The sequence below is a fragment of the Strix uralensis genome, chromosome 2, assembly GCF_047716275.1.
Source record: "Strix uralensis isolate ZFMK-TIS-50842 chromosome 2, bStrUra1, whole genome shotgun sequence".
In the NCBI taxonomy this organism is placed as follows: Eukaryota; Metazoa; Chordata; class Aves; order Strigiformes; family Strigidae; genus Strix; species Strix uralensis.
In genome coordinates this window covers 69,738,977-69,860,972 of record NC_133973.1, presented here as the reverse complement: position 1 = coordinate 69,860,972, position 121,996 = coordinate 69,738,977, and the positions used below count along the sequence as shown (strand labels likewise).

The following is a 121,996-nucleotide window of genomic DNA, read 5'->3' as shown; positions in this document are numbered from 1 at the left end:
ACCTCTTTGTGTATGTGTTTCTGCATGAGGCAAATTGCGAACATGAATGGCATTCTCTTCCCCAGTATCTCTTTTCCACTACCTGATACAAGTCCTGGAATATTAATTCTCAAAAAACCCATGAAGAATTCACCTCATCCCGTGGTACTTACGCACACATACGCATGTATGTGCACACACCTTGCTCTGAAGAGCTATGTCACAATGTAAGAGTTAGCTATCTTGAGAGTCTTGCAATACACTTGTATGACAGAGCCTGGAGGAACTGAATGACTGGCCATCGCATGAGCTGTTACCCCATGAGCTTGGTTGCAGCATGGGGCTGTTTATCACAGGCTCCTGCTGGGCTGCCTCCATATGATGGGGGATGCTACCACAAATACCTGTTCTTGTCTAGTTTCCAGGAGGATTGTGAGGTATTTGAAATTAATGTTATGTATTGCTATCAGTAAATAGAAGAGGTCAGACTAGTGCTTGGGTGATAGAAGCAAGGTGGCTGTGAAGCTGGTACCAGGAAAACAAAAACCAACAACTTCTTTTAACAGTCCATCCGTCGTCTTATATTCACTTTCTCCGAAACATTCATTTGGCTGGCAAACAAGAAGGTATCACTGACTGAATATTTGTAATTTCCAAGGATTAAAGGAACATATGAATTCATGTGTACCGAATCCTATGAATTCAAGGAAAATTCAATGGAGATTTAATCTGCTTCTGGAAGGAAAAATTCTTCACTCTGCCTGCTTCAAAGAGAAACAAACACATCCTGTATTATTCTTAGTAAGAGGACTATACTGCTGCCACTCAATATAGTGAAATGACAACTCCTTGAAAATGTTGCTGCTCTTACTTCTTGGATAAATACTAACCTAATGGGAGTGATAAAGGATTAGGCAATAAGATTAGAAAGAGAGATTGTTCCTGAATCAGTCCATTAGGATTAACCAGGCTTTGTTCCATGGCAACTTAGCTAAGAATAATCATGACTGCAAATAGTGCTGTTCCAGTTTCTTGGGTGGAGCATGGAGTAAAATTGCTGGTCTCCAAATGCAATTGTTAATGTGTTTGGCAGTTCTTAAATGTCACTGTGGCCGTACTTCAACGATTCAGTTAGAGTTGATTTTGCTGTCATATGTGATGCATAAGGAGTTCAAAACCCTGCAGGCAAGCTGAGTTCATAAGGTCCTTGCATTTTCAGATTATTTTTGGTGGGACATGATTTCTGACATTAACAGTTGAGGTTAACAGTATTGTCTCTGCCACCTGCCCCAAGTCACCGGTGGCATACCAGGCGTGAATGAAGTGTGTAAGAGATGTGGGCTGGAGCAGTCAGGCTGTCACACTGGCGGGTCCTGATGAGAAACTGGTTCTCAGGAATGTGGATCTCTGGTGGAGGAGAACTTTGAAACACATTCTCTGTTCATTCATGCTGCAGTACACGCATACCCAGGTCCCTTTCTGGGTGCAGCTGAGCTGGGCCCAAGGAAAGGCCGTATTTCCAGTGAGCAGTTTGCTTACACTGATTCTGTCAAAGAATAATCTTCAGAATCTTTTAAGAATCATAAATCTTGCATTTCTTTATATTACTCATTTTTATTATTCTGCTGTACACTCCCCCTACCTCACATTGCAATATGTTTTTATTTTAAACGCATTTGCCTGTTTATTCTGTGCTTGGAAACTATGGTACTTTCTTAATTCACCAATCTAAGCTAGCATGAATCATTTCACGTATTTGATTATGGTGGCATAGTCATTTAAACAATGATGATGAGCATGAATTTAACCACTTCACTGCTGGCAACACCAAGCTTGCACAGGGTTCAGGTAGCATCTATTTGTGTATGCAAATCCACTGCAAAATACTCTGTTAGGAAAAAAACCCATATTTACTGGCTTATGGTTTAATGTGTATTTCCAAACAGTCACTTATTTCTCCTAAAACCAGCTGAGACCCTAGAAGAAAGTGTGTGCAGGGACACCACCGCTCTTCACAGGTGCCCCTTTTAAAGGGTCTTACTGGGTTAGATTTGTGCCTTTGAGGCACTTTCCTGCCTCTCCTCCCCACACCCTTTACCAGGGCTATTAATCCAACTGGCCCAGCTCTTCTGGCACCCAGCAGCCTCTCTCTTTGGGGAGTCTGGCTGATGCTGAGAGCAGGTGACACCTCATTTAGCTTCAGCTGTCTGGCCTGAGCCTGTTGTCCAGGTTCCTTCATCAGTTGGTGGGGGGTGGCGGGTACCACCAGGGGATGGCTCAGGTGTGCTTGGGGCAGACCTTGGGATGGGGGACTGCCTCCTTCCCAAAACTCTGCCCTCCCTTCTCCAGCTGCAAAGGGGACACAGGCATCCAGCCAAGACCCAAAAAACGTGTAAGGAAGGAGGGGAGATGATTGCCAGCCAAAGTGACCCGAACACAGATTCACTGAAACGCTGTTTATTCATCTGAAGGGATTTGGAGTGCAGAAGAAGGGATGAGTGGTGTGAAGCCCATGCATACATTTCCCCATTAACTTTAGTCTCTCCTATTAAGCTTTGGCATGATACTTTTGGTTCAGTTGCTCTCATGCTTGAATTCAAAGAGTCACCCTTTATTATGGGTGTTTCTCCCAGGGAGCCAACACCAGGTGGTGTTGACAATTCCCCTTACACACAGACACCCCCACCCCTCCCCCCCTCCCTCCATCTGGCTTCTTTGGCAGGCCAGCACCTTTCAGGTTTTGGTCTCCTCTTTTGACCTGGCTCCAGATCTGGGTTCTCACCAGCTGGGCATTTACCAGGGCATTCGCCAGTTCACAGCATCCCTCCTGTTTTGCAATGGGCTGTGGTGTTAGCTGAACTCCACCTTGCCTTGCCATCATTGCCTTGCCCATTTTTTTTCCCTTAACTCCTTACAAGACAGAGTAGATAATGGCAAACTCATAAAAATTACAGTGTCTTCATGACATAATATTTGTACCAGCCACATTTACCACATGGTGCTCAAACTCTTCAAACATACAGTTTCATTGAAGGTAATTCTGGAGTCTGCTTATTTTTAAAATAGCTGAAGAAAATGAACATAAGATTTGTGCTTGTGTACAGCCCTGTGTGCCTTTGGGAATGCAGGGACTCTACCTTTGAAGGCTGTGTCTGTGTAGAAAACATCTGCAAATCTTGTGGAGACATGACAGATAGTAGATAGCCTTTCTGGGGTGTGTCACTGGGAAACTTGTGTGCAAGTCTGCAGAAAGCCTGTCTCACTGATTGCAGTCTTCAGGCTACAGAGGATTATCCATGCAAAGCAGACCTGCCCCACGAACATGCAGTGTGTTGGGCACAGGCATAGGGCCCATCCCATCTCAGACTTTCCACGGGCAGTGTAGTTAGCTCAAAGAGTGGTACATGTGTGGTCATGAGACTGAAGTTACCATCAGCCATCCAGTTTTCTTGTCCTGGTAGAAGCGTTGATATGTACCATACTTTTGCCATGAGGGGGAGTACACATTGGTCACCAGCTGTGTTTTGATTCTACTCCCTGCCCTTACACTGTGTCCTCATGTACTTGACTTCTCAGGATATCTGCTGAATCAGCCAGTTGAGGCTGAAATACTTTTCAAGATGCTGGTTTAGGAAATGTTTATGCAGGAACAACAAAGGAGAAAAGGCAGGCTCTCTGATGTCCTTTAGCTGGAAGATAAAATGAAGTTTGTTGGCGGGAAAGAAGAGCAGATGCTCTGCAGGCCAGCGCTGGTGCACAGGGCTGTGCTCTCGGGCCAGCCACAAGCCTCAAGGGACCAGGCCGAGTGCTTCAAACACGCAGCCCTGAGTATCTCACACTCACAGCACCGGGGTAAAACCACAGCGTGCATGACAAAGTACCCTCCATGCCCACCAGTGGCTAAATACCCACTCTGATCAGGAGCTAGGATGGTCCTTGTGCCACTTACCAAGAGCATTTGTTGTTCTTCATGTTCTTTTTTTTAAAAAAAATTTTTAGACAAAAATAACACACACACATCCCTTCCCTAAATTACAAAAATTTATTCAATGCTTCGTGCCTTTTTGCCAAGCTCATAAAGAACGACTTCTTTTTAATGCTTTGCAGGAGAGTGCTGATATTCTTTCCAGAACTGATTTAATCTGTATACATTGAATTTTGATATCCTGCAGATGTTTGGCTAAATTCTAATAAAACAGCTAGAGTGACCCACCATGGGAATTTTATCATAATCCTCCTGAGGAAGAAAATGTTCATCCCAAGGGATGTGTCATAGGTCAAACAAAAACTGTCATACCTCCTCCTTGTTTTAAAAACACCCATCATCTTTACTTTTATTTACACAAATATATAAAAGCTTTTTGTCAGCAATTTGTCTTTTTATTTATGTACTGGTACAGTAACTAATTATTACAAGTTCCACACACTGCTAATCTTGCCATAATGGTACTTCTAGCATGACAACTTTCATCTGCTGACTAAACAAGCACTGTCTTGCCTTTTCTCAGCATGGCCGTGAGTCAAAAACAAGTTGCTGGGATTTGAGGATCTTAGGGCTCGCCTGTACACAATTTTTGCATCAGTGCAATTAGAGAAGTTTAAGTCAAAGTAGCGCAGCCCCCAAGCATGGGTGAAACTGCGCTCTGTTAAAGTGCTTATATCAGCACAGCTCATCTGAATAGATTTGGTATAACAAGAAGTCCATGCTAGAATAGCTGCACTGGAGTACACAGACTGGCTGTCCGGTCTGGCTGAGACAGTTCCACAATGTTCACCACTGTGCCAGTGTTCCCAGGACATTTTTTCTGATAATATATGTGTGATATTTTAGAAAGAGCTCATGGGACAAGAAATTCGACATCATGCTGTTTGTCAAGAATGTGAGATTTTTCCCTCTGCCTCCTTTCAGATCTGGGAATTAGGGGCCTGGACTCTGAGCCCACAATTGGTTATAGGGAACAACAAAACACAGGGAGCATCCCCCTTTCATGTCAGCTCACACCAAATGACTAGGTGCAGGAAACACGCTCTTTGCTACATACTCCTGTGCAGCAACTGTGCTTCTGACACAGCAGCTCATGCAAGGGGCTCATCAAGCAGAAACCTCATCCCAGGACCAGACGCAGCGTAGTTGTCCTCTACCACACACTCTACTGTGTATGACGCATCTCCTGTATTGTGGGAGTTTTGTTTGTTCCTTTTTTCTATTTTTTTGTTAAAGCCTGGTCACCATGTGCTGATGGCGTAGGTACATAATGTGTTTGCTTTGGCAATGAAAGCAGCTGAAGAATTTCCCACTTCATCCCCCAGCCCAGCTGCTCACCCTGTCCCTCTAGGTTGTGCTGATGCAACTGTTGCATAGGGGTAGTATAAGCCAGGTCAGAGAAATAACGTATGTTAAAAAGTAGCTTTCAACAAAAAAAACCACCCACAATTTCAGAGAGACACTGACTTGTGATTGGGAAAGGAATGCACTGCAGAGGGCAAGCAATTTTTTAATATATCATTACAAAAGTAGCTCATACAGGACATACTGGAAAAGAAGTGTGAAGCAGCTTGTGTTAGGGGAAAGAGGGTTAAAGCCTCAAAAAATGTGAAAAACAAGTGTTGAAATAAATAGAGCAAACCACTAAGATGGCATTTTGAATTACAGAAATGTGTTGTCATCCATTGTGAGTATCAAGTGTACTTCTTCAATCTGTCTAATCTAATATAAACACAGAGCAGCATGTATACCTAAAAAAACCCTCTACCAAAACATTGCAGATACCCATCTTGCCCTTGGGAGATGATAAGGGAAGAGAGCAAACCAGGTATGACAGCTCCTAGAGGTATCAGTTAATGCATAGTTAGAAGGCATTCGCATTCCTCTCTAATGAGAATGGTAAAAACATACAGAGGAGAGAAGAGAGGAGAGGAGGGGAGAGAAAGGGAGAGGAGAGGTCTCAGTTAAAAATTGAAGCACATGAACATTGAAAGTTAGTTTCTCAAAGTGTTTTCTCTTTTTTTTACATTCAAAATAGAGACCATGGGAGTTCAGCATGAAAAAAAAATAGAGGTAGCACTAAAGCTTCATTTTGGATGCTAAATTTACTGGGACAAATGTGAATGCCTTTGTTGCCACTTACAAATTTAAAAGCAAGTCTTCCTTCAATGTGTTTTTTTGTCTTATGGCAAGCTGTTATGGTTAAAAAATCCCACCCCTTTCCAAGCATACACAGCGTTAAGCCAAAAGACTCCCTGGATGAATTCTGGTTTGAAGGAGTAACTTTGACTCAAATTGAAACTCTTTCAGGACACTCCTAGAGCTTGTGTTTTATAGGAGTTTGGACTAAGTGATTACAGAATATTTTCCTTGACTGGTAATAGATGAACCCACATGGGTTTGTCCTACACCCTAAAGTGCTATTGGCAGGAGAAATGAGGCATCGAGGTTTGATGTGATTCACAGTGAGGATAAGAACCAAGCTGCCATCTGATTTTAATGGTGACTCTCCAGGTCCTGGTTTGCCCACAGATGATCTTGCTCAAGAAAGAGGAGAGAGAACTTCAGGTTCTGCAGATGAGAAGTTTCCTCCTAGAAGACTAGAAACAGTACTGGCTGCTCTGTGGCCCTTGAGTGTCTTTTCACTTTGATGTTAAATTAAGTTAACAGATACATAATAAAGCTTCTGCTATATTTTTAATGCTGTTTGATGTAGTCTGTACAATAACAGCTTCTAAAATGGCTTTGCTCTAAACAGGAGAGGATTTAACATGCATTTTTATCTCATACTAAGAAAAGATTTCTGAGTAGGATTAGCCAAGGAGACAGTGTTTGCATCTGAATTACTTTTCTGCCTTGAATTTAAATCTTGGTTTAATAACACAGACTTTCCAAAAAACTTTTTGGTGTCATTTTTCCTGTTGATGCTGAAAATCCCATGAAATCACTAGTGATTGTATTTCATAGGGGTTTGGGGATGAAACCTTGAAGGAGTTCCTGAGAGATTTTGGCTATGCATAGAAAGAAATTGGAAAGCTGTCCCTTTTTTCTTTGGCTTTGATGCAGAAGGATTCCTACCTTAACAATACAGACCTTGCTTCTGCCCACTGTGCTCTGGCAGGAACGCCTGCACAGAGTCCAGCTGTTTCCTTCCCTTCCTGGTCTTCCCTCTTGCTGCTTCTTCCACCTGCTGAGCTGGGCTTTCAGTACCCAACCTACTGTTCTCTTAAAATGCACTTAAATCTACCTTGGCAACTTTCGTCTGTGGCCTGGAGGGAAATATTTAAAAACCCAACAAACAACAGATTTCAGCTGTTGACCTCAGCAGTTCTTAGGAACTACATCATTTCCCTGATACTTGAAATCCAGTAACCGGAGAGGACACAAGCTGGATGGCTTTTGGCCAGGGAGCTGGTTTCTCTGCCCATCTCTGCAATCATTCCAGTCCATTGCCACAGGCGCCATGGGCAGTTTCAAAAAAACAAAGACATGTTAAAGATGCTTCAGTCTTTGCAATTGTATACAAAAGAAAAGCAAACAGCCTATGGCTGCTTTGGGGAGTTAAGAAGCTGCAGTACTGGGAGGTGAACGAGACCATTTCTTGGTCTTCATTTCTGCACAGGCACTGTTGAAAGAGTGGTAAAGTGGTGATTTTTTCCTGAACTTCAGACCAAGCCCATGTTCCTAAGAGGGCTCCATGCTTCCCCCGCGAAACAGGTTGGCACTTACTTGCATGAGCTGATGGCCACAGAGAATGAAAATTCAGGTAGAATGAAATACCAGCTTACCCAGCGGGGAGACACGTGCTCCCCTGGCCATGTGAATGATGCCTATTTTTGTGGATCCTGTCCTCTTCTTCTTGTGTGTTTACTCACACAACAAACTTGCTGGAATTAAAATTAATTAATAAACCCAAAAGTTTTCTTATTGATTGGATATTGAAGAAATGAGGCACAACTATTTCTTAACAAAAATGTATTATATGCCATCAGCATACAGTGGGGCAACATTTATTGTGGAGGTAAAGGAGGCAATGTATTTACTCTTATTTCAACCACATATATGTTGACAACTTTCTTTTACAATGCAACTGCCTGGTAGATTTTAGATAGATCTTTATGCTGGATTCCAGCCATCACAGCACAGTTATTACTAAATAACTAGTGTTGTTGCTTTAATTTTTTTTTTTTGGGGGGGGGACAAGAACTTGTATCTCTTCACTCATAAATTTAGGCTCCTTCCCCACTGCAGTGGTAGGTGCTCAAACCAGTGGGGATTCACCACTGCTGTTAGATTAGACAGAGGTATGTCAGAGGGTGAGTTTCATCTATGTAAGGTACCTGGTTCTCTTTTAACCAGCACTCCCAAGGGTCACCACTGGGACAGTCCTGCCAGCTGCCTCTGCAGAGAAGGCAGAAACAGGTAAAGGATCACACCAGAGCAGTGCTGTAAATGAGGTTGACACTCCCTAAGGACATAACCTAAAACTACCAAAGCCAGTGGTACTTCAGCTCTTTGAAAATTCTATCACAACTTCCCAGTCCAATATTTTGGATACTGGACCAAAATCCATCTGAGTTCCTTTGGATTTTTTCTCTTTCTAAGTGGCAAACATACCAGTCTAGCTGTGCAGAGTAACATGCCAGGGATCAGACTTCTCTGTCTGTGACCAGGGCAGTTTGGTGAAAGAGGAAAATATAATCAGCTAGATGACAAACATATCTTACACATAACACTTTTTTCTGCAGGACTTCTTTTCCATGCAAGTGGATAGCAGATAGTCCCTGCATGGGTAACACTCACCGTCAGCTACGCAATAGTTTGTTTTTTACCTTATAGGGTGTGTTGGGTTTGTGTGTGGCGGGGGTTTTGGTAGCAGGAGAAGGGGTTACAGTGGTGGCCCCTGTGAGAAGTTTCTCAAAGCTCCCGACTCTGAGTCGGACCCGCCTCTGGCCAAGGCTGAGCCAATTAGTGACGGTGACTGCACCTCTGTGATAACATATTTAAGAAGGGGAATCTGGGAGGAGGAGTTGGAGTTGTGAGGAGGAATTGTGAAGGAGACATCTCTGCAAACACTGAGGTCAGTGGAAGAAAAGAGGAGGGGGGGAAGTGTGCCAGAGCAGAGACCCCTTGCAGCCCATGGTGAGAGGGCAGGGCCACCCCTCTGCCACCCATAGAGGTCACCAGTGAAGCAGATGCCAACCTGCAGCCCGTGGAGGACCCCACGCTGGAGCAGATGGCTGTGCCCGAAGAAGGCTGGGACTCTGAGGGAAGCCTGCAGAGGAGCAGTTCGCCACTGGAAGGATTGTGACACACAGGAAGGGACCCACACTGGAGCAGTTCATGAAGGACTGTCTCCCATGAGAGGGACCCCACACTGGGGCAGGGGAAGAGTGTGAGGAGTCCTCCGCCTGAGGAGGAAGGGGCAGCAGAGACAACGGGTGATGAACTGACTGCAACCCCCATTCCCTGCGCTGCTGAAAGAGGGAAGGAGGTAGAGAAATTGGGAGCAAAGCTGAGCCTGGGAAGAAGGGAGGGGTGGGGGACGATGTTTTCAAGATGTGGTTATACTTCTCACTGTCCTACTCTGTTTGATTGTTAAATTAAGTGGTGGTGGTGGTATTTAAATTAAATTGATGTTCTTTTTCTTCCCCTAATGAGTCTGTCTTTTGACCCTGACCATGATGGGTGAGTCATCCCTCCTTGTCCTTGTCTCCTCCTTTTCTTTTCTCCTCCCCATCCCTGAGGGGTAGGAGTGAGAAAGCAGTTGCATGGTGCTCAGTTGCCCTCTGGGCTCAAACTATGACATAGGGTCTCAATCCCTGTTTGTTGAACATCCCTCAAGTCTTGTTCAGAGGAGAAAATTACTTTCTCAGAAGACTTTCTATGTGGCTTATATCAAGAACCATCTGATGGCTTATACAAGCCATGAGGGTGGCATCATCTCCACAGGAACTAAGACCCGTGTCAGAAGTGTTTGTGTTGTGTGTGTTAATTATTTTGGATGTCCTACTTGAGATGTTACAGACCCAACATTTGGGAGCACTTGGCATTATTTGTCACTTTCTCAAATCAAAGCCAGTAACCCAAGGTAAGCCTGGTGGGAAGGATTCTTCCTCAAATTCTTTCTGGGACTGAAAACACAGAAGAGGAAGGCTTCCTAGTGTCAGTTCCTCTGCCTGTACCGAGGATGGTCAAGAGAGTGAAGGAACTGCATTTATAGAGAAGGGCCTACTCAGCTCTAAGCTGAACCATGTTTTCAGAAAATAGAGGTAAAACTTGATAGCATGTCTTTGCTGAGCATATGCAGCATATATTTTTTCAGACATTTGTAACCTGGAAATAGGAAAAAGCACATATGCCAAACTGCAATTCCTTCCTCCTAAGGATGGTGACATTGCAACCTTTACATATTTTTTAACATGAAAAACAACATTTTGTCCCTTGGTGTTATTCTGTAGTGCCTGATCTCCCACAGCTGACATGAAAATAAACACCCTTCCCCCTGCCCAAAGCCCCTAATTAAATCAAACTGAAGTCAGAGAATGGAAAATTTTAGACCATCTGTTCGAAGTTATAAACAATTGAAACCAAGGTATTTTTCTGGCCAGAGCTATCAACCATATCTGCCATAATTAGGTTTAATTATATTTCTTTAAACTGTGTTCCTTTTTTTTTCCCATACAAATACATTTGTGATCCAGAGCTCCAAATGCACTGGAAAAGGCAAAACAAACACAAAAATCCCCTTTCTGCAAAGATGAACAGGGAGAAAATACTCTTCCAGAGTCAGAAACAAGGGTACTGTTCACAGCAAAGACAAGCCATAGCTGCATATGCTTGCAAAAATGGCTTACACTCAGATGGCATGTGTGTTTGTTGCTACCCTTGGCAGCAAATTACTTTCATCCTCCATCCATAGCTCTTTGACATGAGTGTTTTGTGGCTTCATTGTGGTCTCAGAGTAGTTAACAGCAGAGCCTCCAAACCCTCATAAAGGGGACAGAAAAAAAAAGGTTGGATTTTTTTATCTTTTGCATTTTTTACATTTTTCACATATTTGTGGCTATTGCTGTGTAACAGGTGACCTGCAGGGGAGTACGTACATTTAAATGCTTCTGTGGCTATCGACTCAGCGGCTTCACCCTCGAAGTCAGCAAACCTCAGAACTCATTTCCATCTCAGAAAGTCTGCCAGGGTGAGGATGATTCCCTAATTAACCACATCCTTAGTGTATCACCATTAGATAACACAAGGAAATGTGTTCACGGCTTTTTGCTTCATCAAGCTGCTATAGTGATTCATTCCACATCGACTAGCACTGGGAGAGCAGAAAACCCCGGGCTGACAGTAGAGATGTGAAGGAGTGCACCATTCCCATATGAGTCTATTTCATGTGGTGTGTTTCCCATCGTTTTTCCACAGACGCCCCAAGAAGCCTGCCCTCTGTTTACCTCCCAGAGTAGATGTTTGTGGTTGGGTCAGCTGCTCAAAGTGTGTGTGTTGAAATGTGTGTTTCTTGAACTTGTGGGGAGATCAGCTGGACACCAGTCTCTCTCTGGAGCAGTAATACCCAGTTCCCACCAAATCCTGCTCCTGGAGATGGGAGACCTCTTGATGAATTTCTTGCAGTCATAGGAGTATTTGCCTAAAAGAAGAGAAGCTGGGGCATGGTGTCCTGCTCTGACCACTCTACATGACACAACGATTAATTGTTCTTTGTGGGATCCCCTGACCAACTATGACCATCTGAACACTAGCTGCATCTTTCGAGCCCAGGGCCTGGTCTCCTTCCGTGGTGAGGGAACAACAGCCGAGTGTAGGCATCTCCAGAAGATGTTTCATCTGTTTTGTTTGAGACACCCACCTCCGTACAGGAAGCCTAAGGAACCATTTTTGGATCAGATCATCAATCTCTTAGAAAGCTGTACTTGAGCAAGACACATCCATCCCTCTATATTCGGAAATAAATCTTGTATTTCTCTGAAGATGTGAAAGGCGATTTATGTTTTGAAGCATGTCTGCATTTTCATTTGATTCCCCCCCCGCCCTGCATCATTCCTTGTCACCCACATGTAACCTGTCCATGCTTATAGCATTATGATTGATGAAAGACTCTGTGTGCATGTGTAGTTTCAGGGTCTGTCATCTGCCTGTTAACAAATGTGATGGGTGCATGAATTACTGGCAGTACAGCGTGGTGCTCTGAGTTATTTCAGGGACTCAGAGTTATTTTTGCAGGATGCACCATATTTTATATTACACGTCTGCAACACTGTTCCTCACCACTGCAATATATCATAAGCTTTTCTTCCAAAGAATAGCCTCTTCTAGGTGGCTTCACTGGGCCTGTCTTTCTCAGCAAGTACATTTCCTAAAGAGGCGAAGCACTACTAAAATGTGTCAGGTACTTGACGACTCCTCTCCCAGGACGTATGCCAGTCTTAAGGATTAGACTCAGTGTGTGGCAAAGTGCTGGGTTTCCTTCAGGAAGAAAAAAGTCTGTTTTGTTCAGCCAGTGAGGGTTAGCATTCATTCCAGCAAGAAATATAGTTTTATGGTTTAGCCCTAGTAGCAGCATGCCAGTTAAGACCATATTAAAACATGGCTCAGCTGTTCTTTGTCAGTAGTTCAGGGCCAGATGGCAAGGCCCTAGGCTGACCTGCATCAAGGGAAATACTGCGTTTTGATCTTCACAGAATCACAGAATCACAGAATCATCTAGGTTGGAAAGGACCTTGAAAATCATCTAGTCCAACCATTAACCTAACACTGACAGCTTCCAACTACACCATATCCCTCAGCGCTATGTCGACCCAACTCTTAAACACCTCCAGGGATGGGGACTCCACCACCTCCCTGGGCAGCCCATTCCAACACCTAATAACCTGTTCTGTAAAGAAATGCTTCCTAATATCCAGTCTAAACCTTCCCTGGCGCAACTTGAGGCCATTACCTCTTGTCCTGTTGCTTATTACTTGGTTAAAGAGACTCATTCCCAGCTCTCTGCAACCTCCTTTCAGGTAGTTGTAGAGGGCGATGAGGTCTCCCCTCAGCCTCCTCTTCTCCAGACTAAACAACCCCAGTTCCCTCAGCCGCTCCTTGTACGACATGTGCTCCAGACCCTTCACCAGCTTCGTTGCCCTTCTCTGGACACGCTCGAGTAATTCAATGTCCTTTTTGTAGTGAGGGGCCCAAAACTGAACACAGTAATCAAGGTGCGGCCTCACCAGTGCCGAGTACAGGGGTAAGATCACTTCCCTGTCCCTGCTGGCCACGCTATTTCTGATACAAGCCAGGATGCCATTGGCCTTCTTGGCCACCTGGGCACACTGCTGGCTCCTGTTCAGCCAGCTGTCAATCAACACCCCCAGGTCCCTCTCTGACTGGCAGCTCTCCAGCCACTCTTCCCCAAGCTTGTAGCGCTGCTGGGGGTTGTTGTGGCCCAAGTGCAGCACCCGGCATTTGGCCTTATTGAAACTCATGCACTTGGCCTTAGCCCACCGCTCCAGCCTGTCCAGGTCTCTCTGCAGAGCCTCCCTACCCTCGAGCAGATCAACACTCCCACCCAACTTGGTGTCATCTGCAAACTTACTGAGGGTGCACTCGATCCCCTCGTCTAGATCATCAATAAAGATGTTAAACAGGAGTGGCCCCAAAACCGAGCCCTAGGGGACACCACTCGTGACCGGCTGCCAACTGGATTTAACTCCATTCACCACAACTCTTTGGGCCCGGCCATGCAGCCAGTTTTTTACCCAGCAAATCGTGCGATCATCCAAGCCTCGAGCAGCCAGTTTTGCCAGGAGAATGCTGTGGGAAACGGTGTCAAAGGCCTTACTGAAGTCAAGGTAAACTACATCCACAGCCTTTCCCTCATCCAATAAGCAGGTCGCCCTGTCATAGAAGGAGATCAGGTTTGTCAAGCAGGACCTGCCTTTCATAAACCCATGCTGACTGGGCCTGATCATCTGGTTGTCCCGCACGTGTTGTATGATGGTACTCAGGATGAGCTGCTCCATCAGCTTCCCGGGCACCGAAGTCAAGCTGACAGGCCTGTAATTTCCTGGATCATCCCTCCGACCCTTCTTATAGATAGGCGTCACATTAGCCAGTTTCCAGTCTGTTGGGACCTCCCCGGTCAGCCAGGACTGCTGGTAAATGATGGAAAGCAGCTTGGCAAGTACCCCAGCCAGCTCCTTCAGCACCCTTGGGCGTATCCCATCAGGTCCCATAGACTTGTGTCTATCTATGTGATGCAGTAGGTCACTGACTGTCTTCAGCACTGGCTAGCCCAGGTTCCTGCCAAGCTCCTCACCCCCCAGCCTCTTTACGTACCACTGATCAGGCTGATCAGCTGTGCATGTGAATTCTCAATCCTGCTTTGTCTGTCTTTATTCACTTTGCTGAAAGGCTCTATGTCCCTCCAAAGGGTGTCTTCTCTCATGCATTGGCATTGCAGCCCAATCTGCTTCAGAAACATGCTTGAAGATGACTGGTATGTAAACACAAGCAAACACAGTGTTTAACATGTTATTCTAAGTCCTTTGATATTAACCATGTATACAATGTAGGGGAAGCAGGGTTTGGTTGCAACTCTTGTCCCACCAAAAAAATCCCGAGTGCTTGTTCTACCAGTAATGACCTGCTACACATCCTATTTAACTGCAGCATTTACTACATTCATTTAGACTGTGCTGAGGACATAGACAAGGATGAGAAACTAAGAGGTGCTGAGCTGACAAGAGACATGAAAGACAGACATTAAGGCACAGAGTTGACTATATAGGGTGAAACAGGCAGACAAAACAGGCACCTGGCCTAACAGCTGGTTGGGAGGATGGTGTTACAATAAAACAAACAGGGTTATTTAAAACCAATTAAAAGCTACAGATTAAAATACCTTTGATAATGGCATCATAGCTGCATGTGCCTACAAGGAAGACAGACCCTTAGGAAGACAACTGTCAGCTGGGCTCTCCAGCAAAAGGCAAGCAATCTATTACTTCTCATCAAAGGTCTTCACTGAAAGTGATGGATTTTTGCCTTTATCAGTGCTAGAATCTCTAAAAAGTACACACATCTTAAAAAGGGAGAGAAATATTTTCTCTTTGTGTCTGGTTAATAATATTAATATATGAGTAGTATTGTAGCTTTGAAATGTTGTAAGAGTTCCTTACCTTACATCAACTTCACAAGCAGGGCATTTGCCTAGTGCTAAAGTAGTCTGGCATGCCAGCCTGACTTTCAAGAAGCCAATGTCCTTAGTATTAGTTGTATCTCTCTTGGGATGTCCTTTTTTTTCTTTTCTTATGGATAAGCTAAGTCTGTTAAATAATGTTTGTTCATTATCAAACTTTCTCAGGAAAGGAGGGGCCTTTTTTCTCTTTAAGGGCGTTTGTTCTACTTCTGAGGGTTACTCATTTCCAGTATACTGGCAGGTAGCATAGGCAGCAGGGTTTAGCAACAGATTTTCTACATCTGAGTCACAGGATATACTATGGAAAGAATATAACGTTCTTTAGAAGGAATTAGTGTTTTCAATTTAGGACATACACAATGTAAAAATTAGCAAAATAAAAAAGTGCTGACATCTCACCATTTTCTTTAGACAGCAAATGTGGTAAAACCCACTTTGATCTTTTAAGAAAACATATGAAGCCACTAACATGTTTCATTACATTTCCTTTTTGCACTGGTAGTGACTTGTTTTGAAATAGTACCTCCTAATTTCTGTACCCTTAATCCTATTCTTTTTAATACAAAGCAGTAAATAACCTGAGATGTAGTTCCCTGCTGCACAATTACACAGAGCAGAAAATTACCGTGAGTGGGAATTGGTTTGAACAATCACTGCATAAACACTTTTCTGTGTGAAAAGCCTGACTCTTCTGCAAAGACTTCTATCTCGGCCTGTTACCATGCCGCTTGCTTGTGGAGGTAGCTAGCCATTGGCTGTAGTTTGATTAAGCAGAGCTAGTCAGAACTCATCATCTTCCTGCTCTTCACCATCTCCTTGCTCTGTCACTGTTGGCAGTAGCGGCTGCTAGCTGCTCAGGCTCGTATCTGAAGTACAGTTGACCCCAATTCCAGGCACAAGAACAGGTAAAATCAGCATTCCCCAGCCTGTGATCTCATGAAACATGAGAAGGTGATCCAGGAAAAGGCTGCAGAATAAGGCTGCAAGATTTTGAACAATCCTCCATGCAGCTACTCATCTATATGAGCAAACAACAACAAAAAGAAGTAGCAGTAAGAGACAAACCTTCAGACTTTGGCCCTTTTTCTGTGGTTGTAAATGCAAATCTTTGTGGCACTGCTGTACGAACGATCTGTGATCCTTTGACTAAAAATGCTGAGGAACACCAGAAACAACACCTCTCAGTTTCTATGATATTTTTCTATGTGAAGGGTAACAACAGTGTTTCACAGGGCATGTGTGTCTCTTCTGCATTGCAAATGTGACCCTCTGCAGCAGCAACAAATGTAATAAACAAGCCAAGGTGGCTGTAGCCCCTGCCTGAGCGGCCCTGCTCATGAAGCACCTTGAAGAGGAGGACTGAGACTTTTCCCCTTTCACTGAGAAAGCCATTCCCCGCGGGCATTATCAAAATGACCTCCTGGTCCTCCTTACAACCCCTCCTTAAAATCCTTCTTTGCCATGACACCTAGCCTTGCAGATACCCACCAGCAGGCACAGTGGGCCGATGATGCTATTGCAAATTGCACTGACTAGGTTTGTCTCAGCACTTGGTCACTATCTATCTCATTTCTTGTACTGCAATCGAACTGTAAAGGTCTGGGGCAGTGACTATTTCCTCCTTTTCTGTGTATCACTTAGCCCAACAGGATCTACCTCATGAGCAGGATATCAAGGAGCCAAAGCAAAAGAAGTAAAAAAAAATGAAATGCAAAGAATTAAAATAATAAAGAGTTAAACAAAGGAAGTAATAAGTACCCATATTTAGCATATTATACATATTTTTAAACAGTTAGTAATGGAAAAGATCATCAGAGGAATAATAATTGTTACTATTTTTGCCTTGTGTATATCTTTTTATCTATGAATCTCTGAGCATGCTAATTAAAGATTTTGCACGTATCCAAGTACAAATAATTCCCATCTGGAAGGAATGGGATGCTGAGAGAGAAGCAATCTAATGCCAACAATATCCTCATCTGACATTATCACTGCAGATCTGGGGTTAAGCTTCCATTTTTAATTAGCTACCAGTCTTATTATGATACAACTGGATTGAGTAGGTCCTCATCTACCATTTGATACATGGGCCAGTAGCCACCATCAGATCATGGATGTTTGCTATGGGCATGTACCAGCAAATCTGTGACTTCTGAAATGACTCAGTCATTGGCCAGAAATACCCGCATGCCGGTCTGCTTAGCGTTAGCAGTAAAGCTAGGATTCAGCTTCAGAGCTGAAGGTGGCAATTTCCTTCTTATTTTACCACTCATCATGTGTGGTAAAATAATTCCTTCCTCCAGTTGCTTATTGACAGGATTAAGATTTCAGCTTTCCCTTTGTGGGGTGTCAACCACCTCTTCTCTGCAGTAAACAGCAGAGCAATCAGCGTCTGTACCAACCGCACACCTTTCCCTTGGAGTCAGGCAGCCGGAGACCCAGAAGACAGTCTTCTTGGTAGAAAGCAGCAAGCTTTTAAACCATACATTGTTTCACCATACATTGTTTTACTAAAACTTCTGCAGGTGGTTAGATGACTTTTCACTTTGCTGTGTGCCCATGGGGAGAGACAAAGGCAAGCATTTTCTCCCTACTGTGTTCAACAGCAAGGTGAGTGGTTCCCATCTCTGTTTTAGAGGCCAGCTACCCATTTGCAAAACTCCCAGGGTCCAACTGCTTTTTCCTTTTCACAGACTAACAAAATCCCAGCATTTCTTGAAGCAGCTCTGAGTCAGCTTTGGGTTTGTGCCACGGACCCGTCACAAGGAGCCAGGCAGCCAAATGGGTGAAAGGCGCCACAGTTGCATTTAGCTGTAACCTTCAGTAGCTGTTTCAGTTGTAATTCCCTTTTTGTTCAGCCTGGAGCAGATGGTAGCTCAGACCACCTTTGGACAGGTGGAAAATCTTTCAGCAGCAAAGTCTGGAGCACTGAAATTGGCTCCTCGCATGTCCTCCCTGCTGCACGGCTGCGCTGGCCAGGGGGCTGTCTGCTTAGACGTTCCAGATGGAGAAGAGGGTCAAGGAGGAAAAGTGACAGATGGCAGCTGAAGTCAGATCAAAGCAAGGAGGCCTCACCTCCATGCAACAAGCGCTGACAGGAGCTGGATTTTTTTGTTGCTGTGTTTTGGTTGGCTGTGTATAAAAAATGCCTCTCTGCAGAGGACTTTAAGGTTTTTGATTTTAAAAGTCCACAACTTTCTGCAGTGTTTTCCCCATCTCATCCTTCCCGTGGATGTAAAGGACCAGACCCAGACCAAAGTTAAAATATTTGTGAACATGAAGCTCAGGTGGCAGGAATCCTTGCTGCTGTTCTGTTGACTAGCTGTAATGCTTCAGCTGTGGGGAATTGTTTCAAGGGGTGATCCACCTTTCTTGCCATGTTTGCTATGTGAACGTGTCTGTGCAAGATGTGTAGTAAAAGCAACACAGCCTCTTCTGTGGCCCTCCTATGTTGATGGAAAGCTGGCAAAGCTGTTCATAGCCCTTCCCAGGTGCCCTTCTTGTGACGATGCCAACATGTTTTGCAAACATTGAATTGGCCAAGGTAACTGCTTTCATGTGCACTTAAATTCGCCTGTATAAAGCGCTGGGAGTGGATGAGTAAAAGAGTGGCAAGCAGGCCTGTAGGAACTGGTATATGCCCAGGCGGTACTGTTCTCTAGGCAGCTCAGGATACAATAAAGCTCTTGCGCAAATCTGTGGGTATTTAGCAGAGGTGCTTGGTACCTGCTGCTAGCTGTTACTCTTTCCTTTCTTTTTGCTTCCCTGCTTTGACGAAAAAAAAAGATCAATTGGTCTAGAAGGTCAAGTCCTTGGACAAAGCAACAAAGTGTCTGACTTATAATTTAATTTTGCAATCTCAGGATGGGGAAAAGCTAAAGATGAGACCAATATGTGACAGTAAATCTTGCTAGCAGGACAAAAAAATGTGGCAGAGGTATCAAGCCTAGCTCTAAGACTTAGGTCTTTACTAGTCAAATTGATTAGGCAGCTCTGTTGAGATCCATAAGCCTGTGTTTGCTACTCTACCAGAAGTGCCAGTAACTGTATAGGCATAGACTGAAGTGTCCCAGCCTTTCTGCGATGAGATCCCTGAAGCAAAGGAGATCTAGCTATGAAATTTGCCAGGTGGGGGGAACTGAAACTCGAGCAAAACTGAGTCAAACATCTCCTTAATTATGTTAATAGTAGACAGGGGACAATCTGTTTCTCCTGGCTTATGTCCTGATGATTAGGACCGTTCCAAGCATTTCCTATCTTTTCAATCTATTTTTATCTGGAGGAGGCTTCACAGAGCATGCAGTATCTTGGGGAGAACAATACTCAAGTAAATCGAACTGTGTGCCTTATTCAAAGTAGGAAGTGGTTTTGATAAGCTTTCCTAGTTCTCTTTTAAAGCTTCAAAAGCAATTTGCCAAGCTAGGACACAGCTTGTTACATGCCCTAAGAGAAAGTGTGCTAGCGAAGGTCCCTGGCCCATCGTCAGGAGGCTGGTCTGGAGCAGGTAGACTCTACTGGTTGTCCTGCAGCACCATCCTGCAGCAGCATCTTCTGAGACTCATATCACAGTAAAAGTGAAAAACTGGATGCAACATTGAGTTCTCTTAGCAAGGTTTTCTGAGTTTGTCTACTATGGCTGACATGAGGAATGGAGGGTGCCTTTCCTCTGGGCTGGGGTCCATCCCATCATCACCTGTAGATGGAAGGAGCTACAGGGAGCCTGTCTGGTTGCAGGGGGTACAACCTGCTTCAGTGGAGGTAACTGTGCACTGAGGCAGCCACCCTCTGAAATAAGCTCAAGGAGTGCCTTGGTCTTTTTTAATGTCTGCACTAATTGCTTTTATCATTTCATGACTGTGAGGTGTAGATTGACCGGGCACAGAAATTGTAGAGCATTGGCATGCCTGTAACTGAAGAGGAAAACACCTGGGTGTCTCTCAAGGCAGTTTTGCAGGAAAGAAGGCAGGGATCTGCCAGTTTGTTAAAATGGGAGCAAAATATTAACTAACCCTCAGAGGAAAGTTTGGGAAGATACTTCCCAAACTACAGTTTTGAGTGAAGACTAGGAAGGAGGGCAACACTACCCTCAAACCAGCTTCCTCACAGAGGGGAAGCGAGCAGGGAAAGGGGGACGCACTTTCATTCAAAGTAAGCCCCACAGATTGGAAGGGGGTCAGCCTGCGGCACCCAGCCCTTGGTGGTGGTGGTGTGCTGGCGAAGGAGCCCGTGGGCCTCATGGCCAGTTGAAACCCACCCCCCACAGCAGCCCAGCAGCCCAGGCCTACGCCTGAGGGTCCAGCCCAGCCTGCCATGGCAACCCTGGAGGCCTTTCCCATCCCCTCACCAGCACTGGCCCCTGCGTTCAGGCCAAGCTGAGGGTGCTCTAAAGAGGGATTAAAACCCTACTGAAGCATTTCTGGAAAACTTGGCAGTGCCCTAAGGGCTTACTGTAGTTTTGAAGGGCAGTTGTGTTATTTTCCTTTTTGCCGGGCTGTCAAAGTGACTGCCAGATTCTCCAGTTCATTTGCAGAAACTGAAGAGCCAGAAATAATCTGACAAAAAGCTGTCTCCCAGCATGTGGCTGTAGATGTACAGTATGGGTTCTTGCATTGCCATGGAAATTAAGAAATCTCTGACAGCTTAAATCATACTGAAAAGGAAATGAAGTAGTAAAGTGTCACAACATGGCAGGACGAAATCTGTCCTTCCTGGATTTCCAGTGAGATAGACAGCTTTGGACCAGGGTCAGACAGAGGGATAGGGACTGTAATGGGCTCCTATCAGAGGTCCCCACTGGCAGAGAGAAGTAATATCTTGAGCAGTTACAGTGCATTGAAGATTTCTATCCTGCGCCTTGGAAAAACATGCTCGTTAAACATTAACCTGGTTGCTTTGGCAGTGGCACAGGTCCCAGGATGGGGACAAGCACAGACAAATGATCACAAACTTGTGTTTCTCTCATCTTTCACAGACCCAGGGTTGCATCCTGGTTTAAGGTTTCTTAGCCCATATTTACCTCATAGTGTTAGAGCCCCTGGTATTTCTGACATAGTGATTTTAGGAAATAGTATTTCTTGTGGAGGCATAGTGAAAATGTGGTTAGACAGCACCAGCTAAATGATGAAGGTGCTGCTGTGTCAGTCCCACCCCTCCTTTCTTTCCCTGTCTCTTGAGTATATCTCAATTGCTACTGCCATGTTGTTTGGCCGGACACTGGTGTTTCTCTGACCCTTCTCTGAGCTTAATTCATTAAGATAGCAGAAAATGTCTGTAGCAGGGAACTGGGTCCATTCACTAAAGTGTCTGATAGCCAGCAAGAAAGGGTTTGCATATTGGGGAAGAGCAGAGATTGGAAAGCAAGGGGCAGGTCTCTCTCCTTTGGAAACAGGAGCTGTTGGAGCAGGTAGGCTGTTTTGTCTAACTGCACCCTTATTGCTCATGGCTTCCATACAGCTGCCAAACCCTGGCAGCACAGCAGGCCTCAGCCCCAGCTCCATCCTTCAGCAAGGCTGGGCAGCTGAGCCAAGACAGGCTGTAGGTGCCACTGCAAGGTAGGTTTCACTGGGCCTCGAGCTTGGGTGAAGTTATGTGGCAATCTAAGACAGCAGAGATATGAAAATAAGGCCAAGAGGAGGGGAAATGGAGAGGAAGGCTTTCCCCACTCCAGTTACAGAAGACCCACATCCTGCTTCAGATAGTGCATTCCCTCCCCAGTGCTGTTGGGATGATCTGGTTTGCTCCAAAATCTTCTGGGGAAGTGAAATGAAAAACCAGAACAGCACATTTGTTACTGAAAGGCACTCAGTCTGAGTGCCACAGTTGAGGTATACATATGCAGGGGAAAAGGTGGTGTCATAATCTGTTCTTGAACATGCCAAGCCAAAGATAATGTGGATCAATAAGTCAAGAGCACATGGTCCCAGCTCCACCGGGTCAGGAAGGGTGACATGAGATTTGTGCTGCCTCTAGGCTAGCTGTAGGAGATGACAGGTGATCCAGCATAAAGCTCGACTGGCACAGATGATACTAGATCTCCTATAAAAAAACCACCAACACTGTCAGTCCAACAAATTAGCTGTGAAAACTTGACTCTGCAGAAAAACTTTAGCCTAAGTCAGCACTTTACATTGTGTAGCTGCAGCAGTTTTGACCTACAAGCCCTAAAGCTGAATTTACTGCACTGTGAAATCACAGGCACAGGAAGGGGAATGTAAACGGCCAAGTGAGGCCAAAACACCTCAGGAAGAGAGGCTGGTAGGACTAATCCTGCAGAAAACTACAAGTTCTGCTGGGTCTGTCTGTTCAGAGCTCCCAGCTCTATTGTAAGCAGTCACCAGAGCAGATTAACAGTTTGCCAAGTCCAGTATCTACAAGAAAAGCTGGGAAGAGGGAATAAGATAAATTATCTTTCCATATTCTGATGGCATCTAATCTAGTGACTGACCATCTGTCTACTTTTTTAGCTTATTTTAAGACTGTGGCATATGTTCTGGCTTTCAAAATCACTTCCAGATGTAAAATTCTTTCAGATAACAATCCCTTTTTTCTTTTTTCCCATTAGATATTTAAGTGCAATGCATATTGGCAAAATTATTTTTTTTTACCGTTGCCTTTGTCATAATTTTTTTTTTTTTTTTTTTTAAAGGGTGCTGTATTCCAGAACAAGACTGCTGCGCTGGTCCTCTCAAGTAAGGCGCCTCAGTGCCTACAGTATACACATTGACTTCCAAAGTTTATGTTCCACATGCTCCTCTGCACAAAATAATGGCCCCTTAAAGTAGCAGAGAGCAGAGCCAGCTCCTGGGGTAGTGTGCTTGAGGTGGGGTCTATAGGAAGAAACTTTATGGAAGAAGGGAATAACGTGAAGAAGATATCCGCGTTGTACCTGATTGAATACCAGATTTTTTTAAATAGCTAGAGGGGTTTGCCCTGGAGTGTCAGACTTGCACAGTGACAAGAACTAAGTTAATGGAAAAATTTAAATAAGCAAAACACTAAATCCGCATGGAATGCCAGGAGTTTGAATGCCTAAAATTTGTCTCCTGATGATTTCTGGACAACAAATTCTAAGTACTCTTTTACTGACAGTGAAAATGCTTTGAAGCTAGTTCTGAAATGCATGCATTTCTAAAGATGCCTCATCTCCTCTCATGTCCTTTTACTTTCTGGCTCAGATTTAGATAACATGCTGGAACTATCATTTCTACGGAACTTATCACAAGCAGTATCTTCTGCCTGCTGGCATTCAGCTCCTTATTGAGATGAAGGATCTCAAATATTTCCATTTCTTTTATAAGAAAGTTAAGAGTCTCTGCATAAAATTACCAGTAATGAAAAAATCTTCTCTGAAAGCAAGTCCTGGTTATTCAAGTTACCTGGAAGTAAGACAGTGAAGATAATGGATATTTTGAATCACAGATAGTTCAGAAAAAATGAAAGGAAAAAATAATTTTGAGTTGCATCAACACAGAAACCTTTCAGAAATTGCTGGTGAAATCAAAAAGTTTTGAGAAAAATAATTTCAGGATAAATTACATATTTGGTTTGACCTAAAATACATTATTCTTTCTGCTTTGAGCATTGTCATTCATATTTTTCTTACTAGAAAGTAAATTTCAAGGAAGTACCAAAATAAAAAGCTGAAAATAAATGCATTTAATTTTGAAAAAAAGCAGAAGTGAAACAAATAATTTTCTTCAAAAATATTTTTTTCTTCTGAACAGACAGTTGAAACCCAGCATCAATACATAAAATGTTGCAGCATTACTGAAACTTCTTGAGAAATAATTCCCACATTTGTACATGTAAGTTGCTCTCCAGGTGGGAAGAAGAGAGAGCAGGAGAGGGATGCAAATAGCTATAAGGAGTTGCAGACCCTGCTGCCCATCTCTTCTGGTGATGGTCCTGAGGGGCCCCAGCCCTGGTTTGCTGGCAGGACTCTCAGAGAAAATGAATCTGCCTGAGGCTCTCAGCATATATTGTGCACAGATGGAGACATCTTGAGCCAGTGGAAGAAAACCAAAACCTCTTGTTCTGAAATGACTTTAACCTGATGAGGCAGAGACCTCCATATGGATGTTGAAGTAAGCAGAAATTCTTACTGACAGTGTAACCCATCTAGATTTCCTCTATCTATGGATTTAAGGAACAGCCATTAGAACACTTTTTTTTGTGACCCCCCTCCCTGTTTGTGAGTGGCACCTGAGATGCAACCCTGATTCAGGGCAAAATCCTTAAGGGGGGAAACCCTCCTCCCTCTGGGTCAGCCCTTGAAGCATCACCCTCTCTCCACTAAGAGCAGAGGGACTGAGGGTCTCGAGTCCATGTTCTGAGAGATTCTGCTAGGAAAATGTGACTGCCGCCTTGGTATTGCAGCAGCCCAGGTGCAGCTCTGATGCTCACCGTTCAATTCACTCCAGATTTTCAGACCACTTTGTGTTTGATTTTCATTCCATGCTTCAGCTTGCTTCTCCTTCTTGATCTTCCTGAAAGTCATATTTGCTGTCTTTGCAAGACCATTATCAAACAACTAATAAAGAGGAGAGAAAAAATGTTTCTGAAACAAATATGTGAGAGATTCCTATTCTTAGGGGCAGGCTATCTGAGCTCTAAAACCTTATCTACACATGAACTGTACTGCCTTGTAATGGGTTAACCATCTTGTTGTGGAAATGCTTATTTCTGGAAAGAAGAATCCATCTGCAAAGGCACCTTTATACTAATGTGATAGAAGGTGTGACCATAAGGTGTGTGTGGTATAAATGAACCAGTAAGGATAAAGCCTTATCTTCATATATAATTCAGTGGAAACTTTCCAATTGGAGTGTTTTGACAGTATGTCATTATTTGAAAGGGCATATTACTGCAATGTGGTGTTTTCTTGCTTTCTGGATATACTATGTACTTCATGGATTTTAAAAACAAAAACCAAAAAAGTATTTTGGCATGGGACAAAGCAAAGAAACAATAACTTTCAAACACAGCACAGAAATCCTTCTGGTGGCAATCACTCCATGCAGTAGGAAGCCAGTATGCAGCTAAACTAGTCTGGTACAGCAGGTTCTGGCTAGTGAGGCTCCATTGTCATTTACGAGCAAGCATGTTTAAGCAGTTAGGATGTCTTCATTCCATTTTGCTCTGTTTTGGCTGGTATCCTTGTACTTATTATTCTCTGAGCACACTTAAGGGACCAACCCCTTCATTTACATGTTCAGTTAAACAGTAATTTTTTCATCAGGTCACTCTTTTGTGAGTCGCTATTTGCTGAGTACCACATTGGAAGCATTTGCTGGTCTCAGGAGAGGCAATGCTTCACTTGTCTTGGGAAGCAGAAGACAGAAGTCCTCACAGGCAGAAAAAGCTGGGCTAGATGGAAAATGCATTAGCATAAGTAAGATACAGATTTAAGGCACAGAAATTGTACTTGCAAAATATGTCTGTGTGAATGCTGGCATTAAGGGAACTCTGGAAACTGCAAAGAAAATAACTGCCATTAGCCTGGGAATGATAGTATAAGAGGTTTATACTGAACTACATTACACAGTGTTTAGGATGCACCAAGAGCACGTGTAAACATCGGGGTATACCTGCACAGTACAGCTGAGGATTACTAGCAGTTTGCCACTGACAGAAGGGGCAGTCCAGCCAGTCTGCATCAGTTCCAACCTAGTCCCTCCAGCCCTGCTTGTAGCCACATAGCTTTGTCTCTTCTCTTGAACCATCTCCGTCTCTCAGACTAGAATTGGTGAGCTGATTCTCACCTGACAGAAACTGCTCACTTTTTTTTTGGTAGGGTTATTTTTGGTCAGCACAGCAATTTCAATTGGAGTTTCAATCCATCAGGTGAGCATCAGAGCCAGTGCTCAGAAGAGGTCGAGGGTTTTCACCTGGTGTGAGGAAGGCTGGCAGAGGACTGGTACCTTCTCGTTCAGTGGCAAGGCGCACATAGGTTGGCAGAGCTCTGTCATATTGCAGCACCTGGGAGCTAAGGTACATTAACTGTGCTGTATAGCTGTCTAACTCAAAGGAGTCTGTTCCCTGATTATAAGAGTCCATAATTTTTCTGCAGGATTCATAATGCTGCATTGTCTTTGTCTCCATGTAGAGCTTCTGAGTATAGAAAGAAAACAGTTTGAGGGCACAGAGTATGTACCCCTTACAATAAGAAGTGTGGGCGTTGAGTAGTCAGCAAGCATACTCTAAACAACGTTAGAGAAAGCTATGCCTTTGGACTGAGAGTTACTCAAAGTTTGCCTTTTTTTTTCCCTTCCCAGTTCCTGTGAATTTACAGCATCACTGTTTCCCGTCATGTCAACAAACCAGCCTCAAATATGCAGGGTTTGTCCCTTCCACGAAAGCTCAAAAAGATAAATAATTCAAAGACAGTTGAAAGTCTCGTTCAGATGCAACCACGTCAGTATGGGTTACTGATGGCATAATGCATTTTTTTCTGCATAAGTGTTTCTCTTTTCAAGTTTGTATCAGTACACAGCCTATTCCTTAAAAACCTATGCCAGTTGCAGTTACTGCCTCTCGTGCTGCTGTCCCAACTTGACAGTCACTGCTGCTAAACTGCAGTATAACTGAAACGCTGAGGTATTTGCATGGAAAGGGACTTTCTGGAGCCTAAGCAAAGCTTGTAAAGAGAACAGCTTAAAACTCCAAATGTATATGGGAGGTCTAGATTCTGTAGATGAGATTAGTTTGGGACTTCTAGAAGAGCAAAGGAGATTTAGCCATGTATCTTTCATTAAATAGTACAAGGAAATAGCCACGTCCAGCTTGGAAAATTTTGATACAAATTATCTAATGGCAGATGACAGAGTCTTCTTGAGCAGTACTAGCTCCAGCTCTGACCCTTTTAAAATACGAAATTCATTAGAAAAGAATGAAAGTAAACAAATACAGAAAAAATGTTACACATACAAGAGTGCTGAAGAACGGAATGCTTTCCATGGTGATTTAAAAAAAAAATCAAGTTTTTAAATTCAAACCAGCACTTGGGGCTACAACAACGTAGAAACCTTGGCAGGATAAGGAGCTCTGACTGAAAGTTATTGTTATTATTCATTTTCTGGTAAAGCAGGAGCCAGTTGTGGTAGAGTTTATCCCAACAATTTAAAAGGGAGCTTTTAAATACCTTTACTTAGTTCTTTTATCATTCTTTTAAACTTTTGACTACTTCTGGTTTCATTTTTTTTTTTTGTCAAACCCACAAAAATTTGTTAAGGAGGACTTAGTTCAACTCAAATTTTCACTGCTTGCTATCTGACCACTGATTCTTTTAAATCTTGTATGAGCAGAAGTTAGCTCGATGGGTTCTGAGCTTCAGTTCTCATTCTTTGACAATCAGAGCTTGGGACAACTGGAGCTCAACATAACACTTGAAGTAAAAACTAGGGAAGTGTTAGGTTTCCACTCGGTCATCTGTTCTGTTTTTCAGTCAATGTTCCTTTTTCTTTTTTCTTCCCCATTAATGACTGCTGAATAGTTTGCAAAGAATGCTGGGGATGACCAGTCTTCTGTGCTGCAAAGTGTTATATTCTTCTGCCCCTGGAAGTTCCTCAGTGTGAACACCAATACGTGTTTGTATAGAGTGCCTAACAGGTTACACCGTAACATGAGGTGAGGAAACAAATCTGTAGAATTCCTAGGAGAAGAGAAAAAAGGAATAGATTTGAAAAGAGATCTGATGAGAATGATTGCAGAGTTAGAAACAGAAAATTACTTTAGTTTAGCTAGTCATACAAGATCCATTGCCCTGTTACCCCCCCTCAAAGAATAGACTCCGTATCCTCACGTGTGATCTTCCCAATACCTTTTGAGAAAACAAGTAAGAACCAAGTCCCTTTGTGGCTTTTGGTTTCTAAATATTTCCCACTGTCCAAGCCAAAAGGTGCTTTCATAAAATCCCTGTTTGGCTGCTCTTGACCCGGAGGTAGAACTAAACTCCCCAAGCACCCAAGTCCTCAGCCAGACCAGAATTCATTTCAAAGGCAGTGGCAGCTTAGCTTTCTGTTGGGTTAGCAGGCTAAAGAGTCTCACCCTGCACAATTGGTTGGTCCAGTGTAAGAGGCTGTGGGTGCATATATTTGGGAGTAGGATGCAGACAGACCAGGGGGAATCAATGTCTTTCCTGTGGACGCCCAGGTGGGCCTGCATAGGTATAACATCAAACCACAGTATAGGTTCAAGAATTAATGCCAAAAGCCACCTCCAGGTGCTGGTTTGCTACTTCAGAGCTTTGCTGATGGGTAGGATCCCAGAACATCAAACTTTCTTCTTCAGTATTTTAGTGTTTCCAAATCAAGGAAGGTACTTTTTTATCCTAGAGTAGCAGTTCTTAAGGTTTGAGGCATGGAGTATTCTGTGGCTGTCCATGGAGAGGCAGCTGGTTATTCACACAATGGTACAGGGATTATACATTAATGTGTCTCTTTTGAAGTTGCATCTGGCTGAATTAGCAATTATCAGAACATAATGAAAGAAATAAAAGTTGGATGAAGTACTTTCTTGAAGTCACTCTGTAATCTGTGGACTAACAACTGGTCTGCAATGCCATAATTTGCTGTGACATGGTTTGTGGTGTGCAAATGACGGAGAACTCTGGCTCTCTATTAAGTAATTATCATGAAAATTTATGTTGCCTTAAAAGTACTTGTCCTCAGAAATTCCTCGTTCCCTCCTTTGACTAAAAAAAGATTAAAAAGAGTAACTGATATAGTCATTTAACTTCTTGATGACCGTATTAGTCCTGTAGATCCTACTTAATCAAGACACTAAGACTGCTGCTGATAAAATACGAGTTGGCAGACCGCATGCCGGCACCAAATGTATTCCTGTGCTTGACATGAAGAAAGTGTGGCTAAGGTTAATCATAAGGAAGTTCTAGTTAATCATAGCTCCGGGGTGAAGTAGAAGCAATGTACATAAATTAGTGTAATACAGAGCAATTTTTAGAAAAAAAAACCCTAAAATTTTATTATTATCTCCCTGTGAGACTGCAATTTGTAATTTGCACTGTAATTCCATCAGCTGTCTTTTCTGCTTCTGTGCACAATCAGATATAGCATCACCATGTCATTAAAGAAACAATTATTCTAACAACAGAACTAATAAATGCCTTCTGTTAGATGCAAGATTTAGCCAGCAAACACAAATAGACCTTTTACATCAATACCAGCTAGGATTAACAGTGACATTTAATGTCACCCACTCATCCATGAATTGCCACATTGTCATTGTAAGCCACAGGGTGGAGAAAAAAAAAAAAAGGAGACATCTAGCAAATGCAAAGTTATCATTCATGGGTGTGAAGAAACTGTGACTATTTACAGATGTTAGTCAAAACCTCTAAAATTAGCAAATATTTTAATCCCACATAAATTCCATATTTAAGATTGTAGGATTGAATATTTAATGAGAATTTAGTTGAACAGATTTTTTTTCAGGTACAGTACATTATATTTCCTACTTATTCACAGCCTTCTTGTGTTAACTTGGACACCTTGTACAGCATTTGTGTGTCTCTTATTTCCTCAGGCCTATAATTTTTGGGGTATATAATACAGCAGTATTTCCCATTCTTATATGTGGACTGGAAGCAATTTAGTAGAGTCTGTAGAGAATCTAGAGATGCTCTATATGGGTAGGGTAACACTACTGTTATGATGAAACATAGGAACCTGAGGATCCTATAATAACAATTGCCTTTTTTTTTCTTCACATGCCCCAAATGAAAAAGCAGATTATAGGGAACAGCAGGGTTAGTGAGATGATTAACTGGTGTATAGTTTAAATTACACTAAAATTAGACTAAATTTCAAATGTCAACTTTTTAACAGAGTTTTTTTTCTGAAATTGTTTTGTAAACATTAGTGTAGGAACACACAAAGATTTTCTGTAGCACTCATCGTTATGGTAGTTAGGTATCAAACCCAGGATCTAAATGCAAATTGTCAGCTAAAGACTTGTAGCCAGTCTTGCAGTCACACACTGATTTTCACATATGTTCATCAACTAGTTGGGCTTAAGTTCCTTCCTAGGAATATTAGATCAGTTTAGCTTGAATTCAGTGGTCTTGTTTAAACTAGGTTTTAAGAATGTAGGTTTGAACTTTTAGGCTAACGATATCCCTTTAATGCTATTTGAAATTTCATGAATGCCAAATGTTCTAGAAGATTTTCAAATGAGTTGCCTGGCTCCTGAGTCATAGTGAGGTGTGAGTGAAATGTAGGAAAACACCTAGCCAAAAGGGGTATGCCTTTTCCTTTTTGTATGTGTAGATATACATTTGATCTATTTTGCATATATGATCCCCGCCTGGTTGCCACCGTTTGAGCAGGTTACAAAGATTCTAGGAACAGTGGGTGAGGAGCTACATCCTTTCTTGTATTTGAACCACACCTGATATTATGGGATACCAACTATGATTCAGAAATACCAACCTACAACCAGTAGTAGTAGCAGCAATGTTGTCAACAGAAGCTTTAACAGCCTAATACATTTCCTCCACTCCCAATCAATCGATTTCCTCTTCCTCAGTATCACTTCCCTGTTGTTTCATTCAACCTCAAGTCAAAAGAGCAGGCGAAACCTTCACGAGGCCATAAAGGATAAAAGCATAAAAACTCATGCTGGCAACAACAGCTCCATAGCTCATGGTAACAATTCCTTTCTAAAGAGACCACTGGGGAAAAAGCAATAATCTCAAAGCAGGTAATTCTTCATTACTGACCCATGAAAGCAACAGGTCAGAGGGACTTAAACCAGGCAGCAGAAAAGGACCCCTGAAGAGCACTAGTGTGGAACGGCGAACACTAAAACCATTCAGTGATTAAAAAAAAGGAGCTGTTGCCCTGTACTGCTTAGTCACTGTGTGTGCTGGCATGTTTGAGATGGGTTACTTTTTTTTTCCCTTCTCTTTACCTCAGGCATTCAGTTTGAAGGGTGTGTAAGGAAGTGAACTTTCAAAATGATTAGTCATCTTTACAGTTACAGTCTTCTACTTTTAACAGGATTTGAGGCAAAGTTTTCCAGAATTTGGATTCAACTACACAGGGATCAAAAGGGACTCATCTGCAAAGGAGGATGAGGTGGGCATTCAGGCTAGCCAGAACTCCCATTTAGGACCCATCATAAAAGATACCAGTTTTGACACACCTAAGGGAATAATCAATGGAAATCCTGTGAACTATACTTAGTGTTTCTTATACAAAGTGGTCTGTTATTCAGTGTTGCCTTTAAGGGACCCAACACTGCAGTCATTGAGGTGAAAATGTAGTCTTCTACATTTGCCCAACAACATTAAGTTCTCTTGTCCATGTCATAATTAGAATGCTGTATGTGGAGACACTTATCATCAAAATAATTTTTGTTCTTCCCACTCTTGAAGTTTAAAGTAGAAGCAGCATCTTACATTTAGTTTTCCCATTTAATTCTTAATAAAGATATATTTTTATTTGAAGCATCCTCATTTTCTGAGCTTTATAGATCTATTAATCAATATTTGTGCAATTCAAGCTACTAAAAAAATCGCAAAATAATGGGAAGTAGCCAGGAAAGAGGAGGTAGGTGCAGAAGGGATAAATGAAGATGCACAGCATCACAACCCTAAGAGCTCTGCACTTTGCCAAGCACGATCAGCGAGATGTTTTTGTCACAGGTCTTTGCTACCCAGTGGAAAACCGGTTGCTTTGTTTTCAGCCAGGCTGTCCAGTCTAGACGAAGTCCCATTTTAATTTAGAATTCAATGAGTTTTCATCTGTTCTAAGAGGTTAAATCTTAAACTTTGCTACAATGTAAAAAACAACGACTGCTATTCCATACATATGGTATAGCAGAGAGAAAAAAGCAGTCTCTCAGTGCATGCAGCAGAAGCCTCCATTTATCTGTGCTCACCTGTTCACGAACACTACTTCAGGTGAATTTACTCCAGATCAGGGTTTGGGTTCTCATCTTGCTTAAGCCCCACAAATGTAAACACTGGGGAAAGGTCACTATCACATTTCTCTTGCAAACACAAGTTTGAGAACTGCCCAGCACTTTACAGGTATGGGCACTGTGGGGTGATGCTGTTACTGAAGGTGCACATTTTCCAGATCAAACACAAGCTACTTGGTTTTTGCTGTTTTACATTTTTATGATGAATTTAAGGAATGGTTTTGGTTTAAAATATGGAGGACTCTGGACCTTTGTGGCCAAGAGCATCTGTGGCTTAGCTGGACTCCTTTTTTTTTCCTCCAATGGTCTCTTCTCAGAATGGGCTAGTTATCCCAGACACAAAAAATTTGCAGGAACCCGAAGCAAACCTTAGAAGGTGAGAAAATTTCAGGTTAAAAACCAAAAGCCTAATACTTCCTATCACCTTGACAGCTATTAGTGACCTTATACAGCCCTTAAAAGATATGCTTCTTGGGATATGGTACTGCAAGCTGTTATCCACCATGCAACTAATTAATTTTGCAAAATGAAAAGATATTCTTAATAAATGATGTATCTTAAGAACAGATATGATAATTTTACAGCAACCCCTCTGCAGTAGTTTCCTATATCAGCTGTTCTGTGTTGAGCCAACTGATTTCTATCAGTAGCTAAAGATTACTAACATACTCTAATTAGGCATATCTGCTATACGAGGTACTTGGCACCACTTAAATATAAAAGTGTCCCAAGCACCCCAGTTTCATCCACAGTTCAGTTCATGCCATTTATTCACATGCAAAAGTGTAATACGTGTGTAAATGTCACAGGCAGAAGAAATGATGTAGCATCCCTGCTTCCATCCCCATCAAGGGAAGTGCTGCCACTAGTTTCAAAAGGCTTCAGATTTACCAGTGCTGCAGCCCACACTGTGCAGCTGCAAACTGCACGGGGTGGCAGCTACGACACCTGCAGTCTATTCACCCAGCCCATCTGCGACAGAAAGGGAAGTTTCAAGAGGCAGAAGACAAGTGTGAGGTTGGTAGCTAACGCTCCTGCAGTTGACCCCACAGGACCTAGCTGCATTCCTTTAATTATACTCTCTCCAATTGCCAGAGAGTTACTTCCATAGGATATACCTATAGTAAGATACATGTGATAGGTAGCAAGTAAAAGAAATAGCAAAATGTCCTTATATATTCAAGTGTTACAAACATGTTTTCTGGTACTCTGAGGCTTTATGTCATGCAAGTTTATGTCCAATGAACAGAGGACATCTTTATAGCCTGCAGTTAATTTCGTCTTTCTGTATTTATAGTAACAGGGACTGCACCTCCTTAGTGTGAACTGTCCAAAGGGATTTCTGTGCCCCAAAAAATACTGCGGACATCCTTTACCCCTTTTTTAAAAGCAAAAAATCCACATGATCACAAAAACCAACCACCCCACCCAACCATCATCCCACCCAGCTTCAGAAAGACATACCCATTATTTATGCCCATTCTACTACCAGTTTCTCAGACACTCTGAGGAACTGCAAAGTGAAATAACTGGTAGAGCTCAACAGCCAGCTAGCAGAAGTGAAGGGCCTCTAGCTTCAAGGGAAAAATACTGAGGAAAAGCCCAGTGTTTCAACTAAAGTTAGGGCTAGTTTTACATACAGCCCAAGCAACTGAACTATTCTGGTGGTTAGAAACATTAAATATTAAATCTCCAGGCTCTCTTCATGGACAAGGATTGATGCAAGGATGCATTCTATAAGCTGTCTGCTTTAGACTGACAGCAGTAAGCTTCAGTGATTCATCTGCATCAATGCAGAGGCATGCATGGACACCGATCTGTTGACTTCCATCATCACCTCATGACAGTCCTACCACAGGTTTGCAAAATGCCTTTTAATAAAATGAGGGCATGTTAAAATAGATTAATATGACTTGCTAGCTTCTTCTCATGCTTCCCAGTAACCTAGGGGAGGAGACAATTTATGGCTGTCTATAGCTGCACCTAAACTACAATGGTTCGTTTGGCATGACTAATCTAGCTGATTGAACATAGAATGCTTCTGCACCTTGACCCAGGTATTACCTGCTTTTAAGGTAATTCTTCCACATGCCACTAGCAGCTTAACTCCTTGTAAAAATCTTAGAATAGGGCTTCTTCAGGTTTTACCACAGAACATGAAATACCTCACCTGTAACACGGTTTTACAACAAACAAAATCTGGTAGCTTGGCTCAGTTTTTCAAATAATGTGTGCGTATTAGGACACATCAGTACTAATTTTGGCTAAACTGAAAAATGATACAAGATAAAAATCTGGAACAGCTGCAAAATAAGACAAAATGTTTTGTTATAACAAAATTAGAAATTCAAAATCACATGTTCCATTTTTTCTGTCAAACTGTTCACAATTTAACACAAACTGAAAAGCCAGTCCCTCTCCCAAACCCTGATATTAATCTCAGACTTCTTCCTTCTCCCCACACTCAGCTGAGGACATGAAAAAATAACAGCCTGTACTTTTTTTTTTTCTTCAGTGCCAACAAGGAAACAAAATACATGACTAAACTGCTTTTTTTCTGGATGAAGTCTCCAAAGTTTAATCTATTGCCTTCAGGTTCACGCGCATTCTATATAACTCAAAGCATATTAAGTCAGGACTGTAGTGCCCTTACCCCTCCTTTCTAGCCAACGGAAAAATAAGTTAGCAATGCAATGCTGAAGGGTTTCTCTCCCAGTGAGACGCCTAAAGTGCAGTCATTCTGATGTACCAGAACTCTCCTGCAACAGCTGTAGCTACATTCAACACAAGAGTTGTTTGTGCTTTTGCAAACAGTACTAGCTACACTAAGAAATGTTGCTAAGAGGACCAACTAAAATACTCAGCATCAGACATTAATTTACATTAGAGCTCTCAGCAAGTCATCTCTCTCAACTGTTATTCTGTAGAAGGGATATATGTTTAGATACAATTTTCTAAACAACTAATCAAGCCATTGCACGATCAGCAAGGCTCATGTAGACTGCTCTCCTACAGAGTCCTCCACCTCCCCCACAACCTCAGCTGCTTCCTGCATGCCCCCACTCTTTCCCCTAAGCATCCCAGAACACTTCCCCCTCCCTTCTCTTCTCACTCCTGTCCCCACACTACTAATTTGGGGTTGCTTGGTTTGGAGCTGCACACATCCTGATCCACCACCATGGTAACAGCTGAGCCTTTTTTCAGTCTAAGCACAAATCTGGATGTTTCCCAGAGGAGTTACTGACAGCATGAGGTTTACTAGTTTTAACATATATTTTTGTAAGGCAACAGCTTCAAAGAATTTTTAGATATACCAAAGTCCCACAGTCTAGCTTGGTAATGAAATGGAACTTCCCTTTAGAGAAGCTGCCAGCTGTAGTTAAGACACATTACAAAAAGCCTTAATCCTAAACCTTTTTTAATTAGGTATTGACCTTTACATAGTAACCAAAACTAGTATTAGTCTTCCCAGAGTCAGATATTTAGCTGCACAGAAATAAGGTCAAGATGCTATTTTAAGTTAAGCAATGCCACTCTCCCAGGCCCTTATTTAGACATACTTCTCTAAAAAAAAAAAAAAAAATTAAAATAATAGTTGCGTCTTCATTTACTTTGACATGAGCTATTAGAGTAACTGCCAAAGAAAAATGTTACTGTCTTGCAAACAACTCAACTGTATTTTTTCCATGTCTTACTCTCCCAGTGTTATATATCAGACATCTTCATGATACAAAAAAACCCCCAAAACAAAAAACAAGACGGCACATAGTTTTAACAGCCAATATAGCAAGTAGCACCTAAGTATGTAGCATACAGAAATCGATTCAAGCATAAACAATTCATGGGCTCTTTTTATTTCAGTAAAACTAAAGCTTACAGATTCTTAACTCAACCATTCAAAAAGACACCCATAAAAAGTTGTATTAATAAAAACTGGCAGGCTTCCAGGCCTCTAAAACATTTCAAACATAGGATGCATTAAAAGATATCAAATGTTTACATTAGTCTTGCTGCCTTACACACCCTCATAAAAAGTGAACAAACAGATTTAGTAACTTCAAGCGTACCATTAAAAAGACAGCAGTAAGTGCTCCAGTTTTCTGTACCATACAACTTTATTTCAAATTCACATCTTTCTAGGCAATGTATCCAAAATATTTGACTCAAGAGTACCTTTAGACTGTAAATATTCTGAAACAGGGCATCAAGCCTTTCCTGTCTCCAAAAAACCCTTAAGTTTTAGCTCATGTTATAAAAAGTAACCACATGGAATGTGACAAGTCATAATGTGAAATCAAAGTGCTTTAGTCCCATAGCGCAGACAGACACTAGTGGTTATCTAGCCATTCGTCAATACATCTCAAACACCAACAGAGATGTTTGCTCTGTTTGCACCCCACCTTGCAAAGACCTTTGGATCATTACGGTGAAATTTCATTAACTGACAGCTAAACAGTATGAGTGGACCAACAGTTTCACTTTGATATTTCAAATAATGAATTATGAGGCATCTTTTACCATTTTTCAAGTTCCCTTAGTAATTACCAAAGTTCTACTGTATTATGCAAGACAAAATTATGTTCCAGTTAGTATTCTAAAATCCCAAGTGTGCTGTATTCCAAATCCCAAAGCATCGAAACCCCCAAATTATTTCCCTGGACCCCAACAGCTATCTAAGACTCATTATTTTTGTGCAATTCTTTGCTATTTGCATGTGAAGAGATAAACACTTCACCCAATGGTTCATATGAAAGAACTATAAATTCTCAAATCAGAAAGTTACTTTAATAAGATTTGGACATAGGCAGTTGAATGGAATATGTGCTCAATTCAGAAGTGGCCATGGTGAAGAGGGGCTTATGTTGCAAGTGTTCAGTCAGAAAACTTCCTTTCTACAGAAGTCTAAAAAGCTATTTATCTTCCAGAGTGAAGGAAGTTTAAGACTCAGGCATTTAATTCTCTTCCCTGTTATTACAAAAGAATTAGCTCTACAGTATAATTCCTATGATTATTTCCCCCCCCCTCTCAGAAGACACCCCATTTTTGTACAAGTTTACAGTTTAAACAGGAAGGGCTGTGGGAAAATTTCTGGTCCTGTCCCACAGATGTAAAGACAAAAGTGCTTTGCAAGACGGATTTTATCCATCACATTTGTGGCAACCAACCCAAAATGAAGGCACATGAAGTCTATAACAATATATCTTATAAATTATAAACTGAAGCTGAACCTCTGTACAATTTCTAATCTTTTTGCACAAAAGTAATGACCAGCACCTATGCAGAGATTTTTTTTTTTTTTTTTATGTAATTATTCCCAGAAATAGTTAAGTGTTGCTTGCATGCCTATGTCAATACTGCCATGTATTAGGTTTTGTCACAAAGTGCAGAAATTGGTAATTTATCTGCACGGGAAGTCTGAAACCTGCGAATCGCCAGCACTCCCTTCCTCTGTCGCTACAAGAAATGTAAGCCACCAGCAACAGCTACAGAGAGCTGTCACCTTGAAAGTGCACAACTCCCAGCAGCAGTTTCCCTGTGAGGTGTTCTAGAGCTTGTGGCAGGCATTTAATCAGTGTCTCAAATTTGGATTTTAGCATGTCAAAGCCTATCTACTTTTGGTTAGTTACTGGCCAGACATGCACATACATTCTGAGGAAGCCAACTTGAAACATGCTTTGACAAATGTTGCACTGAAATTGTACCTTAATTTCCAAGCACAGATGAGCTGCTACCTTGAGCAGCATTCAGGATCCAGGGTCAGCTCAATACCTCATTCTTAAGGAAAGCCGAGTCTGGATACAAGTCTGCCTCCTAGATTTCACTGGAATTGCTAGCTTTAAAGCAGAGAAACAAGATTCAAGGTTTTTGCAAGCTTTAGCAGAGGGATAGGCTCGTCAATCAGATTAAGACTTAGCAGGCTGTTAAACAACAGTTCAAAGCCTTAGTTATCACTTCTCTAGAAATACAGGTTTAAAAGAACTCAAACACCACTGCCGTCACTTAACTAGAATATGTCATTATACTGCTTTCACTCAGGATGATAATCAGGGATAGTTTCAGAGTTCTGGTTATCGACCTTGTGTGTGAATTCACACATCCCCTTTTTTCCCCCTCCCCCCTCTCCAATTTCTGCACAAAGCCAGTTGAAGGGATTGGCACACAAGTTACTAGCAAACACAGACCTGCAGCTATTACAATTACAGGACCATATTAGAGTCTCATGAAGATTTCATGCAATGGTGCCTGTGCTGTTTTCTAAAAGAGAACACTTTCACAGGTAACACATACAACACAATTTTCTGATTTTAAACACAGTGAGTTACACAAACAACACTGACAAGAATTGACCAGACTTAATAACTGGAACTGCGCTAGGTCTGGCACTTGAGAATTCACAGTGATTAAAATAAAATTGCTTTGCCTAAGACAAAACATAAGATACCAAATATATAAAAAGACTCTTTGCTTTCATTATCTTGTATTAGTATTCCAACAGCAATAAGCAAGCTCAGTAGTACATCAGACAGCACAGACTTCGGCACGTGGTTAACTTTATTCATTGTTTGCAGTGCAATGGAGCAGGGGGTTTTTTGTATATATATTCACGATGTCACATCAGGCAATTTTCAGTGAATAAAGTCAACACAGGCTTGAGTCTTTGCTGGATTGAAGCTTGGATTCTGACAGGAAAACGTTATCTACTGTCTCATTTTGGGTACCCAACTCCACACTGTGCCAGGCGGTATTGCTGTTAAAGAGAAACTTAAAGTATATTTGCATATAACTGAGGTGTTCTTCTTACATAGCAAGTTGTTTGTAAGTAGTTTATAGTACCAGTTGATAACGTAAGAGTAGAGCATTTGCACTCTTCCTTCCCCACTCAACTCGCTAATCCTAGCAGATTCACTAACACAGGTTTCCGATCCCAAAGCCTGCTTTTTGAGAGAAAGGAGCGCAGCTTTTAGACACCCCAGCGTTTCTCAGCGTACCCGCTGCCTCTCACTTCAGCACTGAGGGCCCAGCCAAAGCAGCTGCTCTCGGGAGCTGTAAGCCACCAGAGCCCCGCTGACCCCACCAAATTGAGAGTTAAAGCAAGATACTCAGGACTCATCTGCCCAGAGTCCACGAGTGTAAATGAGCACCCACTCGTACCTGCCTCACCTTCCGCGCTACACCCTTGGGCACTCTGGTCCGTGCGCCCACCTCCCAGACCTCCTGCTCCCTGGCCTTATCCAAAGACATTGGACTTCGGCCTGAGCTTGAACGATGCTTTCAGGGATTTCTCCTCGTGCTCTTCCTCCTCAGTGTCACCACGAAACGAGGGCGTGTTGTGGATGATCTGAGTCCTGAAGCGGATCTTATTAAGCCGAGGCTTCATCCGCCCGCTGCCGGAGGCTTTCCTGGTCATCTCCTTGCCCTTGCCCGGCACCGCCGCCCCGTCGGTGCCCTCAGCTTCCTCCCCGGTGCTGTGATGGTGGTGGTGGTGGTGGTGGGAGAGCCGGTAGCTCATGAGATTGGAGGGCAACACCTTGGAGAGCCTCCAGCGCCCGCTCCCGTTACCGGCAGCCCCCTCCTCCTCCTCCTCCTCCTCCAGGGCCCCCACCAGGTTCCGCATGTCCCCCGAGGTGCCCTGGTGCAGGTAGTGCGCGGCCTTGCGCCCGCTGTAGTCGCGGATGTCCACGTCGGCGTCGTAGGCTCCCACCAGCAGCTTCACCACCTCGGCATGGCCGTGCATGGCGGCTATGTGCAGCGCCGTGTGCCCGCCGCTGGTGCGGGCGTTGATGTCCACGGGCAGCTGGTGCTGCTGGGCGAAGTTGACCAGCGTGGCCAGCAGCTCCTGCCGCCCGTGCTTGGCGGCCCAGTGCAGCACCGTGAAGCCGGTGATGAAGTCCCGCTTGCAGAGCAGCGCCGGCTCGCAGCTCAGCAGCCCCTCCAGGCTCTCCCACCGCCCGTCCGAGGCCGACAGCATCCAGGCGTGCTCCAGGGGGTCCAGGGCCACGGCGCCGGTCGTGCTCCCCTCCTCCTCAGCGGACGACGAGGCCACCGAGGCGCTGTCCGAGTCGCCGCCGCCTCGGCCGCGGGTCCCCCCGGGTAGGGCGCCGCGCTTCAGCTGGGGCGAGCCGCCCCGCGCCGCCTCCCGCAGGCTCCTGCGGCCGCCCCCCTGCGCCGCCGCCCCAGGGGCTCCCTCCGCCGCCCCCGCCTCCTCCGCCGGCGGAGGCCCCCCCGGGCCCGCCGCTACCGCAGGCTCCTCGCCATCGCCACCGCCTCCGCCGCGCCCGGGCGGCGGCCCCCGCCGGGAGCCCTTCCGCTGGCCTCCGCCCGCCGCCGGGCTCGGCCGGGGCGGCTCCCCCCGCCGCCCCGCCGGCGGAGGGCGGCCACCGGCATCTTCGCCCGCTGGCGGCGGCGGCGCCTCCTCAGCGCTCGCCCGCGGCGAGGGCGGCGGGCTCGGCCGCTCCGCGCTGCCCCTCGCCGCCGCCTCCGCGGGGGTCAGGGCGGGGGGCTCCGGGGCGCAGTACCGGCGGCGGAGGTGCACGTACTTGACACCGGTGCCGGGCTCCTGGCGCACAGTGGCCACTGCGTTGACCAGCTCCTTGAAGAGGTGGCGGGCGGCAGCGCGGCGGCCGGGCTCCGAGGGGCTGAGCCAGTCCCGGAAATGCTCCAGCAGCTCCGCGTTACGGGCCCGCCCGCCCCGCGCCGCCAGGAACCGCACCACCGACTCCTGCCGCAGCTCCGCCGGTTCCGCCATCACCGCCCCTGCCCCATCGCCTCGCGCCGCTGCTGCTGCTGCCGCTGCGGGCGCGGCGGCGGGGCCGCGGCTGCCCGAGCCCCTCCTCCTGGCGGCGGCATGCCCCGGCAATCACGGCGGCGGTGGCGCCACGCCACCCCCCGGCCGGGAGGGGCCCGCGCGGCCCCACGCCACGAGCGCTCTCCTCAGCGACGGCGGGGCGGCTACTGCGGCCCCTCCGCCCCGCGTGGGGCCGCCGCGGCCCCGCCCGCCCGTGGCGCTGCCTCCGCCCGGCGGCCAGCAGCGCCCCGTCACGGCGGCCGGTGGGTGCGCGCCCTCTCCCCTCAGCGCCCGCCCGCCCGCGCGTTGCCCTCCCCGCCTGGCCCGGCCCGGCGGGGCTATGGCCGCTTCCCACGCCGGTTCGCAGCCGGTAAGTCCCCTCGGTGGGGCTGGCGGGCAGCTCCGCCGCCCGCTAACCCCCGGCACCGCGGGTATCGCGTGGTGGGTGTCACCCCGGCGCGGGTCAGGCAGCACCAGCGGCGGGGGGGGTGGGAGGGAGCTTGGGCTGAGCTGAGGGGGCTGGGGGTGCCCCCGGGGCGGCGCGGGGCTCCGGTTTGCGGGAGGGAGAGAGCCTCGGCGTGCCGTTTCGTTCCCGAAGTTGCCAGGCTTTTAAAAAACTTGCTGTTGAGGCGTCTCGTTTCTGGTGTCGCTCTCCGCTGAGCTCCCGTAGCGTATCGCGTAGTTCGAGTAATAGGTTGTAGCGCTGAATCTTGGCTAGTGAAGAAATACTTTCTTTATGCCTAACGGCAAAGCTGTCGGCTCTATGCTTTTAAGACGTGGAACCCGTCCATACTTTAGTGCTGGAGCATTAGCTCCGTTTTTGAACTTTAAAAACCCCGAATCATTTATGACTTGAGTTTTCAGCTGTGTTTTACATCTCAGCAGTGCAAAGCACAGAAGGGTTGTAGAAACAACGTCAAGTGTGAGGAATTGAGTGACAAATCCTCCACCCTGGCTGTGTAGTTAGCCGCTTTTGCATTTTCTGATAGTGGGAAGGTAGATAAAGTACCTGGCTCTGATGGTTCTTGGCTCATTCCTGCCGCCGTGCTGTTACACCTCAGTTACTCCAGTAGAGCTGTGTGTGAAGCTGCCCCGTGACCTGAAAAAATGGAAAACAACTGTTACCCTTTAGAATTTTTCTCTCCTTGGAGTGATTGTCATCCGGGGCAGTGTCTTGCACTGGGTTTCGATGGCACACCCGAGGGAGCGGCGTGGGAGCGGGAGAAGGAAGAGGGGCTGCTTTGAGTTCGGGTGCTGAAAGAGTTATTTGTTGGACCATTGTTAGAGCCACCACAGGGCCTGACCACGTCCCGGCCAACCTCAACTCAGACTGAAAGGGCTTCATTCATGTTCCCCACTTGCTCACAAGTTGACTGTTGAGCACAGCTTGCTTTCTTGTTGGGGCTCCCGCCCAGAGAGCTCCATTTCACACATACTCTCTTTGAGACCTGTATGAATCCTTTGCAGCTGCAGTATAACGTAGTGTGATGCATTAACTTTATATAAGCTTTCTCTCTTCATCCATGTTATGCATATATAGTGAGGTGGAGAGTCAATACTTCACTGGCTGGGTCTCATGGGAAACTGGAAAAACGTTGAGGAAAAAAAACCACCAAAGAGCCAAAGTATGAGAAACAATACAAAAAGATTTTGCTACTTAACGTTTGCGTGAAGAGTATGGAGAGATGCAGTAGTAAATCAAAATCATCAAAAGTGAGTGAGAGTGGGCTTGAGGGTCCACTAAGCAGATAGATTTGTCAGGGGAAGAGAGGGCAATGTACATGGAAAACTTCACAGAGAATACCGTAAAACCAGACCTGTAACATAGCTCTGTAATGGAGGAGGGTGATTTTGTATGAGGTTTATAAATGTAAATTATGTAGATGATGTAAATCTAATGATGTAAAATATATTTATATTGACATCAAATAATATTGCCTAGTTTAACGCATGTTGTATAATTGCTAAAGTGTTTCCTACTGCATTTTGGGAGAGATTTTGTTTTGAGCTAGTTTGCAAAAGAAATGTAAAATCACTCTCAGAATGCAGTCTGTCCTATGAATCTGTTTACAGTCAGATTGCACAAAGAATGAGACTCAAGTATTTAGTACTTCTGATTTTTGAAAATTTGACTTCCGGGAAATTTTTGGCAGCCATTGCCCCCATCAACATCATACAGTACTCATCACTGATTAATTAGAAAGGAGGAAAAAAAAAAAACCTTGTTACAGTCAAAGAGGCCTTCTGATAGCAACCACCGTTGTTGCATCTAAGAGCAGCATTGCTTTCTCATTTGGACAAGGAACATCAACAACAAGGGGCTGATGTGGTCAAGGGTGAAGGAGACTGACTCACTACTCTTCAGGAAACACAGTGCTAAAGCTGCAACAGGCACAGCTGAGCCAGCCCAGCCAAAGAGGCACAGATCTTCCAAAAGTGACTGCAGTTGTGATACCAGCCTGAGTATTTTTCTGTGTCAAGGTCATCTCAGAGGCTGCACCAGATTTCTGTTTCTTTGTTTTTCCTTCCTTGAAATCACGCAGGTCAAGAGAGGCCTTTCTGTGCGGACCACAAACCCGAACACTTTCTTCTTCTGTGTAGCAGTAGCTGATCAGTCCCATCTGAACCAGCACTGCGTCGTCATCCTTTGCCTGGCACATGGAGTACTCGCTGTGAGGAAGCGGTTTCTTTTCTGTCATCAAGTCTTGATTCCCTACCTGCTGCCTCTTGCCATATCTGTCCATAGGCAACAACAGAGGAACAGGTACTACATGTGCTAGATTTTCCAGTTACTTAAATGCCTGCAGGTGAAGAGCAGCCTTAGTGGCATTTACAGACGAATACGCTGTTGTCTGTGAAGTCACCTCCTCACAACTGGAACACTAGCAAAGTGTCTCTGCTTGTTTGTTTATTCCTAAATACCTGAAAGTACAGTCCAGAAGTTGTCTTCATTAGCAACCTGCACATTGTGCCCCCAGTTCTCTACTGACAAGGCTGCCACTTTTTCCTCTGCCCATCTTGGGTGATTTCAGGGCATTCAGGAAGATTCTCTCCTGCCTCAGATTTCTTCAGATAGAAACACAGGGCAAAAATGTCACCTTTTTTTTTTTTTTTTTTTTTTAAGGTTCTTTCTAATGTCTCTCCATATATACAAGGAAATCTTGTGGCGACCTATGGTTTAAGGCAACTTCAACTGTATGGTGAGTTGAAGTGGGCTAGAAAAGGAAAATAGTTGGTGCACTGTAAGATGTAAGAAGTCATGTGCCATGTAAGAAGTCATTTGAAAGAGGTGAGGGAAGAATCCTGGGCTTCTGATGTTTGGATCAATCCCTAAAAGTTGTCTACTCTCAGACTGAAGAAATTACCTGATAACTGTGAGTGAAATTGTCAAATGAGTTTTCACTGAATCATCTTTTGGCTGATACTTTTTTTTTTTTCCTACACACCTTTCTGGGGGAATGTTTTGTTGCATACTTTGATTCCTGTGTGTTGCTTTTTATTTTATAGACTGATCTATTAATTCCATATAATTTTTAATGTGTTTCCCTTCTTACTGTGCATCTTCATGGACTTTTCTTTCTTTGTACTTTTTCTGCCTCATCCACCTGTATTTTCTGTTCTCTTTTGTGTTATTTTGCCAAGGTTTCCTTTCTGTTCCCTCTACTCATCCCATCTGTTCTCTGGCTCTCTCTCATGGATGTATCATCATCGAGAGATGTCAGTGATACACATGCCTACACCACACATCTACATTTTAGATTTTGAGTACCTGCAAATGGAAAGTATTTTTCTACTTGCTTCCAAAATATGTTACTTTCCTACTTACCTCATGTGTTAGGAGGCAATAGCAACATTGATATTTACTGGATTAAATGTAACTTTGGTTATTAGGAAAGTAATTGACTGTAAGAGAGTAATGCAGTTTGTTATTGGAAGATTAAAATAGATTTTCTGGTTTAATGACTGTCCACACCTGTTTGTGATCATGGAAAACTCAGGTCTCTGAAAGAGTCACATTTGGAGGACCTGTGGGCACATTAACATGTTGTTGTCCAGCCTCATGGCTGATGCCCAGACATCCTTCCCAGGGCCTCTGCACAGCCTGTGCAGCTGCCTGGGCCTGACAGGACCCTCGCCTCCTGCCTAAGCACACAAACATTGATTACTTTTTTTTTCCCAGCTTTGGAGGGCAAATTTTAGTCATCTCTACAAGCTGAGTAGTAAGCTAGTTACTTGCCCGGACTGCAGGTCTGGTTCTGCAGGAGGCTTACGCAGAGATGTGTGTAGTCTGAGACCCAGCTTTTGTCATGGAATGGCCCAGTGTTGTGCAATTTTAGTCTGAAACAGGTAGCAAAGAGAACTATTTTTTTTTAGTTTGTTTCTAAAGAAAGAAACAATTTTTAAATGTTATTTTTGTCTTGGGCAATGATTTTTCTTTGCACACTGTTTTTGATGGGCAAGATGACTATATAAACCAATATTCTTGATTAACTGAATTTGCAGAAATCTAGATGCAGTTCTGTGAAAGCTATGTCACCAACCATTTAAAAAAGGAGGGAGGGAAGGAGTGAGATGTGATTTGGACCATCTCAAGTGATCTATATTGTATGCTATTTTGATGAGAGTATGAATTCTGAGAAAGCAGTGAGAAACAGGAAGTATTTACGTGAGTATTCCAGCTCTTGTAGCATTCAGATTACAAGCTCTGAGTTATTCACTGAATAAAGTTGTATGAGATGCTGTTTTCAAGCATAATTTAACTGCTCCATCTAACGGATAGTAGTTTGAAAAGACTGGCTGATCTGGTGACTTAATTGCTTTCAGCTTGATTTATATTCCTTAATTTTTGAGTTGTCATCATTTTCCTAAACTAGTGATATGGTAGTAACTTGTTTTAAACTGGATGATGTATTATTTCTTTGAGAAGTAGTAAGAATCACGGGGTCAGTTTTGTGGATTTAATTTCTCTGTGTATTTGTTAGACCATAGCAGAGTGAAGCTGTGTGAGGTGCTGGCATTGCAGGCGAGACACGTGATGCCCCTGGAAAATTTCAGAAGAAAAAACATAGCCTATTACTTTTCTTTTAAGAGAATGTTCCAAGTGATGTTAGATGGAGCAGGTTCACAAAGAGATCTTGCGTGAGGAAGGTGGAGAGACGTGAGTCTCCAAATGAGAACAGTAGCTCTCAGTCCTGTAACGTTTGTTGCATGGAGAACAGAAGTATAAACATGCAAGAATGTCAGCTTCTAAATCGGTGTGACTGTCTCCAAGTTGAGCTGCACAATATTTCTTGGAAGTTTTGTAGTCTAAATTAAGAGCTTTTATTGCAGGATTTGTGGTGAAGTTGATTCCTGAAGACTCCGTTGTGTCTTGGGACAACTGTCTGAACAGTTTAATAGCAGTTAAAATCCCTAAAAAAAAGTAGTTATATTTTTAAATAACTCAGAGGCCTCTTTCGGCCTCTAGCTTTTAAAATTTTGCTATTAATGTAGTGTTGGGGTTTTTCTCTGTGTGTGTGTGTGCTATCAGAAATCTCCTCATTACATATACTGTGATCAAGTCAACTCTGGCCATTTTCTTGAAAGAACTTACGTAAGCTATGTTTCTGTACTGTTTCTCTGTAAAAATGTTTTTTGAGACCTTGAATTATCCCTTTGAGACCCATGAATTATCATCCTTCAGTTTGCCAATCTTCTCTTGAAAAGAAGCTTAGGACAAGACATTAAAACATGTTCTTACAAATAATATAAATAATATTATTTCTACTTGAAATTCTTGTTCTTCCCTATGCTGTATCTTCCCTTGCTGACATTGTCATTGTTGGGTCACACTCAGCTGCTGAATGTATGAGGTTTTGGGGGATGGTGGTTAATTTTTTTTGGTTTACTGTGTCATTACCTCTGACAAAAAGAACTAGAAAGAGTGATCTTGTGTTAAGGTGCTAAATTACACACGAGGTGAATGAGATTCGTGTTCTTGCTCTCTTAGTCTTTCCCTTTATTAACTAGTATCTTTGTGTCATCTTCACATGCACAAAGTGAAGATCATATGTCTCTTCCCCCCCAGTACAGTGCTGAAGAAAGCTGTGCACAAACCACAATTTCTCTATTGGGGAAGTTCTTCCAAGTACCAGGTTCTGTAAGCTGTTTTTACAACTTACCAGGATTTTCCTGTCTTGTGTCAAATTTTTGTCTTGTGTCTGAGTGACATAGAGCTTACCATGCACTTTTATGTATTTACATTTCCAGAAAAATGGTTTTAATTTTCACTCATAACTGTGTAGTGTCATTGAATTAACTTTTACGTACTGAAGAAAGATGAAATATGCTATCTTAAAATGGCAGCAAATTTGAGATGTCTCAGAATATCTTGGCAATTGCATAAATACTTATTGCAGACGTTGTTACTCTCTTTCCTGACTGCAATACATATCCATGAGAAGCATCTTTGGGAGAAACAGAAATACAAAGAAATTAACTGTCTTGGACATCGGATAAGAATTTTAAAGTAGTAGCACAGCCAGATGTGATAAGCATAGCCTTAGCTTTCTAAGCAAAGCCCAGAGAAGGCACCTTCTTTTGTGCATCTATTATTTCTTATTGTCCCCTGTTTCACAGATAAATTTGGTCAAATTTTCAATAATAAACAGTTGTCCTGAAAAGTGGGATCTTTATCTGATATGCAAGCCGGTACACACAGGGTTGAGGTATTTCTTTATTACAGATTTGCACAAAGACATGAGCTAGGTGATATTCCACAAAGTTAGCTCAGTTTTGTATTAGAGCTACAGCATATTTATCCCATTACCTGATTAGCAAAAACCCACCCAAGTTTACACCTGTTGGTTAGTGATTAACAGTACATTTGTTATTGGCTAGTGCTATTTAAATTAAAGGGCTTGCTCCTTGAGGGTGTGGTAAGTCTTCTTGGTTTTCAGTTGAGTTGGTGTTTGTGATTTCCAGCCACTGCTTTTACATTTTCCCCAGTTATGGTCCATTTCTGCTGACTCCAGGCATATGTGGCCATCTTTCAGTCTAGTGACCTTGGTGCAAAATGCTTCCTTTGTCTGTTCTTTTTTTAAGTTTCATTTTTGAGATAAATGGCCTAGCAAAGTAAGCAAGTTTATATGAGATAGCGAGGCATATCACAGCCAATATAGCAGCGGAAGAACTAATTACTGTTGATTTTTGTTTCCAGAAAACAGCAAATTCTTGAATTTAATCGCTAAATTGTAGTTAATATCTCCCTTCCTTTTGAAAATGAAGTCACGGAGTTAATGGCCATGAGGACTCCTGTTGTCTGTTCCTGCATTTAGCTTTGTACAGCAAATACAGCTGCAATACCAATTTCCTCAGCTAAATGCTCTTTAATCCTGGCATGGTCTCTTGTGGGTGACGTGGTAGTTACTCTAATGACCTCTGGAAACAGTCAGTAAGGTTTTGGGTATCGGTGGTTTGTCCCCTGAAATCCAAGTGGACTGAAAGGAAACAAAGTTCCTTTTACTAGGGTTTTTTCTTGAAGAGTAACAAATGGCTATGCAGGGATTTTGAGGGTAGCCCAGCACAGTTTGGATTTAGCCTGGTAATGTGCAGAGAAAGGCCTCTGTTCTACAGTTATGCTGAGCCTCTGGCACTGGCTTTTGGTGTGGAGGCTCACCGTTTTTTTTCAGAACTCTTACACTGGTGGTGATAGAGGTGGTTTGAATATCAGACTGTGTAACTACAGTGGTTAGATGTGCTGCTGCTCTGTTGCAGATACATTTGTCTTTAAATGGACAGGACACTGACAGTTTTCAGTGTTTCTCAGCCCTTTTTAATAGTAATTTCCATATGGTAGAATACCTTGAGAAATTTCTGTTTCAGACATGCTTTGAATGAACATTTTTTTTTTATAGCCCTAAGTTGTCATATTTTCTCTTTAAATTGTTCACTTTGCTTACACATTTTTCCTCATTATATTAGTCTAAAATGGAGTTATCTGACTATAATAGTCTAAAATGAGAGTTAGTGCAGTCTGTAGTGCCACACAAGAAGTCCTGTGCAAAAGAAGAAAAGGGTATTTGCTGGAGGACTGTCCATATCCTTTTAGCTACAAGAATTCTGAAACTTGCTATGCATACCTATCATAAAAGGTGTCACTTTTATGGGCTTGTAAGTGTTAAATAAAAAATTTCCTACTGTTGGCTATATACATGTTCCTAGGAACCAGTAATGATTTCCAATTCCATGTGGATTGGAAACATAAGAGAAAGAATAGCATGGACCTGTCACTGTTTACACTTTTGGTATGGAAGGTTTGTTTCAAATTAGTTAATTAGTATGAGCCAAGATATTTCCTTTTAGACTTATGCATTTCTAGTATGCTCATTGCCTTGATGTCATGATGCTAGATTGCTAGCTGATGTTTGAAAAGGAATGTGCACCTCTAGACATTTCTAATAATACATATGATATTATCTCTTAGAGTTCTGGCATGTAGATAATGTATTATTTTACATAAATAACAATTTCAATTCCAGCTACTCAGAATGAGTTCTGATTGATAACATACACCTTCCTGTGATTATGGTCTCTATTTTGAATTCTGTTGCTTAAATTGTTTTTAAATATTTTTTTTCTTCATTTCTAAGAGGAAACCAACGTGATCTATTTTCTGTCTACAGTTTTCAGTTTACATTTTCACTTGGACTTGTCTGCTTCATTTTGTTCATGTTTCATGGGGTTTTTTTGCAAAACATGGACTTCATTTTGAGCCTGCAAATAGTCCTGTAAATTTGAACGTTTTCTCAAATCATAGAATAAAGTTGATTTGACAGATCTTTTTTCAGACCTTTGCTTTTCTTGATTCCATGTAAATCATAAAGAATGAGTTCTAGCTTACTAGTAGAGTTCCTTTGTTGCCATTGCTAATTGCTTTGCAACTCACTTCACTAACATATTTTGAAATTATTTTTCTGTAGCAAAATGATGGCTATCGAACTTTATCCTTGTCCGGGCATGTTGGTTTTGGTAGTTTACCTGATCAGCTGGTTAAAAAATCCATCAAGCAGGGCTTCAGCTTCAACATTCTTTGCATTGGTAAGTAGCATCTGGGTCCTTTAAGGCTTTAGTAGTATACTTGTCCTTAGGAAGTGACTGAAATCTAAATCCAGTTGCAATGTTAAATTCCTTCTTTAATGTTAAACATAAACTATAATTCCACCTCTTTCCCCAGCTTTGCTTATTTATATCCATCCTTTGTTTTTGTATTTTGTATTTTCATAAACAATATGAAGACTAAAAATGGATGCCATACTTTTATTCATTTATGGGAAGCTTCTTGGATTCCTTTGAGTAAACTGGGCTACATTCTATTTTTACTGTAGCAAAGAGCATCATACCAAAAACTAAAATTCCAAGGTGGTGTTACTGAAGTATTTCTATACTTATCAAATGTTTGCTCTAGTATTTTACCCTTATTCATAAAAACCCTCTGTTGAATCCTGTGGCTTCACAGCTAGTTACTTTTTAAAAAAATCTGTAGGAAATTACTTCACACTTTCAAGGAAACCAAAGTGTCAAGAGACTGTTCTGTGCGTTACTCATTAGTGGGTAACTCTCTTATCTGTAGGATGAAAAAATTAACTAAAAGATATTTAGTGCTCACTGTGGAAAAAATGCAGGCAACCTTTTTGCTTGGAGAGATCAGTTGATGAGTTTTTGTGTAAATTTGTTGAGTTGCTGTGATAACACTTTGTATGCTTAGTAGGTATTTATTTGATGTGCAAAATGTCTTCCCCAATCCTTTTGTTTAACTTTAGGGGAAACTGGAAGTGGGAAATCAACCTTGATAAACAGCTTGTTTAACACCAATTTTGATGACCCTGTGTCAACGCATTTTCTGCCAATTGTACGACTTAGAGCCCAGACTTATGAACTCCAGGAAAGTAATGTTCTTTTGAAGCTGACCATTGTAAATACAGTGGGATTTGGTGACCAGATAAACAAAGAAGATAGGTAAGTGTCCTCTTGTTGCTATGGTATGCAGAAGTTTAGGTCTTCAATTGCAGGTTGATTTTTATTTGGGGTTTGTAGTAAATATTTGTCTTACGGTCCAAATATTTGGTTAACTGTTTTCTCTGTGTACCAAAGTAAACATGTTTTTCTTCTCATCTTCTAGTCTAGGAAATGATTTGAGAAATCAGATGAACTCTGCCCCTTTCTTTATGATAAAATCTTTTATAAATGTATGTAAATAAAATGTGCAGTAGTGACTAGAGTTTCTTTTGGGGTAGAGGAAAGCACGGAGAAGGTCAACGGGAGACTTTTTAAACAACCAAACAGGTTATAAGGTACTGTAGATTATATAGATTAGATCTAATACGGTTGTAAACAATATTGAAGAGCTTAAACTGGAAGGAATATCACGTGGCTTACTGAAGGCCTTTGTTTTTTATGTTGGGCAGCTTAATCAGAAGATGTAGAGGTACCATGCTAGCGACTTTCAGAATTTTTTTTTGAGTCTCTGCTTTTATGAATTGAAGATTTTAAAATACTGAACTGTCTCTTAGCAGATCTTGTTTCTTTCACCTTAATTGTAAAGAATTTTAGTAATCCTTTGTGGTATATGAGTGCCTAAATAGCAGTGATTATAAATGAATGTTAGAGAGTCACATTAAGATTATCATGAGAGCTATGGCTTTTGATATGACTGGAAAATAGCTATTGCTAATGACTTCGATGAATGAGATGCAAGTAGATATTGGTATAGACATCAGAGGTTTTGATGTGTGGCGTAGGAGCTGCCTTTTAGTTCTTCTTCTAATTTTGTGTGTAACAACTACTTCTGAATTTTGATTAGCATTTGATCTGGTTTATAAACTTTGTGTAGCAGCAGGAACATAAGGGCATTCTGCTGGTACATGTAGCAACACTTTCTTTTAGAAAGCAGATTATAATCTGGTTTTAAGTAGGATAAAGTATACTTAAGCTGTATTTACTGCAAATCAGATTTACATTCTTCTCTTACATTCCTCCTTTTCAATTTTTGTCTACTGTTTAAGAGCTCTCTCATGTACAGTACTTCATCTTCAGAAGATAAAGGAGGTCCTATTTCTTGGTACTGGTAATTGCGTGTTCTTCCTTTTCTTCTATTGTATCTAAGAGTTTCTTGTATCTTCCTCATATCTTAAGGGTTCTGCAGTTGTACATCTTGATTGCAAAAATTTATAAAACATCACTTGGAAGATCGGTTATAATTGTAGGGTTTTTTTGCTAATAGTAGCTAGGAAATGTTTTATCTGTATTAGGTACACAATTCTTTTTTGAGTAGCCTTTCAGAAATTAAGATTACTCTGTAGATTTAATCTTCTGCTGTACTGGGTAGATACTTGAGCAGCCTTTTGACATGTAAAGAAAAAAATCTGCAAAACAATACAAGAGGAATTCCTTTCTTAGTCTGGCTCTGTTTAGAAGTAGCTAATCTCTGGTTGTTAAATTTTATTTTTTACAGCTATCAGCCAATAGTGGATTATATAGATGCACAATTTGAAGCCTATCTCCAGGAAGAACTGAAAATTAAGCGTTCTTTATTTAGCTACCATGATACTCGCATCCATGTCTGCCTCTATTTCATTTCACCTACAGGCCATTCCCTAAAATCCCTAGATTTGTTAACCATGAAAAACCTGGACAGCAAGGTAAGACTTTGAAACAGAGTTCTGAGAATTTGTCATTTTGTGAAGCATCTTGTTGCTTTTAGATTCTCTACCACCTTTCAGTTCTGTATCTATGTGTTTGGTTTTGGTATGTTTTTTGGTTTTGAGATGTTTTCAGAATAAACTGGTTCCTCAAGTAGCTTGCAGTTCACCTGTTTATTTGCAAATCAAAAGGAGAGAGGCATCGGGCAAGAACTTTGAAAAAAGAAGCACAACAAGGTTTAAAAAAAAAAAAAGTAAAAAAAAATTAGAACCATATCAACTTTACTTTTAACAAACTGTTAACATCTTACTGTGATTAGATAGGGTACCCTCCGTGAGTGCTGTAATATTTTTAATTAAACTTGTTTCTAGTTCACTGTCGAGTTTTGGGAATGCTGGAAAGTTGACATATAAAAAGCTTCGCATCACTGTGAAGGTCTTTGTTATAGATAACTGAAGAGAGAAGTGCCATGAACAGAACACCCTGCCAGCATGGCTTTTTCTGGGATAGGCTGCATTAGTGTTTTAAACTTTACACCTTGATTTGTTTTGAAAGCTTTAAAATAGCAGTTTCTAGTGTGACTACTTGCACTTTCTAAATTTTTAACTTTCTTCCTGTAATGGGGCTGTGTGAACTGGATGAAGCTGAATGTTTAACCCATTTTAAGAAACCTTACATCGTTTGGGTTTAATTTGTTGAAATTTTGAGAAACTTGAAAACTTAACTGCATTTGCTCTTCCTCTAGCTCTTTCCTTTGTGCTTTACTAGAGCCTCTCCTGCTAAATTTTCTTTCTGCATTTTCCTGTTCATGAGATGTTTCTTCAAGAGGATCAAATCAGCTGTCTGTTCCGCATTTGTGATTGATGAGCACATTTGGTGTTTTTGTAATTTTGTTTGTGGATGTATTTTGCATTTTGAACTTCCTCAATAGCGCAGAGCAAGTGGAGGGCAGGTATGGTGGGACAATGGTAAGGGAGAGCAGGGTCACTTCTTTCTGCTATGATGTTGGTTTATGCCATATTAAAATGTTTGTGAAACCACTCTCTAATACGCACTGATAGCTAAAGAGCCTTGATACTAGAAAATGGGACAGTTTCATGGAGCATTTTGTTCTACTCTGAGTTTTGAAGTTGGCGGTTGTGTTAAACCACAAAAGGACTTGGTTTCTAGGTTGTGCCCTCTCTTGACTGAACTCCCTTTAAAACAAGTGTTTCTTCCAAAATAAAATGAAATAGATCCATGAGTCCCAGCATCCTGAGAAAATATTTTTGCATCAGGATAAACCAAAAGTAATTCTGCTTTAGGGGATTTTAGCTTCTAGTCACCTACTCTAAATATTTTTGGTTCTGCTTGGGCTCAGACAGAAGACGAAGGGCATGTAACTTTGTTGTTTTAACCCTTTGCAATGGATTCTACATTCTGATCTTACTACAGATATATATGTGTACACACACAAAAAAAATACTGTAACTGTAGTTTGTTTTCTGTCATTGTGGACCATGTTCGTGATGCTTTTCGTATTTCATTCTCCTAGTGGCAATTCAGAACTCAGCATTTCCCAGGATGTGAAAGTCCCTGGGTGCTGAGTACAGGATTCCATAAAGAGAAGGTGGTACAGCAACATGCATACACCGAGTGTACAAATCTATGTCAAAAGTTGTCTTCAGTTTCTTCCAAAATCCACCACAGTGTACACTGTTACACTTGTTATGATCCGCTTGGTACAAAACAAGACCAGATTATACAGCTCAGCCATAAAGAGGATTCTTGGAGTAGGATATGGTCATCCTATACTCCCTGGGAGAAGAAACCAGATGTGTCTGTGGGCAATTAATTCTTCTCTATTGCTTATAAATTATATGACTAGCTAAGAATTTGGCCTCTAGCTTTTAGACATTGGAAAGTCCTGTAGTTTTGTTTAGGACTGAATCACTACAGACCAGCCAGGTTTCATTCACAGATTAAGGGAATCTTCTGTATGCTTTCTTGCTGGGAACTAGTGATTATTCAACTAGTAGATCTGCATTTTCAAGTCATTCTTGCAGAATTACAGATTACTGGTAAATCAGGAAATTACATGAGTGTACCGTGTGGGGTTTGAATTTTTTTTTTTTTTTCTCCTTCAAAAAGAATCTTTGGAAATTTTTGTATTGATACATAGAGATACACTTAAATCAGCCTGCAAGATATCAACCAATAATAATTTCAAGTATATGTATTTTTTTCCTTCTCTATGGCATAAAGGGGCAACAGATGTTTGACCTCAATGTAAGGTGTTACATGAAAATCTTAATTTAGAGTAATAGCATGTTTTCTAATTGCGGGGCGAAGCAACTCTTCGCAGTTGAGGCAGAAGGATGATCAGAGGGCTGAATTTGGTGCTAGCAAACAGAGAAGTAACGTGCATGGATAAAGTGTATCCTGGTGACTTCATATGGTCGTTTTGCATTGTTATTGAATGAGGCAGTCTCAGCTGCTTCTTCCCATTGTGCACGCTTAAGTGTTTTGGGCAACCAGTTCCCTGGATGAGGGGACTGATTTAAATTGAAAGCTAAAGATTTTTGCTTCGTTAGGGAACTGATCAAGCTAAAAAGTAATGTCTCCTTGGATGTCTGCACAGATTTTAGTTTGACCTGGCAAAGAGCAGCTGAGGGCAAGGGGAAGAGGAAGGGCAGGACTGTTAGTTTTATTTTATTGTGGCGTTAAAGTGATTCTGTATTTAATGGCCTGTAGCTTTGTAGGAAAATTCAGTTTTCTAGTTGTTGAGCGTTGTAGCTGGGGAAGAGGCTGGAAGGGAGTCATTTGGTTTCCAAGTGAGTAGTAGGCACAGGAGGGAGCAGTGGGACTTGGGGCACACCTATATGTGGTCCAAATCAATACAGTTTTAAGTCTCTTGTTAGTACAAATGTGTGCTTTCAATTAATGTTATTCTTGGATGAAAGTACTGAGATACTAGTTTTCAAGTAAACCTTAGATGCTGCAAGCAGAAATTAATTTTGTTTAACAGATTAAGTGAAGATAACTTTTGTCGGTTATCTAAAACCAGAGTAGTATTGCTTTTGAATTTTAATACAGTGGTTGTGATTTAACATCAATGTTGATAGCTGTAATCACATTTTCTGGCGATTTTGCTTTTCTTTTTGTTACTGGTCTCCTCAGTAGTCTTTCTCTGCTATTCATTATCTAAGATATTCTCCCCTAATTAATGAGTACTTGAAAAACTTTAATGTTGAAAAGACAGGGTAAAGGTTAATTTAATTCTGAGGACTCTGAATTCCATCCATTTTTAAAGCTATATGATAGGAAACCTAAATTGATGTCCCTCAGCTAATTTGATTGAAGCTGTGAATTACTCCTAGCTGTAATAGATTGTTTATACAATTCTAAATTAGCTCAGTTATAAAAAAAATGTTCTAGCATTTTATTTGATTTTTAGATATTTTACCCCATGCGTGCTTAGGTTGTGTATGCTACGTAATTAGCACTATCATGGGGTAATCTTAGAAGACATACTTTGGAGTTGGCATGTTTTCTTTTCATCTGGTTAGTACAGAAGACTTATTTCAAAAACATCCATCCGTTCTTGAGATTCCATGCTAGACATTTCCATTCAGACATAATATTCTGAAGAATAAAAAGAATGCGTGCAGGGTTTGGGTGTTTTTTTTTTTTTCCCTCCTTCCTTTTTGCATCTGTGATCAAGGAGCTCTGTAAAACTCTTCTGAAATCTGGAAGAATTATTTGTATTGTTCTTCCAAAATATTTGGACATTGGCATTAATTCTGGTTCTGAAAGTGCGTATTTTGGGAGTGGTGACAGTATTTTAAAGAAAAATTCATCATCTACTACCTTCCTAAGGTACTGCCATAACTATTTTAGGAAATGGGGGAGTTTACCATAATGGAACTGAATTTCAAGTTCTGAATAATTACTTGAAAGACTGGTAAGCAAGATTCTTCAGTCTTTGTCATTCCTCTGCTTGCAGCAGATACTCAAGAAACTCTTTGCTGCAGTGGTGAGGTGAAGATGTTGGTAGCTGAAAGGAACCCAAGGAAGAGGCTCAGGAGTAGGCAGGCTTTTGTAGCCAGCTTCCTTTTCTTTGTGTATTTAAAATACCAACTTTCATTTAACACCTGAACCATGTGCCCCAGTGCTATAAACTAAAATGATCTATATTTTTAGCAGAGATATAAATACTTAATGTAATTTAGTTAATAAGTAGGCATTGCTGTTCTTTTGAGCACTTCACTGTATGAGACCTCCTTGTTCTTTTCTCAGAATCAATTAATTTTAAGGGCGTATATTAAATAATCTGTTGTTATTTTGTTAATTTATGCCAGTGAATGTATTTTTCATGGTTTGTGAAGCTTTGATATCAATTGATGGAAAACTTTGGACTGCAGGGAAAGTTTTAAAGAGTTTATCACCAAACAATTTAATTTATAAAAGATGTCACCTCAAAATTGAAGCCTTACACATTTCATATAATTTGTATCATTAATAGGTGAACATTATACCAATTATAGGCAAAGCAGACAGCATTTCTAAAACCGAACTACAGAAGTTCAAGAAGAAAATAATGAGTGAATTAGTTAGTAATGGCGTCCAGATATACCAGTTTCCAACTGATGATGAAACCGTTTCTAAAATTAATACCATCATGAATGTAAGTAAATGACAAAAACATCGATATTTCAGTACTAAAGCATTAGTCTCTAATGCCAGTTCATGCCTGTTCTTTCATCATTATCTTGAGGCTTACAGGTTTGTATGTAATAAGTTCATTTGCTTATTTTTCTCTCTGCTTAGAAAGCTCGTATGTTTGGTTGGTTTTTTCCTTACTCACAAATCTCCCTGTCCCTCTGCTGTTGATACCATTTGTCTTAGGAGGCTTCTTCTTTTCTGTCTCAGCAACAGAAGAGAGATTCTCACTCATAGATACTTTTTCTAATTTCTGGATAATTACTAACATAGATAGACAGATTTGCTTCGCCCTTTTCCTCAGCAAATACTACCTCGCATCTGTTAGGGAAGATACTCAAGTGCCTTATTTCTCCAGTTTTCTCTGGTCTTTATGATAGCAAGCTTTTCTTCTGCTTTTTTGTTTATTTAGTACTTTCATTTGAAATTAGGACAAATTTCTCTGGGAATTAAAAAGTCAGATATAATTATGGCTTTTTTGCTATTGTCCTTTCAGATTCTCCCAGGAGTATCTGCCACCTTCAGCTAAGCTTGTGAAGCTAAACGTCTTTACTTTGAGCAGTCTGTATTTGCTGCTCATGTGCATATGTCTGTAGATGCACACGAACGTGTGTTTGCACTTACTGAGGTTTGGAAGTAGGGAGGAGGAGCCTGTATGCCACTGTGTATGGCTCTGCAATCCCAACCTCTGTCGGTTGTGCCAGGGACTCAGGATGTGCAGGCTGTCATTCAGTAATAGGTCCTTCTGCTCTGGGGAAAGGTGGTGGTCTGTTACTTACCCCTTTCATGCTCTGCTAAGGATTTATTTTCCAGTCAATGATACCTTTTTTTATTTGGTCGGTTTTTGAGGGTCAGCACGCAGACAGTCAGTACCCAGCCTGTATTTCTGGCCATTTGGCTGAGCCCACAGCAGCAGCCATACCTCGGGTTCAAGCCTGTGATCGTCTCATGGCTGTTACTGGGTATATGAACTCTGGCAGAATGTGAATCAGAGGGATGTGTTCTGGAGTGGTGTTGTACTTACTGCTGATACTCTTCCTAAGGCTGCTCAGGATGTAGTTGGCCGCCTTTACCACTGGAGCAAACCTGCTGAATCAGGTCCAACCTGTTGTCCACCAGGGATCCCATGTCCTTTTCTGCAAAGTGCCTTTCCAGACAGTCAGCCCTCATCGTGTGCTGGAGCATGGGGTTATTCCTCCTGATGTGCAGGACTTGGCATTATTCTCATTTGAACTTCATGAAATTCCTGTTGGCCCATCTCTCCAGCCTGTCAAGGTTCCTCTGAGTTGGCAGCACACCCGTCTGGTCTATCAACCACTCCTCCTGGTTCTGTTGCTGTAGGTTGACTTTTGTATCATTAGTTTGACTAGCTACAGAAACCAGTGGTTTTTTGTTTGAAACTGCTTGTTGGCTTTTCCTGAAATGGTGTTTTTTTCCCCTAACATATTTATGAAGTGTTTCCTTTTCAGTTCTGACATAAGAATGCTGAGATAAGACTATTTGTGTGACTCTTACAGGGGCATTTGCCGTTTGCTGTAGTAGGTAGTATGGAAGAGGTGAAAATTGGAAACAAAATGGTGAGAGCTCGTCAGTACCCTTGGGGCATTGTACAAGGTAAATGAATTCTCAAAGGTATTTTTATGAGATTTTTTGTTTTGTTGTTGAAGTATAAAATTCACCAATACTAAAAGGGGCTGGTATTGTCCATTGATGCCATATTAATTGTATTTTGGATCAACAGTTTAAGGAGTTGAGCAATTAATACTTGAGGTGTGCACTAACTGGTAGTTTTATCAGCACTGATGCATCCCTGGAATCAAGCTATGAGATGGTGTATGTAATATTTGGGTAGGTTAGTATGGTGGCAGTGCCTCTAGCACTACAAGGTTTCAAAGTTTTATGATTACTGATTTTATTGTCAGTAAAGAAGAGTGAAAAAAGAGAGAAATTTATCATTGTTCAACTTGAACAGGAAATCAGGATGTGCTGGAGCATATTCACCAGTACTTACAGTTAGTGCTTCAATGTGTATATTAGAAATTATAAGAAAGTATAAGAGGTATAATAACAAGATATCTTTTCCTGGTAGTATAATTAGTAACCAAAATAAATGAATCTCAGTGCTGTTTGACAATTTTGCTATTTGTGCATAACAATCTTCCTCTTTCAACCGATTAGTGGAAAATGAGAACCACTGTGACTTTGTAAAGCTTCGCGAGATGCTTATTTGCACAAATATGGAAGACTTAAGAGAGCAGACTCATGCACGACATTATGAGTTGTACAGACGCTGCAGACTGGAAGAGATGGGCTTCAGAGACATTGGTCCTGAGAACAAACTAGTCAGGTAAAGGACTTCATGTGCAGCAATTGCTTTCAGCATCCGTTCACTTCACATTTGACCGTATCAACCCAATACAGAGCAGGGTTCATACACAGAATAGGTTTTCTAAGAGGAAAAGAATTGTTTTTTTTTTAATCAGAGTAATTATGTAGCTGTTCATTCAGTTATCTTCATGGAGAAGTATATGGGATTATGTGAGTATTGCTTTTAAAGGCATACAAGCTAGCTGTATTTCTGAAATCTTTCTATTTTAGAATAAATCTGGAAATAGTCATTTTTGTCATGGAGAATTTCAGTTTTCTTCAGGTGCATGCACTTTTATGCCTTTTAAATTATTTTCATTATATATTAGCATGCTGTTTTACTTTCTCTCTTAATAATGTCTGATTCTGAACAATGGTTTGGTTGGACTCAAAGTTCAGAAGGAACTGAAGCAAAAACATTTCCACAATCATTGGTTACACTGTTGGCTTCCCACATTATCTGCCACAATAACAAATGTCTAGCCTTCTCAGATCAAGAAATCTCTTGCTAGATTGTAGGAAGTTAATAGAGGATTCCAAAGGAAAGTTAAGCAGAGGGTTAGAGACACTTGGTTGTTTAATGTAGTAAAGCTGCTTCCTGCAGGAGGTATTTACAATTTCTATATCCAGTTTGTTTAGTATTTTATTTCTAATTCTGTCATCTCCCTCCCCCTCTTCCAACTTCCTTTAGTCATTTTATGCATGGGACTGTTTTTGTGAGTGGTTAGAATCCTGATGGGGAAGGAGTTGTTGAAGGGAAATACCAACTTAAACCAGAGCTTTTCTTCACAAACATAAAAGTTGTCTTTGCAAAACCACTAAACAGTTTGCATTTTACTAATGGTATAAAGTGGCAGGTTTATATCAGAATGTCATAGTATTTTATGCTTCAGAAGTTGGTTTAGAAATGGATTGCTTCATGGAGATACGGAAAAGCTAAATTCCCTTTGGTGTGTAGTTTTTATGTATGGCCCACTAAATGTCAGTTTATTGAGAGCTTTGTGGTGAGACAATACACTTAATTAGTTTTGGTATATGTCATTGTTTTGAAAGGATGAGAATAGGTATTCCATAAGAATCTAGAAAAATTAACTTTTTCCCAGATTTACTTCGTCAGGAAGAAAAAAGTGGGACTGGATCTAGGATGTGTGGTTGTCCCTCAGTTATGTGACATAGTGAATGACACTGATGTCTGAAAGAGAAGGCATTTGGTCTTTTGGGAGAGTTTATGATACTGTAAAAAGGGAAGAGAATTTAGAGGGTCTGTATGTAGTGTAATTAGCAGACTACTGTAGCCTTACCCATAAGGTGTTTTATGAAGCTACTGAGGAAATGATAAAAAGTGTCATCCTCAGCAGTGTGATAGAAAACATCTCTTTCCATAGAGGAAGTTCAGTGCTTCCTGTTTTGCTGACTTGTAAATTTAAGTATCTTTCAGAATAGGGACTATCCCATTCTTCTAGGCAAAAATGTGTTCTTAAATTATCATCCTCTTTGTCCTTGAAGATTTTTACAATATATGCACATGGATTCTAAGAGCTATAGTTCTAAAGTATAGTTAATGTTGCACAGCAGTATATGACTAATGATTAAAATTTCATGCTACTTGTGTAAATAATGATCAAAATGCATGTTGAAAACTCATGTTTTGTACCTGTGGTATAGCTGTCCAAATACTTAATTTGGTAATATGAATTGGGTTATTTTACGTAAATTTTGAAAATTTCTGCTAGACTGGAATAATTGGCTGATTTTACTGCACTGGGGTTTGTAGCATTTGAACATTGTGTTGTGGTTTGAGCCTGGAGGGCAACTGAGCACCATGCAGCTGCTCGCTTACTCCTTCCCATGGCATCTGCTCCACCGTGGACCTCCATGGGCGACAGTGGGGTGGCCCTGCCTCTCACCATGGGCTGCAGGGAGATCTCTGCTCCGGCTCACTTCCTCCCCCCTTTCCTCTTCTTCCTTTCTTCCACTGACCTTGGTGTTTGCAGAGGTGTCCTCCTTGCAACTCCTCCTCACAACTCCAACTCCTCCTCCCAGGTTCCCCTTCTTAAATATGTTATTACAGAGGCACGGCCACCATTGCTAATTGGCTCAGCCTTGGCCAGAGGCGGGTCCAACTTGGAGCCAGGGGAGCTTCAAGAAACTTCTCACAGGAGCCTCCACTGTAGCCCCTTCCCCTGTTACCAAAACCCTGGCACGCACACGCAAACCCAACACACGTTGTGGGCTATTAATTCTGCTGCTTTCAGGACACTTGAGTAGCTAACATGCTGTGCCTTTTGGCATGTTGTGAAAAAGCTGCCTATGAAGTTCCTGTACCACTTTTTTGCATTTAAAAGTACAACAGTAGTTTATTCATCCAAAATTGTACGCCACTGCAAAGCAAAACCAAATTATTGGATTTTCAGCTACTTTGTGAGATAGGTTGTAGGCAGACATCTGTAAAGTCTTTCACTTTTACATGTGAAAAAACATGTCGGCAAGCTTTATTTTTTTTATGGGAGACATGGAAAGAGATGGGTTCAGCATACAACGGAGGAATATATTTGCATCTCTTTTACTAGGTGTGAGGAGGGAAAACAAATAGTAGTAGTCTGAAGTGACTGTCTTGTGTACACTTTTAAAAATACCTATTCCCTAATCCTATACTTCTTGTGAATTTGTGTCATAATAACTTTTTAATTTGTTTATTTGCAGTTGCATTCTAAGAATTAACTTTTTCATTAATGAGATTTCCACGGTAAATTAAGTTTACATGGTCAGTCTGTTAGTCTCTCCCTAATAATTTATGAACCAACTCTTCATTTTCAAACTTCAGTAAAGGGTTGGATGCTTCCAGGGGGTTACATGGTTAGTGTTCTCACTGCAGGAAGAGCAGAAGACCTCTGCTCCTACCAGTTGTTGGCCAGCCAATGTGCATTTGTTGTCAGTAAATCATTACCTCTGAATCAAGTGCTGTCTTTTGAAACTCTTGGAAGCTTGGCAGTACTGCAGTAGGATGAGAGGGTCATGGGTGATTTGGAAGTAGCTAAGGCTACTGCACATAAAAGGTCCACGCAAGTACTCACAATAAGTAAAGAATATTTAGGAAGTATGGAGGGACACTAATTGCATAGTTAAAAAGGTCTAAGGATGTAGGCAGGACTTTGAGTATTACGATCATTTGAGAGAACAGAACATAAAATCATCCATAAGAATTTGGGCTATTAATTCTTCTGCTTTCAGGACACCTGGTTTATTATTAGCATTTTATCAAACCATTATTTATTTAAATTGGATAACAATAATTAACATAACATAAATTAATGGGTAATTAATTGGGAACTTAATCTCATTCATTTACCTTGCAAATACAATATATAAAGCTTTTTTATGAAGAATTCAATCTTATAGTGGGGTATCATTCCAAAAGGTCATGAGAGTTACAGTTATGTATGTACCATATCAGATTAAAATATAAAGTGTGGTAAACCACTTTAAAAATGAAGAATCCACCATATGGGACTTCAGGGTTTGTTGAAAAAAGCCAAAGATTGATATTCAGGCTGTATGCTTGCATATTTTGGTTTCTGATGTTAATCATTCTCTTGTTTAGTTGTTTTTCTGTGCTCCAAATTACAATTTGTTCTTCATCATAATTGCAGTTAAACATAATTGTAACATAAACATCTCAGTTTCTCAATATGTGAGCATTCAAATATTCCATGCTTTATTCCTCCCTGAAACTAGGACATTCAGACCTTGCAGTTCTTGAACAAAAACATGTTTATTTTTCAGTCTATTTTGAGGATGATGACAGAAAACCAGGAAGGATTCAGTAATGTGCATAAGTTTACATGTAGAGGAATGTTGCTATGACTCTCATTATCTTTCCTAAGAAAGGAAACCTAATATCTGAAGGGCTATTAGACCTCTTCCTTAAGAAGTCATTTGGGAATGGAGTTCAATCATAGAATGACAGAATATCAGGTTGGAAGGCACCTCACGGATCATCTGCTTCAACCTTTCTTAAAAGTGTCTAACGTTGAATAATCCCCCACTTCCCTGGGGAGATTATTCCAATGGCTGATTGTTCTCATTGTGAAAAATTTTCCTCTTGTGTCCAATTGGAATCTCCCTGGGAGTAACTTGTACCCATTACTCCTTGTCTTTCCATGTGACTCCTTGTAAAAAGGGAGTCTCTATCTTCTTTGTAGCCACTCTTTAAATACTGGAACATGGTGATACGGTTCTCTTCTCAAGGTTGAAAACCCCCAATTCTCCCAGCCTTTTCTCACATGGCAGGCTTCCCAGTGCCTTGATCATCTTTGTGGCCCTTCTCTGGACCCTCTCCAGCCTGTCCATATCTTTTTTTGTATAGTGGGGACTAAAACTGAACACAGTGTTCCAGGTGTGGCCTGACAAGTGCTGAGTAGCGTTCATCTGACCAACTGCAGACCTTTGCATTTGGGCTAAATATTTTATCCTCCTTATGGTAAGACTGAACTGCATCCAAAATACCTGTTTTTCATGCCTCCACTGGGAAAATGGTAATTATTTAGATCTACCACATCCTTAGTATTGCTTAATATCAACTTAGGTAGCTCACTGATTCAAGGGACCAGGCTAAAAATACCTGCCACTAGTTAACTTTTAAATTTTTTAGTTTTTCTGATATATCTTAATTGATAGTCGAAAGTTATGCAAAAAGCTACAAGTGTAGTTTTAAAATTTGAAAGCTTTTTTAAATTTAAATGAACAAACTGTAAAATACTGTGTCAATACCTGTGTTGTTCAAAGCGCACAAACATTGTGTTTCACTGAGGGCTGAATTCACTTCAATCAGTCTTTACTTATGAACATAACACGTTTGATTTGCATCTTTATATTTAGGCTTCCATGTTCTAAGTCTTATGCAGATAGAAAAACTGTATGTCACAGCTATGCATCTGTAGAAAGGTAGGTGATAGTGCTGTTAAGAGTTATGTAATGGATTAGTAAGGTGTAGATTTTCTTCACAATCCCTTCCCTTCCTCCAAAACCTCAATAGGTATACATGATTTAAATAATTATCTTTAGCATCTTAATTTTGCAAGTGGTTTTGCACAGAGTATAGAGGTTCAGCTCAGAAGAATGAGAGAACCTGTGACTTCGATTTTCATAATGTGCTATATGAGCAGCAGTGAAACTGGTCTTCAGGTAAACTGAAAAGTGTTTTACTGTGAGCAATGGATGCAGTAATGTTGGAAGGGATCAGGTGACCTATTTTCCCCTCCTCCCCAAACCTCCTAAAACCAAAGGCAGTTTGGATCACTTTGTTGCTGATATGCCAAACACAGAAGAGGAAAGTTTGTTTTAATTTTGTCTTCATGATTTCCAGAACAATTCAGTCCAGGGGGAGGGGGGATTTAAAAATACACTTTTATTTCTCCTCGTTCTTATACATGTAATTTGATTACTTAGTAAATCCAGTGTCTTCAAAGTTAATCTTTTACTAATTTGAAGACAAAATTGCTTTTACCTGGTTAAACTAGTTTAGGCTGAGTCTAAAGATGTCCACACAGTGAAATGAAGGTGTGATTGCAGCATGTTAGCTTAGTCTAGCACTTGCTCTAGCAGCTTTATTGCGCCCAAAGGCAGCATGTCAGCTAGCAGAACTGACACAGGGCCTAAAAGTGTGTACAGTGAGATTGCTAGCACTTGAAAAACCTGTGCTGTAGCTTTATTATTACATATGCTGTCTAAACATAAAGATAGTGTGAATGAATATACCTGTGTGAAAACTATGCCCTTGTTTCACGTGTTTGATCCAATTTGAGGATGACCTAAGTTACTTCACAGCTGATTAAAAAAAAATCCCACCAAACCCCAAAAGGTTGTTAATTCTGAATTTATTTTGTTGCAATGTATTGCTCAAATAAGACAGAATAGGAAAAGTGCTCTGACCTTGAGATCTTACAAACATTAAGTCTGCATGTATAACTTCAAGACCATTCTTCTCTCTCTTTAGATTATATTTTGAATACAGATAAGAAACTTTAGGATTGGGAAACTGCCCAGTCATCATAAATTTAAGTATAGAAAAGAGTTGTTTAAGCTTACTGTTGGTCTAAATAATTAAGTTTTTAGATGCCCTTTTTTGTAAGTCTTTCCATTTATAAACTGTTTTAATAGAAACAGTAAAAGATGAGTCTTAAACTGGTACAAAAGTGTGTATATGTATTAAAAATTTAAAGCAAATTTAAATATTTGGTATATATTTATTTTAAATCAGAGTGGAAGGCAGGAGATATCTGGCAAAGCACAGTAACTCAGGATAGCTGAGAACAACTGACTAGTCAGCAGTCAGGAAGTGTTAGAAGAGATGAATGGTGTAAGAACTTTCCCTGCCAGCACTGGGGTGGTAGCAGTGGTAGTATAGACCCTGAAAATGTCAAACCTCTACTAGTATATGAATAATTTACCAGCATCTTTTAATTTGCTGTGATATGCTTTGATATGAAAGAAGTTTCTCAATTTCAAGTACCTGTTGTTTGGAGGAAAAAATTTGTCTTGTGTACTGAAATGTCTAGTAGGTAACTTTTCTTAAAAAAAAAAAAAGGGGGGGGGGAAGGGAGGCATGGATTTAAAAGTAACAAAATGTAATTGCTTGCTGTTTTGTTCTGTTGCCAGATATTTGCTCAATGATCTGAACTAGTTTCCACCTCCTATATAATTTAAAATATACGTGTGGTATGTATGCAGTATATTAGCTTCTGTGAGAGAGGATTCAGGAAAAAACAAGCAGTCTTGAGATTTTGGCTGATGCATGTTGGAAAGTAACCCTATCTTTTGGATGTTGAAATACTTTGGAAGTTGTATTTATTCTATATTAGTGTATCTGCCATATTTAAATTTTGACATTACATAAAGAGAATGCTATATATTTTGAACATCCTGTTATTTTTCCTTTTTATATATTCGTTTTGTTAGTTGCGTTAATGCTCCAGATGCATTAGTTTTGTAATGTCCTATTTTAAGACTAAGGTTTCACAATATGGAAATTTTGGGAGGCTTTTCTGGTAATTTTGGGGTCTCATTAGTAAGTAACTTTAAAGAAAAATGTTATGCATGTTGGAGGCAGAAAGTTACAACTCAGGTCTTCTAGAACATGAGATTCCTAAAGTGCTGTATTTACTTTGAAATGTAAATTATCCAGGAGCTGTTAGAATAAATAATTTTACTCAGGGTTGTTTAATAAAAATTTAGAAAGGTAAGATACTTGCTTCTGTTCAGGTTTGTTTATGAATTTTTGTGTGGGGAGCTGTAGAAATTAATATTTCAGATGAATATTAATTGTTTAAAAATGTTCCAGATTGTTGGTTTTCCACATTGAACAAAGCGGTGTGCTGGAGACTTGCTTACCTTTTTGGACTTCAGTCTACAGGAAGCCTATGAGGCAAAGAGGCATGAGTTCTACCTTGAAATGCGAAGAAAAGAGGATGAGATGAGACAACGGTTTGTGCAGAGAGTGAAGGAGAAAGAAGCAATATTGAAAGAAGCAGAGCAACAGGTAAGATGCCTGTCCGTCCGTCTTGAGTTTGTTTGCTGAGATTTGGAACAGCTAAGTTCTTAGCAAAATCACAACTAGTTGATGTTTATAATTTATTAATATTTTGAGGGCAGCAGTGCTTAAAAGCACATTGATTACACAGATTGATTGGATTAGCAGGTTGATTAGACAAGCAAACAAGAGAAGGAGTGTTAGGAGAAGCAGCTGAAGGAACTGGGGTAGATTAGCCTGGAGAAAAGGATGCTGACGGGAGACCTTATTACTCTGTACAACTACCTGAAAGGAGGTTGTAGCAAGGTGGATGGCAATCTCTTCTCCCAAGTAGCAGGTGATAGAATGAGAGGAAATGTCCTCAAGTTGCACCAAGGGAGCTTTAGATTGGATATTAGGAAAAATTTCTTCATGGAGAGGGTTGTCAGGCATTGGAACAGGCTTCCCAGGGAAGTGGTTGAGTCACCATCTCTGGAGGTGTTTAAAAGACGTGTAGGTATGGTGCTTAGGGACATGGTTTAGTGGTGGACTTGGTAATGTTAGGTTAATGGTGGACTTGATGATCTTAAGGGTCTTTTCCAATCTGAATGATTCTATGATTCTATAAATGGCAGCCTTTTTTTAAAAGGAGGGAGCTTATGGTCTAAAGGCTTTGGTGGGTGGCTGGGACAAGTCAATAGAGTAGGAAGTGATATGGTGAAGTAAGAGAGTGATGAATATAATGATTACATATTTCTTCATCTTCTCTAGCAGTATGCTGAGAAACATCTGTATGCCGTAGCAGCACAGTAGGTGCTTTTCATGCCTAGGTTGCTCTGTAAAACACAAGATTTCAGGAAAAAAAACCCATGGGTTGTTTTTCAGGCCAAGAGAGTGGGGCATGTATGTTTGTGTGACCTCCAGGTTCAGTTATTAAATATAAGCTCAACCCTCAGAGAAGTTTGAAAGCGCGGGGGGTTGTTTTTGTTGGTTTGGTTTTGGTTTGGTTTTAAAAATCTCATCTTTTCTCAGCTGCCTTAAGAATATTTGGAGGTGTGGAATGTTTCTTCTATATGTTGTTGAAGATTTAGTCTTGTCAAGCTGAACTGGCAAAACTGGATCTTCTCACCTACTTTCTGCCAGACTCTATTATGGTCACGTGTATTTGTATTCAAACACTGGTTTAATTGAAATTGGAAACCTGTCTGTATTTAATGTTCTTTTCTGTACCTCAGTCTCCCAGCAGAGATAGAGCAGTTTTTTGTGGGGTGTTCAGATGCATGTTTTAAATAAAAAGAAGGATTAATACTTTTTTTTTCTAAATCTGTGAAGTCCCCCATGCTACTTGTGGAGGAAAAAAAATCATGTTCAGTCTTTCTTAGTTGAGGCTATCCAATTGGGAGAATGCTTGGCCATGTTTAGAATAGGTCCAGCTAGGTCTTACACAGTATCTGTGTAAGATTTCTGATGTTTTCTTTCTATGATTTATACCAGGCAGTTTGTGAGCTCTGCATATTGCAGTTGAGTTATGGCTATTTAGTTTTCCCTGTTCCTGATGTAGGAGAGTGATCCTAAAGAACATTAGTCATATACTCTTGCTGCTTGTTCTCTGAGAAGTGTGTAAGTGTATCTGGAAATGAAGGAAAAACAGGAATTTCTGTTGTACTTAAGATTGCTTTCACATCCTTCATTTAGAGGAAACTTGTAGCTGCAATGTGCAGCATTACTACTCTGGAGACGTTGCTTAGGACCTTACTGTTTCTACCCTGAATATTTTTACTGGTATGCCTGGTTTTGCAATACATCTGGTTAACTGTTGCAATGAAATAAATTAACAGTATACATACACACACACACATACATTTATTAAACCTGACAGCTCTGCTGTGTAAAACAGGCATACTGTACGTTTATAATCTTAGTTATTTCTTAGTTCCTTCTTTGCAAAAGATGGAAATAAATCTCTCTGATTTCTATACCAGTATACCTGCACTCAGACTGAGTTACACCAACACAGATGGATACAGAAGCAGGATTCTAGGACAGTTTGTGTGTGGGGAGGTGGAAGGTGAGGAGGGGTGAAGTACCCTTTGGTTATCATGCACAACTTCACAGTAGATTTAAACTGGTCAAAATGCATCTGGAGAGTAAAATCCATTGATATGTCAAAAGAAAAATCAATAACAGTTACTGCAGAAAAGCAGTTAACTTCTTGGAGCCCACGAGTAACTCCCCCAGCCAGACTTACTGTATGTGTACATATTAAGGTGTAAATGTAATTAATATACATATCAATATATATGAAAATCCATACCTTTGTAACTAAAGTGTGTATGATTCCTTGCCCACTTGGTTTTAGGGAAGTAGATTCTACTTGACAGATCCTGATTCAATCCTTCTGTTGGTAATTGTTTCCCCTCTAAAGGCCTCCTTATTTTTGATATAATAAAGATATAGTCAAATCTAGTAGGAAATCTAATATTCACTTGGTGCCTTCCATGGTTTCCACCCGTACTTTGTGTGTAGTAGCCTGGCTTCTATAAGAACAATCTGATAGGAATTTTTAGTCTTTAGCTGTTTTTTAGTCTTACCAGTTTTGGGAAAGGACTGCAATTTCTTATGGTTTGTAACCCAAGTTGAGGTAGGTTTTACTGTTTGATTGCAGAGGAGTTTTGTATTGTGATACCACCACCTTGTGTTACTAGTTGGAAATGTTTTTGTGCTTTCTTTAAACAGATACAGAATAAATTTGAACATCGTATGCTAATGCATCAAGGAGAGAAACTGAAAATAGAGAAAAAGAAAAAAGTTCTAGAAGATGAAATAGCTATGTTTATTGAGAAGAAAGCTAATGCTGACTTACTCCAATCACAAGCGTCTGTCTCTACCCCTGTTAGTTTGAAGAGAGACAAGGACCGCAAAAAGTAAGTGCTGATGCTAGTCATTAGAGGCAGCAATAAAAAAATTCTTCACATATTACTTTTATAATGCAAATTTCAGTAATCTTTTAGAAAAGATACAAACATGCTCCTATTCTGTTATGTGATAAGAAGACAGAAGTGTGTAAAATACCCTCATGATTGGATTTACTTTTAGAGTAATTGCTGCATGTTCTGTGAGCATTCTTTCTTTTTTTTTTTCTTTTTCCATGAAGGAACAAAGGTTTTCGACTTGAACTCCTGTGCTTTGATGTCAGAAATGAAGAAATTGTGAATGTTCACAAACAGAGCAAGCGGGAGAGTGAGAAGTTAGAGAGGGAGAAAAATTCACCCAGGGAATTCCAGAAGTAGTATTTGATTGCAGCACTCAGGTTTTGAATATAGGATATGTTAGTTTGATGAAGCAGTCTGACTGCTGCTGTTCCATAATGTGTCTTCCTAGAATAGATTTTTGAGATGAGAGATAGGTAAAATTGGCTGTAAAATTACACCGAGTGCAGAATATAACCTGATGAACATTTCACTTTCTTCCCTCCCACCCACTTTCTCCACTCCCAAAAGAAAAGCTCGAATAAATTGTGACATTTCAGAACTGTATTCGAAAGTAATCTCCAGAACAACGTGCCCAACTTCTTCATTTATAAGCATTGAATTAAATGTCCATATATAAACATTAAATTAAATTGAATTATTTTTTTCTCCTCCAAAACCAGAAGTTGATTAACTTATTAATTTCCTTTCCTTTCCTTACAACTTTACTGCAAATAACATTAATATCTTACTACAACTGAAAGCAGATTTTTTTGGTAATAACTGCTAGATTATGAAAAACTTTGGAAGCTAGATGGGTGCACATATTGCCGCAGATATCTTCAAGACAGCTTTGACATTTTTGGGGTGTATACTAGCAGCCTGCTCGTGTTGTTGCCAAAATTTATTGAATTTCAAGTAATGTTACTGAGTTCCTTTTCCTAGACTGCTTTTTCTGGATTTATATGTGAAAGTGGCATTCTTGGTAACAAAAGTCATTATCTGCATTATTATGAGTAACTCTTAACTTCAGAAAATATTTATATTTGTTTTCTCTGTTTTCTTTATTTCTTCAGAGTATGTTACAGTTTATATGCTTGCTTTTGTTTTTCTCTTCCAGCTTTACATGATACTGATGCTAGAAGAAACAATATTGATAATTTGTCTTGAGGAGGCAATGATTCACAACGTGCTTTCGGGGGTATAGGAGTTGCAGTTTCTTACTAAAAGATTTGGAAAATATCTCTTGTAGCTGCATGCTGCAAAAGAAGAATTTTGAAGTATGATCCGTACACATACGGTGTGGCGATTACTGTCATTGCCATCATGGACTTTCTGTTATGAGTCTGCCTTGATACACACTTGCCTTACATACATGTGGCTAACTTGTTTTCATTTTAAGTACATTATACCAAAGAAAATGTCCTTGCTGTAAACAGTACCATTCATAGTATAAATGCTGTAGTACAAAAGTATTCAGTGAATAGATCCACTATAACCTTTCTAAAGAGTTATTTTCATATGGTATGGTATATTAGTCTACTAAATATTATTTAATACAACTGTTGACATAATTCAACCACTTACTGCTTTTGCTGACAGATTTTGTTTATAGGCTTTTATGTACAAGCACTGTCCTAAACTTCAGATATGATCTTCCTAATCAAAATTTATTGAAATACTTTGCAGTGCTGTACTGTTGCGTGATAGTTTATCTGACATTACTAACTTAATATGGAAAGTACCTATAACTTTTTGATGACTGTGGTGTTCAGTTACAGCAGAGGCTGAACTTTACAAAAACTATTAACTACAAGAGCTTCAGGTTAATATAAGTTGTGTTTTATATTTTCAGTAGCCATGATAACTAATGGGAAACTATAAGAGGTGCAGTTCTCTGAAGTTGTTTTGTGCAGCTCTTTAAAAATGAAACACTAACTTGATAGAAATAAAATACATTGGTTTTGATTAAGTGTTTCGGTTGTTCTGCTTCTTATCCCTCCCATGTTACTAAAAACAAGGAGTAATATTTCACATTAATCTGAAAACTATAGTTTTGCATCTGTTTTAAATGTCATTACTGATTGGAAAAAAAGGCGATTTGTGTGTGCTGTGCCAGCCAGAAAGGCAATATGACTTGTGATATACTTGTCACATACCACTGCACTTATCACAGAATTACAGAATATCCTAAGTTGGAAGGGACTGTTATATCCTGCTCAGATGAGGGAGACAAGTGACTCAGATTTGCAAATCCCCAGTGGAGTGGACAACAAGTCTCCAAGTCCAAACACTTATTAACTACCCACAGTGTACTAATTGAAAACACGATAATTGGCTAAGTATATTGCAAGTTGTGGCAAACAATACAATATGTCTTGCATTTCTTAAGGGGAAAGGGAAAAGAGGGAGATAGAGGGAATGGGGAAATACAGATCACCGGTCTGGGTTTCTGCGCTGATCGTGCCAGCGAGGGTTCCAGGAGGCATCTGTCTTTTTCACTTACATCAGTCTTCTTCGCTTCACTGCACTCTCCAGGGCCCCCTCCTTTCTTCCCCCCCCTTGATTTATACACACTTTGCTTGGGTCCGTCCCCTAGGTTGACCCACATACCTACATATCCCATGTACGGGGAGGGGTAAGGTGTTTCATGGGGTGATGTAATTAGCATGGTCATGTTAGCCTTCGTTAGCATATTGAGGGTGTTAACTTTAATATGCATTTTGTGGATAATGAAGCAAAGTTCATTCACTGGACAGATGGCCCTTGATATTTGTCCAGGTGCACCAGAGCAGAGCTGTCCTGTCTCTACAGGGCTCCCTCCTCCAGCTGCATCTTGTGTTATTTGGGCAGCCTTATCAGCTTCGACCTCCACAGAATGCACCCTGTGACTCATAGTTTTGTCTTGCGAGTGTTTGAGGCATTTCTTCAATCAGCCTCAACTTTTGCTTTCTCAGGCTGTTTTTCTTAGTTTCTCGCAGGCCTGGTTTCTCGTCTCTCAGAGGGACCCATAAGGATCATCGACTCTGGCTCGCTGCTCCTCACAGGACTACTATAACTAACCCATATGACTAACAGCATCGTCCAGATGCTTCTTGAACTCTGACAGACTTGGTGCTGTGACCACTGCCCTGGGAAGCCTGCTCCAGTGACCAACCTTACCTTCTATTTTACTCACACAGTGATACATATTATATAAGATTGCTTTCCTTCAATTCTGTAACAATGGGAAGGAATAGATACTAAGATATATAAACCCTTTGTTGACCAGGAAATGGTCAAACTCCTAATTCAGTCATCTCCACAGGCCCAGCAGGCTGTAGCATAGGGGGGAAAGGTTAAGAGGAGACACCCGTTTAGCCCACACGCTCAGCGTATAACTGATGCTTCTTTCAAGAGAAGAAAATGGGCCAGGGCCAGGCCCAGTGATTGCTGTCTAATTGCTCCTTCCTGAGCAAAATGTAACTTGATGAAAGACTGTATTTTTTTGTTTGGCTTTGTACCATTGGCTGGGCCATTTGCATCTGTTTGACTAGAAATAAGGCATACACCCTCCCTAAAGGAGGTAACGGCCAAATGAAAAAAAAAAAAAAAGAAAAAAAAACAGGTTTTTGAACTGAGCAGTAGATTTGGAAGTGTTATCAAGTGATCTTGAGCAGAATGTAATTACAGTTAAGTGATGGGTACTGTCAGCACTCAGTTATCCCTGTGTGGGTTATCCCAGGCACTGTTAGCTCAAGCACAGCTCTTCATGAGTGTTATGAAACTGCATCAAAAGACAGAATTGGCTGTCTGTAGTGTGGCCACTTGGCTGGGGGCAAAGTCTGAGATGGTTAAGTACTGTTTGACCTAAATAGTTTTGTGCCTGGCCAGTACTAGAGGATGTGCTGTGCTTTGACAGCTGGGAACCATGAATAGTATAACATGTACAGATACCACATGTCTTGGTCAGAATTGGTTTATATTCAGTTGCACATGTTGACCCTGCAGGACTTGGCAGCAGAACAAAACTGGTACAGGCTCCTGTGCAGGTCTTTGGCACAGGTGACAATTAAAGGGAGTTTTTTCAGCTGTAGCACAAAATGATGTAGCATGAAATGAGAGAGCTGGTGGGTTTTTCTCTTTTTCCTGATATTCATTTAAGCAGTGGAGAGTCATCTGTAAGTATGGGAAATTCCATAGTTGTTTTGTTTTAAGTTCACCTAAGGATGAGATATCAGATAAGTGCACGAGTGCACATCACGGCCTGGCAGTCGTATGCAGTTCAAAGAATTCTAAAGAAACAACTAACAATATCTTCTGAAAGTGGAAAATTAATAGTGGTAGTAAATAAAAATGCATGTGCCTCACTGTAGTTTATCTTAGCTATGTGCTTTTTAACTGAACACTTCAGAGGGGTTTATCTTGCAGATGAAACAGTTTCAGGACCATTTATTAAGGTCTCTTTATTGTTATGGTACCTTCTGCAAGTAGCTACTGCGAGATTACTTACAGCCTTTACAAGTCTGAAGCCTTTACCGTTTTAGATCCTTTCTTTAGGATACTTTCTGTATATATTTTGTATATTTATTCTTAACTATATCTTTAAAATTACTTTGCCACAAGAAGCCACAGCCAGAATGCCTAAGTGGTTTTATCTTAAATCTCCTAACAGTATAGCGTTGCCTGTATACTTCGTGTGAGAAACATACTTAGATTTGCATTGTGAAACTAAGTGAAGAATATACTGGACTTCAAAAATTAAGAATGTATGGACAATAAGAAGCAAGGACAGGCAACATGGAAGAACTACAGAGATGCTGTTCACCACTGTAGGGAGAAAATTCACGCAGCCAAATCTTGATTAGAGTTCAAGCTGGCCAGCACTGTGAAGGACAACAAAAAGGGCTTTTAAAAATATGTTAGCAGCAAAAGGAGGGTCAGAGATAACATTGGTCTGTTGCTTGATGGGTTTGGTCACCTCACAAATAGGGTCATAGACGAAGCAGAGGTGTTTAAATGCCTTCTTCACCTCTATCTTCAATGCTGATGATGGGTCCTGAGACCCTCAGAACCCTGTGTTGAAAGACTGTGACTGGGGGGATGATAAACTCCCAGCCGACCCTGAACTTAAGTTTGAGACTTGCTGCTCCAACTGGATGCACATAAATGTATGGGGCCCAATAGGTTTCATCCCAGGGTGCTGAAAGAACTGGCCTATGTTATCACGGAACCTCTCTCCATTATTTTTCAACTGTCTTGGGAGACTGGGGATGTCCCTGTTGACTGGAAGCTGGCAAATGTTGTCCCAGTTTTCAAGAAGGGTAAGAAGGAAAACCCTGGTAATTACAGGCCTGTTGGTCTCTCTTCAGTGCCTGGGAAAATTATGGAGAAGTTTATTCTGGAAGTTACTGAAAAGCACTTGAGAGGCCACACAGTCATCGGTCATGGCCTCCATGAGTTCATGAGGGGCAAGTCCTGCTTAACTAACTTAATTTCCTTTTATGACAAGGTCACCCATCTAATTGACCAAGGGAAGCCAGTAAATGTGTTTTGTTTGGATTTTAGCAAAGCTTTTGATACTGTGTCTAACAGTATCCTTCTGGTCAAAATGCCCAGCAACACAGCTAGACAAATCCATAATACATTGGGTGACCAACCGGCTGACAGGTCAGGCTCAAAGAGAGAAAATAGGGTTATGTCAGGCTGGCAGCCAGTCACCAGTGGGGTTCCCCAGGGCTCAATTTTAGGACCAGTGCTCGTTAATGTTTTTATAAATGATCTGGATGCAGGAATCGAATGTACATTAAATAAGTTTGCTGATGATGCTAAATTAGAAGAGCTGCAGACTCCCTTTAGGGAAGACAGATCTGGATAGGCTAGAGAGCTGGGCAATCACCATCCATATGAAATTTAACAAGAGCAAGTGCTCGATTCTCCACCTGGGATGGGGTAATCCTGGTTATATGTACAAATTAGGGGACGAGAGGCTCAAGAGCAGCCCCATGGAAAGAGATCTGGTGGTTTGGGTTGATGGCAAGTTGAATATGAATCAACAGTGTGACCTGGCAGCCAAAAGGGCCAACCATGTCCTGGGGTGCATCAAGCACAGCATCACTGGCCAGTCGAGGGAGGTGATTGTCCCACTCTACACTGCACTGGTGCGGCCCCACCTCGAGCACTGTGTGCAGTTTTGGGTGCCTCAATGTAAGAAGGACATCAGAGTATGAGAGTGTGTCCAGAGGAGGGTGATTGAGATGGTGAAAGACTTTGAGGGCCAGGATTACAAGGAGCTTGCTGAGGTCACTTGGTTTGTTCAGCCTGGAGAAGAGAAGGCTGAGGGGTGACCTCATGGCAGTCTGCAACTTCCTCAAGGGGGGCAGCAGAGGCGGGGTGCTGATCTCCTCTCTCTGGTGACCAGTGATAGGACACGAGGAAACTGAATGAAGCTGCATCAGGGAGAGTCCAGATCGGACATAAGAAAAAGGTTCTTCACTGAGAGAGTGGTTGGTTACTGGAACAGGTTCCCCAGGGCAGTGGTCACAGCACCAAGCCTGTCAGAGTTCAAGGAGCGTCTGGGTGATGCTCTTAGTCATATTTTTTTTAGGTTTTAGGTAGTCCTGCAAGGAGCAGGGAGTTGGACTCAATGATCCTTATGAGTCCCTTTCAACTTGAGATATTCTATGATTCTAGGATTTTAACTTACGGAAACACAAGGCTCTTCCATAACAGCAACAACATCATCTCTATATAGAAAGGAAAATACTCAAAAGAAAAATTACTAATTTTTCAAGACCTTTGTGAAGGCTTGCGTAATTCACATTCAGTGTATCACTGCAAAAAGTAATTTAGTGTAATTCATAGATACATAAATCACCTAACTAGATTTTTGTACAGTACTGAGGCATCTACCTCTCCTTGTTTTCTTTACTAAATATAATTTGTAAAATCCAGACTCTAGCATCAAGTCAACAAACCACTGATAGCTAGATATAGATACTTGCAGGATTTTAAACCAGAAAAAAAGGCTTCAACAAGATTTTTCACTAGGGTGCGCTCGAAGAACATGTCTTTTGCTTCTGGGGAAAGGACTGTGGCACTGAGCAACTGTCACTGTCCCTCATCAGCCCCCCCTAGCTGAACCTGCTTTTATCAGGGGAGTTGGAGTAGCTGATCTCTAGAGGCCCCTTCCAACACCAGCGATTCTGTAATTCTGTAACTCATTTAGATGAGCATTTTTTTTTCACAGAAGAGAATATTAATCTATTTTCTGTAGAAACAAAGCTGCAAGCAGAGGAGGCAGTATAAAAGTAAGTGCAGTGAAAGCTCTGAGTTTACGTGTTTGATTATATCTGCTAGGGCATTAAAATGCTGAATCAGTCTTTATAATTTGAAAACTTAAGAATACAATTGCATCTCATTCTGATCCAAAATCTTTTTAAAAGACTTCCAAGAGATGCATATGAAAAGAACATATTTTTCTTGTTGGGAAATACTCTTTAGATGTATCAGGGTGGTTTCTGGGTTATTATCCTGTGAACCTTAGACTTTCTGAAAAAAAGTATTATGGAGCTTCACAAATGACTTTTGACATCAGATCTTTAAGTATCTCTTCATTTTTGGTGTACCTGTACTTGTGATCCATAAGTAATCATCTCTCTTGGCACTTCTATGTATTGCAGTTTATTGGTCTAATTTTCATAAACAAGGAACCCACCAAACTAATGGTTTCAGAATGAAATTCTGTCTTCCAGCAGAAATTTGCCTTTCTCTCATTTTCATATCTAAGTGTGTAGGATTTGGATATGTTCCTATTTATATATACAAGTCCACATATTTTTTTATAAATGTACATAAACAGAGAGATGCATCTCACTCCTGCCTGTCTAGATCTGAGTATATGGATATGCAGATCACTCACAACAAGTGCCACAGTTAGCTAAGAGTGGTCCCCAGGCTGCCCGATCCCTGATGAATTCAGGAAGCTATTTTAGTGCTTAACACTTGATCTTGATGCCTGCCAGCAATTTCTGCATTCCCTTGTGCTGGGAGTAGGACATATTTACTACCCCATTAGTCTGCATATTTTGGGAGTGGCTGATCCTTCACACTGAGAAGAGGCTGTAAGGCAGAGCTCTTGGCACCCATAAGATTTTACTCCTCTGTCCTCACAGGGTGGAAATGTGGAGCTAGTCCTTCTTCCTCAGGAAGACGTTAACTCCTTCAGCTTAGAAAAGGCAGAGACCCTGGTAGTCATCACACCTTTGGAGGGAAGAGAAAATAATTGGCATGTTTAGAAAGAGGATAAGAGGATGCTTTTTGGACTAGATTTTTCATAGCTTCTCCTTACAGCTATTTTGTTGAGATGGTGGGTATTTAATTAGCTTTGGGAATGCCAGAGATGCAGTTCCATTCTCCCTTACCCTGGCAGTGTACAGACACTTGGTCCTTTTTGCCTTCTGGGGGAACATGATGGTCCCAGTGCCTTTTGGTAGAACCAGCTGAGCTGTCGGACAAGGTGCGCAAGCAGCCAGAGAGATGACACATGCAAAACTCTGTCGTGACCTTTCCTCTAATGTTTGTTAGCCTCCCGTCACACCGTTAAAGACTCATTTGACTTGCAAGCTCCCTTGAAAAGTTCTTGCTAGCTGCAATCTAGCTGCCAACACAGCAGGCAATGCTGATGGACTGTGCAGAGGAATAGAAAATACCAGTACTGTTTTATGACTGTGTTCACAGTAGATGAATGACATCCAAGCTTTGCTGCAAGGTCAAATCATTCTATACCCCTAATAATTGAAAATGTGCACATGCACAATGCAAATACCTATATGTGAGAAATAATTTCATTGTCTATCCTGATGGAGTTTGAGATTGGCGTATTTTACCTCTAAAGTTACAGAATTTTTTTTGCTCCCATTAGCTTCTCAAGGAAAAAAATCTCTTAGGCAAGTTAAAGGATCTTCTGACTGCTTCTCAATCTTCAATGTATTTATTCTCACAAAATATGTTAAGAACTTGGAAGATACTGCTTGAATTTACAGTTGGAAAATAAGACCCACAGTGTATAGGGCTCAAATTTTTAAGCATAATTATTTTTTTTTTTATTTGCAACCACTCAGTGAAAATGAGCCATGGAAGTAAATCCATAATAGCTTTTAGTGTGTAGTTACAGTCACACAGGAAATCTGTGATGGACTAGATACTTGGGCTGACATCTTTGCTGGTACTAAACTTGGGTCTGTGCTCCTCAAACTTGTACATAGTTCTCAAACCTGCCTTGATCCGACCTCAGGCTCATCCCTGACCTCGCTGGTCCAGCTTTGGCAAGGCTGAGCCAGTTTCTAACCAAATGGACAGTATCTAGGCAGAAACTGCTTTCTGCTTGAGCACACAAAGACTTAAGTCATATTTAGTTGGCTGAAACAAAAGAGACCAACAAGCCATCTGACTGACGGCATCTGTAACAGTGGCATGGCTACCCCAGCACACCGCTGGCAGGCAGGACAGAGAGGAAAGGCTCAAAACACGTTCATCTCCCTCATAAATCTGTGCCGGACTGATCTGTGTCTAGCCTGGATTCTCTACCTGGAAAAAACTTTAGGAGAAACATGAGATGTACCAAAACTCTTTGGGATGCTGCAGTTTAGCGAGCTGAATTTTAAAGATTACCAGCAACACTGGTGCTGTGTTTCAGTAGTTTTTGAAGAAAATAGGAAAATCCTAATTAAAAGACTGCACGGTGTTTATCTTGACATCCAAGGAAGTACTACCCTAATATTCTGGTGGAGCTGGAAATAGCTCAGTTTATGAATCCAGTCATTGAACATATGATCACAAAAACTAAATATCATAATAACATGAGGGCACTTCTGATAATATTCCTGGTAAGTGAAATGTGACTCTGGTAGATGGAACAGCAGATTTCCCTGGTAAGGGATTGCATGCTAGTACTATGTTTTGAATACATGGTACTTTGCCTGCGAGGTCAGGAGTGATCCTTGAGAGTTTTACTGGATGATATAATGGAATTTGTATATTGGCAGAGCTTATTGGATCAATAAGTAAAGATACTGCTTTGCAAGCTGTGAATTAACGATTGCTGCAAACAGTTGGCTGAGGTTGCTGTCACTGTAAGTAAGCAAATAAAGGAATTACAGCCTGGTATGCTCATTGCTCAAAGCCATATTTGGAAATTTTCCTGGATAGGGTGTTTAAAAAAACCCATACAATCCTATGTTAAAGCTGTAAATAATTTTTTAAAAACACATTTTTATAAAATACAATAATATAAATGTCATATCTTGGTACATAATACCTGAAGCAGCAAATTCCATGCCCTCTAACAGAAAGACAAAACCTCCACACAGAAGTGTTAACTTCAGTTTTTGGGACCTGTCTTGCACAGCCGGGGAGGCTGTGGGTGCATCGATCAGTTTGACTGGTTGGGGAAAAGAAATAATCTCCTGTTTGGTATGAAACAAAGTCGAAAAGTACTAAAAATGGCAAGCTGCCCATCCAAAACTCTGCAGAGGAATTTACAGATGTGTGTGCTTTCAAATAAATTAATTTTTCTCCAGCCAGTATTCAGTCAAGTTTTAAACAGAAAGACTACGAAATTATCCCTAGTCTTGTAACTAAGAAACACAGATCAACGTGTCCTCTGGGTGCGTATTTCTGGTGTCATCCTTAATCTACTCACCTTCAATAGCTGAAACCCAGTTAACAACTTAAAGTTACTAAAAACGTTCTTCAAATAAAATGCTTTGATGTGGATGCTCATTAAAAAATAGACGTGAGACCAGGGACTTCCGTTTTTTGCAACACCAGATCTGTTGGCAGGAGACTGTTTTTAAAGAATATTACAATTGCCTTGGAAATGTAATTTATTGGAATTTAGGAAGGAAAGTTATATTGTGATTGCCATCTGCCTGGGTTTCTCTGGATCTTCTATTTGGTACATTTTTTGTTTATTTCTTCACTCTGTATTTTAAAGCCCATTTTAGTCTAGTTTATGGAGGCTGCCAGTGAGAGGTGCTAAATAACCATCCTTGGAGATGATGCAGCTCCTGGAGCTGTGTCCTGCCACGAGCCAAAAAATTATGTTTAAGCATAAAAAAAACCCTAGGCAAAGGAAAGCTGTGAAAGCTCCACTTTATAAAGCCAAAATTAAAAGATTGTGAGGATTTTACTTCTCAGAAGCAGTCAGGATGGAAAATCCTCAGGCAGTTTGAAGTCCATGAGAGTGCCGTTGCAGGAAGGATTCAGCAGCGTGAGATGTGACAGGTGGCTGGCAGGGACTGGGTCTTCAGCATGAGCAACCCGGGGGCAGAGATGAGAGCTGCTGGGGTGGGCATGGCATGGTAGTAGTGAAAATCTTGACCTTCCCAAGGTGAGGAGTTTCATACAGTGTATTTTAAAGCTTAGATGTTGAAAGGGAAGACTCCTGAGATTTTTTCTGTCTTTAGTTGTTGATTATGCGAGAGATTCTTTTGATTTAGACCAGTTTAACAGTGTATTTTCTCACTGTGCACAATTTATTTTCTTTTCATTCTAGACATAACAGCATATCCTTCCTCTTTCATGTTAGCTGCTTGTTCACTAAATCTTCTGGTGAAGGTTCTCAGCCTTAAAGCTGAAAATGCGCATTACCTAAGTCCAAAAGAATGCTCTTTGGTAATATACTCAGTGGTTTACATCTCCAAAACACAGTTGATGTCCCTGCCCTGGTGTGCTGACACTGGAGCTGAAAGGCACGTTGGCTCCGTCAGGCACCGTGCGGATGCTTGCCCCTTCCTGATGCAATGCTGTGTAGCAGTGTCCCAGGATGGATTTGGAAGTAGTTCAAAGTCGAGATTAAAGATGCAGATATAACCAGGTTATATGTATCAACAGAAAACTCCCTTTTTAGAAGAAAGCAAGCCCTTCTTGGATTTTTTACATGACTTCTTGTAGGGTTGGAGGGGGTGATGTCTGGTCCTCTTAAGGAGGAGGAAAAAGATGGGAGCAGTCCCGTTGCAGCAAATGGGAGACAGTAGAAGAAAAAACTCCTTCACCAGCTGAAAGTCAGCAGTCATACGAGGAGTATTTTCTCTTTCTGCCAGAGGCAAAGTGAGTACTTGAGTCCTGGCTCCTAAATGGCAGTTTCCTACAGGTCCCTGAAGAGAAAGCCCTTTCTTCTCCTTTCTGAACAAAAAACAATGAAATAAAACACATAATTTCATTTCATTCTGCACAAATTGCTCCTCTGGGTACAATGAAACATTTTGTTCTCAGGCACGAGTGGGTCAGTGTGGTCTCAACACTCACCTGCCATGTGAGGTTCATCCTTCAAGCTGCTGGAGAGGATTTGGTCTGGGTTCCTGTGCTAACGTCTCCGGCAGCCTAATGATGCTCTGGGACAGTCAGCACCCGCATAACAGTCCTTACAGCTGGGCTAGGCAGCAGGGGACACTGCTCGTACCAAGTGGTCTGACTCTGGCAGGCAGGCAGGAGGATGGCCGAGCCTCAGCCTTGCTTGGTAGCTGGACGATCATCCTCAGAGCCTGATGGGGCAGGTCTGTCTTCACTCAGGATGAGGTGAGGACTGTCACTAGCTCTTTGCCATTCAAGTAAATGCCCCAATTGCTCAGCTGGCAGTAGCAGGGAAGGGGCTAATAACTTGGGGCTAATTTTCAAATAATTTGGGGATGAAAACCAAGCCTTTTGGCAAAGAGGAAAAATAATCTCCAACTCTGTCTCCTCATCTGCTGGTTCCCATTCAGGGCTGATGCCCAGCACCAGCTTGCTTTTTCTTCCTGTCCCTCTCTGTGGTTTCATTTGTAGGTCATGAGGGTCTGACCCCCCTGCCTTAGTGTCTGCAGCCTGCCAGTGAATTGCTGGCAGCGAGGTGGGTAGCTGTACAATTTACCTCGGAGGGATGCTACTCTTCCCTGGGAATGCAGCATGGAGACAAAGGTGGTTAACTGCAAGCTTTTGGTTCATGTAGAGCAACTGTAGCATGGACAAGTAACGTTTGCCGTGCTTTTGCAAAAGATTTGAACATAAGAGCTTGTTGAGCCCTGCTTGGGAGGGTTTGCTCTTTGATTTATCAGATCACCACTTTTTTGTACACTGTTGCACAGCCTGTCACCTCTGCAGTGTGGGACGATGTGCCACGGCACCCAAAGGAAGGCAGCAGGAGCGAGGAACCTCTTTCAGTGCTGGGGGCACCTTCCTGGGGGCACCTGGCTGCAGTGGAGCTGCTGGTAGCCCCCTACCCTGGGGTCTGAGCCTGGGGGCAGCCACCATGCTCCCATGGCTCAACAAGGCAGGGGCTCTTGCCTGGGGGCTGGGAGGGAGTTCTGCTTCCTTCCTGGACCCCCGCCCCCCCCTCCCCCCCCCAATAATGTTATCACAGCATCAACTGTGTGGAAATTAAACATGGATCAAAATGTCCTTAAAAGTGCAATATGACCCTCTGCTTTTAGTGCTCGGTAATTCCCACTGAGAAAAGAAATTCCAGGACTCCTGTTTGCTCTCTCACACATGCACACACTAATTTTTCATCTCTTGCTTGCAGACTTATTTTATCCCTTGCTTTCTGAGTGCCTCCTTTGTGAAATATCTGTGGATTTGATTATTTTCCCCAGGTATATTGGCTTGCATCTTCTCCAGGCTAAACTTCTTAGTTATTCCTCATCTGTACAGGATTTGTAAACTTTTCAGGTCCCATTGTACTATTTCTCTGTCCTCACTTGTGATTGTAACACCTCCCAGCCCCATATTGGCTCCAAATGCAGCATGCTATTTTCTGTGAAGACTAATAAGACATCAGCTTGACATCAACTCAGGTATCTGCCAGGACACGTGCTCCTAACTAGACTGCTCTTCTGCTGTACCCCCTGAAGAAACGAAGCAGTGACAAGTCAGTGGGGTGCCTTGCCTCACAGCCAAGGGTGTGAGGTCATGCCTTGTGCTCCTGTCGATGAGCATGGTGCAACCATCTCAGCTGCAAGTGACTAGGTGGTCATTCAGGCTGGGCCCAACACTGTGTCACTGGTGTTAAAAGCTGGATTAACCCTGATGGACCTGTGAGGAGTGTGGGGATCTCCAACCCTTCCTGACTAAGCCTGAAAGCCTGATGCGATGGGGAGACAACTGCTGGAGCTGTTGGTATCAGAGAGAGCTTTTAGCCTTTCACTGGTGCTTAGAAGTTACATACTAGCACTATGACAGTGTATTTATTTAGTGGCATGGCAGCAACCTGGTCAGGGACACTTATCAGGAAGCCCCTGTGTTTAAAATGTAAAAGTGGGAGAAGCTGTAGTCTGGGGAGTGAGAGGAGACCCAGTGGTCCTGAACTTGGGACTTGAACCTGCTTCCCTGTTCTTCCATGGCATTCGCATGGGCCCTGGGATCTCTGCCTGTCCGCATTCAGCTCTGAAACAAGGACAGTATTTCTTCGTGGCCAGGAGTCCTGGAAAATAACCCTTCTGGGCCTAATATGAGCAGCTATCAAAGACTCAAATTTTGTCATTTTGTAAGACATGGGATAGGCACGGTAATTACTGTCTCAGGACTAGGACTCACTTTAGGCTTGAACAAAAATCGAGTAGGTGATAAGAGCCAGGGCTGTGGGCAATTACATGAATGGGTCTGTGCATACACATCCGTGCCGAGGCTCTTTACTTCAGAGGTAAAGCACATCTTGCTGGATGCATAAAGTATGATCATTCCCCAAATGGCAGATTAGAGCAGGAAGAGTGCTCATTTAGTGTTATTCTACCCTTATATTTTCGCAAGGGCTGGGTAAATATATTAGCAGCCAGGAGCTCTTCTGTGCTTGTTGCTGATGGATGTGCTTCTCTGTTTTGTGTCTGTACAACTTCACAGGTCCCATGGTGTTAGAGGGATGGAGAGCAGATATTTAGCTTTAGGGGCCACAAGGGATGGAGGGCAGAAGTGGGCTGGGGTTGACTGGTAGCTCTCCCAGGAGGGAGAAGAGCTGAGCCGCAAACATCTGCATTATGCCTCCACTCCCCTGGGTGTTAGTGCTGGGGGGATTTCACCACCAGTGTGGTCAGGCAGCTGTATTGATGACTGTCCCAAGGGAGGGATGGGAGAGTCCTGCCACATACCACTGGGGTTACCCATTTCCACTTGCCCTGCCTGGGATTTTTGCTCTGCTTTGTGGTTTGCTTCTGTTTTCCTTCCTCTTCCCGCCCCCTCATAGTTTTGCTGCAGCCTTTCTGTTGCTGGCTGGGGCTGTCTCAAGAGGCTTAAGTAAGGATTCAGTGCTGCTGGCCAAGAGTAACTTGGCCAAGAGCAGCCACAGCGAAAGGAGATGAAATAACCCCCAAGCCTTGGTGGCTCAAGGGCAGCTGTGTGGATTGCTGGGTCCAAGCTCTGTTTGTGAAGGACCCCAGTCCCAAGATGACGCAGTGAGGGGGAAAGCAGAAATGCTCCTGGAGACCCACCACAGCACTGGTTTGGTTCTCTGGTTATGCAGGTGAGGAGGGATGAAAGCTCTGGATGCAGGTGATGTTAGCCCTTGTTGCAGACTGCAGAAGGCAAAGTGCTGGCAGCAGGTCAGCGTAGAGGACACCCCTCTGCCAGGTATACACAGCCCCACCAAAGGTCTGCATCACTAAATAAGCCCATGGTTATTCTTCATCTGCTGGGGGGTTCTGGTGTGTCCTGCTTCTGCACCATCAACTTTTTCCTTCCTCCCATTCAGCTTTCCTGTGTGGGCTTGCGGTCCTGTGGTATGCTGTGGCAGCCCCGTTGCCCTCAGGCTGGAGCTGCACTCTCAATGAGCATCCCCTGGTTGCCAGAACAGTCCCTGCCAGCCCTGTGGCCAGTCCGTTTCCCTCTATGTGTCCCAGCTCCTGCCCAGCCTGGAGCAAACCCAAACGGAGAGGCAACAGCATGGGGTGGCCTTGGCAGCGTCAGGGTGGTGTTGGGCTGGACAAGGCAGTAGGGGTGCTGATCTGAGCTCTTCTCTCTCTCCCTGGGTTGAAAACACTTTATAAATATTTGAGAAAAGAAAAAAAGAAGGAGTAGAAATAAATTTGGTACACTTAAAAAAAATTACCTGTCCAGAACTAGGTTGCGAGATGTACTTGGTTAAAAATATAAGAAATACTTTAATAAATGCAAGTCAATGTTGTAGCAGATTAACTTCTGAAAACCTGAGGTAAAAACTAAGTTACACTTATTAGGCTACAATGAAGATTTAAATGAGACATTAAAGAGATGTGTTCTGAGTAATATATTGGATTTGCTCTAATATTATTAAGGCAGAGGCAAGCCTGGCACCATGCCTTCCTTCACTTCGCTACTGCGTCATGTGAGGACTTGATGTCATCAGTAGAGGGAAAGGGGTGGGCACCAAGAGTGGATTTTTAAATCCATATTATCACAGTTTGGCCCAAGGAAAGGCAATGGCTTAAAGGAGCTAAAATCAAGCCCCAAACCCATCTAAATAGAAAACACAGTTTTTACATCCACAGATGTTTACTGGCGTTGCTATCCAGCACCCCAGAAACATATTAATGTTAAATTACAGTACTCTGTTCAGTGAGGATGGTAGACTTGCTACAAAGGCCTTCTGTGCTCCACTCCTCTTAAAAACATTATTTTAGAGTCTCCTCAATGCAGTTATGGTTGTGCTTGAGCTATTAGAAAAGCCCGCGCTGCCATGTTATCTCCTGTACGATGACAGAGGGATGCAGTGCGAAAACAAAGAAAAACTCTGATCTGTGTAGAGCCGTAATGAAACTAAATTTTGCCTTAACTGCGTTCAGTTCTTCTGCCATCGGTGTCGCATGCCAGAGGCTTTTTTTCCTAATTGAAAATGATAGCTCCCCAGGTGCTGGGGAGTCATGTGGCAGCCTTTTATTGCCGGGTGGATTATGTGCCCTCTGTATTTCACACACTGCCTGGAGAAATGCGACAGATTTTATTGATATGAGGGACAGTCCCTCATCTTTTTTTTTCAGTCTCTCTCTTTCATGCTTGCATTCTCAGTGCAGCTCATTTCCAATGTTATTAACATCTGGGATGTGATAGGAAGGCTTCAGTATGAAAATTAGTGGAGAGCTCAGGAAGAAAAATTCCGCGATGCTCGGATTATAGGGATGCACATGCTTATACTTCCACTATTTCAGTAAAGGAATATTTGGGAGAAAAAAAAAAATCCCCTGAATTTGTTTGACTGTGAAAAAGTTAAAGAAAATTCATCTGTCCTCAAAAAGGTTAATTTAGTCTATCAAGCCAAAGAGATTAATGAAAGTGCAAAAACTAATAACTAAAGTATAGTCAGCTTTAGAAAGCAAGATAAGGCTAATGACAAAATAAATCACTTTATAACAGTTTAGCAAGAGTGTTTTATGACTAATGAGGTACTGGGTTTCTGTCCCTCTCCGAGCTGTGGCCATGCCCCAGCGTGGGTCGCCCAGCAGCTCCCTTGTCCCCTGGTCACCCACCGAGATTTCATCCTTGCATCCCTCCAAGGCTGCACCAACCAGGGGGACACAGTGCTGAGCACCACTGGCCATGGGCAGCAGGGCTGCGGGACAAACCTGCACCGCCGCAAACCTCACCGGCACTGAAATCAGCAGGATGCTGCACTTGGGGGTTTCCAGAATGCAGTTTGCTTTGCCCACTGCTGAAAAGAGCAGCCTTTTCTGCACCATGGATGTTGCTCTGCACCTGTGCGAGCCTGAATTAGTTGGTGAGAAAATGGGGTGACCTGGGTAGCTCCTCCTCAAGCAACGGCCACCCTCGGGGTGGCCCTCATCTGCACCCCACCCCATGGCCCGGGGGGAGCTTGGACACCTATATCTAGCTGTCCTAATTTTGGTTCAGTACCAGTAAGGCTCCAGGAAGAGCTGAGCCCTACCTGCCAGCTGCATCTGGGCTCGTGGGTGTCAGCAGGTGTCTGACCCAGCACTGCCCGGGGCATCTCAAACGGTGACCTGCATTGCACCCCTCCGCTGCCTGAGCAGTCACAGGAAGGGGGCAGGAGGCAAAAGGCCCTGTTATTGCTCAAGGAGCCCCATCTGAGCACTCCTGGAGCTGGGCTGAAGTGCTATGGGCAGCTCCAGCCCTTTCTGCTCATGCTGAACCTCAGGCATTGCCTGCCAGTCCTGTAGGGATGGTGGGAGATGCTGCCCCACCAGCTGCTTGAGTATCCAGCAATGTCTAAGGTGGCATTGCTTCAGGCACGAGCCAATATTGAGGTCGCAATGAGATTCTCCACAGCCTTGAGGCAACCTCCTGAGCTGCTGGTCCTCCTCCCAGTGCAGTGGCCAGAGCCCAGGATGAGGGACGTGGAGGCTGGAAGGTGCCTCGGGCACTCGCCGTCTCTCTATGCTTCGTATAAATAACCAAACACCTGCTGGAACGTGAGACCTGATCCTCCCCACCCCAGTTACCCTCTCTTGCTTTTTCATGCTCTCTCTCTCTCTCTCAGCTAATGAATATTTATTTAGAGAAAGTGGAGCAGTGCTTTTAACAAATTGTCTTGGGCAAAATTTAGCATTAATTGGGTATGTGTTTCCAGAGCACTTTACTGGCCTCTGCTCAGGGTAAATGCGTGGAGGTGCGATATTGCAAGGGCTCTTTATATTAAGCTGTGGGAAATGCTCAAGAGTACATTTTTCTGCCTTTAAATTTGAATGAACGCTGCCCTATGTAATGAAGGGCTCTTCTACGAGGACTGGAGAGTTGAAGGAAGGAGGACTTCATTTTTTGCTTCATTTTCCTTTTAAAGTGCCTGCTCCAGAGTCTTCTGACTTTAACAGAAAGTTTGGACATTGAATAATTTCTTGAATGAATCCTATTTCTCCATCTCCAAACTGGTGGGAGGTCATCAGAGGAAATCCAGAAGCTGCTAAAAGGTCCATGCCCTTCCGACAAGGGAGTCATTTGCACCTCAGACCTCAGGGTGGCTTCCTTCAAGTTCCTGGTGTTGCTTTACAACTGACATCTGAAACTCTTGCAACACAACCCCCTCTATCACAGGCACAGGTAGCCCTGGACCAGCTTAAATAGCATCAGTCAAAATGGCACTGTAAGAGCTCAGCAAGAATACCTGGCTTTTTTAGGGACTGGTACTAAAGTAGTGATGGTGATATGTATAAATATATGTGTATAACATATATATGTGTGTGTGTGTGTTTTATGTGTGTATATATGAATTTATCACAGTAGTGAAGGCAAGGTCCATCGTGTTCAACTTGTGCAGCCACCTTCACTGACGGATGCAGCTCACTGCTGTCAGAAGCAATAACCACTGGTGTTCCTCAACTCACCTGCTCACAAGAGCTGCAGGTTAGCAGCCATGTCGTCAAAGCCTTTTGAAAATCACCTGCTGTATTTTCTAACAACAGTAAGTTAAACAGGTGCTCATTAATTTGCTGAATTTGCAAAACTGTCCTTAGTCCTTCTTCTCCCATGGTGTGATGGGTCCTTTTTGAGAGATGCCCTGGCTGATCCCTAAAGCTCTCAGTCACAGGAGCAGAGCTGGTAGGTGAAACTGAAATCCCAGCTGCTCCCTGAACAGAGGGCAGAGCCCTCCTAGATGGGGCTACAATCGCTGCTTGTTGATTGCCCTTCCTAAAAGTCCAGATTACCATGGCCACTCATGGTGTATTCACTTACTGTCAAATGTCCTTTTAATTGTAGATTTGTGTGAGTTATTCAGCTGTTCTACATCAAATGGTCTGAGGGCCCAACAATTTATACACACACAACTTGTGTCACTTTTACAGATCTATTGCTTTTTTCCTGCCTTGTAGAGATTCGTGTGCATTTTTCTGCATGAAGCATATTTAAAATGGAAAATAAAAATAACACATTAATCCTTTCCTTCCTCTGCCTCCCAAATGAGCAAAACTGTCGGAATAAACTCAAACCTGTTCCTTAATTTATGGAGAAATGCAGAAGCCTAAATCAAGCTCTGAGAAGATTAGATTACGAACTTTCAGTGGAAAAAATTCAGGGAGACCAATTCTGCAAGTTGCTGAAAGCTTTGAGTTGTTGAACCCTCCCCAGGCTGACACAGTCACCTCTTCCCTCCAGGACAAGACTCAGGGAAACTATTGCCTTCTCTGTGGAAAATGCCATATGATACAAATGCCAGCACAGATCTCATGCCCATGTGGCCAGCTGCTGTGGATGCCAGCCCTGGCATGCTGCCCTGGTAGCCACCGCGCCTCACCCTGGAGCTTGGCACCGTAGCGCAGAGTAACATACAAGAGCGATGTGCTGAGCAGGTTTGAAGGCTTTGACTTTTGCAGTAACTTTTTTTCAATAAACCAACCGGCACAAAAGCTGCTGCACATCTGACATGGGGCAGCCAGCACAAGAGGTAACCCCCAGCACATGGTAACCTCTCGGGAAGCTGATGCTGTTGGGTGTATTTAATTTTTCAGCTGTGCCCTGTAACCATTTCTGCATAAAGGCATTGGAGATATCTGGGCAGTGCTGCTGTGTATAAACCTGCTAATCTAACAAGAGAAATAGGCCAGGAGTGCAGCAAATGTTTTTCTGCCTCGCCGAGGCACTGCAATGTGTTTCATCAGTGGAGAACAAGCTGGGACCAATAGACATAACAGGATTAAAATGGTGGCTGCTCTGTCATTTTCCACGCTTACCCGTGTGCCTGAGAATTGCTGAAATATGGCTGAAATGCTGCTACACTACATCTTGTTTAAAAAAGTGATTTATTAAAAGAAAACCCACACCGAATAACTGAGTTTGGTCCATTAAAATAATATGTAAACACTGGCCCCACAGTTTAACCGTCACACATTTTGATAGCCTTTAGGAACTGAAAGGCAATTCTCGCCCCCCTCTGCATTATCATATAACCTCATCAGAAGATAAACAGCCTCCTTACCCCCAAACATTTTGCAATTTGCATTTAGATTGTTCAGTGCCAATGTTCAGGATAAGATACTTCCCAGCTCTGTCAAACAAACCCTGATTGTCATTTAGCAGAGTGGCAGTCAATTTATGTTTCCATTAATGCAGATCCCAGTCAATTATCTGGGGAGGGGAGAGGGAAAACCTTAACAAATTGCCCCTCTGTCTGCTAGGTTGATTTTCCAGTGGGCAGCTGGGGGGTAAATTTGACATACCCATGAGGAAGAGAAGTGAATGCCTTTCTACTCTTGCTGGGGAGAAAGGAAAGGTGTGGGGGGCAGCTCATGGACACCTTGGCTGTGCAGTGTGCCACATGAGATCCAGCCCTGAGTACCTCGCAGAGACAGTGGTGATGTGGGGCAGGGTCCCCACACCTGGGTTGGGGATGGTGGTGAGGATGTGTTAGACTTTGACTCCCAGCCTGACTCAGCAGCAGAGCCAGGGCTGCAGCAGGTTTCCTCGGGGCTGGTACCGCATGTGTCTGCTTGGCAGGTGGAGATGCACTGCCAGGCACTGCCCTGTCTCCGTAGTCCCCTGGGCTGTGGCTGTCCCCTCCTCAGGGACCCCCTCAGGGATCCTGGACCCTACACACTCATGGTTGTGCCTGGTGAGGTGGGATGGCAGAGGACATGCCCTTCTGGTGATGGGACTGCACTCCACCGCTGCCATGCACATCCCAAAACTGCACTCCTGGGGCCTGCTGGCGGTTGCACACACCAACATGACTGACATTAGCTTTACCAAGCTCTTGTGCAGATGGGAAATGTGAATTTAATATGTTTTTTGTTCTCTGACAGTAAGTTGAAGAAACTCCTCCCTTCCGTCCTGTCTTAATGGCTTCATTTTAAATCTGCCCCATTACTTAGCTGTGCTCCCCACAGGGAGCTCATGGGCAGCTGCAACCTTGCCACTGACGGCAGCTCCCCCATCTCTCACCCCCATCTTTTTCTAGGGCGCAGCACCAATGGCACTGACCAAGCCCGAGGTTTCCCCAGTCACTGCATTTCCCCCAAAGACACTACCCTTAACTAAAAAGCCAGCCCCGCTTTTCAATGCCCTCTCTAGGAGGGGTGGGCAGGTACCACCGGGGCAGCCCCGCTCCCCAGCGGCACTCCTTGTTCATGGGTTTTTCTGCACACACACATATGTGTGCACACAGGAGGTTGCAGAGCTCATAATCCTGCACGCAAGACCATTTCTTTTGGCTTTGCAAAAACACTGCGTCGTGTCTTGGCTGGTGCGAAAGACCCATTTGTGTTGGAAACAGCTTTCAAGCGACTCCCTTGCCAGGTTGTTGGATGCTGGCTGTCTTTCCCTGGGGCTGCTGGGGTCTCCATGGGGTGGGAGTAAAGAAGAGAGTCAAGCGGGGGTGTGCTCACCTGCAACTGAGCTGTACCTATAAATGTGGAGGGGGGATGCACGGGCTGTCTGCTGCAGTGTGCTGCTGGGAGGGGTAGGGGGGCGAGAGGACCCCTGCAGTGCAAGCCCCTTGGTGGCCTGGCCCACGGCCCCTCTGCAGCATCCTAGGGCAGGTGGTGTTGCTTGGTGGCTGAGAAAAATCAAGTCATTTTCTGAAGGGAGGGGGAGACACCCACACCCCAGTGATTGGAAATACATCTGTGACTGTTTGGAAAGTTATTTTTGCTACATAAAAGGCTGGGACGTGAGGACAGGGCCTTCTCCAGACTGTATCACCTCTTGGCTTCCCTGATAGTACAGCTCATTTATTTGGTTTGGCACCGACTAGCCCAGCCGTGTAGCTGCCAGGTTCACCATGTTATATGGAGCTGCTGATGTCAGGAAGAGCTTCTGGCCTCAGGAAAGCCCTGCAGATGTTGTCCAGGTGGTTCTGCTCTTCACAAGCATTTAAGACTAGTCAAGCCATGTAACAATTTTACGATGATTATTTTTCTTTTGAAACATGACTGGGATTCCTATCAGGCCCTGGAGCAGGAGCAAAGGGTGGCGTGTGGTGTGAAGGCTGGGTGAGGTGTGCAGCATGTGCTGGCAGCACAGGCCAGAGAGGTGCCAGAGGAGCAGGACCTGGCAAAGTGTGGAGGGGACCAGTGCTGTAGACCAGCTTGGAAATAGCTGGCAAGCTTCTCTGTGCGGCATTTTGCACCACGCTGCTTGTCAGGCAGGGCAGCCAGCGAGGCCAAGCAGAGGGAGAGGTGTTGCCTCCCCACGTTCAAATTCTTGTGGTTCCCACATTTCAGAATTTTGATTCAGGATCCAGCTGAGGCAAAGGGAGGCTCGTGTCACCTCGCTGGAGGGGTGGCTGCCTTGAGGATGCCCATACAAAGGCGCCCTGGTGAGCTAGCTGAGCATGGCTCCCTCCCTGCCCTAGGTGCTCTCGACTGGGGCAATGAATCACCACCTGCGGGTGCCTCGTCCTCAAAGGCATCTCCCCGCCAAATCAAGGCAAACACATCCAGACTCAGTGCATGCTCCATCTCCAGATGCTCTGCACCGTGCTGCTGAATGGGAAACTCAGGCCATGTGCAAAACCAGGCTTATGCCCCTTGTCTGGGTTATGGTGCCTGCTCCTTCTCTCTCTCCTGGTTTCTTGGCTGCAGGACACATACACCTTGCTGGCACCATGCCCAAGTGCACTCAGGGCAGGAGGAAGGGGATCTTCCTCTCCCCACAAACCTGCTCAACCCACCAGGCGACCTCAGAGCACCTGTGAAGCCCGCAAGCAGGATTTCCTTGCTGTTTTCCTTGCAAATGCTTCTGCTGCTGCATCCCCTCCCAGCCTCTCTGCCACAGCCTTGCCACCTTAGTCCCTCTTCCCAGCCTGTCCTCGCTCTCTTCCTCTGGACCTACACACCTTTTGTCCCACAGGTAAGTTGTTAACTTCTCAAGATTTTGAAGAATCCAAGATCTTCCAAAAGAAGATCCAGAAGGAGATTCCGACTTCTGCTCAAGCACCTTTAACAGGCCTTTATTTATGTGGGAATTACTACTGACAGCAAAGTTGATTTAAGGTCTGCTCAAGACCAGCGGGGTTTGCAGAGTGGTCTTCTCTGTTTTCTTTGTGAACCGCAGAGCCACTTACGTTGCTTGTTCACTTTGCCATCTAATAGAGAGAGGAACCTCAGTCAAGTTGCCTTAATGTTTATTTTATTTAAAGAATCAGAAACACAGTCATTGTAGTTCATTTGTACTCATATCCGCCAACATTTTCTAAATCACGTTAACATTCATGTATAACAAAAACATTTTCTGAGCTGTGCAAAGTTCAAAGGAATTGTTCAATTACTTGAACCCATTTCTAGAAGAGCAAACCTGGCATTTTACAAACTGAGGCCACCAGAAGGAGTCTTTTCTTTTCCCCGCCCTGTTGTAGGAGATGCAGATGCTCCCTCCTCCCCCTTTCCCTGGTATGACAGGTAAAAATTAGACCACAGTACGAGTCGAACATCTCGCGTCCAGGACTCCAAATAGCACTGGGTCACGTTTTCGTATCACTGAGCTGTATTAAGTTCTGCACTTGTGCTCCTGGCATGGAAGTGATTTATCCAAGATTACTCAGTAACCCAAACTGTGATGATAAGCAATAAACAGGGGCCAGAAACAGCTGTTATCAAAATAGAAACACTCCCCCCCATCCCCCCACCCCAATACTTTTCCTTGCAGGAGTTATGACTGGAAGGGTTGTCGTCTGTTAAAAAAACCACCATCATCCCTGCAAAATATATTTGAAAGCACTCATTTCATGACACAACATCTGTGTGTTTTCCTTGATCTTCTCACACATCAACTTTTGTCCTGTTAGAGTTAAGCATGAATAGTGGAAATCTGGAACCATTTTAGATCTGGCTAAACACAACAGGCAGCAAGCAAGCCGTCATCCTGTTTCGTTTTTCTGAGTGTAGTAAATACACCCACAGAACAGAATTTTAAGAGGCCTTTAACCACTGTAAGTTGTCAGAAAAAATCTCCTCATCTCTGACAGATCTAACCCAGAATTTTTATTGGAATCGATAACACACATTTTGGTGTTGCTGACTCGCTAACTGTGCAGTTTACTGTTTGAGGTGCAGTGATACCAATTCTGATCTGGACCAAATAAGTGGAACAGCTATGGCTCTAGTCTCAAACAAGTCTTTCCAGAAGACATTTCTTCAGCTCTTATTGGTTATAAAAAGGCAATTTCCTCTCAACAGTAACTAAACTTTTAGTGGCTGATTCATTACAATCTGGAATATGAACAAATGCGGCAACGTTAAGTATAAAAAGAAACACCCTGAAAATGATGCCTCCCTGTTTGAAGGTGCTATACTTGGCCATGGACTGTGTTTCTGGAATCGGTTTGTTACATGTGACAGCAAGAAGAAACTTATTTTACAGAGAACAAAGTCACGGAGCTGAACTTAAATAGGAACGCTCACTTACATGGGTTTTGATATGTACTAGTATACACGGCTTGAATGAAAACAAAACTTACACCTTCGCATACGAAATACTGGTAACACAGTAATGATGTTCACCCACTGGGCCTCTTCCTTTTAATAAGATCATCTCCAGGTTACAGTGCCTCCGACACGCTTTTAAATGACCACCACATGTGGGCTTTGGCAAACAGCCAGCTGCTGGCAAAGGCAAGGTACGGATACAGCTACGAAAAGCCTTTCATCATGTTTCATTCCTCAAAAGCCGATGTCTTTTTAAATACTCTCACAATCGCATTATGGAATTTTTTTCTCATTCTGCTTCATATGAATAACTGGCTAAACTCCCTTTACATTTATTGCACCTTTAAGTCCCTGGTAGATGAAAGCTTATATTGCCTGATACGGTTTGTATTGTAGCTTGACCACGTTAAGAAATTGAACAGTCTCCAGAACTGTGCATTTCTACAGTAAGAAATCACATCTCGATAACGCTAATTACAGCCGTCGCAGATCAGCTCTCGTCTCCGTGATGCAACGACAGAGGAAAACTCCATGGTCCCTGTGCGTGCTAGAACCTGCAGTGTTCTTCTTATTGCCATGAAAAAGTCAATTAAAACGACTCCTCTGGGAATTACTTCCAATTCTGGAGTAATCATCACTCTCCAGACAAAATGCTGTGCTTCAGCGTGGGTCTTCAGCCACTCTAAATACGTAGGAGAGAGCGAGCGTGTGCGTGTTGCGCAGGTGTGCTCCCCCAGGTATGTTTATCAGTGACCAAGTGGCTTTTTCTCTTTTCCTCTATAAAGCATGAACAAGCAGTCTGATCTCGATCTTCAGGTACATTTCTAATTTCATACATTGAATGCAAATTTGTTGCAGCCTCTCTGTTTAACCAAACCAAATCTTTAACAATTAAAAAAAATAGCACCAGATGTATGAAAAAGAGGAAATGTCTGATCTAGTAGGAATATATATAAAGTAGAGCAATTCTTACAGTAAAAAGTTACGTCATACAAAAAAGCAATGGAAAGTGATACTGAAGGACAAAAATCCATGCTGCATATAATAAGGGCAGAAGACAGGCAAAAGGGATTCTGCTCAAATAACCACAGTTTAATGGTGGAGCCGTACTTCCTCCAGGACCTCCCTGGCGGCAGCGCCAGGACACCGGATGGTATTGGACTCTGAGCACTAACACACGCACTGACAAACTTGCGCAGCATATCTTTGAGGTATATAGAAAGCACGACATTAATGTTTTGGACTCCTCATTCTTTCTTGCACGACGATGCACTGATCTTTAGCTGGGGTTTTCTCCACCCTTCCCTCCCGCTTTTTCCCTCGGGAAAATGAAATCCCAGTTTAAGAGCTTCCTAGCACACCTCCTTGAACTCTCAGATCCATCTTGCATAGGCCAGTAATAAGAACACTGCAGCTCTGACAAATAAGTTACAGCAATATAACAACTTTCCTCTTAATTTTTTTTAAAGATATCTTCTCTATAATTTACACAAAGGATTAACAGCCGGAGTTTAGGTTACGTACAGTCCAGATGGGCGTCCTTTCAGTCTGTGATTCCAGGTGGAAGGCACTACTTCAACATACCACTGTATGCACTGCACATGGTCTCAGGAGCACAGTGGGGCACTGTGTCTCCAGAGCTGTAGACTGAAGGGCCTGGGGGGGAGTCTTTGGAAATAAAAATGGCAGTGGTTATCAGTCAGTCCAGTTTCTCTTTGCTGTCTCTTCTTGTGCTATGCAGTTTCCCCTGAAAGCTCCTCCAGTTGAGAGAGCGACGAGCTGTCCTCAGAAGCTCTCAACAAAGCTCCCAGGGAAGAGGCCCGTCCTGCCATTCCTCTGCAACGTCCCTTTGTACCAGCCGTCCTCCCGTTTCTTGTGCACAAACACAATGTCACCTTCCTTCAGTTCGATCTCGGCCTCGCTCTGTGGCGGGTACGGGACCACAACGCGGTACCTTTGGAGACAGAAACACAAAGACCTGCTCAGCCAGCGATTGAGCCTGTGCCTGATGGGAGCAGCCAGGCACCAGAACCAGAAATCTTGGAGAAAAGTAGTTTTGGAAGCATCATTAAGCTACATTTTCACATACCAGTTGTACCTGAGGCAGCTGTATTTTCTAATAAAATTCAGTATGATGGGGAGATTTCTGGCCAGCTTGACTGGAAACTTGACCAGGACATACTCTAGAGCCAGACCATGAAAGCAGAAAGGTATTGTCAAATGGCTGTACTACTTGTGGTGGTCCCTGATCCTGGTTGTGTGCCGAGCCTGCGCCAGAGACTCGACCACCTTCTCCTGGGGCAGCATCTGCCTCTGCTGTAACACATCTCATTCAGCACTGTATCTCCTCCATCCAAAAATCATAGACTCATAGAACCGTTTGGGTTGGAAGAGACCTTTAAAGGTTACCTAGTCCAATCCTCCTACAATGAGCAGGGACATCTTCAACTACATCAGGTTGCTCAGAGCCCCGTCCAACTTGACCTGGAGTATATCCAGGGATGGGGCACCTACCACCTCTCTGGGCAACCTGTTCCAGTGTCTCACCACCCTCATCGTAAAAAATTTCTTCCTTATATTTAGTCTGAATCTACCAGACCCTACTAAAAAGTCCCTCCCCATCTTTCTTATAAGCCCCTTTAAGTACTGAAAAGCCACAAAAAGGTCTCCCCTGGAGCCTTCTCTTCTCCAGGCTGAATAACCCCAACTCTCTTCTTTTTCCCTCATAGGAGAAGTGTTCCACCCCTCTGATCATTTCTGTGGCCCTCCTCTGGACCCGCTCCAACAGGTCCATGTCTTTCCCATACTGGGGACCCCAGAGCTGGACACAGTACCCCAGGTGAGGTCTCACCAAAGTGGAGTAGAGGGGGAGAATCACCTCCCTTGACCTGTTGGCCACGCTGCTTTTGATGCAGCCCAGGATACAGTTGGCCTTCTGGGCTGCAAGCACACATTGCTGGCTCATGTCCAGTACCCCCCAAGTCCTTCTCTGGAGGGCTGCTTTCAATCCCTTCATCCCCCATCCTCTATTGATACCAGGGGTTGCCCTGACCCAGGTGCAGGACCTTGTACTTGGCCTTGTTGAACTTCATGAGGTTCACATGGTCCCACTTCTTGAGCTTGTCTGGGTCCCTCTGGATGGCATCCTGTCTCTCAGGCATGTCAACTGCACCACACATCTTGGTGTCATGTGCAAACTTGCTGAGGGTGCACTTGATCCCACTGTCTGTCATTGATGAAGATATTAAACAGTACTGGTCCCAATATGGACCCCTGAGGGACACCAGTCATCACTGTTGACCACTACTCTCTGAATGTGACCATCCAACCAGTTCCTCATTCACCAAACAGTCCACCCATCAAATCCATATGTCTCCAATTTAGAGAAAGGTGTTGTGGGGGACTGTGTCAAAGACCTTACAGAAGTCGAGTTAGATGACACATGTAACTATTCCCTTGTCCATTCCATTGATGATGAAAAATGGGGTTTGCAGTGCTCCCACCAACTGCCTGCGATATTGGCAGAAGTTAGGTAAAGCAGTTCACATTTTTCTTCTCATGTTTCTTGAGAATACACCTTGGGTCCCTCAAACCTGGAAGGGAAACTAAAATGGAGAGGTATCAAATGACTTTCGAAGCACTCTCCAAAGCAACAGGGAGCCCCTGTCCTGAACCATTCACAGGGCTCTCTGGGAACTTAGTTTTCAAGTGTCACTTCATTTCAATGAAGTAATGACAGATCTGATCTTGATATGGCTATTCTACACTCAGGCTTATCAGCAGGTGTCCTCCTGAGAGCACAGATTGGGCCCTTTTATATCAACGCACTTGTGTGCAGAGCAGGGAATATATTTCTGCTGCACTGTTTTTTTTAATTCAGTACATGTACTTTCTCAGTCATCTGGCATTTGGTTAACAGTCAATAACTGTCTTGCTAATTGCAAAGTAGTAAATATAATAAGATAGTTACAAGATGCCAATGGATTACCTAAAGCCCATCTCCTGAGGATTAATATTTCCACAACCACTGCATGGCCAGTGATGCCTCAGTTATGTTTGTTACAAGGGGAGTATCTATTTAAAATAATATCTTGTCCTTAAGGACTAACTTCAACATACCCTGGAGGCTCTGGAACACTCCCTGAGGCCATTCCCAGCGAGATGGTACCAAAGCAAGGGGCTCTTCAGTAGCAGTCACTAATTTTCTTTGAAGACATTACTCAGGTACCTAGTGACTGCGGTTCTGAAACGAGGGACTCCACTTTGACACGACAGTGAAAATACCAGCTTTGGCTGGTATTTCATTATTGGAAAACCATTAATCTCCATTTGGAGTGGGGATTCTGCTCTAAAACCTGACTATGGCCTTTTAATCTTGACACAGCAACACAGTCATGTAGAAAATATATGTGTTCAAGTGCCATCAAAAATCTGGTGGTCATCTTTGTCCTCTGGTCAATAAATCTAGTTGTCACTTCCCTCCTCTGTGGAAAAGCAAGTAACAGAGGTTGAAACGTGTGCTGCTGGCTGGCTGCAGGAAAATGGCCTATCATGCTATCATCTGTGGAACTGCTACACTTATATTATGAAGCTTTGCCAATTACAGCCATTATGTAAATGAATGCACACATTATTTCAAACACGCTGCTGCAGTGTTGATTAATTAAATTATCAGAGTGGAACAATTTTAGCTAAGATGATGCCAAGTTTCAGATCTCACAACTCTATGTACAATCACAGCTCATTGGAGCTCTGCACCAGGATCTAAGAGGCTTTGAGAAAGAAGAAGGTTGGACCTCAACATTATGCAAGTGGTGCGGAGGTATTCACAGACCCTTTTGGCAGATCAGGAAACAGAAACACAGAAAAAGGTGGTGTCTTGGGCAGGGTCATCCTAAAGACCCAGCTGGAACTGCCAACACCTCATGTCGTACCTTAAGCACTGACCCATCCTTTTAAACCCAGACTGTATCCTAGGGGTGAGGAGCTGCTAGTCCCTAAATGGTTCACATGAGGAGGGAGGTGACCACGCTCAACAGGAATGTGCCCATCGTCATAAAAGGGGTTCTACACAGCATCTCCTTAGAGATTTAGAAAAATAAATCTCAGTTGCTGCATTACCAAATGAAGTACTTTTTCCCATTTAAGGAAACCCCAAATGCTACGGTTTAAATTTAATTAGCTACGGTACTTCACAGGATAGCACCAAAGTGGTTTTGATAGAATAATGAAATCTTAGATACGAAGGACCTTGCAAATCGGTTAAGAAATCCTCCATGCGAGATGGAAAAAAGATGCTATGCTTTTTCCCTTGAGAGGCTTTTGAAGTGGGGCCTGGCATGGGGCTGCCCACACCACAGGTCACTGCTGTGTCACCCCTCCAGACCTCCAGGTGGCATCTCAGCCTAGTTTATTCTCTGGAACTGAATTGCAAATACATATATTAGCCATATTTTTTTGGCAGAAAAGATCTCTTTTCTCAGACATCCTCCCTCACTCCCAAAAAGGCAGCCCTGTATACTTCTATTTATATCTCCCCTTTTCATTTCCCCTTTTGTCCCCTCTTTGAGAAGCTACTATAAATTTGTAGGTTTTCTTACACCAACTGGCTTCCTGGCATTTTAGATGGATCTCAGAGCTCTCTCAATTTTGTCTGTGTCACATTACACCTCTAAATTACCAACTTTTAAAAATGTTAATTAGCTGGGTAGCAATCATGATGACAAGCATGGCAATCCCCTCTGCCTACTATTAACAATGTTTGGTATTTTGTTGTAAATCATACTCTCGGATAGTTGTAATTCTGCCAAATGTTAACCATTTTAGCCCAAACTCTCCACAGCAGTTGACTGTGTCAGGCTGAGGGTCCCACATTCATCCCAAATGGTCCCACCACCTGCAGGAATAACATGAGGGTGTTTTTGCAGCATCAGCAGGACCCAGGTGAGTGCTTTCACAAGCTGCTCTCAGCTCCCCATACTTGGGAGCAAAGACCCGTCCTGTGGCTCTGCTGGTCTGTCAAGGACAGTGTTCCTTTAGAAAATGAACTGCTCTTGGCCAGGTTAAAAGCATTCAAACTATCCCCAAATGGTACCTACTTAGTAGAGGCTTGTATGAGCACAGAAGGTAAAATCTTGGCTGATTCATACTCCAAGGTGTCCCAGCTCTGTGGGACCTCAGAGGTTGCATTTCTCTTCCTTTCCTAGGAATGGGCTCCTCTCCTGTTTTTCTTTCAGGGCACAGACTCAGTGTTGGACTCTCCCACTGCTGGCTGCTGTTGCATCCCCGGGTTGGGCACTTCATCCCCGGAGCGGACTGTCTGGGGTGGGCAGTGGCATGGGCAGAGTCCTCGGTGCCCAAGAGAAAATACGTGAGGAGAGGCTGCGAGTAGTATCAGCAAGGATGGGGGACAGGGTTTGCCTGGGCAGGTAAACTTCAGGGAGTTAGAGAGCAGGGTAAAGTGAAGGAGGGAGTGAAGGGAGAGGGAGGCTGACGGGAGGAAAACTGGGAACTGAGGCAGAAGTGGGACCATGATGAAGAGTGGAAGCCTTGAGAGATGGTGTGGGTATGGCTGCTGAGGGGGCAGCTGTTCTGAGCTGAGTCTGGGGGAGCAAAGAGCCTTGGTGGGAGGGAGCCTCGGGCTGGGACATGATATCCTGTGGGGCAAGAGACTGAATGGGTAGAGGATGGCACTGGGGCTGAGGGTGGGATGGGGACCCTGGCAGAAATTAACTCATTGAGAGCTGGGAATGGGTCCATCATCCCTGTCCCTCTGTTGTCAGCAAAACCTGGGAATCCCACTGTCCCATATCTTCACAGCACTCATCCTTGCAGTCAAAAGAAACACCTCTCCCACCCAGCTCTCGCTTTGCTACCGCTGTGGACATCTGCAAGGTGCAGCTAAGACTCCTAACCTCAAATAGATGTTACATGATGGAAGTCCTGCTTTTGTTTCCTTTAAAAAAGCAAACTGACTAAAGATGTCATGTATGTAGATGCATAAAGACATCCACTATCTTAACAGAACAGGAATGTTTCACACCCATGAATCTGAGATGAAGAAACAGGCAACTAAAATTGCCCATGACTTCACTTTTGCTTGTGTGCAATATAACATTACATGATTGCATACTATTTTTCCCATAGGATGCCTGCCTCATTTAGTGCACAAGATGTCCTGCTCTGGACGCGAGTCAAGGCTCTGACGTGGAAGAGATGTGTGGCTGCCAAAACCACCCCATCTTTTGCAGAGGTTGGAGGATGTCTAGTAAGTGACCACAGTGAAACTCAGAGTAGCACAGGTGTGGGGAAAGTGGCTTCTCTGACTCCTCCAGCTGCAAAGCCTTGTGCCACACTTTCCACAGAGTGAGACTCATCTCATGCACCATAGCTGCGTAGGAGTCAGTTGTCTGGTCTAAATTACTCGTGCTAGCTCTCTGTCAGTGTGTGCAGACAGGCATTGAACATTATTGATCAGAACTGATCAGTAATTAAGGGCTGAGCTCAGGCCTGGACACTGAGGAAAAAAAACCCAAAATACTGAGTATCTGCTCACTGAGTCAATATGTGCATCCAGGATACTGATGAGCTACAGAAACTTAAGAAAACAAATGTACAAGGAGGCAAATTAGATCTGCAGGGCTAACCTCCAATTTGGTCCCATTTGGAGTGCTTGAATTCAGATGCTTAATGCAGCTTTCTGTTTGTCAAAGTATCATGCACTAAGGACAGGTTTCAGGAGTCCAGTCCTGTGACTCCAACAGGTCCCTCGTGTGTTAGGGATACACAGTTAGTTTTGTGTGAGGATAGATAATCGCTGACAATGAAGCATCTAGTTCAGTTAACCACTGCTCTTGCTTATCGGTGGAGTTCTGTTTCTTCATCCTTTTACTGGCAGATTGCAGAGACCTGCAAAGTGACTCTGCACACTACAAGCCAGAACCAGCTTCACCATATTACAGTGTCTGAATCAGCAGTCTTAGAAGAACAAATCTCAGCTTGATCTTTTACCCTTCTGCTGGAAATATTGCAGGATTCAATTTCTGAGATGGTTAATTCTAGTTTCTCAGTCCTAAGGCAGGTATCTCGAGTCAGAGAAGCACTTAACCATGTGCATACATGTCACTGTTCAGTCAGAACTTACTCCTGGGGTCATTTCTCTAGTATCACTTTCCAGGAAAGAAAAAACCCTTCCTTTGCTTTCCCCATTTGGCAAAGAAGATATATGTGTGCAGCAAAATTGAAGTCAATGGGCATTAAGCACACGCTTGAACGCTTCCTTGAATTGGGACCTCAATTTCTAACGTGGCAGTGATTTGTAGAAAGGATACATGGAAACATAGAGGGGTCTATTTTAAAGGTCAAACTCACTGCTCCCATCTTATTCTGCAGCACTGTTGTGGTCACAACTTGCTTGAAGGCTCTGTGAAAACCACAGAAACATGGCACAGATACACCAGTCGTGACAGTAAGTCTTTATCAGAATATAACATGGCAGAATTTGTGCCACTTACTATATAAGAGACAACAACGCGTGACATGTTTTACTCAGGTTCGCATCTGGGAACAGTGCCAGGCAGCAAGGGGAACATGACTCATGCACACAGACATGCACGCTCAGTGCTCCTGTTTTGCTTAACATACAGTCATATTTTCTTGAAGGGGGTGGCAAGGAAAGTATTTTGCTTTGGTGCTGTTAGGCAGACAGCACACCCCTCTCCCATGTGAACCGACAGCGTTGGTGGGATGTGGGCCAGTCTGTGGCCCAGGCTCTGCCTGGCCACAGCGCATCCCTGTACTGGTCCTGTTTCTTGCACCAGCAGAAACTGGACGGAGCAGTAGGTGGAAAAGAGCGTGTGGGGCACATGCAGCCTGATGGGGTAGTCACTTGACAGTCAATCACTGCAACACAAAATGACAAGGATACCACCTGGGAAATTTCTCTGCTCTGCTGCTTGGACTGCTGGATGCTTTATGACAGAGAGCAGCTGAAGGAAGGTGGTTTTATAAACTGATGGTGGGAAACTACACCCAGAAGGCAGAGATGGGCACTATCTATCCCAGCAAACCAGTTAAATATCAAGGCTAAATTATGGCAGAACTAGGAGCAATTTCCTTTCTAATCCAGCCACCCATAATGAGGTTTTGGAATATCAAGTAGGATAAGATAAAATAATTGTTTTCCTCGTTCTCCCCATGCACAAAAAATTAATAAGAGCATAAACATTAGCAGCATCTCTGAGAAGGCGAAGCTCACTTCACCTTCTTGTCTGAGCGGCTGTAACTCCCACAAAGGGCTGCGCTGTCAGGCAGCGGAATAGGCAATTCTTTCCTTAAATCATGAGTGCTGAGCTGCGAGCAATCGGAGCCTTTTAATGCACCTCCGATACAACTAGTGGCATGACCGCTCGGGTTTGATCAGTAGCCTGGATGTGGCAAGTGCTGGAGCTGCAAGCCAACCTCTATGGGAGAAGTAGCGGTGCTCTGCTGCCTATGTGAGCCTCATTTCAAATGCCGTAAATATTAAGGAATGTGCTACTTCTTCCAACCTTTCAGTGCTCTGTCTCTATGCGCACAGATGGGCGTTGGGAGATAGAAAGCCAAGTACAGCTAAGTGCACTGAAATGCTTTGCAGCTTTTTAAAATTTCATCCAGCATCTGAATCTGTTTATCTAACCTTTTTTTCCCTCTCCTCCCTTTTCTTTCTCAGAGAATTGCTCCTACTGTGTGGATGAAATGCACCAAAATGCAAACAAGCAAAATATGGAGCTGAGCTACGTTGAATGCGAGTTCCTCCATTGCCAGATGTGAAAAGAACAAGAGGTTTGAAAACCGTAATTTGTTTTAAAAAAAATATCATTTGGTACTTCTGAGCAATTTGATGATTTAATGAGCACAGATGGATGTGGGATGAATTTGTAGGAGACAAGTGTTTAATGTATCTGCTCAGATTATTCCAGGACTAAGCATTATCCTTCCTAGTGCATGAAGGTAATTAATATTTCCCATTATGGGCATGAAAAAACTCATATGATCAGTTAAGGAATGCAGATTCACCAATGATATGGAAGTTAATTCATAAATCAATTAGAGAATCTTGCCTGCTGTGTATAATTAGGGTTACTTCAATTATAGCTTATTTTCGGATTTAAGACTCAGGAATTAAAATGCTTAAAATCAGAGTAAGTTCCTTACTGTCATATACTGCAACTGGAAGTATTTAGTCAGTTTTAGCAGTCTAAATCTATTTACTCCTGATTCCAGCATGGCTGAGCAGACACAGCTAACCCATGTCCCTCTGGTTCTATTTTGTCACTTAAAATTGTCATCAGTTAAATGTTTCACTATCTGGATCATCCTGAGGTGAACTGAGAAATTTGTAGGATATGGGACTAGCCCTGGCATATTAAATGCAGTGTCTGGACACCTCTACAGTAAAACTTTGAGAGCAGCACCTCAACAGCCAGCTCTAGAGATGTCAGGGGATGTTCTTCCTGGCTTCTTTTCATGGCTACATTTAACTAAAGGTGCAGCATTCCACTGATTTAGTTACACTGGTGCTAAATCTGGTTTATATTGATTTAGCTTTTCTTATAGCATTAATCTAAACTGATGTAGACCAAATTAAGTGTGCCTAAATAGGGATTGGTTTTTCACTCCTTATACTAAATTGTTTTTTCATGGATTTTAAGGACAAGAGACTACTGTGATAGTCTGCTCTCACTGCCTTCATTACAATGCTGAAGAACTTGCCTGTATTTATTTCTGCTTGAAGTCTAATAGCTGTGCTTGAACAACAGCACCTCTTTCAGGCAAAATGCCCACTCTAGAGTAAAAATATTCCCATGTCTGTCCTGTCTGCAGTGTCTTACAGACTGTTACCAAGCCATTCCTAAGTCTGCTCTTTACCAGGTGTACCAGAGCTCCCTGTATCACTCACTGCAAGTATATTGTTTTAAACTTTTCACTGTTCTTATAATGCTTCTCTAAGGCTGCTCCACTTTGCCTCAGATCTGGCTCTTCTGAAATACACTGTTACTCTGTGTTGTCCTTACCAATGAGTTGAATTAGCTCTGTACCAACGGGTCTGTGCTCTTCATCACCTACATCCCACTTCAGTCCTCTGTTCTGAACAGCAAAGACTTTATGTTGGAAAGTGCAGGTCCAAGACCCAACTCCTGTTGGGCTACACTACATACACACACAATAATTTTCTAGTGATTTCTGATCTAGAGTTAGATTTGATGCCAGTGAATCAGTTTTCAATCCACTTAGTATCTGCTGTGTCAGTTGTGTACAGTTTACTCAGCAAGACATTTTACAGTAACAAACCAGCTGCCTTAGAAAAGTTTAAATATGTTACACTGTCATTGTTACCTTCCCAACCAAACTTCAACCTCCATTCAGTAAAACACTGTGTAAGGTATGGACTGTCCTGTAGTATCCCTTCTATGCCCTGCATTATCTGCTCCATGACCCCAGCTGGATTCAGGGTCAGGTGGCTTGCCCAGTCCATTCCCTTCAGCCTCTTACATACACCCAGACAAAAGTATTTTCTTTCAAACTTCTGGAACTTTACTATTGTTCGAAAATTGTTTTAAATATCAACTCAAGAGTTCCCTAGACTGCTTTTTGAAAACGCTTTGATACTTTTGTAAAAAACATGTTCTCCTCAATCACTTTTGAGTGGAAAGCATTTCAACAGCATCGTATGGGTGCATTATCCTTCCCAGTCCTCAAACTGCAGTCTTGTAGAAAACATTTACCTGAAGCCTGCACATGGAGACCTAGCTCTTTTCTGTACCCCTGTTTCTAGTCAGTTATCTCTATCTCCATCTGCTTTTGTATTTTGGTGTTCCTACTCTACTCTTTTTGGGTTTGCAAGGTCACTCTAAGGTACCAAGGTTCAGAGCAGGCTGCTGAAATGTACTCCAGAATCACCGGTACGTTTCTCTCTAGAAATGGACTACATTTTTTGGTAACAAGTCCCTGAAGATGGCACTATCTGTAAGTATCCTACACAAGGAGAATTTGAAACAGTCTTTGATATTGCAGAACAGGCCAGAAATGGCCTTGGCGAGCCAACACATCATCTCTGTTGCCACCAGGCAGGAAGCATCACATGACAACCTCATAAGTTTATTAAAACATAGGGTCCTACTTAAAAAGTGGCCTTTTCCAACAGCATTGACATCCTTTGGGCTGCGAAAGCACTGCTGTCCTCCATGTTTAGACCACGGCTGTACAGTTCCATGGACAGGTGCTGCTCACCCCTTTTTTAATCAATGAATATTAAACCTGCACTGTGTGTTGAATGATTTTCAATGGGCAGATGCATGTAAGTCCTGTCTTCCTAAAAGACAGCTGAGCCACCTACAGTCAATCCACAAAGCAGCAAAACTGCAACAACCCTTGAGCAAGTTAAACTTGCAGCCCTCCTCCAAATGCCCCCTGAGGATGCAGGTGACCTCAGGAGATACACAGCTTACCTTTCCCGGGGCAAAGGCTTGGGCTCTGGCCGAATAGCTGCCATGGAAGAGAGGGGCTGCCTGGCAGGAGAAGGGATGGAAAAATTCAAATCCAAGGAGCCTGTTTTCCTGTGCAGAGGCTCCAGCCCCATGGCTCCCTGCATTTCACTCTCGATAGGGCATGAGCCAGCCCTGCCATGGCTGGAGAGCGAGGAGAGCTCAGGTCCCACTGCCCCTTGCAGGACTCCTTCGATGGCTGCCTGGGGGTCATGTGTGGGGGACACGGACGGTGGGGAGCGTGACTTCTTTTTTGTTGATGCTCCTGCTAGAAGTTTCAGCAGCCCGCTCTTCTTCTCCTTCTGCAAAGGAACCAAATGAAATATGGGCAGTGAGCAGACATACCAACTCCCTTCGATTTTCTTTTGGAAACCTCCCAAAACTGCCATGACTAGAGGTGGATCCAGGTAGAAATTCAGCTTTTGGTAATAAAGATCCTATGATCCCCATCCACAGGGCTTCAACTCATTCAGCAGAGTAAGGACCTAACTTACTGCAAAGATTATCTCCAATTTTAATGACACAAGGAGTTTTGCAAAAGATCTGTTAAATTTCTTCCTCTTCTGTCAGAAGTGCAAGCCATTACTCAAGACTATCTTCAGAGACTTAGGGCTGTGAAGTTTAGCTATATTTGATAATTTGTTCTATAATAGGATCCCAGGGGATAAAAATGAACCAAGAAACTGCAATACTTCTGGAACAGAAACTCTCTATCTTCAAGCAGGAACACTCTTTGGAAATACAAGCCAGTAATTTATTTATTCTCTGTAGACAAAATGTCCCATGCAAGGTTTAAAATGATTCTCTTTTATGTGCTGACTGCTGAAGTAATTTCTCAAAGCAGCTTTAAAGAATAGGAGGGCTACAATAAAATAAATACAAGCTTTTAGAAGATGCTTGGTTTTACTACAGTAAATGTACTTGGAGTATCTGATATGTCTGCTCCCAAAGTTCTTGTTTGCACTCTTTAGCTGTCACAGACTGGTAAGAAAACAGAAATACCTTATATGTTAAGACATGGAAGAGGTAAAATGAAGCATATAGTTGTTATCACAGAGACAATGTTCATTGATTTTTGAAGAGTAGAGTCTTAACTATGCTTCCAGATCCCAGTCTCCTGCATACCACCAGTTCCAACTATACACTCTGTTTAAAAGGGCGTTTGTCACTTACAGGATGAAAAGATCCATCCTGCCAAGATGTTCATCCAGGCAGAATCCACGGAAGCTAAGGGAGGCTGGCCATATGGCACCATCAGGTCAAAAATACTAAATAATTTCCCCTGGAAACAATAGAAAAGCAGACCAAACGCCCCTGATGAACATCTTTTTTCCCAGATGGGAAGGGACTGTTGTGGGAACTGTGGTAGGTGTGCATGCTGGAATTCACCTGAAGCACCAGAAAAATACTTCATTTTTTCTCTCACTCTCTAATTAAGAAATAGCGCTGCTGTCATCATTATATCAAATTTTAAAGCTCTTCATGAAATTGCAAAACTCTCCTTTCCCTGTGGTACACTGAAACAATAGCTCTAATGATCCCAGCATACTGTGTCAATATGCATTTGAAGGTGTCTAAAGGTCAGTGACAGAATACAATAGCCATTGTGGGGCTCTGGAGAAACAGCTATTGTGCAGCAGTGAGCACTCTGAGCCTCTTTAATTGGCAGCTCTGCACATGCAAAGTAACTATGTGAACTAAAGCCCTGCATAATGAACAATTAATATTCCTATGTGGTAGCAGCTTTTCTAATTTTTACTTCTAATTTAAATACCTTGGCAAATTTTCATTAGAAAAAACTTGTGTGACTTAGACCATTTAAGGCATAGAAGCAAAAATCTTTGGAAGGAAGGAGATGCATATATTCACACCCATCTGCACATTAAAAAGCAGATGAGTCTGACAGTCATTCAATTTTGTTTACAAGAATGGCTTCCACTCTACACAGTTAGCCCTGGCATAAATTTCTACACTCAAGCTACTATCCCTCAGATAATAGAGAGCTATAATGAACTTGCTGATGTACCCTTTGTTCTACTTTAACAAAAGGAAAAGTAAAGAATTGATTTTTAGCTCTTCTTAGTCCACTGAGCATTTTACTAAACTTTTGAGACTGTTCTCTCAAGGGAGATGACTTCAATTGCTAAGCCTAGTTCTGCTAGTCAAAACCGGAGGAGTCTCATCCCTCCCACTGTGCCCTTGGGCAAGATACTTAGAGGTGAACTGATACTAACCACTTTGGGTGCCTGGAGATTAGACATTATGTCCAGCTCTTTCTCCCTTTTGAGTCTGGCAAATGCTCTCAGCCTTCTGGTATCACATTGCCAGATCCTCTGCCGATGCTGCTCAGAGCACTTCAAGCAAAACAAGGACTGTCGGGAGCTGATAATTTACTGTGATGTGTTTCATGAGAAACAGACTGGGTTTGAACCTTCTGTGATCAGCAGTTCAACCTAAACTCCATCATGCCAGCTGCCCCCATCTGTAAAATGGGACTAGGTTAAAACTCCTTCTTGTGCTGTGGGAATTTGTGAATGACTCCAGTGTTAGAAAGCTGTACATTTCTTTGAGAGCAACTGGTCCTTTTCCATGGCTTTAATAATAAAAAAAAAAAAAAAAGAAAAGATTTGGAACGGGATGTTAGTATGCATTCCCAGCAGTGATTTATTTCAAATGTCCAAGTATTATGAATTCATTTAATATTTAGTGTAATAGCAGCCATCCTTCACAAGAAATTAATTTAATATTTATATGGCTGTCCAAGACAGTCCTTTCTTCAGCAGTTTCACTCTAAATCAATGAGGCATTAGTGGGCGTAAATGCTGTAGAGAAATCTACACTGATTGGTTACAGACTGTGGGTTTTGAAAAGAGATAAGAAGTTTACAGAGGACTTATCTGATGACTTTCAGGAATTAAGCTTTTGAATGAAAAAAAAGGATGGTTTACTTTTTCCATTCACAGATGACTGTTTTATTGTTTTCTAGGAAATCTGTAATCTACTGAAGCAGCTGTGTAATTACTGAGTTTTCTTTGTCTGGTAGCTACATTTCCAACTGACTGCAAACTGTGTTGACGTCTGTACCTCCTGAACCTGCCAAGGTCAGACCTTCGCATCTGTGTTGATGGATGGATTCACAGTGTGGACAGCACTTCTCCCATCTCCTGGTTACTGCCCACATGTTTAACTGAATTTAAATCATCACCTTTGTGTTGCTCAGGTTTTATTCTGGGAGGTTCAGACTCAAAAATTCCAAACCATTAATTTCACAAGGATCAATACCTTGTTCAAAAAAAGGCAGAAGAGTGAAATTAGCTCTTTCAAATAAATCTCAGGCTGTTTCTACTTGAGCAAAAAGGACTGTGAACATACAGCATAGGCAGGTCAGAATTTCTTGCTTCTCTAGTGAAGCCTACACTTGAGACTCTGTTCCTATGGTGTAGCATGAAGGAATCTCAGTGGAAATCAGTCTCTGGCAACACAAGGATAGGACGGGCAGCATTTCTGTGACCCTGAAGCATATACCTGGGGAAGCCAGCACTTGGGCAGGTGCAAGTTCCCCTCCATATGTCGCTGTGGGAACATTTGGAAAAGTGAATACAGTCTGAGCTTAAGAACTCATGAAGGACTAGATCAAAATTAAAGTCTCAGATATGTAAATGTTGAAATATTTTGCTTCACAGTAATTGGGGATGATTTTTCCCCTCATTAATAACCCCACTTGAAGATAATAACTAGCTCCTCTTTCAGCCTCAGAGATGAGATGAGCCCAGAATGCAGCTTCGTTGATGACTGAGTGATAACGGAGTCCCCTGTCTGCAAAGCAATAATCATGCTATAATCCAAATACCAATTATATGTACTGGCTATATTAATACAGATCTTTTTTTTTTTTTTAAACCACCCTAATAAACAGAAATTTTTGTTTTAGTTTTCTTCATCTGCAGCTCCTAATACTTAATTTCCTACCTATCCAGGCTCATTAAATAAATGAGGAAACCTTACTGCAGCTGATAGAAAAACCGGCTCCAGCCACTGAAATGAGGTAATTTCTCATGCAACACCAGTTACATCAGTAGATAAGAGAGCCAGAGGGAGAAAAAAAGGTTTCATTTAAAAATGAAGAAAAGAGAAACAAAACTGTTTAAATGCTGCCCTGAGTCCTACAGAACAAATGAGGAACTCATCTATCAGTCGGTACGCCCAAACTACCACCTTTATTGTCTGTTTAACTTGGTCAGTATTTGTTTCAGCAAATTTAAGTTAGTGTCTGGAGAACAGTACATCTTTATTCTGATACCAACTTGGTTACTGGTGATTGATGCTTGCACTGAAAGAGTAGGTGGCATTTTGGATTACATCGTTTAGGAAAAAAGCTATTTGGATTTTTAAAATCTGTAAAATTATTTGACTTGAGATTTTGATAATTATTTAAAAAGAGCAAAAAACAAACCAGCATCATCACAAAGGAAAGTTTCAGGTTTAGGATGTCTTTGGATATGTATTTATCATTTGCAGTTTGCCACTATTTCTCACGAGGCATAGGTGACATACTGAACAAGACAACAGTAATTACTACATGATTACTTCTAATTTTAGGGAAAGACTAGTTTTGTATCATATATTGTATGGAAATACTTGAAGGAGATTTAGTTTTTAATGGATACAACTGCTTCTGGCCAGAAGTCTACTATTATAATCTCAGTATACAAGTTACATGCCAAGGAACAAAAATGATTTTAGAATCATAATATCATTAGTTTTTAAATCCCAGTGGTAGTAACATGCTTACATACATGCACAAACATATTAAACTTATGGTCACTAATTTGAAGATAACTAGTATTAAAGCCAGGAGAAAATAAGAAAAATGTCTTGCAGCTAGACCTGATTGGGAATTTCAAATGTTTTGAAAACAAAACTAAGAAGAAATTAGTGTTCAGGTCCCAATACAGCAAAGCACATAGGCACTTCATCGTACACTTTTGTTGAACTGGGGCGGATGCAAGGCTCTAGAGACTACTAAAAGAGATAAAGAGGGAATCTAAAAATATATTTGAATATTCAATTTAGACGGCATATTAGATCTTTCAAACACTGGAACAAAGTCAAAGGGAAAACCTGAAGAGGAAGCAGAGAGTCTCAGCTATTGGTGAGCTTCCTGGAGGCTGCTGAATTCATAACAGGCAGAAAGCAAAAAGAACACTAACACAATTAATGGCAAATGAGGGATAGATGATCTGCTACGCTGAAATTCAAGTTTTTCTGTGTTTGATGGAGGGAGAAGCTGATGGATGGATAGTTTTGTATTTCCTTGCTTCTCCTGGTCTGGTATGTAGGGAATAGGGGATGATTATGAAAAGGATGGAAAATTGTTAAGATTTGCAACTTACTCCATGCCCCAATAACAGTTTTCAGTGATATTTTTTAGTGGGAACAGCTGAAACAGAGCACCAGGGAATTGAAAACTACTGCTGTGATGAAGTAACTCAAAACTGTGTACTGATAAAGTGAAATGCAAGGATAACACCAAAGAAGATGATGAAACCATGGTTCTCATGAAGCCCGTGGCAACATTTCCACTTATTTCCAAGCAGTCACTGCCTCTAGAACTAAGCTCAGATGGATGTGTTTTAGTCCTGATCCTAGTCCATCTCTTCCTTTGAAGTGTGAGCAACCTCTTTGGGGACACAAAAGAAGGGAGTAGGCATTCTATCCTTGTATATATTTGACATTCAGCTCCCTTCTTCACTCAGCAATCCACTGGATGTTTGATTATCCTACAACAAGGGAACTTCAGCACAAAACATTGAAATCTCTCCTTCTCTGCTCCACTCTCTTGCCCCCTGCACAGCCTATACAGAGATGTGTAAAGCATACATACTTTCCTTGGGGAATGTGGTTTCCCATCTTATTTCAGAAGAAAAAAATCAATCAAGGAGTTTCATGCAAATGCTTCAAGCAAGGGATGACTAAGCATGAACAAGAGTTTCTGCTCTGTCATATAAGAAATCCTCATCATTTATTTCTGGAAGGAAACCTTGGCACCCTGCAGAGCTGGACACATGCTGTGAATCCTAAGTGGAAGCAGGTAACTTCCTCAGAGAAAAAAAATGAGATCCGAGCCACCCTTCCCTTACCAGTATCTCCTGCTGTCTTAGACACCTGTTCTGCTTGTCAGATTTTGTGAATCCCATTTTCTAGGCATTTAATTCTACCCTCACATTAAATGAGAATTATGAATTCCATTATAAAGCAAGAGCCTTAAAGGCAATAAACGTCCATACTCAGGAAAAGTTAATGCTCATTGTGTAACTGGCCAAAAAGAGAATACAGTGTGCACTCTGGGAATACAAATCCCAAGTATTCCCATGGTACTATTGACTCTAAACTGCCTATTTTCACAGAGAAAACTTGATGCTTAGCAGTGTCAAAAAGGCAAGAGAGAAGATTGGGAATTGTTATGAAAGGTTTAGAGAGAAAGGTAAAACCATCTGCAGAAAACAGTGCTGGGAGAAGCCCTGCCATGCCTACCTTCCTGAATGCTGTCCCATCTTCTGGCCACTGCAGCTGGAATAGGATATTGCAGAACTATAAACAGCACAGAGAATGGCAATGAGGACCATGAGAGGTGTAGAACAACCCCTGTACATTGGAGATGCCTGCTTGGAAAGCAGACAACTGACAGGAAATCTGATAGTGGCCTACAAAATCCCCTACAGACAAGGTAACTTGCGAACAGATCACTTATTTCCCACAATACAGGAATTAGGGGGAACTTAACGAGATTATCAGGCAAATGGTGGAAACTAAAAAATAGGAAGCATTTTTTCACACAACGCATAATTAAATGGACACTTACTGCACACAGTATTGCGGAAGCCAAAAGTATGAACAGGTTCAAAGGGGTTTAGACAAATTAATGGAGAACAGATCTAGCAAGGGCTATTAAAATAATGGTATGAATCCAACCTCTGCTTCAGGAAGTCCCAACAGGTAAATGAAACAGCACTTACAGCATACACAGGGTGACTCCACCTTGCTACAAAGATATCATAAAAACAGTGAGAAGTAATGCTATGATAAAAAAATTAGCTATTTGGGCAAGAGCATTGGAAACAGGACAAAGACAGGAATAAGCTCTCCCCTGTGCCCTCCCAGCTTTGGGAAATCAGCTGTTCAGAGACTTCCTCAGCTGCAGGGGTCTGAGAGAGGGCAAAAGGCAGCCGGCAGGATGCAGTGTCAGCCAAGGAAGAGACACAAAAGGTTGGGAACTGTAACACCAGAGCACTTTCACAGCCCTGCAATTGCTATTTGGATTCCTTAGCTCCATCTCTGCTCTGCAAAAGGTTGTAGATCAGGGGCTGCAGCATTCACCCTGCACCAAGGAGCCAGAAAAGCACTGGTGATGGGGCTGACAAGGACCTATTGCTTCCTGGAGCCAGTTCACATCCTAACCTGGCATTACACTGCCTTTGTACATACCAAGGGCTTCCTTGGAGCTACCATGGGGGTCTCCTACATAATGCTACACTGTGTCTAGAAAACCTACCCAAAACTGAAGTCCAGCAAACCCCCCTGTGTTTTAATATAAATCAAGTATGACCAGATGATTTAGGCAACTGTGTAGACTAACTGTACTTTCCAGAGAGTTTAAGCAAAACAGCTGGACAGAATATGAGCATCCTTCTGAAACTTTAGGTTCATTTATTCAAGCTAGAGAAGAATCTATCACAGCTTTATTGACAGCACAGGATTCTGAAATGAGAAAAAGATGTACAAACACATTAACTGTTAGACAAACTGCTTAGAAATAGTGTTTTTAAATAAGATGATTTAGACTGACTAGTTAGCTTGATACTTCTTGTCTCTCATAAGGAAGTGCAAAAGATTTATTGGTCCTGAGGAGCACTGGGAGCAACACTCACATTTTGCAGAAAACCAGAGCAAGCTCACTCATTGAACACCTGAATGAAAGAGAATCAATGACAGAAGTCAGGATGTGCTTTGACATACTCCAATCTTACACGTAGTTAGCTCTGGCTCTCCCCATCCACAAGGGATGGATTTCATTTCAGAAGCAAACAGTTAAAATTGCTTGGTCTTGCTTTGTAATCTTATTAAACGACAGGCAAGTGAGACTTGTATTTTTACAGAAAGCAGAAACATGTGGGTGAAAGGTTTGGATTACTGGAGGTCATCTTGTCCCTTGTCACTGATGTATCTATTCCCGCTTGGTTGATGTTGTTCCAGCAGCTGTGCCACCTCAGGCTGTAATTTCAGCACTTCCAACAAACTAAACAGTATTGGGCTGGCCTGCATTCAGAGGGAAGATTGCTTGTGAAAAATTCAGGCATTGCAGGAGGAATATTCTTCTCTCAAAATCAATTCCCCATGGAAGAGAAAAAGGGCTCTCCGTGGACAATGAAAAATTGCCAGGATTTGCATGTACTAGACAATAGAACACATTACAGTGAAATAATTCCTACAAACAATTCATCAATTCATAAAAGATGCATTTAGCTAGAGACTGAGGAGTCAGCTGAGACTGACAGAACACATCACACCCACATGGACTGTGGCCTAGAGGTGATGAAAACAGAAGCTCCTCTTGCTCAGGCAACATATTTCTGAAAATTAGCTGGGCTTCACAATGCCACTGGGGCAGCCTGGACTGGCTGAGAGGGGCCCTGATGGTTCTTAGATGGTCTAACATTGTAGAAGCAGGTCCTTGACACCATCAAGGCCATGAGCATGAAAAATTCAGTCTCTCTGAAGACTGCCCTCCAGTTTTGGCATCTCCTACAGCATCAAATCTGAGCATCCAAAAGATTATTCCTAATGTCTTTTGTGCATTAAAAAAATTAGGTCTTGCCCCTGCTCCCTCCTGCCCTCATGAAACTGTCTCTCAAACAAGGCAAGAGATACTTTATTAGCATCAAGAAGAGAAATACCAACATGCTCAAGCCGACGGCTTCTTTTCTGGGAGTAAGGGAAAGCTCATCCTCTGTGCGCCCAGGGGATCACAGGGCGTCCCAGGTGCTCTGTCTCCGTGGGCATTGCAGGTCTCACTGTACCCAGCAGCACCGCACAGGGACAGAGCTGTTGTCTGGCGTGCTGAGGTGTGATCAATTATTATGGTGCATGAGCTTTGCAGGCAAAGCAGCTGAGGTCTCTGTAATCTCCCCTGTCAGCTGTGCTACAGGCATTTTCAGTCCTACTATGTTTCCAAGAAATGCCCTGTGAATTACTCCTGGGACACACTGAGGTGGCTGAAGTCCTTTTCTCTTATAAGGACCAATTGAACACATATTCTCTTTAAAAGATTAAGAAAGAATCCCAGAATCATTTTAAAGGATTGCAAAGTAAGTGGCTGTCAGTATCAGAGGAATGCTCAGGCATGTAAATGACAACTTCTTTGATAAAGTGACCAAGGTGTGGCTTTCCAAATGTCACAGCACTTGGGTTGCAATTACTAGTAAACTTTGCAATAGCAAAAAGCTTGCTAGAAGCTGCTCAGGCCCTGGCAGCATTGTAATAAAAGCATCATCTCTTCAGCAAAAATTGGATTTCATCTTTTTTCCTAGTTTCATCTTTTTATTACTTAAAAAGTAAAAATGGACCCATCAAAGACTATTTGGTAAAAAACCCCTCCCAATACCCTTATACTGATGTCAAGTCTTTAGCAGCATAAAATTCCACTTTCTTAAATTAAAGAGCTGAGCAAGAAGGATCATCAAGGAAAAACAGAGCTAACCAAAGGGAACAACTAGGGTCTAAGTAGGGAAGGGGAGTCAATAGCACTGTGGCTTTTTTCCCTTTTGCACTGAGTCTGTTTTTATATTGCAGTCTTATCCCTCTGTTCTATCCTCCCTTCCTTTGTTTTATCCGCTGCTTTTTCCCTGACACATGACCTGCAGGTATGACCATATAATTAAATGCAATTGAGTTGCACTGATTTAACTAATTGCCACCTATCATGTGTGCCACCTAAGCCAATGTTCTTATCATGCGTGCCACTTAAGCCAATGTTCTCCATTTCCTCATCCTACCCCAACTGTGAGACAAAACACCTTAGCTCAAATGTCAGGCTTAAGTTGATTTAGGTAACCCAAGATGTCTGAGAACATGCTTTGTGCCAAAGCTGGTAGTAGGATAATTTCAGTGGTGCAGCCAGTGAGTGGCATCTCACACGGGTTACACACGTAGTCACATCTGTAATCTCAAGAGCTCTCTGGACACAAATTTGTTGCTTGTCTGGAGTGTTCCATGCAATGAGGCAGTGACATCTGGTTGGTGTTTTCACATGTGACTACTGCAGAAATAATTAGCAATGACAACATATATACAGCGTATTCCTCTTTACTCTGCCAGCTAGTTGACTGATGCAGAAGAGGCCAGTGTGATGAAATAAAAGGTGGATCCTGCCAACTAGCAGCAAGAAATGGTCAATTTTGACACACAAGCTCAAAATGTCTCTATGAAGATGTTGGTCACACACACCTCACATCTGAAAATGATGGAAACTATATAAAGATAAAATCACTACTGCACTGGAGCAGAAATGACAGCTTTGTCATAATAGTCCATCTCTGAGCCCACCTACTATAGATGAAGATGAAAAACCCTTTACACAAGTCAGATAACAGTGCAAGAAGATTTCCCCTTGACTGCAGTGGTTGATCGACTGATGGTCTGTACAGACTGACAGCCTTTCTTATTTTCATTTTAGCAAAACAGTGTGGGTAAACATTGACTTAGAATTGTCTCATCTTCAATTTGATCATGGTTGATTGGAATGTCTCTGCCTATAAAGATAACAGAATTAGTAGTCCATTAGTTCAGCAATCATGACTTTTATTCAAGCTCCTGTACTATGATTACTTTGCTGTATCTGACAATCTTCCCACAGCAGAGCAGGCAGTATGATGAATATCTCACATGAGTTTGTTCTTTCAACTTCTTGACAGGACAGCAATGTGTGTGTTTGAGGGGTCCCTTCTAGTCCTGCACTCCCTCTTTTTAACTCAGTAGCATACATGCAAGAACTCAAACTGCAGATAACCAGATACTACCAGTTGCTTTGCAATGTTTTCCAGTTAATGATTTTTTATGAAATCAAGAGGATATTTGAATTAGGTACCAACAGGGCTTGTCTCAGTCCCAATGCTAGTCAATCTTTTAATTAAGTACTTGGTAGGTGAGCTAGAGAGTGCACTTCTAAAACCAGCAGTGGGCACTAAGCTGATGAAGCCTGCAAGCAGTTGGAAGGTGTACTGATTTTAGCTGGGATACAGTTAATTTTCTTCATAGTAGCCCGTATGATGCTATGTTTTGGATTTGTGACCACACAAGGGTAACAACACACTCCGTTTTAGTTACTCTTGAGCAGTGCTTGTACACTGTCAAGGCCTTTTTTGTTTCTCATGCTGCCCCTCCAGTGAGTAGGTTGCGGGTGCCCAAGAAGTTGGCAAGGGACACAGCTGGGACAGCTGACCCCAGCTGACCAGAGGGATATCCTAGACCATATGATGTTGTGCTCAGCAATAAAAGGTGGGGGAAGAAGCAGGAAGGGGGGACATTCAGAGTGATGGCATTTGTCTTCCCAAGTCACTGTCATGTGTGACAGAGCGCTGCTTTCCTGGAGATGGTTGAACACCTGCCTGCCAATGGGAAGTAGAGAATGAATTCCTTGTTTTTCCGTGCTTGCAGGCACAGCTTTTACTTTACCTATTGAAGTGTCTTTATCTCAGTCCATGAGTTTTCTCACTTTTACCCTTCTGATTATCTTCCATTCCCACTGTGGTGGGGAGTGAGTGAGCAGCTGTGTGAGGCTAAGTTGCCTGCCAGAGTTAACACAAAAACAGAAGGATAAACAGGGTATTCAGAACAATTTTCCTAAAACGGAGAAATGATCCCAAATCACCATGGTGAGATCTGCAAAGATAACCATGACATGCTACTGTTAGGAAGGAGAAATCAAATGTACAGATGCCAGCAGCTCCGCAAAAAGGGACATGGGAGTTACACTGGATCACAAACGGGCCATGAGTCAAGATGCTGCTGCAAAAAAGGAAAACTTAATCTGGAAACATATTAACAAACATCTTATATGTAAGCCATGGAAAGTGCTTATTCCATGCTAATTGTCACTAACAAGGTTTCAGCAAAACTCCACTCTGGTGCATTGCTCTTTAAGATCCTAGCAAGCTGAATACTGCCCAGAGGAAAGCTGGAAGTGTAATCAAAGGCCTAGAAAGCATTACCTGTGAAGAAAGGCTAGGAACTGGCCCCAGTGAGGTTGAAAGAACAGAATTCTTGAGGACTGAACACATTATTAGTTCTCTAATATATGGAAGGCTGTCAGGAGAAAGCTGATCAGCTGTTCACCTGGGGCAGGACATGAAGAAGGCAGATTCATTTGTAAACATAAAAGATTCAGGAGGGATAATAGGGAATTTTCTGGCCGTAGGAATATGAAAGCACAGGAATAGATTGTCCAGAGAAGTTGTGTAATGATCATAATTGAATAATTTTAAGAAAAGTTAGACAGACATCTGTGGTGGGTAGTTGGCATACATCTGACTTTCTCACAGTTGGTGAATGGAAATCCATCCCAAGCCTGTGGGACCACCACCCTTCCTACCTTCCTGTGCCACTTTCCCTGCTGGCCAGCTGCATCTCTCAGCCAGGTTGCATCAAAGCCTGCCAACCAGGAGTATCTGGCTTAGACAAAACCTGTCCAGAAAAATTTTAAAAGTTGGAAAATCAGTTCTCTCTTATGTCCTGATCAAAGCCTAGCTTATGCATTTCCTTTGCCACAGCAGGCACCATTGTGTTGATAGGACCTGCCTGCCTGACCTCCCCCCTTTTCTGCCTCAAAAATTAAGATATGATGAGTAACATAACGTTGTACAGGAGGGAATAGAGATCTCTGAAGTCATCAAAAAAGCCAGCTAGTTCCATTTTAAAATATACAGTTCTGAACTGATCATGAATTGAGAATAAAAACTACAGTACAGGAAATCTACTTTACTACAAAATAAGTTGGCCATGGACTCACATTAAATTACTTCTTCTCTCCCTGGGGCATCTGGTGATGAAGCCCAATGCCAGTCTACTGCTAGCATGCTGAATACAGTGAGCTGTGAGTGAAGGTTAATATTTTATCTTCTGTAGTCTTAACTTACGGAAACACATCAGTGAATACGAACCAAACAAAATATATGTCTTAAAGCAAAGCAACAGGTTGAGTTCTGCCTTTATAATGAATCGTTTTTTAAAAGGTTGACTGCTTGACACCCTATATTAATTGATTACAGGCAGCCTGCAGACATAGTGTCTCAAAAGTAACTTTTGCATGGTGTACTTTTTGAATTCCTGAGACTGATCTTTTCTCCAGAGGGCATAATAAGAGAACCTTTTTTTTCAGTCCTTCAGAGACCAGCACTGACTCCATGTCTTGACTTGGTCTGAAGGGAATTACTAGATGCATGAGACATTCAGTCAAAAAAATAACAACCCAGCCTGACTTTAAAGTGGCTTTACCATTTGGCAAAAGAAAAGCTGAGGGCTTGTGAATCTTCCTGCTGCTACTGCAAAATGAAAAATAAACAAAAATGTACAAAGTAAGATAAATATCCCTTTGCTATAACTTGGTTATGCCCCTGCGTTACATGATAAAAACAGAAACATGCCACAGATATCTGTTGTCTGTTATAACATACTGTTCCTACAGTACTGATGTTTGTCAGAAACCACAATTTCATTTAGTTTATGTAATTCTTCTAACAGAGCCTACTGAAATATTTCTGCAGTGATGCTAGATATTTTAACCCACCTGTTATGTGTAACTATAGAGAAAAGCAAAGAAAAATACCAGTACCTGTGTAACCGAAAAAATAAACATGGGCACTGAAAAGTTGATTATAGCCAATTTTCACAGGGAAGTTCAAACTTAGTTTCATAAAACAACTGCACTGGCACTTGAGATACTTGTATGTCAGTGAATAATCTCTGTTGCTTCTTGGTGGTTTAAGACTTTCTGGC

General features: G+C 42.4%; 3 protein-coding genes across 9 annotated transcripts in view; 1 reads left to right on the top strand and 2 right to left on the bottom strand.

Annotated features, from left to right (window-relative positions):
- Nucleotides 1–24,806: 24,806 nt before the first annotated feature.
- Nucleotides 24,807–40,851, bottom strand: SOWAHC (sosondowah ankyrin repeat domain family member C). 3 transcript variants are annotated; one of them, XR_012627582.1, is made up of 2 exons: nucleotides 37,808–40,851; nucleotides 24,807–27,813 (listed from the first exon to the last, which is right to left on the bottom strand). XR_012627582.1 is itself a non-coding variant. In XM_074859162.1 (1 exon), exon 1 carries the CDS (start codon nucleotides 40,849–40,851, stop codon nucleotides 39,334–39,336), a length of 1,518 nt encoding a protein of 505 aa, XP_074715263.1. In that variant the 3' UTR covers nucleotides 35,939–39,333. The 3 variants fall into 3 exon arrangements, 1 of the variants encoding a protein (XP_074715263.1); XR_012627583.1 differs by having other exon boundaries at nucleotides 39,258–40,851; XM_074859162.1 differs by lacking the exon at nucleotides 24,807–27,813 and having other exon boundaries at nucleotides 35,939–40,851.
- Nucleotides 40,852–40,984: 133 nt separating this feature from the next.
- SEPTIN10 (septin 10) lies at nucleotides 40,985–72,085 on the top strand. Of its 5 annotated transcripts, none has more exons than XM_074859163.1 (10): nucleotides 40,985–41,260; nucleotides 49,851–49,968; nucleotides 50,691–50,886; nucleotides 52,382–52,568; nucleotides 57,074–57,235; nucleotides 58,788–58,884; nucleotides 59,449–59,617; nucleotides 67,042–67,174; nucleotides 69,881–70,068; nucleotides 71,234–72,085. In XM_074859163.1, the coding sequence occupies exons 1-10, from the start codon at nucleotides 41,231–41,233 to the stop codon at nucleotides 71,241–71,243; spliced, it is 1,290 nt and encodes a 429-aa protein (XP_074715264.1). In that variant the 5' UTR covers nucleotides 40,985–41,230; the 3' UTR covers nucleotides 71,244–72,085. The 5 variants fall into 5 exon arrangements, with proteins under 5 accessions (XP_074715264.1, XP_074715266.1, XP_074715265.1 ...); XM_074859164.1 differs by lacking the exon at nucleotides 40,985–41,260 and adding an exon at nucleotides 43,931–44,090; XM_074859165.1 differs by lacking the exon at nucleotides 57,074–57,235.
- Nucleotides 72,086–94,106: 22,021 nt separating this feature from the next.
- The window catches only part of SH3RF3 (SH3 domain containing ring finger 3), a 257,874-nt gene continuing 229,984 nt past the window's right edge, over nucleotides 94,107–121,996 (bottom strand). The window contains exons 9-10 of the mRNA XM_074859161.1: nucleotides 107,912–108,249; nucleotides 94,107–97,377 (exon numbers count right to left, since the gene is read on the bottom strand). Of these exons, the coding sequence (XP_074715262.1) occupies nucleotides 97,209–97,377; nucleotides 107,912–108,249 (507 nt within the window). The 3' untranslated portion in view covers nucleotides 94,107–97,208. The remainder of the gene's footprint in view (nucleotides 97,378–107,911; nucleotides 108,250–121,996) is intronic.

Bases quoted from the DNA above. Each gene is read 5' to 3' on its own strand.
- SOWAHC (XM_074859162.1), bottom strand. From the start codon at position 40,851: ATGGCGGAACCGGCGGAGCTGCGGCAGGAGTCGGTGGTGCGGTTCCTG.
- SEPTIN10 (XM_074859163.1), top strand. From the start codon at position 41,231: ATGGCCGCTTCCCACGCCGGTTCGCAGCCG. The intron at 49,969-50,690 runs GTAAGTAGCATC...GTTTAACTTTAG, and splicing joins CTTCAACATTCTTTGCATTG to GGGAAACTGGAAGTGGGAAA. The intron at 52,569-57,073 runs GTAAGACTTTGA...TATCATTAATAG, and splicing joins TGAAAAACCTGGACAGCAAG to GTGAACATTATACCAATTAT.